General features: G+C 39.5%; 4 protein-coding genes across 10 annotated transcripts; 1 reads left to right on the plus strand and 3 right to left on the minus strand.

Annotated features, from left to right (window-relative positions):
• Window positions 1–5,493: 5,493 nt before the first annotated feature.
• PDP1 (pyruvate dehydrogenase phosphatase catalytic subunit 1) lies at window positions 5,494–13,366 on the minus strand. Of its 5 annotated transcripts, none has more exons than XM_026099794.2 (3): window positions 13,106–13,366; window positions 12,640–12,674; window positions 5,494–9,463 (listed from the first exon to the last, which is right to left on the minus strand). In XM_026099794.2, exons 2-3 carry the CDS (start codon window positions 12,668–12,670, stop codon window positions 7,812–7,814), a joined length of 1,683 nt encoding a protein of 560 aa, XP_025955579.2. In that variant the 5' UTR covers window positions 12,671–12,674; window positions 13,106–13,366; the 3' UTR covers window positions 5,494–7,811. The 5 variants fall into 5 exon arrangements, with proteins under 5 accessions (XP_025955579.2, XP_025955582.2, XP_025955580.2 ...); XM_026099797.2 differs by lacking the exon at window positions 12,640–12,674 and adding an exon at window positions 12,449–12,489 and having other exon boundaries at window positions 13,106–13,365; XM_026099795.2 differs by lacking the exon at window positions 13,106–13,366 and adding an exon at window positions 12,449–12,489.
• A 27,038-nt stretch (window positions 13,367–40,404) lies between these two features.
• Window positions 40,405–72,956, minus strand: TMEM67 (transmembrane protein 67). 2 transcript variants are annotated; one of them, XM_026099790.2, is made up of 28 exons: window positions 72,733–72,956; window positions 70,570–70,658; window positions 68,996–69,089; window positions 67,417–67,516; window positions 66,824–66,893; window positions 66,654–66,728; window positions 65,906–65,968; window positions 64,223–64,377; window positions 63,987–64,095; window positions 62,797–62,883; window positions 60,692–60,757; window positions 58,781–58,937; window positions 58,285–58,408; window positions 57,039–57,144; window positions 54,959–55,015; window positions 54,771–54,869; window positions 54,255–54,353; window positions 53,817–53,903; window positions 52,949–53,048; window positions 52,708–52,847; window positions 50,565–50,705; window positions 49,984–50,064; window positions 48,675–48,791; window positions 47,402–47,518; window positions 47,216–47,320; window positions 46,767–46,869; window positions 44,040–44,182; window positions 40,405–43,582 (listed from the first exon to the last, which is right to left on the minus strand). In XM_026099790.2, exons 1-28 carry the CDS (start codon window positions 72,908–72,910, stop codon window positions 43,502–43,504), a joined length of 2,943 nt encoding a protein of 980 aa, XP_025955575.2. In that variant the 5' UTR covers window positions 72,911–72,956; the 3' UTR covers window positions 40,405–43,501. The 2 variants fall into 2 exon arrangements, with proteins under 2 accessions (XP_025955575.2, XP_064363824.1); XM_064507754.1 differs by having other exon boundaries at window positions 66,654–66,752.
• A 1,976-nt stretch (window positions 72,957–74,932) lies between these two features.
• RBM12B (RNA binding motif protein 12B) lies at window positions 74,933–85,461 on the plus strand. Of its 2 annotated transcripts, XM_026099705.2 has the most exons (3): window positions 74,933–75,148; window positions 77,655–77,700; window positions 78,420–85,461. In XM_026099705.2, exon 3 carries the CDS (start codon window positions 78,448–78,450, stop codon window positions 80,551–80,553), a length of 2,106 nt encoding a protein of 701 aa, XP_025955490.1. In that variant the 5' UTR covers window positions 74,933–75,148; window positions 77,655–77,700; window positions 78,420–78,447; the 3' UTR covers window positions 80,554–85,461. The 2 variants fall into 2 exon arrangements, with proteins under 2 accessions (XP_025955490.1, XP_025955493.1); XM_026099708.2 differs by lacking the exon at window positions 74,933–75,148 and having other exon boundaries at window positions 75,193–77,700.
• A 340-nt stretch (window positions 85,462–85,801) lies between these two features.
• Window positions 85,802–107,519, minus strand: CIBAR1 (CBY1 interacting BAR domain containing 1). Its single transcript, XM_026099711.2, has 9 exons — window positions 107,408–107,519; window positions 106,554–106,788; window positions 104,746–104,814; window positions 99,702–99,803; window positions 97,327–97,332; window positions 95,478–95,582; window positions 94,277–94,390; window positions 92,603–92,722; window positions 85,802–86,643 (listed from the first exon to the last, which is right to left on the minus strand). The coding sequence occupies exons 1-9, from the start codon at window positions 107,437–107,439 to the stop codon at window positions 86,530–86,532; spliced, it is 897 nt and encodes a 298-aa protein (XP_025955496.2). The 5' UTR covers window positions 107,440–107,519; the 3' UTR covers window positions 85,802–86,529.
• Window positions 107,520–144,179: the final 36,660 nt, after the last annotated feature.

Consider the following 144,179-nt stretch of genomic DNA (forward strand, 5'->3'; position numbering starts at 1 on the left):
GCTGCCTGCTAGAAGACTCTTCTCCCCTCTGTACAATCTACAGCAATGTTGAAGTTGATTCTTTTTTCTCAGTTATCCATATTTAGTCTTTTATCTGCTGCTCTATTATTTTGATAAAGGGCATTTTCTCCACGATTTAGGAGTTAATTATTTTTCAGATTGAGAAAGGGCAAATTGATTAACTTGCCTTTTCATCTCTTCTGTACAGCCAGTAGTTCTTAAACTTGAGTTTTGTGGGTGGAATGAATAGAAGAATATATATTCATCTAATCAATTGTGTTGCAACCTTCACTTTTATAGATCCCTACTCATTCAAGCTAGAAGCAATGTTGAGAACTGTTGCAGCGCAGTCTATAGAGGTTCTGAAAAGGAAACCATATATTTCTGTAGGAAGTGCACAGGAAACTATTAACCTGTGGCAAGGCTCTGTAGCAAGTAAAAGAAAAGGAGTCCTCAGTATAGTAGCAACATGGGAGAGAGAGGAAGGAGAATCCCAGGACAGCTATTTCACCCTATACCCTACCTGTGTAGGTTGACAGAAGAATATGAAAAGGACACTGGGTTTTGAGATGCATTTCTGTATACTTAAAGGATTAATGGGCAAAAAAATATGTTCTTGAAATAGGGTTATTTGCAGGTACATGACTAGGTGCAACACTGAATTCAAAAACCTAGATATGGCTGTTAGGTAGGACCGGTAGATGAGAGAACTGCAAGACTAACATATCCTTGAAGATACTGTAAAGGATGAGATTTTCCCCCCAACGACATCTAAATGAAACTGTCTATATGTGGACAAGTGTCTAAACTTCTGTTAAGAGTCAATGGCATCTGTCTGTTTGAGCGGTATGAATAGCTACTAAGACTCCACATCACACATTGAATAGGGCTCCATAACCTGTCATAGGAGTTTGGATACTTAGCAGTCACGTACACACACCGGTACCTAAATTTAGGTGTCTTGAGCTAAAGCTGAACCCCACATAAGGTATCTCTCCACAGCAGAGTGATGATGTGTACACAGGAAAACACTGTACCAGGAATGGTAGAGCTGTACTACTGTAGCATTCTGTATAGTTTATTATATCTTGCTTCTTAGTAGAAGTAATAAAAGCACTGTTGTACTACTGCTAGCTCTTCTATACAGTAGTCAGTTTTTGCTAAGAGATGAGTAAAGATTCACTGCTCACCTTCTCCCCCTCTAAAAAAGGCTGCTATTGGAGAAGGTCTTTATCCTGCTCACTTCTCTCCCCACTGCCTAAAACTGGAAAGACTGGCTGGTTCCCACCAGCAGTTTTATTCAGCTTGCATATAAACCATAAAATCCTAGAAAAGGGTGTTTCTTCTATTACCCCAGCTGTTGAGTCACTACAGCTTGCAAGGAGGCATTGGGGATGGGCAACAGGAAATACCTACAGAATTCATGAGCACAGGCTTACAGCAATTTTGACATATTACAAAAGTAGTGAGAGGTCTCCTTCAATTAATTTACATAGGAAAAAAAAAAAAGGCATAATGCATGGTTGTGTCACCTTATGGGATGCCCTCCTGTTAACCTCAATGATTTCCCTGTTTTTCATTATGCCTTTTTTTTCCTTCTGTCTTTCAGCCAGCTTTCAGAACACATGAAGAGACAGACCTAAGTGGAATAATTTTGCAATTAAGATGTGAGGCACTGTATCAAATGTTATGCTCAAGTATGGACACAGGATATTACAACTACTGCAGACTGTTTGCTCATGATGCAATATAAAAACACACTTTGGTATTGGCAAAGTTTATTAAATAGAATTTCCTAACTAGGAAATTACTAATAGAAAGAAAGTATATAAATCAAGGATAATATTTCTCTTACAACAGAAAGATCCACCACAGTGGCAAACAGTCTGCTGTTTATAACATTATCTGTGAGCTGAGACCAATTACCCATTCTTTGCTCTTGTCTGATTCAGACTAGGAACCCTAAGAACAGATATACTTGGTTGTTTTCTCCCCCCAGTTTTTATTTTTTGTACAGAATGGGATGAAAGGATTGAGGGAGAAGCACCTCAGAACAACCAGTAGTCTACGGCCAAGGCCGTTTATCTACCATGCAAGAATCCGTCTTTGACCTTAAAACTAGAATCTGGGTCCTGCACATCCTAGCTGAGTATTCCTGTTTTTTTCTAAGATGGCTTGAGTCTACTCCTTTTATTTGTTAATGGACCAAAAAAAAACCCGCAAAACAGAAAAACCCAAACCTTCATTTCTTGTTATTTGTTACAAGCAAGAAAAAAATACTAAACTATCATGCTGTAGTAAGCAGTGTCCATATTTTCTTAATTGTGTTTTATGTCATTCTGGAAATTTTCATGAGTGATTAAGGAGAGTCATTTGCAGTAAATGCTGTTTTTCAAAAAACTTACACAGTGATCAATACATGAGTCAAATTTTTTGCCCCACGGCCTTGCCAGCACACATGAGACCAGAAAACTCTCCCATTTATCTATCTTGGATTTTTCACCACAGGATGTTGCTGCCAGTTCATGCTCAATTTGGGATCCAATTATGGAGGCTGGAAGTTTATCCCTTCTCATTGCCAGCAATCTGTTATTAACATAGATATGGACAGCAGATCAAAGGAAAGGCATAACTAGCAGAATAGCCATGAACTAGTCATATTTACTGCATCTCAAATACCACCCTGGATTTATCAACTTATCAATAAGGTGGGCAATTTATTACCACTGAAACCTGTCAAACAGACTTACAGTTCAGTTCTATCTACTTAACATTTTTCTTTCATTGAAATAGCACAACAGCTACAATTGACTTGTTTCAGCATCTGATTCACACAGATGGAAAGCCAAATAAAAGCACTTGAATTTAAGACTGTTTAATGTACTAATTACAAGACTTGGTCCATTTTTTCATTTCCCCAAGAACCTACTTCCACAGATAAGAGCAACTCAGGAAGTAATTCCAAGTTTTAGCTTTTACAAGACAATAATTAAGATCAGCAGTCATCAATAACATTTAATACCTAAACTGGCTGGGATAAGAGAGAAAAGTGAACCTATGAGCTTCCTCCACTGCACAACTATTTGATATTAGAAAGTTCATAATGCACTTAAAGTTACAGACTTATTAATAGTTTACTCTTGTGAAATATGCTAAAAGAAGCAACTCCCTAATCAAGATTTGGTAAATCAGATTAACATAAAACTGAAAAGAAAATCCAGCAATGAGTTTGCAAAACTTCAATTTGATAACACATATCTAACAAAGGGACAATACCCACTTGTTTGCACAGCAATTAAATATGCTGTAGCTGTTGAATAAATAATTTAATCCAGAACATTAGCAAGCCTTTTCCCTGCACAAAGAGAGCACCTCTAAGGGCGGAGATTAATCAAACACTTTGGTGGTAGGAGAAACATTAATGCATTCTGTATTCACTGTTGAATGAAAAGCAAAATAAGAGGGGGCAAGATCCTGAAGCTACAGGCTGCACTTGGCAAATACAACTTTTCAAATAAAAATATGAATAATAAAAAGACAGTATGACCTAGCATTTAAGAACATGAACGTATACAGCCCACTTCACTTTAAACCACATTTGTTTTTAGAAAAGGAACAAATACGTAACAATGAAGTGTCTCATTAAAATGATTATCTTCTGAACATAATGGAAAAAAGCATCTACCAAAACAGTGCTTAAAGAACACTATCATACTTGAAGCACTTCTCAGAAGGATACACAGATGGTTTGATCTCTGGAGACAGTCACTTTGGACTTGCTCATTTTGGTAAACTACACAAAATGTGCTCATTGTAAGTGTAGTAAGATGCTATGCACTGCAGTGTGCCATTTAGCACACTGGAAGAAAGCTACTTCTCTTTCTGCCCACAATGCCTGCTTAGTTCTAAGCTTCTCCAAATTAAAGACAGGGCAGCTTGGCCAGATTTACAACTCCATAGATTCTGGGTTTCTTTTCATACATTACTGAATAACAACTGAGAGCCACAAAAGTTTCTTACTTAGAATCAAGCACATCAACTCACCAAACTATCCCCTTGGCATCCCCAAATGCATTGGGCTAGCACTATTTCTGGACTACTATGCAGCAACATTGATGGCAGTGTTCACTACATTACATTCATAATGGCCACTGATGCAGATCAGATGGTGTGCATTTATTAGCAGTCATGAAACCAGATGGATTGTCCGCATCAGGGAGCTTAGGACATTGCAGATGAGTAGGTCTAGGAATACCTGGCATAGATGGATAATTCAGGTTCTCTCATTACAAGTATATGTACCAACAGAGGGGGAACACAACAACCTAACCATTTTGTATAGGGCACTTATTAGAAATAGTTACTCGGTAACTAGTTCTAGCTCCAGAATTGTTCAAAGCACAGAGACCTGAGTTTAAGAGTCCAATTATAAAGAACATTTCATGATGAGACTATGCTCTTTGTCATATGCATCATGTAGTAAGTTTGCTACCTGCAGAACTCTGCCCCATGAGGAAGTAATGAGTAGAAAGGGGAAGTATTTTCAAGTTCTGCACTTATAGAGCCCTGCACACAGAAGGCAAATTGAGAACACGAAAACTATTATAGTAACAGCTGGTGCTTTTCATAGTAGCTTTTGAGTCTATTTTATACCCACATTCTGCTTCATTGTGCTCACAATAGTATGGAACAGAATACAAAGCCTTAACTTGAAAGCATAGATGAAGAGAAGACTTCAACTTCCCTCATACCACCACTACTGTTAAACAGCTCTGTTGACACAGTTGTCTACAAATTTTAAAGACACTTGTTTTAGAGGTGAATTTGAAGGCTTGTGTTGACTGTCAAAATTCAGCCATTCTTCTGGGCTGAGCCATGTATTTGCAGCTGTGACATCCTTACCTGGAAAAGCATTCACAGCATCCTTCCTTTTCATAATACGACAGGTCAGGTAGACAACACAAACTGGAATAACCTGTCCTCTGCTTGTGGCATATAAGGTGCTCCTATTTAGTTCACCATCACTTCATTCAAGGCATTCTGACTTGCACATAAATATTGCAGATCAGTTATTGTCCATTAAATTTGTATTCCTTTGTACACAGTACAGTCCACAACTTATCTCGAGTTTGTCTGTGCATTGTTGGCAGCTTGCTTTATCTGGCTCTGGGCAGCACTTCCCTTTAAGGTATTAAGGAAACAATAGGAAGCAGGATATACACAGTGATATAGACAGGGAAAAATTTAAGTTTCACTGCCAGGGGGCAGCAGCACACCTGATCCAGGGATGCACATTTCAGTGGAATTTAACAGCTTTAAAGCCCAGTTATCAGTCTGTTTCCACTTGTATTTGTCTGCTATGTTGGGCCATCTGGTCTATTCACAGTGAGGGGGACCACAACAGAAGATATTCTTGAAATAATACAAGTAGATCATAACTTTCATCTTCAGCAGAAGACTTACTACACTCTATATCAATCTAATACACATGGATTTCTGCATAATTGATCATTTTATTAGAATTTATTAAAACATTTGTTCAGATCACCTGTTCAGCAGGCAGTTATGCTGCTTCTGTTCACTGCATACGTACTGAGCAAGTCTCCAAGCAATACATAAATACTATATTGTTTGACCCCATATATATGCTTACTACAAAAAGCAGCTTCTCCTCAGTAAAAGTTGTATACATGGAACCAATGTTCAGTTCACCTAGCTATGACTTGTACCAAATCCATATCAAGAATCATAGGTTAAATATATCAATACATGTAATAGAGCCTTAGCAGTAGAAAAAATGTAAGAAAGTTAAATGCTGTTTAGATACATTGTATTTGAATAACAGAGTAAGAGGAACAAATATACTGACCTACCTAATGACAGTTACCAAAACACAATATACATAAGCAATGACAACAGCCAGTACTTGCCCAAGCATTTTAGAGTTCCTCTTTTCCCTTCAGATAAAGATGGGTTGTTCACATCTTTAAGGTGAACTTAGATACCACTAATCTTACAGCAAAGCTGATCCTGAATTTTTTTGATATTGGGTAAAGAAACAGACATATTAAGGCTGCATGCCACTAAGTACACACATTTGCAAGTTTGACAAGCCAATGTTTACTACAACACAAGTTCATTGATCAAATTAAGGTTACTATTGCATAGGGTACACTTAACTGACAGTATTTTTATTTAGTAGAAAATGCCACATTACTCAGTTAAAAGTAGGAAGCTACATTTTCTTAGTGTTGATTTAATTAACTATGATAAAGGCTTGGAAGATATTTTAATATTACCAAGGTGTTTTAATTAAATGTGCTGACTGATAGCTGTTCTAGAGCTTCTAGAGGAGAACAGAGGACTTGTTACATGAGTTCTCAGTCATCCAGGACTGATATTTCAGCCAGCATTAAGTTTTTAACCTAAGAGCAGGTTAAAGGAAACCTGTGTGCAATGAAACATACCTAGAACAGATACAATGAAGACCATTAAATCAGTTGTAAGTCTCTACTTTTTACAGTTATGAGTCATAACAAGTTCAGGCACACAAATTATAGCCCAGGGCACTACCTTTTAAGTTCATATTCAGCCATTACAACTGGAGATCCATTTAAGAGACTGCTCTGTGACAACGTCCTGGATTGTAAGAACATGCATATACCAGCTGCCTAGAACTATATGGCTGCTAATAATGAAGTTGCCACAAAAAGTCATTAAACATACACATGCATGCTAGTTAGCTTCCCAGCTATTTACAAGCCATACCTCTTTTTTGTAATTTGTAAATGGTAGTTTTCAACCTGACATACTTATGAGTTCAAGTGCAAGACATCCAGTATGTGATCACCTCAAACAGCTGAAGTGAAAAATGAGTGCAAGCTACAAAGCCAAAGAGTTTAGCAATGATTAGGGAAATCACATACAGGTGACCTGATGAAAATTTATCTTATCATCAGATAAGTAATACCAGGCAGAATTGGAGTCCATGAAGGTCGTGACCTTTAGAAAAGGTCAGTTTTGGCCAACAACATTGACTTTTTTTGAAAAGCTTGAAAGCTTCTTCATATTGCAAACTGAAGTCCTTCATAAATAAAGTTATCCAGTATCTTATTGAATGCTGTAATGTATTATTGCCCTACAAGTTGTGCCAAAACCCACAAGCCAAGAAACTTAATGCACAAGAAGTTTAGAAGGTACTGTGCATAAGATATGATTAAACTATAATAATCTCAGATATTGATTATGGCTTAGACCTGCATTGAAAGTTAACACTTAGACAAGTATCCAAGTCAATGACACTGTTACATTGAAGACTTAAAGTTATCTTCCTCTGTTTGGAGGAAAAGGTAGACAGAAGATATTCACAAATAACTATCTACTTTGCAAGAATTAGCCCTGTAAGAATTCAACAATATCCCTTATTACTAATCTTATCTTTAAGAGAGTGTGCAGATACTTAAGTGTTTAGAAACAGGCTTTGTTTCTTGAACAGCTGAAAACTTTGATAGTTAATTCTGTGTCCTCCTTCCCTCCCTTCCTCATCTAGCCCTGCCAAATTCAAAATATTGTTCTAGCAGCATTCATGAAATCAACAGTGCAAAGTTACTATAGAAGCCTCTTTTCAAGCTGTGTCACCCTCTAAGTTTATAGTGGGTCAATAGCACTTCCCATGTGTTTAGAGCTCTGGGGGAAGGCAGGAACAATAGATATGTTTAATTTAACAAGCAACCAATTTGTTTGCTTTTTTAAATCTGCTGCTCATACTGGCCATTGTTACAACTTTGGTAACTAGTTCACTATATTAAAATTCACAGTTCCTCATTTTGACATGCACCTACAACATGCGAGTTGAACTGCACCACAATAATTGTAATGTCATCTCTATACATTCGAGCCAGCTCTTCTGGAAGACTAAGCATCTTGGACAGTCGCTCATGATCCACAGTGCCAAACTCATTATTACCCACTGCATGACGTATCAGGTGAGTCGCTGCATTCTGATCTTCAAATACTGAAGAAATTCTTGCTCTTCTTTCTGTTAAGAGACCATGCATCTGTCCCAAAGTTACCTTATAGCCACCAACAGCTATTGGCTGTTGATGGTGAACGCCAGTTAGGTACTCCCCTACAATTCTAGCCACATCTTGTCTGTGCATAGTCTCCCACAGTCCATCTGTGGCCAAAACCAGGAACTTATCCTGTGGCCTTAATTTGTGATGTATGACTTCTGGCTCAGCTGTGAGGTATGGAGGAGTGTGATAGTTTGGAGGAATAAACTTTGTGTATTCGTTGTCATTCAGCTGATCAGGGCCTGATTCTACTACTCTCTTCTGTAGTTCAATACTCCATTTGAACTTCACATCACCAAAAGCTCTGAAAGGCATCAACAAGCCTAAGAGGCGGTCTTGTTTCACAAGACTTTTCCCTTCAGATTTTGGATGCTCCATTTTCACACGTTCCACTTCATGTTCATTTTGCGCATTGTGATCATAGGACAGATTAACTGCAGACCAAGATCCATCTTCTTCCTGAACCCCAAGCATTGCCCTACTGTCACCTGTGTTTGCAACATGCAAGTCAACACCATCTACGTGAGCCACACAGGCAGTTGCACCAGAAAATGCTACTCTTAGTACTAGGTAGTTGAGAAAAGAATTTGGATCTCCTACTTGAGCTTCTAAAGAAATATCATTATCAAGCCTTTTAAAGGCATTAATTAAAGCTTCTTTCACATCAGTGGTCTCTCCACTATTGAGATCAATGAGCTCCTGCCAGTAAGTTCTCAGACTGTTGAAGTAAAGCTTGGAAGCTTCTTTGCTGAAATAATCATTAGGGTGTTTGTGCCACTGTAATATGGGCAACAGAGCTCTACCACTTTCCACAGCATTTTCTATTTCAAGTAAAGTCTCATGAGGTAACAAAGAGACAGCAATGTAGTAAAACAGTCTTTCACTTACAGCTTGAGCACAAGCACAACCTGCATGGCCATCAAACACACCCAGAAGCATTCCTCTTGTCTGTAAGCAAGTGGCAGCACTTCTCCTGTCTTCTATTGGAGCATTAGCAGGTAGCTGATTGCTATCAAAGCCAAGGACAGAACTTACATTTTTACCATCAAATTCTGGGACTTTAAAACTGTATTCATTTGCCTTCAGAATGCTGTTGACTTGTGGAGGAGTGAGGTAAAATCTCTGTGGTGTGGAAGCATAGTCCCTTACATGAATAAATTGGTTAAAGTTCTCCTTTGGCCTACAAAGCGCTGCAAATTTCCTCTGAGGTGCACATCTGAAGTGACCGTGAGCAAAGTGAGATGATAAGCAACACAGATGTTTATGGTGGCAGTAGCACACAGTACTGCATATTCTGCCAATCTCACAGTTACGAATCAATGGAAACAGATGAGCTGGTGCTGGCATGGCATCAGACAACAATGGTAGTCTGGAGCTTCGGACTGGAATTGCTGGAAGACAAAAGAACAACCAGGCTTAGGGGAACTGCTAATAGATTTTTTCCCAAAAGCCAGTGTTAAGACATATACAGCATCTAAACAAAAAGACTTATGTAGAATACACAGCTTTAACAGGTCTTGGAAAAGAGAAAAAGCATTAGAAGGTACTTGTTTATACACAATATGCCAGGTTATAACAACTATGTCATAATTACATCATACTTAGTGAGTGAGATGTAAAAACTATTATCCAGACTGACAATGCAGCTTCATATATAAGTTAGACAATAGTGTGTGCCATTCTACAACACTGCAACATCCCACAAGACTCCTAGGGAGATTTGCTTTCATAATGATTTCCCAGCTGACAGAGCCAGATATGGCACACAGGGAAGGGGGAAAAACGTAGTCAGTCCTATAAGACTTCAGAGGAGATAAAGCACCTGAGGGCAAGATTCAGAGAAAACAACTTTGAGGTGGAATACAACTCCACTCAAGATGATGTGATAACAAGGTGATAAAGGCAAGGAGTAGGTCACTGCTTGGTATTTTTTAAACAATCATATGCCAGTAGCAGGTTTTATTTCTTATCTCTTCCATTTATATGGGAAGCTTAATATCACACTTGTGTGACACCACAGTATACACAGACTGCTAGCTGTGGATATTTTATATGTAGCAATTTTTTAGCTTATTAGATAAAAGGTACAAACATAGTACAAATGTGCACCTACACAAGGGTTAACATCAAATAGCACCTCCTCTAGAAAGTAGAAAATGATGCATCTCTTTCTACTACATACAATTTGTATTTGCTTCCATTATTAGAGCGAGGCAGAATAGTCTAAAGCTAGAAAAACATTCTAATACATTTTGCCACACATAAAAATTTCAGTCTTCTGTCAAAAACCTTTTTTTTCCAATCTCCCTTCTCCCTATTTGTACAGCAATCACTACATTACTGAGAGCTCTTCTTCAATAAATCACTTATGTCTCATTCTCAGAAAGTACTACCTGGGAAAATAATTCTACAATTAGGGCAAAATTTTGAATTTTATGTCCTTTTATTTGATGTGGATATACTTAAAGGGAATTCAGTTCTTCTTCCACTTTTTAGGATCAGACTGTAGCATAACATCTTCCTCAATGAGACCATTACAAATTATCCTCCGAGACTTACTGTAATACTATTCCTAAACCCTAAGCTCTATTAGCACCATTCTATCTCAGATTTAATCGTACTATTGAGAAACTAGGTACTGGTGTGTTGTGCAGGGTGTCTGAACAGTCACTTAGTTGATTAATTTATAGCCAAAGAGGTATATCACTACATTAAGAGATTGAGTACCTATAAAATATGCTCTAAGCCCCAATCTAAAGGGGCCATGCCACACAAAGCATTAAAATAGCAAGTGTTTCATGACAGCCTTCGGTGTGCTTTCCAGACTTTGCCGTGGGGCTTATCACCTAGATCAGCTGCAAGGTATCTGGAAACATATGAAGCTTTATCCCCTTCTCTTTAGGTTGAAAAAACAGGAAGTGATGTTCTTCTCCCCAAGCTCACCTTTCTTCTAAGAAAAAAGAGTGGAATCTGTTACTCTGACAAAATATAAGTGCTGAAGGCAAAGTAAAATTCCTGTTTCTACCACTCCACTGGCTTTTCTAGCATTACATCTTCATTCTGCATAAAGTGTTTGCCATCCTTGATTACATTCACAAGAGTTCTTGTCCGTTGATTCTCCCAGGTCTCCTCATAACAGCCATGAGGACTGACCAGCCAGCCTTCTGTTGCTCACCTATCAGGAAAAGCTTTGGTTGTAGTTCTGCAGACCACAGCCAGCTATCCAAACACTCAGCAACAGTGTACTGGCTTGAACTTACAGATGCATACTACATGTTATGTTAGCCATCTGCTTCCCAGAAAGTATATTTCTCCAGCTCAGGCTCACATGCATAAAGCATGACAGACGTGAACTGCAACTTCAAATATAGGTTTTGGAAATATTTGGAGACTTGAAGTTGTGTATATTTCTTCAGGTAACATTTAAAAGCAATTTTTTTTGCTTACAGAATGAGAACCTCTGCAGATTCTACAGATGTGTCTAGTCTGCAATAGCAAATGGGATTTTACATTGGTCTCCCATTAGAATCCAAATGAATCAAGTTCTTTTGACTGCTGAGCATGTGTTCAATGCTGATCCATAAATCATTCCACAATAGCAGGTCTGTGCTATTGACTGCTACAGCAGTTATGCTGTTGATCCATGATAAAGCAGAAGTAAGTGACCTGCTGTTAGAAAACTCTGCAGTGCCACCAGGTTATTTGCTAATTTTTAAATCATTAGTTTATCAAATATTACATGAAACCTAACAGAATGTAATAAGAAGGCAGCCTCAAGTTTTCCTTGGCCTGCATCCTTTATAGTGAATCCATAAATCAGTTGAAGACAGACATGATTTAATGCCAGGTTTAATACATCTTAGCTGATTAAGTCAAAGAAATGCCAAGTTTGCCTGCTTCAGGCAAAATTACTCCAAGCCTATTTATCCATACAATAATGATGCCCAGAATATCACAAGATACTCCAGCTAACCCCCTCAGATAAGTACTTCAAGGTTTCAGTTCATTGTGATTGATCAAGATATGGCAGAGAAGGAAAAACATTAAGCAGAAATTTTGCAGTCCAATCAAGATTTGTCTTGTGACGAGTGATCAGAACCAAGCCAGCCTTTGAACAGCTCTCCAAACCCTGAACAGGATACAAATGCTACTTTTCAGACCATGAATATGATACAACAAAGTAAGAGTTGGTCAAGTCAAAGGTTTTGTAGTACTATACTGACAAAACAGAAAAAGTACAACTCATTCCTTTAACACAGATTCGTCATCCCTGCACTAGGAAAGACACTCGATGCTGCTCAGACAGGCTCCTTCCTCCAAGACACCCGTCTTAACCGTGCCAGAGACACCCGTGACTTAACACGAAGTGCACTTACCCAGCTGCCTGTCAGACACTTGACAGACCTGAACGAACAGCCTGTTGGAGAGGGCGGGGAGAAGGAACGAGAAGCGTTCAACACCGGCAGAACCGTTGGTCCTTCCCCGCGGCCAGGTCTCGCCACCCCCGCCCAGCCCCCGTTCGGCCCCAAGCCCAGCGCCTCAGCGAGCACCGCGGCCAGATACGTACCGATCCGCCTGGGCCCGGGGCACACACACATTCTCCTGCCACAACAAGAAGCCGCCAACATCCACAAAGCAGAAGCCCGGGGGAGGGGGAGAAGCAAGGCAGAGAGTTTGTTAGAGAAGACAGAGAGCTCCGACATGGAGGGGCCGAGAGAGAGGAGGAGACACGCACAGACGCAGCCGCCCTGCGGACGCCGCCGCCCTCCCGGGGGCCGGCAGCCAGCGAGCCCCGCAGCAGCCCGCAGCCAGCGCCCACCCCACCGCCCCCGCCTCACGCCGCCGCCGCGCTCCCTTCCGGCAAGGGCGAGGCACCGCTCCCTCACGCCGCAGGCGGAGCCCGCTCGCCCGCCCGCGCCGCCGGAACCGTTACGCCCGCGGGCACGCGCGCGGCACGACACGGCCGCCCCGCCCGCCTCAGGGGCGACCCCCCCCCCCGCCCGCCCCACAGCCCCAGCCGCGCAGACACAGACCTGGCCGCCGTCCTGCACGGCTCGGCCCGGGCCCCGGCGGCGACGCGGCTCGAGGGAACGGGCGGCCCGAGACACGCGCAGCCCCGCGCTCCCGGCCCGTTCGCCGCCACCAAGCGCCGCAACACCACCCCACGCCCACCGCAGCCGCGGCGCTGCGCGGCCGCTTATAAACCCCCGGCCGCCCGGGCCGCGCCGCCCATTGGCTGCCAGGGAGGGCCAGGAGGGCACGTGACGCGGAGGCTCGGCGGCGGCTGAGGAGGCGCGGGCGCTTGGCGGGGAGGGGAGGGGCGGTACGTGCGCGCGCAGCAGGCGGCAGGGGCGGGGGCGAGCGCGGTGACGGCGCTCTGCTTTAGCGCCGCGCCTCGCGCGCCCTCGGTGGGGAGGGGGTCTTGCCTCAGGCCCCCCGCGTCGCCTCAGCCCTCCGCGTCGCCGCCCCGGGGCTGCCGGCGGGAGGGCGAGCGCCGCCCCGCTGCGGGAGGGCGAGGCGGGCCGCGTGCGGCGGCGGCCGGGCGCCTCCGCGCGCGGGGGCTCGGCCGGGCTCGCCTCGCCCTCCTCTCCTCCCCCCCGGGCCGAGACGGAGGTGGAAGCGGGCCGCAGCCCTCGGCCGGCCGCCCCGGGCCCATTACGGGTGGTGGCAGGTGGCTGCGGGGAAAGCGGGCGCGCTGTCCCGGCGCGGAGTGAGGCGCCGCGGGGAAGACCAGGGCCAGGGCGGTGGTGCTGGGGTCCATCGCACCCGCAGCATCCCAGTAACCTGCACACGTGGTCAGAGGCAGTCACCTAACTTCTGCCTGCCGAGAGGACTTAAGATGGGGAAAACTTCCTTAAAATCTTCTTTAGGGTACTGATTTTGAGTCTAAATTAATTTTAGAGAGCGAAATATTTCCCCCCCCCCCCCTTGTAATACACATAAAGCACCTTTACAATCAGAAAGTATGTTAACTCGGTGTGAGGCTGCTGCGGCCTGTGCTGTAACATTTTGAGTTTTCTGTATTTCCTGTGCTCCCTGGTGTTTTGTCTTCGCCTGAATGGCTCCAGGCAAAGGCAAAGCAGGCTGCCTTGAGTGGCCAACAAGCAGGAGCCCTGTCTTTCACAAGGGAGGCCAGGTTGCTGCTGCTGCCGTCAAGGGATGGCTGGAGGGCAAGGGCTAGGAGGGAGGGGAAGGCCCTGCTGGGCAGAGCGGCACCTGCTGCTCCTAACTGCGCGGCAGGCAGTGGCTGCAGCCACCTCCACTCCTGCCCTTCTCTCCCCCTCGGCTGGGAACAACCCTGTCCCCATTCCTCATGTGTAGGGCTGCATTCAATTCTGCATACTCTTTGGAGACACTTTGAGCCAGCCTTGTTCTTCATGTAAATTTTGGAATTAAAAAAAGGACATAAATTCTACAGCGTTTTAATTCCCTGAATCGTCACTTTCTCTGGTTGTAGGTGCGCGTGATCTCATGCCTTTCTATTTTTAGGGTGGCTGGGATGCCCACTTTCCTGATGCTGTGTGCTGTTGGCAGCAGACGATGTGTTCAGCTAGCCAGCTAGCCTGCGGAGTGTTACAAGTACCGTTCCTTTCATAGCTATAACAAAACCTCGATTTTGACTGTACTTGTATCTTTCTCCAGCTTTTGTAGGATGTTAACAGCTGAAACCAGTGGAGGAAACAGAGGAAAATCTTCTGCTGTTAGTGCTCAAAAACCTCAAGAGGTCTACTTAGGACATTTCCTACATAAGGAAATGTCTAGAAACCACTAGGAAAGTATACTACCCAGTAACCATCCACATGAAAGCCAGCTAGGAAGATAAAATGGCGCCGTTCTTAAAAATACAAGTCTTCCATAGTAGTACTTGGAAGACAAAATATTAAAATAATCATTTATTGGTGTCCTAGGTGAGTATCATCACATCTGTTTGTCTAGAAATGTACACCGTCATCATCTCTTTGAAGTTTATTTGAGAGCAAAAAAAAAAAGTTAACTGCATCTGACAAACTCCATTGTACATTGAAGACTTCATTAAACGGCATGGAAGATGAATAATTTACATTCTTTTTTAACAGCGCATGGATAGAAATAGAGTGGCAGTGTGCTGTAACGAGCAGCATTTACATGATTTTCTACAAGAGTGACTGTGAAGCACCAGAATTTAGAAATGTTCATAAAAACTATGTAAGGAGGCACAATTAAGGCATCCTCTTATGCGATCAGAATGTGAAATGCTGTGGGAGCAGAGCGCTGTGCCTGGGTATATTTGAGTGATAGTTGTATTAGATATACAGAAATGGATTGTTATGAAATCACCACTGATCATCTCCTGTTCCTGGCTGGAAATACAGGTTTTGTTTTTGTCTTGTCCATCATACCTCGTATTGGATGAGTAGTTACTGCCCGGTGCCCAGTGCCAGGGCGCGACAGGTCCTCTGGGACACGAGAAGCCTCTGAAAATCGTGGACGGTAGGCACAGGGCTGGGGACACGCAGCAGTCCTCAGCTGTTGTCTGTGGGGAAGGTAGCAAACTATTCATCACACAATTGTTGAAAGACGACTGAAGAAATGTTACTGTGTGGGAGAAATCTTGGAAGATCCACATCCAGTCCTTTAGATAAGACATGTAAGTCTTTCCCTGTACTGAATGGCAAGAGTGTCTATGTCGTTAATGGCTTTGCGATGCTGAATCACTGATCTTTCCTGAGTTTGCAGCATGGAAGTCGGATGTTACAGTGTGGGATTGTGCTGAAGTGATACTCTAGAGGTAGATTTGGTTTTTTGCTGTTCTCCCCTCTCTTTTCAAACTAATGGACAAAGGAAGAGCAAAGGTACTGGATGAATTGGTTCTCTCAGGCAGGAGATCAGATGAGATGATTATAGTGCTCTGGCTTTAAATATCTGAATGTGCTGAAATGAAATTTGTTGTCAATTTGGGGAATGTGGTCTGGAAAGCCTTGCCTGACAAGAGAAAAGTGCTGATTAGGTGGGAGGACAGGAGACTTTCCTGACAGCTGTGCTTTAAACCTGACAACACTAATTCTTGAATAGGGATGTAAACTGGATTCATGCTTTGACTTCTTAAGAGATTGATATTAGTCTGTAGTTGCCTACTGGGAAAAAATAAAACCAAAAAATCATTAGCATTTAGCACTTTTGGTCTTCAGAACATCTTGCAACCATTAATTCGATTCCCCATAACATGCTGTGAAATTGCAAAATTAGTGTTATAGCCCCCTGTTTTTTATTTTATTCATCCCTTTTTCTCCCTGATTTAAGGCTGAGAGAAACTACTTTTAGAGCTGGTATTAGAAGCTGTGGCTCCCTCTCTCGCAGCATTCCGTTGATACTACATATCTCTGAACAAAAGATAGAAAAGGTCTAAACAGCAGTACAGTTAAAATACAGTGAAGACAGGAAAAAGTTGGAAAGTGTTTTTTTCTACTTTCATTAAATCTGAATTTTAAACTGTCAAGAGAGAAGAGAATTTGGCATTAGCAGCCCCATATAAATCCCATAAATGAAAGACAAAATACTAAAACTTGGCTGACATTTTGGTCCTTAAGCTCATGCTAGTTTGTTGCCGTGCCAGGAGCTGGATGTTGCAGTCTGAATGGAATGCTAGCTTTTCCTTTTCCTTGTCTTGCTGCTGCCAAGACCTTTTTTTTTTCCGCTTTGAGCAACTGTCCATTTTTGCTAATTTTAATGAAAATGTATGACTAAAAACGTGTAGTTCCATGTTTAACATTTTACATCAGGTATGGATGGAAAATCAGTTATATACCTCTATATGTAATTACCTCAAGATATGTGAAGTCTCACTATTTCCCTGGATGAAAGGTTTATCATCTGTGTGTAATGAAAGATATCAATTCTCATTTATTGTGTCTGTTGCCAACAGTGAGTAATTCTGCACTGCAGAATCAATAGGCAGGTATGCATGATCACTGCAGCCAAAGTGCTGCAGTAGTTACCCTAAAGCTTTTTGCACAGATTTCCAGGGAAACTTCATTACAGATCAGCAAAATGCATTTTCATATTAAATCAAGTGTTTGTAATAACCTAGTTTAAATAAGTCCTTGTGCCTAAAGTAAAAATATTTTATTGGTTCAGTGTTACAGAAAGTCAGTTCAGGAACACAGGGTAATACTTCAGTTGATTTTATATTCCCTGTCTGCACAACATTTTTGCAATATCTTTGCACACAGTGTTTTAAAAATGCCATTTTACTTCTGTGTCTTGACTGTGGTAAAGAGCAGTCTCCTAGAAAATCTGTCTCAAAATTCTGTGCACAGATCAAACTCTTCCACCTGGCATGCTGCCATACCAACCTGGAGCATAAGGAAACCTTTGCACTGAAGGTTCATTAAAGTTTTGGAAGCCAAACCCCCCCCCCCCCCCCCAACTTCTAGCAAAGAGAAGAATAAACAAAAGAAAAACAGCATGCATTGAGTAAATATGGAAGAATAGGACAAAACTAAACTATCTTGTCTCCTTTCCTGGAAGCGCCAAGGAGGACTGATAGCAACGTAAGTCTGTTCCACAGAGCAGTAATTTATTTTTAGCAGAAATTAATAGCTTTATATGGCAAAAATAAATGTGTCAGTAAAGCTCAAAGCAGACAGAATACCTGCGAATAGCAAGGGCGTGTGATCTTCATTCAGTCTGCTCCAAAGGTTGTTGGTTGCACATTCGCGTACTCCGCAGCCCTGTCAGGAAGTGCTTGCTTTGTACAGCACATTGCCGCTCCCTTGACACGGCTGGGTTCCCGGGAACAGGGAGTGTTTCTGAAGTTTTGCGCTAAGCCCTGCAAAAGGTGATTAAAATAAAAAAATCTCTTCAGAATGTCAACCTCAGAGTAAATCAACAGTGCAGCAACACAGTTTCTGGGGTTCAACAAAGATGACTCAGCCCTCTCCTGCCCTTTTTAAAATAGGCAGGGAGAGGCCAAAGGTGAGTTCCAAAGACAATTGCTTGCAATGGATATTTTGCCATCACTGTCCCCTACCCAGGGATAGTTTATTTACTCTGTTCCCCCTAGAGACCCTTCGTCTCCTCACTCCGTTCCTTTCTGAAAGAAAGCACTGTGTCTGGCAGGTTTTGATTAATTTATTATTTGAAAACAGTTGGAATCCAGTGTGCTAGAATTATGGAATAATTTAGGCTGGAGGGAACCTCTGGAGGTCATACAGCCCATCTCCCCGACAGAGCAGGACCAACTTCAAACCTGGCCAGGCTGCTCAGGGACTTGGCCAGTCTGGCTCTGAACATCTCTGAGGGTGGATATTCCACAGCCTGGCCGGGCCCCTCTTCCAGTGCTTCACCACTTCCCTTGTGAAGAACAACTGATCGGCATTTTCCTTGCTCAGCTTGTGTCTGTTTTTGTGCATTTGGTAGGAGTTGTGCTGTAGTTTGTACCCTTCACCTGGGTAGATCTTTCAAGATTTAGTATCCAGTTTGAGGAAAACAGCATTCTGACAACTTGAGGAAGTAAAGGAAATTCTGTATATAAATGCTAGTGGAGAAGACTTTTTTGGCATGCTTCAGGAATGACACTTATGACATTATCAGTATCTGTGCTATGAGCAAGCAATTTCAGGGTATCGGGAGGTCAACAATTATCTTGGCTCTGAAGGGGCTGATCCCTTTTCCAGCTGTTGTTCATCATTTGTATTTTCTTTATTTGTTACAGTTATTTTAAAAAGTAACTACATTTGCAGTTATGGTTGCTGCCTTGCAAAAGATTTCTGTAGGCTCCAAGGGAAGTAGTGGAGATTGAAGCTGGGAGGGGAGGGGAATCTGCCTCAGGTTTTCCAGAAGGAGAATAGCTTTATGCTTAGTAACAGACAAACCACCATGTTTACCTAATACTGCTGGAACAATGATGTCCTGGTTTCATTTTATCATGGGGGCTACTTCTGAAATTGAAATAATTCAGAGCTTGCTGCTTGCCATAGCCTTTCATCTCTACTCTAGATCACTGCAGTCAAGAGATAGTAAGCCCATGGATGGTCTGTAAAGATGCTTGGCTGATTTGACTTTAGATCTTGCTAGACAAATACGAACATTGAAGAAACAGTAATTTCCATTATTAGGCTGACTTTGGACATGAAGAGATGCAGCATATGATTCTGTATTTGCAGAGTCATTCTTATGTTTATGACTCTAATGTAACTGTCATGGAGAAAGGGGAAGAAAGGATGCTGTAAAGGGAGGAAGGTGTGGGGCTAGCTCCTTCTGGCAGAGTTCTGCAGGGCTGGTGGAGGCAGGCTCGTGGGGCAGGGTGAAGAACCAGACAAGGCAGCTCTAAGGGAGCGCCTGGGCCTGGGTGTCAAAGGGAGTAAAAGGAAGAGGTGTGATGTTTTCTGCCTGCCATTGCGGAGGTCTTCCTAAACGATGTAATGAGGGCCTGAAAGAGAAGGTGCACCTATTAATTGGCAGCGTGGGAGAAGCTACGTCACTGCTACAGTTCTGAGCGCACCAAGCCACACTGAATTGTCGGTCAGAGATGCTTAGCCCTTTGCTGAACCAGAGCTCTTTTACACACTGGTCAAATGGGGTGTTAGCTATTCATCAGAGCTTTTGCAGTTCATATTAAAATCACCAATATTGTTCCACTTGATGCAGCCTCCCGGGTCCTTGAGCACCTTCTTGATTCAGGCAAGACAAACCCACAAACCCTTTCTTCTCCTACTTTCACACAGATGTGAAAAGCTGTGTGTTCCATAAAACACTCCAGTTTTGGTCACACATCCCACCTTGTTCCCTGCTGCATTATCCTACCTTGTGTCTGCAATCTGCTAGCTCTTAGGAATACAGGTTTTATTTAGTTTCTGTAGTCCATTTAAGGTACAATATGGAATTAATCTAAAATCCTATCAGTGAGGGGATGATAGAAATATGTTCAACTGACACTGGCTTTTTTTTTTTTTTGCATAAACAGCCACCATGTGTAATGTATGTATAGTATGTAAACTTTCCTGTAAGAAATGCTCATGGTTAGATCTGACATCCACGTGCTGCAAACTCTGCAAAGTAAGTACATGGCAAACTGTGGGAAGTCTCTTAACCAGAGCTAGAGCTGCGCAGCCTGCTTTTGCGAGCAACGATAGACCCTCTGCTGTCACAAAGAACTTCCTTAGCATTCAGATAATAAAGAAACACATCCTGCACAACCTGTCTCTTCCTTCACACTGCAATTCAACATCTGACTTATAATCCCAGCAACACCACCAAACATTCAGGCTGGACACATTTGCAGAAATGTAAGCATGCTGTGCGTGCTGTTTTGGGGGAGGAAGTATGAGGTCAGGAGGGAGTGATGGGAATAGCACTAAGCAATTGTCTCAAGGAACCACGGTCTACCCCAGCAGTGAAGAGAAGCAACCAGTACTGATGAGTACCAAGAAGTACTAGTGTTACATTCTTGGCATTAGCATGTACTTTAGAGTGGAAAGTAGTTATGAAAAATAAAGATTAGCTCAGAAATTTAGATTTAAATCCAGGAGCAAACTCTGAATTATCTCCTTAGCTGTCTTAGGGTCCGGAGTTAGATCAGGTTCAATTTCCACTAGTAATAGGGGAGGTTAGAAAGACTACTGGACAAAAGTGACCTCTTTCACTTCTCCTGCAGTTTACCCATGTCTAAATGTTGTGGAAATAAGATCCAGCCCTATCTTTGGGGGTTTAAATTATGTATTTGATACAAACGTAAAAGCATATTTTCTGTAAAAGAAAGATGAGTTAGTTTAATGTTTCCTTGGTTAGTAAAGAGTTGTTGTAAACCTACTACATAAATATTTACTGTTTGTTTTGTACTGCATGTTTTCTTTATATTTTTAGAAAACAACTCCAAAATTTATTTGTTTTATCCTCTCACCTTGAACCTGGCTTGTCTCCTGTCCCTAGACAGTGTGCTTCTCAAAACAAGGAAAATACTTTCCTGTTGGCTTAGAAAGGAGGTATTTTGGGTCTAGTCACAAACAAACAACTGAGAATATAGTTTATTTATTATAAACATTTTACAAAGATCTGAAGTCTTGGGGTTAGGTCCAGTAAATTTTTCTGGTCTTCCAGGTAAGTGCCTTGACCAGAAGATTACAGAGTCCCCGTCTCTGAGCCAAGGAAAGGTGGATTCCTTTGTGGGGCCGATGGGGCCAGTTTTCACTGCAGGGGTGAGGATTACCCTCACCTCAGGTGACCTCCAGCTGGACGGTTACAGTGCTCTCCTGGAAAACCAGGCACTGTGGACTGAAGGTGAAAATTTACCAGCATTTTCCACTGACAGGGAATAAACTTTATCCACTGGGCTATTAGATAGGAACAGGTGGAAGGATGGCTTAGAAGAGAAGAGTGAGCTTTGCTTATGGTATTCAGACACTGGAGGTAGGCACCTACCTCTGAGAGATCCTGTGGATCTCAGCTGTGCCCCTGAGCCAGGCTTTCCATCACAACAGACAGCTCAACTGTGTCAGCAGGATTTCCAGTAGGCTGGCTTTAGGGGTGGCCTGCTTGTCCTGGGGAGTTTTTCAGAGGGTCATTTAGGGATCCCAGCTCTGCTCCTGCCCTGGGTTGACAGCCAGGTGCCTCTCTCGGCAGCGGATTCCAGCCCAGCGCTGGGTGCAGCTCGCACGCCCGGATAGTCTGCGTATCAGTTGCACAAATCAATGATGCCCTGATGGCAGAGGGTCAGGGAGATGGTGCAGAATTACAGGTTTCCACACAAATGGGCTATGCCTCTGAGGAACCTCCGGAAAGGTCTGGGAGCATGAGGAAGATGCTCAGTAAGTTGTAGGTGAGTGCTGCCCTGCTCATTCTCAGGAGTTCACGGCAAGTATTTCCTGTGAATGATTTTGGGTTTGCAAGTTATGAATCCAGGCACCTTAGTCTTTCCCCAGGTTCATTTTTACTCAATGTGTTTCACGTGTCGTGGAGCAGGTCCAGACTGTAAGCTAAGTATTTCAGAGCAGTATTTTAAGAGGTAAGATTATCTCTTCCACTAGCTTTGATGCTGAGCACTGGGGCTAAACAGCAGCCACATCGGGCTATCTCTTCAAAACTTCTTTGAACTTCAAATGCGTCTCTGTAGCAAACAGCTTTGTATAACTGCAGAGGTTTGTTCAGTTTGACTGGATGTTATATAATAAGTCTTTTATTTTCCCTTTGCTTGTGATCGTGTTATGTAGGCTGCCTTCTTAAATTTCGGCAAACCTAAGGCAGCCTGAGTCATGTCTATGAGGCTCTTTTTTGCACTGTTGTGTAAGTTAGTGACTTGCAAAGGTCATGGGAATGAGTTATTTAAAAACTGAAACACGCTGGGCTCTATCCAGCTTAGAATAGATGAGCTCAGAAAAGCTTTTACGTTTTAAATTACAGCATTGGTTATCAAGGACTGATTAACTTCAAGTTAGTATTTCTGTTTCCTTAACAAACTGCACTAACACACAGCAGCAATGTGTGTTATATGTGTTGCTGATATAATCATGCATTCACACAAGACAGTGAATAAAATATTGCTTTCAGTCTTCAAAAAGCAAATGCTTTTACAAGTTTTGCCATCATAGCCACAGTCTTAATGCTCATTAGTTTTCAGTGCTCACCAGATTTAATGTCCCTTGCCCTTTGTTCTCAGCATTAGCATTAGATTCATTTGGTAGTCAAAATACCTACCTGAGCACTTTGTTCCACCCCCTGGACAACGTGGTTGTGGTGAAGAACCTCTCACTGTGTTCCTCTGTGATTTGGCTCAGTCATAGCAATGCCATGCAGGAGAAAGGCATGGGGACAGATAACTGTGGAGGTCTGTAGGGCACAGTTTTAAGTTTCTGCTCTCTCTGTGGCCCATCTGGTTTAAGTCATCCCACTGCACCCACATCTGTAGAAAGCACTCTCTTGCTTCCTTCTTCACTGGCCCTCCCAGGTGGTCCAAGTGAGCACCCTTGTGGGAGTGCTAATCCAAGCGTCTGGCCATGCTTTAAAGTGGAAGTGCTCTAAAGCAGTCTCGAAGCATTTTTTTCAGGCAGATCATTTCACAGGGCGGTTCAGAGCATGGCTCCACAGACAGGTCAGCAAGTGCACGGGGGCAGGTGGCAGCCACTGGCAGGTGGGCGGGGGGGGCATGGGGTCTGGGGACCAGGACGTCGTACTGAGTTGTTGTTCTCTTCATCAAGTCTATGCAAATACCGCGACATAATTTTGACGATTTGCAAAATCCCACATGTGCAATTGTAATTTACTCCCATTTTCATGTAGCAAAATGTGTATGATCCCATCGTTTCTTGGTGAAAATAGTAACAGAAAGTTATTGGATGAGATAAGATAGGTTAAAATTGGCTTGGCGTGAGAAATCAGTTAAATGACTCTTTGATTACTAAAAATCAAAAGAGTGCAGTCTGCCACCCAAAATACTGTATCAATATCACAAAACTGAGCAATAGGTATCCCACACAGGCTAAGCTAAAGTGTGCTGGTAAATGATAAAGACAAAAAGTAGTTAAGCCATCAGTTTGTAGAGTCACGTGCGCCCGTGTAAGAGAAAAAGTAAAAACATCAGAAATGAAGAGTGGAAACGCAAAGGGCAGAGTAAAACAAGTTCAGGGACATGACACTGAAAATAACAGAAAAAGAGAGCACTGGGGCAAAGTGCTTCCTGGAAAAGGCTTGAATGTGCGCACAGATAGGTTCTAGCTGTTTGCCTGCCTGCTTTCTGAGGTGTTCAGGAAAACAAGAACTTTGTACATGTCTTTTTAGATAAAAAATCTCTGAAAAAATAATATTTGACTCCATTGCAGTATGCCGAGCACCAACGATATGATTCCGGGTGATTGCTGGGATCAAACAGGGACAACTGCAAAAGGAGAACTGGTATGAGGTGGAAGGAGGCGGCTTAAGGGCTTTGAGGTGTTAACCAAAAAAAATCAGTGATTTTTCTAGATTCAGGTCTTGCTATTATGTATTTCTATGTATCAGCAGGTAGAATATAAAAGGTTTAAAGGGTTGCATGTTCCTTACATGTTAATAATGAAGGAATGCCTTATGCAGCGTCAAAAAACAATGCATTGGGTTCATCTGCAAGATGCTGCTTCAGCGTACCATCACCTGCAAATTGCAATGAACTTGCTTTCCTCCGGAGGAGAGCTACAAAACTGAGCAAAAGAAATTTGTGCAGAGAAAGTCTGTTCCCTTCTCTGGAACTGCTCCTACCCTCCTGAACTACCTCAGGTCAAGCAACTGGAAGACGGCATGTTCTGCAGGCAGGCAGCTGCTGGCAAGCGTACAGTACAGCTGCGAGTACGGTGCTCCCTGCCAGGCATGAGTCCGTGATTTCTATTGCTCTCCAATTGTCAGCGTTTTGAGGACACCATTTAGTCATTTCCTGGGAAGACAAAAGGTGCCCATCAGAGCTAATGATACTTTGCTTGCACACGCGCTGCTGTGTGGGAGGTTGTTGTAATGTGCACTTGAAAAATGAGCATGACGGATGCAAAATGACAGCAATGAGGTTGATGCAGCAGTGTGCAGTCAGACGGTGCTCAGGGTCCCTACGCCCTTTGGCAAACAAGGAGTTTTCTTCTGACTTACTTTTCTCAGCCATCTGAAGAAGTAAGCAGGAGAAATGAGAAATGTGTTAGTTTTCATTAGCTTTTCATCTGAAGCCTGCACAGCTGAGTGAAGTCACTGCAGCAGTCCAGAGACGCTATCTGAAAGCCCTGTTGAATCTGAGATAATTCCTCCCCTCTCTCTGAGAAGTACATATGAAAACAGGTGCTTTTTTCCAAGGCAGTTTCCCCAACAGTGCTGGCAAAGAGCCTTGTCCAGCATGAGCAGTGGGAGCAGCTCTGGAAAGTCATTTCAGGCTGCTGCAGCATTCCCAGGGCTGTAGTAAAGGTCAGTGTGTTGTGTCTTTCGGTCCTGTGGAGTTTTGCTTAGCAAATCTGCATTGCTGACAACTCTGAACCGCTTCCAGACTGCGATATATTAGGGCTCTCATGTGCACAAGAAGTGCAGTCCCCGTGTCCGGCTTGTGCTCAGAAGCGTGGGACTCGCTGCTCGGCATTACACTGTCATGCCTACTACAGCGTGGCTCACACCCAAACGCTCCAGGCATGTCAGGAAATAGAAGTTTAAGAATGTTGTTGTACTGCCAGGTCTTCCACCAAAAAAAAAAAAAGGAAGAAAAAAAGGTCAATTCAAATACTTAAGGATGACCTATGAAAATGGATCCACCTCCTTGTCTCAAATGCATGTCTGTCTCAAATGCATGTCTGTGATGCAGTCATGGAAACCCTCCTGTGAGCAGAGATCTTGTGTATAAAACAAGGAAAATTTGATTTAGAGAAAAGGGACTGTAGCATGGCTGAGCGTCTCCCCATGCACCTGAATTGCCTCCGCAGCGTGTCACCATGCCGTTTTCCCAGAGTCGTTCCTTTAGGCCATGTCTTAGTGCTTACAGTGCTGGACCCTCCTGTTTGCAGGATCTTATTCCACCTACAACAATCATAGTTGTGGCATGCACCTCCCCACCTCTACCTCCTATTTTGCGAACATATCCGAGTCTGTCTGGCCTTGTCACCAAGGCCAAGCCTTCAGCAGTAGCAAGGTGTTGGGGAGACACGTGTCCCCAGCCTTTCCAGAGCTCTGCCCTGACACGGTGGAGGAAGAGCTTCAGTGAAGAGAGTCCTGCAAGAAATTTGCTCTTCCCTGTGAAATGGAAACTCCTTTTTATTTTCTTGTGTCCGAATGCCACTAACCAACCTTATGTGGCCAAGGTCTGGGTGAACTCCGGCTAAGGGACCATCAAATATAACTGTGCTGCTGCAGCTGCTTCTGTATGGTACATTGGCCTAATGAATGTCAAAGCAGATCAGGGATCTGGAGCATTCTTCTTTCAATCACCAATAAATAGCAAGTGAAAGCTCATTCACTGGCTGCTTTAAACCAGATGACTACATCAGTCATATAAAGAGAAGGACGTTATTACTGGTTTTTAAAAATTATTCTTGTTTTTCCTTTTGCTTTATCCTCCATCAGCTACGTACACTTTCTGCACCAAGTCTCTGCAGCCATAATAAATCCTTTCTGCTTGGCAAGCCCACCCAAGGCAAAGCCTCGCTGAACTGACGTTGCATAGTTTCTCATCCCTATTTCCCCCTTCTTGGAGAGAGTACTCTCGTTTTCTGCTGACGTTTGGATACTCTGAGAAATGGCCCCTGCTGGGAACTGCACCCATGAGCGGTACGGCAGCATCGCGGAGCAGGTCAGGCTGAGCTGGAAGCTCAGGGGCGGGTGGAAGGAGGTAACAGCTCACACGGTGGCTGGCAAGTGCCGTGCGACTGGTCCCCAGCCCTGGCTGCCACGGCCACCGTGACGGGTCACCTCACCTCACTTCACTTCTGCCACCGGCGCTGGCGCTCAGAAATACAATCGTGGCACAAACAGGCAGCAAAAATAGGCGGATGAAGCAGAGCAGAAGGACAGGGCTGTCCCAGGCGCCAGGGAGCAGCGGGCGAGGGAAACCGGTCATCTTCCTGGCAACCCAGACCATCAGGAGGGCTGGATGCAGAGAGGAAATATCACTACGCTGACCTATTACTTTTGTTTTGCTCTCTGTTAGTATTACACTGCTCCCTTACTCAAGCTCCTGCATGGGGAACACCAGGGACTGTGGCACCACAGCAAGCCGAAGCCCCTTCTTATAAAGTGTGATTTTTGTTAGAGCTCATGTCTTTGAAATATTTGTAAGGCAATGTTATAGATAATTTATTCAGGCTTGCTGGGCGCACTATCTTTTTATACTCTCTGTTAAATACTGTGAATGGAGGTTACCATAGCTACAGCTCAGTTCAGAAATTGGCTTTATTTTATTGTAATTCCAGTTTCCTATTCTGATTCCTCTTGCTCTGATACAATGAAATATATGTTTCCATCTGTGTATTAACCCTGATATGAAAGATTTTGTTCATTCATTTCAAAATGCATGAGCAAGTGGGAGAGGAGGGCATTTTTCATTCTCTTCTTTTTACCAAAACCAGAAAGCTGTGATACTTCCTGGACCCAGTCTGCATAAACACTGTGTTTAACTTCTACTTATTTCTTGAAATTTAGTTTGGCATTTTAGTTAAGCACAAAAACGTATACCATAAAATAAACAAGTATACCCATGATATGCTTTTATAAAGGATATATTGCATGTAAAGAAGTGCATTGTATTAGCATGTATTTTGGTTTAAAAAGCAGGTCCTGATGCAATTTGATTCAGCAGGAGTCTTAACACTGACTTCTGTGCAGTTTGAATCAGGTCTTAAAATGCTGGAAGGAATCGTCAAGGACTTCATCTAGTATATACTGAGAAGAGAATATCTCCTCCTCTAGAGGAAAAATGACAGGTATATATCTTACTGCCAGAACAACTTGTCTCCAGGAGCTGCTTGCTGGCACATCAGGAATGACGCATGGGTAGCTGGTAATGATTCGGGAGTCCTCAGGAGCTCCCGGGTCACTGCGAAAGCCGCCCCTGCGCCTGCCCTGATTTCGCACCCGTTGCCCAGCCCTCTTCCACGCCACAGACCCTTTGCATAGTGATGGGATATGTTACAGAATCAGCATCTCTCACTTAATACAGTAATGAGAGTAGATCCAAACACCTGTGCTATATGCTTCTGACGCAGCGGGCTGGACACACGCACAGCAGCCAGGGTGTGCCAGGGAGGGGGGACAGGGCCAGCCTTCTCCCCGTGAGTTTGTTCCTTGGATTTTTTTCCCATACTAGAATAAGGCATGTGTTCGCCTTACAGAAGGGATCCACTGGCCATTTGGGACAAGCCACCATAAACTGACATGAACGGGGATTTTATTTCAAAACATTCCCACCAGCTGAACGAGATATTGGACACAACATTAGCAGAACATTAAGTAAGACCCAACATCTGCCATGCTTTAATATTAAAATGGAGCTTTTGGAGATTATATCCATGTAACAACTACACAATGGACATAATGAAATATGCATTTCATACCCCTAGTGAAATAAACATTGAATTTGCTTGCAGCACGTGTCCTGTGATGGTATATGCTTGACTGAGCGTAGTTGCTCTTGGGTCTCTGAGCAAGGATGCTTTACACGTGGGTTGAGCCACTTGGTGAGTCATACGAGTAGAATGCACAGTGGAAAAGCTCATTTCCCCAGTTACTCAGAGGTAAAATATTTTTGGAATCAAGCCTGGTTTGTGTTAGGAATATTAAGGATGTTTCTTTTTTCCTGATAAAGTTCAGTTTAAAAAAGAAAGAGAGAGAGAGAGAAATCATTGCTTCAGTTACCACTGAATTCTTTCAAAAAGCCTACAGCTGAGCTTTCCTTTCCAAATCGGTTTGCGCAGCTTTGTCTGAAACACGCCTTGAAAAAGTGCTGTCAGCTTCTGGATCAAATATGGAGGATTGCATTTGCTTTCATCTTCACTTTATATTTAATACCCCATGGCAAACTGGCATTGAACTGTCATCTGAGACATGGACTGTAGGAAATCTGCAATTTTTCAAGCCTTGATGCTGCAATTAGAACATGAAAAGTCAGATAACAAAAAAGATTTGAAAGAAATAAATACATCCTTAGTTCAACTAAAGCTATTCAAGTTCTTCAATATAATGAGCTGAATTAAAACCATATTTTGATTAAAATCTAAGCATTGGAATGAGTGCCCAAATTTTCCCATAGCTAAAATCTGATGAGGCTAAGAGTGAAACAATACTGGAACTAAAGGTCAGCTAATAACGTGGGGCACATTCTGTGTTCAGACATTTGTGCATGGTACTGATCAACTCCAATGACATCTGGATTTGAGTGGCTGAGAGCAGAACATGCTGTATTACAGCAAGCACTGCAAAATCAGGCAATCAAAGAGAAAGAGGACAAAGATTAACCAGTTATCTATCTCTGAGACCAGTAAACCTATATCCCTCAGGGTGGGAAAAGGACAGAACGTTCCACAAGTCAAAGCGTTTCTCTCTCCATTTGGTAAATCATAACTGCTTCTAAACATCTCTCTTTTTTGCTAAGAGGAATGCAGATATTATGAACTAAGTCATAAAATGTGAATGAATGTGTTAGGAGAGAGCTTTTCACCTGACTGATAGACTTACTGATGGACTGGCCAAGTCCAGTGGGAGAATGGAGATACTGAACCCACACAGGAGAGACAGGGGGTCGGTCCATTTGGTTCAACTGCTTTGTACACTTCCATTGCAATGGCTTAAGTAGAGCTCCTAAAGCCAATCTGTAGCTTGTACCACAGAATTTAGCAATAAGCTAGAAAACAATCCAGGTCCATTTCTGACAGGGTGGCCACCTGGCTACAGAGGGCACCAGGGTCGTTTGAATTGTATATGATCTTGATGGACCCAAATAAAAGGCACCACACTGAACACAGTAATGATTTCTGCCTGTTTCTGCTGAAGTCACAATACAACAGCCTTGTTGGTAGATGCTTCTAATGAACTACAGCAACAAGATCTGACAATCAAGTAGTGGTAGGAAAAATAGGGTGATATGTCAGTCCCAGATATATTTGACATGAAAAAGCCATCTCATTACCTGTGCTGTAGGCATCAAGCCTCAGTTGTGAAAATGGGAAACCTCTTCCCCAAGGTTCCTCATCTTTCCTCACGTTCTCTTGCTTGCTGTCCCTTACCTCACCCGCTCCTTTCAGTGAGTTATTCCTTTTAATGAGTTATATTCAGTGCCTTTGCTCAAACCCTGCTTGAGCGCCAGGGCATGTGCTCTACTCCCAGCATGGGGTCTGCCCCCCTTTGCAGCCGCGCTCCTGTGCTCGTGCCTGCACCACATTTGATGCTGTGCCAGAGCTCCGCAGCAATGCATAGACCGCTGATATGGATGTTAAAGAGGAATTTGAGTCAGTGCTCATGACTAAGCTGATTCTTGACCACAGGTAATCCCCAAACACTGCAGAAGCAGCTCTCCAAAGGGCGGTTATGCGTCATGTCCCCTTGGGTGCTGGGATGTGGGTCTGTCAGAGCTAAGTAACCCAATTCTGCAAAATGCCTCTGAATGTCGTATTCAGCATAAGCCTTGCAGACCAGAGCAAGTTCTGCACTTACTGAGCTGTGGGGGATTGGAGCTGGTAGGCTGTCAGGATGGCTTTGCATAGGTAAGGAAATGAGGGCTGCAGGGCTGTCACCTTGTACAAAAAGTCCTTGAACTGCAGAGAGTAACATTTGCTCCCAGGATCTATTTCAAAAGACTCACCCAATTTGGCATCCGATCTTGCCCTGAGTGATGGAAGGAAAGGTCTTCTCAGAAAGAGACACTGCTATAGCCACAGCCAAAGCAGTTCGTCTCTTATTCCACCATATCACTGCAGCAATTTCACTCTGATATACATCAGAGAAACAACACCTGTTATTATGACACCTTGGAAATTGTTGGCAAATAGCTCTAATAAACATCAAACACAGGAGAGAGAAGCACCTGGATAAGAAGATGAAATGTGTGCCCTCAACACAGTGAAGCCAGCACTGGGGGGGAATATATTTTCCCAAAAGAAATCCACAGGAAGAATTACAGATCCTGCAAAAAGGGAGAGGAAGGACTGGAGAGTTAAAGCTTCAGAAGTGAATCAGCTGCAGGGCAGGTAACAAGGACACTCGTGAGAGGCACTTTCTTAGTTTTTGCCACCTCTGTGGTCTAGAGGAAGGCTTGGTTTGAGGTGAACGTGCCACCCATGCAGGCTATCAGCTGAAGTGCTGAATCTCAAGCACTCTCCTTCCCAGCAGCCCAAGGACAAGTGGATTTGTACGTCACAGACCACAAAGCAGATAGCCAATTTCAAAACAGCGTTTGGATAGAGATGTAGAGGGGTTGCTCTGAATAGAAAACTTTGGTTTTAGGTTGGTCATTTAGGGTTTGGTGCTCCCGTAAACTTCATTTTTTTCTGGAAATTCCTTTTGTATTATCTGAGTCCTGGTTTAAACGTTTTTACCTATTTTATTATCAGTAGTAACAGCAATAGCAGCAGTTACGAGAACTTGTCAAACTCTCTGGTCTCTGAGACATTCTGAAACTGAAGAAAACCTTAATTTCATTTTAGGAATAGTATAAGCAGGTGCCAGGCTCCTCGGTCCCCTGAGGGGCACGGAAACCCCGATGTCCTCGATGTGAGATGGTATCCTTGGGGATCCCAGGCTCTGTCCCATGCTGCCAGGAGCTAAGCCCTGTTCCTGCTAGGCATTTCCACAGTTCCCAGCTCTGGAAAATAAAAAGTCACTGGGTCTGAAATATCAGAAGCCACAGATTTGGGAGTCCTGGCCTCCTCTGCAGCTCAAGAAACTGGCAAGGAATGAAGCAAGTTTCTGAAAAAGATCTATTTCTTCTTTCTCAGAAGTTCATTAGAAACTGGTGTGTTGGTTCAAAGTGTGCTGATGTTGATGAACTGGCATTTTCTGAAGAAAACCTGTTATTCTGATGGAAAAATTCCCAGCCAGCTGTGGGACACGCGTTGCCGCCTGGCAGCGCTGCCGTCGGCCCCGTCAGAAGGGCGCGGGAACGTGGTCCCGCTGCCCCGGCGGTGCTGCCCTGCACTCTCCAGGACACCAAGGCCCGAGAGGAAACCTCGAAACCAGCCCAGGGGCTGCGGGAGGCAGGGGAGAGGCACGTGGTCCTCCTCCGTCGCATGTCCCCTGGCCAGCTGTTCGAAGTGGCTGGTCCTCCTCTTTACCTGGTGACACACCACTATTAGACAGGGCTCATATATCTCTGGAGCAGTATCTCATTTGCTTATTGACAATGACAAAAGCACATTTTTACTTCTGTCAGCAGAGACGATACAGCTGTAAAAGAACCGGCTGCTTTGCCTCATGCAATATCAGCAAAATTGCCAGCTCAGCACTAATTCCTGAACCTTTTGTGACTGATGCTCAGCAATGATGTATGGGGCAGAAAACAGCAAAACAAGTTGCTTATTTACATTTTGCTGCGCTGGGGGTTAGAAAAATGTGATTTTAACCACTGAAGTGACCATGTGCACAGAAAGGGAATGTATGTAGAGGTAGGTGGATATATGGCCCCAACATAGCATTGTATGGAAGTACATTTCTAATAATAATTAATCTAAAATAGCTGTCTGGGTTTTTGGTAATGTGTAAATAGTTTGCCTCAGTTCATACTTTTTGAGTAAACCTGCTAGGACTTAGCTGAGAGCAGTAAGAAGTTGGTGGCACCGGAGTAATTTGCGTGTTTTGCCGTTTTGTTCCCTTCACCTCCTGCCCGGCAGCAGGGGGAGGGCGATGGTGGAGGAGAATTGCAGGCATCACCGCAGCGTCTGAGAGAGAGACCCCAGAATGACACCAGACATGCCCAAGACCCAGCACCGTGCTCTCTGCATCAAATAAACATAAGCAAATTCATGATAACAAATGAAGTAGAAGATATGTGAGGTCACTTACTGGCAGGAAAAACTTGAGAAACACTTTTTTTATAACCTGGCCTTTTGCAGCTTTTAAAATACTTTTTCACCTGCTGTTCTCCGGCCACACAGATATAAAGACTTGCAATCCTTCACTTCCACCTGTGTCTCTTGTAGCAGATCCTATTACACACACGTTGCTCTGACATTTTTTAAAACATTTTCTTTTTTTGCTTTTTTGGGACAGTTAAAAGCCCCACTGGCACTCAGTGCAGAGGTTGCCGCCGGCAGAAGGGGACGGCTCTGCCTTCGGCTTCTGCCCCGCGGCAGCCGGCAGTGACGGTGCCGGACGCGAAGGGGACGGGGATGTCAGAGCTCTGCTGCTCTGCTGCCTTCAGAGAAGCTCACGCGTCTGGTCATGTGGGCCGAGACATTGTGGGGTGTTTTCAGCTGCTGAAAAGATGCTGGATGTGGATAACGGAAAAACCCAGTGTGCAGGTAACGCGGCCAGGCATCGCTGCCGGAAAGGCAGAGCTTGGGCTGGAGCCCGTCCTGGCCAGCGCGAGCGCTCGGCACCAAGGGTCCAGGGCAAGGCCCGGCATGTGGAGGAGGTTTTGAGACAGCGAGGTTGTACATTTTGCCAAGCATTTGGGTAGGTTGAAGCATTTTGACCGCTGTTTTCACCAGTTGCCCTGAGCTCTCCATGCTGCGGATGCCTCATGCGCGCAACGTTTTCAGTCTTCAGCTCCGGTGTTTCTGGAAAACGACTGCAAACTTCTCTGGGATGTATTTATCCCGTGTTCCCAGGCATTTCCACTGCAGCCATTTGGGTCCCTCCTGTCCCAGGAAACAAACCCAAGTCCCTGTTGGTCCTGAAGGCAGAATCTCCTGGGGCCGAAGGTGGCCCTGTGGTGGCTTTCTGTCCCGTGGTGGTGCCTCGCTGCCTGCTCCGACGTCCCTTGGCGGCTGTGTGCTGGGACGACGCCAGCCCCGGCGCTTGGTCTCTCCGTTGTCCCCCAAAGCCAAACCCGAGCTGGTTTCCCTTCTGGCCGGCTGGCGGGAGCCGTGCTGCCGAGGGGGCCGACCAGCGGTGGGAGGCCACGGGCTGGTGACCTCAAACCCTGTCTGGTGTCAAACGGCTCGTGAATGGGCCAAAGGGGAAAATGCGTTGCATGTCCCCACTCGGAAGCGCTCCCGTCCCAGCCGCGGCGGGACGACGCAGGTCCCCCGGGGCCCCAGCACGGCCAGCCAGCCAGCTGGGCCGCCGGGAGAGCCGGGCGACGCGGCCGTCCGGCCCCCGATGCGCCCACGTGGGCCCTGTTGCTGCCAGCGGGCTGCCGGGGCAGGGTGGCTGGAAGGGGCTGTGCCAGGAGGCCCCTCTCCCTCTCCTGGTTACGAAGGAAACTCACACCCCGTAACAGGTCACCGGCAAGGCGATGTTCTCCAGCCGCTACCGCGCCAGGACTGAGCAAACGAGAGAAGATATCTGAAACACTTCTCTTCTAGGTGCAGCCAGGTGACAGCTGTCAGGATGCCTGTGTGAACCGGGAGCAAAATTACATCTTAGTAACTAGTTAGTCAGGAGCATGCGTAACCTCCCCACTCAAAAATTACGCCAGCGCCAGTGGCAGCAGTGGGAATAGGCTGCTGGCGAGCTTTCGGCACGTGCTTGTTCTTAGACAAGCGTGTTTACAGGCACTGGGGTCACGGACCAAAGCAAACAGGGATTTGCCCTTTGCTGTCCGTAAAAGCAATTTGCGGCACTTCACAACAGGGGGCAGGGGACAGAGATAGCTGTGGGATCACACGACTTCGGACAGAGATGTGAACTTTGGGCATTTTTATGACAGCTCATAACTTTTCTAAATTCCTAAGCGATTCCTCGGGGCCACAGGGACAACCGGACCCTACTGGCTCTCGGGCTAGTGCTTGGAAAGGCACCAGCAGCGGTGCAGGGGAGACGGCGTTTAGGCAGCCAGCCGAATAAAAGCCTGTGTGAGACCCTGCCATCACAGGGCCAGGGTCCCTGCTGCACCGGGTACAGGTCAGTCCTCGGCACAGCTCTGTGCACAGCCAGGGATTGTGCCGTGCACTGCATTCGGCGTTAGTACGTACCACGCGCTCTTCCCTGGCAAAGGTGCTGGAGAGAAGGAGCCCATGGGAACTGCCTGCTCCGTCCTGCCACATGATGCAGCGGGAGCGCTGCCAAAAAAACAGCTGTAAGCACTTGTGAAGCAGTGCCAACACCGTGCTTTGCACGAGCCCCTGCAGCTCTTGGCCTGACTCAGCCCCCGCTCCCGCTCGTCTGCGCTGCTGCACGTGCCTCTTTCCAGGCTCCTTCACCTGCTCCTCTTTTGCCCTGGTGCAACCAGCAGCTAGCTGCTCTGGGCCTGCGGGGGAACAAGCCCTGCGAGAGCGCCTTACGTAGCAGCCCCTTCCGCATCCACCTTCCCTCTCAGATCCATTACAGCACCATGTCGAAGACCATGTTACAGGCCAGGGCTCTTGCAGCTCATTCCCAGCTGTGGGCTGATTTCTAAGGGCGTTTATTACCGAGCACATGCATGCACGGAGCTGGCCTGCTCTTTTAGCAGACTTCCTATTATACCATTCCCGATCTGAGAGACCAATGAAGAGTGTGAAAAGCAGTTAGGATTTTGCTTATATACATGCACAGAATGTGAAAACACCCTCCTCTAATTGTACACTGCTGTTTGCAGTACAGCTTTTTAATTACTGGTGGCATGACAATGACTGGCATTTTTATGCTTCCCAAATTCTCCAGCTGCAGCTTTCACCTGCTGCACAAATTTCAAGCCCTCACAGTCAGAGCAGCTGCAGCTGAACAGTGCCAGAGAGAAATCAGAAGCTGGATAAAAGCTAAAAGCATTAGGAAACAAAAACCATTCCCCAGAGGTTATCAACTTCTTTCTATTCCTCTGGTGAGAAACATCTAAATGCATCTGCTGCCTAATTGTATCTTTAAAAGTCCCAGCCCTTTAACAGTAATGATCGCTGAGATGGCAGCATTGCCCCTAATGACAAATCATGGGGAAGCAAAAGGACGTATTCGGAAGAGTAGAGTGCACCCAGTGGCATACAGCAAGAGCAGACTAGATCATCTAATGCTCCTCTCAAGCTTAAAATCTGGTGCGAATGGGCAAAGCATATTTTTATTTCTGAGAAACTTGTCATCTAAACATCACTCTGATTTTATATTGTCAGAAGGAAATCACTGGAGATCAGTGCTGCAAGAGCTTCAGGAAGCTGTGGTTTCCTCACAGTATGGGGGGTTAAGAAGCAAAACTTGCTTGCTGGCAGCGCTGGACCCCTGCCCTCCCCATCACACCAGTATGTGTAACGGGGATGTAGCAGCTGCAAACCAGACAACATCACTGTAAGGTGCTGCTGGTTCTGTTGCCAAATCAGACACTCCCAGTCCAGAGGGCTCAGATCCAGTTTTTCCCTGTCAGCATGTTCACAAAAGCTCTGGGACTGATCACAGCTTCTCTGACCTTCAGAGGGACTCAGTATGTTGCCTTCCAAACAACATATTGCTAGGGGCTCTGCAAGTCCAAAGGCAGGACACTGTTTTTGAGAAGAGCATGCAACTTCAATATGAGTCAGAAATGAGAGATTTAGCCGTGTGTGCAAACCATTCAGCCATATTCTTTCATTTTTTGAGAAATATACTCATGTCTATGCTGCAGAATTTGTCAGGCTTTGCCTCCATCCTGATGGAGATGGATACTTCCCTATCCCTGTAAAGTGGGTTTGAGGATGCTGTTGGGGAAACCTAGAGCTTCAGCAAGTTCTGCATTGAGCAAGGATATTGCATAACACAAGTCATCTCTCCATAGCAATCCCTTTACAAAAAATACTGTCTGCATATCAGCTCATCTATCTACCAGTCACCAGGCACTAATGTTTTCCAGTGTTTGTAAAAAGAACTGCTGCATACATGGCACATAGTAGCAGCTTGGGTATTTTCAAAGGTAAAATTCAAACCTTCAGATCCATGACACCAAAGTGTTTAAAATGGGAAATGCAGCCTTTTTCTTTCCAGAAAACGGTAGACTACAGTGTATTTGCCTCAAACTGTGAAACAAGCAGAAACTAATTTCTGACTTTATGCTTTTAGAATTAATGTACACCTGAAAACTCCCTCTCCCAGCATTATCTCTGTTAGGACCTTTCAGTGTAACATAATAAATACCGAGCTTTCAATTAAGATGGTCTTAAGTATAAATATATCAGCAAAACTCATCACCTTGCAAAGATTTACAGGGGAATTTGGGCTGTGCTGCAAGCTCAGGTGAACCTCAGAATGAAGAGGTGAGGAGAAGTGGTTGGCACAGGTGTGGAAAGCAGCCTTAGTCCCCTGCTCCAATGCTTGCTGCCATCTGCTGTCACTCCGCTAGGTGTTTCTGGCCGGGACACTGTGCTGGAGGCCAGCCCTCACAAGTGTCCCCAGAGCCAACTAGGGCTACAAGGGCCTTATGTAGTCTAACCTATGGCATAAAACACACTATTACGAATAGCATTGCTGCTTATTTCAGGGTAAATAATAACACAATGGGGGATGATTACAATCAATTGATAAAGAAAACCTCATGATGAATATATACCATCAAATTTAAGGACACAAAACCACCTGATTTCTTTTTCTTTTTTGGTCCACATTTTATCAGAATATATTGCATAGCCTTTCCCCTCTACGGCAAGTCTTGCCTGATGAGTGGTGAGGCATGCAAACGCTGTGCACCTGAAGCGAACCCTGCAGCTCTGCCGGAGGACGTCCTGCTGTGCCGGCTGCTTTGTTCCACCAGCCCCAAGTGCCATGGCATATCCAGCAGCACCACCCAAAGGGAAGTGGCTCAGGAGAAAGGGAGGGCATGCAAAAGAGCAAAATCCAGTTGTCCCATGGCAGTACGGGCAGCCAGCACTGGCAGAGTCCCTTCACTGGCTGCTGCGGCATTGCTGCAGGACAGTCACTGCAGGGAGAGTTGGGCTGGAGGGGCGCAAGGGCAGGCCTGGAGACATCCCAGGTCCTGGATGGTCCATGAGCCTGGCTGTCTCCAGCAGGACACAGATAGGAAGACTGATTAGGTCAGGCTCTGGGAGATACTGGGCTGCTTGCTACGGACAGAAGCAGGTACAATTCTTCTGGCCTCAGGGGTCAGCCAAAGCCAAAGCAAATATCTCAGTTAAGCATTTGCAGGATGAACTGGAGACTTATTTTTGAAATGACATGAAGGGGATTATTGCCCGCTCCCCTTGTCCTGTAAACCAAGGTGAGAAGGTCACAGTGAACCTGGTATTACAGCTTTTTTTTTTTTCTACTTCATTTTTTTCCATACCACACCAGCTGGCCAGCTTTTCCTTCATTATTTTCTTTGATTAACTAAATAAATTCAACTTCATTCTGTGGCATTCTGCCACCCTCATGCACAGAGCTGTAAAATTGAAATTCAGTAGCTGTTAAAATAGCAGGTGCTTTTGCAAAAATAAATTAAAAAAAGAAGAGAAAGCATCTACATGTCTGTCTCCTAGCTGTTGCATGTTACGTAGGCATAACTGCCTTAGAGCTCTGCAACAACTCTGTGTGTGGATACACCCTCTGCTTTTCATACCATAAACACAAGATTGTGACAGAATTGTCTAATATGGTCTCAACTTCCATAGAAAGTTTTCTGAACATTTAAAGGGAAATTCTAAATACGAACTAATGCAATGCTGTCTTCTTTTGTCTGCAGAGCCACCAGTGTCAGAGCTATTCTGCGGGTGCATACAGGTGAGCTTTAAACACCAAATATTTTCTCACTGACCAAAGGGCTCCCCCATCTATTCTTTGTTGTCAGATTTATGATATTATTATTCAGAGGGAGGTTAGCAGGGACAACTGAGGGGGTCAGCAAGCCTTGAATAGCACCAGTGTCTCGATAAAACTTAGTCTGATCAGAGAGCAATACAGATTATTAAGGCTCTGAACTGCCAAGGCTTACTGAAACTTGACCAGTAAGAGAGGGAAGTGTTCTTCTTATGGAGAGGCAAATGCATCTTCTGTGGTGGTTTCCTGAGGAACCTCACTTCAGTTCTGTGATCCACAGCCTGAGCCCTTAAACCTGTTCTAGCCATACACACCATAGCACAGAACTGCCTGCGCATTCTTGCCTGCGGGAGTTGGCAGACCTGTCTCCAGGATTATATCCACAGCCATGCTGTTGCTATTAAAAGCTGTGACAACATCAACCTTGCCTGAGAGGGATTGTTTTCAGTATCGTTTCCTGAGAAAATGGGGCTTATCTGTAGATTCCCCAAACAAGTTTTTAACTTTGATATTTGATACAGGTGCAAAGGTCTCCAAGCTATGAAGGTCCTACATAAATATCAGTGGCTGGTACAGAGGGAGCCTAAATTATGAATGCCCTTGCTAAGGAAAAGGCAAGCAGAGCTCTGTTGTCCTACATTTCTTTGGCAGCAGTGGCTGACCAGCAAGTATGTTGGTAGTTCAGGCCAGCCATGACATGTACCATCTTTTGTCTGCTGTGGATGGTGTAAGAGTTGCACAAGGAAGCTGGGAGTGCTGGGGTGGAGATGGAACAAAGGAGGCAAAGCTGAAGGAAGCCAGGCTGCTTAGTTCTAGTACTTGAACAACTTGTTTCGAGGTGTGTTGGTTTCATTCATTCTTCCCTTTAGACATGCATGGAAATCTGGACTTTACGCTTTTAAACTGATTTCTAATGCTGTATTTGGATTTTATTCCATCAGTCCTTAGAACCTGCTGCCACCTTAAAACATAAGGTACATAAATCCATTGCTACACATTTGGGCAACTCCCCCACAAAGGCATTCTTCCCTCAGCCTTCTGGCCAGTCAGATGGCACCTTCCCCAACTTGCTCAGAGAAGCAGAACAGTGTGGATAGGCAGTAATTCCCCCTGGTGCAAAGCTGTGCTGCCCAGCTTTGCTTGTAGGAAGTCAGGGTCAGGATCTGCACTTCAACTGTGGCTGGTGAGATGAAGTACAGGGCTATGGCAAACACCGGGTGGAGGTACTGGCTTGAGGAATGACAGAAGAGAGAGGGAGAGAGGGACAGGAGATTAGTGTTTTTAAAAGGTGAAGAGGTACAGTAGAAAAGACCATGATACTGTGATCCTGACTAGAGAAAAGAGAGACAGTGGCAAGCAGGTGTTGTAGAAGAACAGTTCTGAGCATTGTTACCACCACCCCAGCGTCTCATGATTTTCATAGGGATATATAGTGCAGTGCTACCCTCCAAAAGTCATATATTTCTTACACACTTTCTTTCAGATTGAAAACAAACAAAACCCTGTCAGCTTGGATAGCGTTTTCACTTTGTCCACATAAGAGCAATCTGATGGACAAGGGTGACTGGCCTTGTGCCAGTTTCGCTTCTTCCCTCTCCTATGATTTACCTCAATGGACACAAAAGACAGGGCAGAAGACTGTCCCCCCCTTGTTAAAGTGAACACTGTAGTCAAATACAAATTAAGTTCTTACCAGTAAATGAAATCTATGAATTTTAAATGTATTATTGAAATTACTGTATCCAGTCATTATGACTCGTTTGCACATGAGTTGTAATTATTTATGGAATTGACTATTTTGGCATCAGGCCAATTAGACACTTAGCAATAAGCTCATTCCGTTAGTTGTGGTTATCCAAAACTTTATCCCTCTGTCCTCATACAAACTGCAATATCCTTTTCTTGTGCTTTTTCTGAAAGAGCTTCTGTGGACTGCAGAACCAGAAGAAACCTCCTGCCGCACTCTGGAATGTCTCATGTTCATGGAAGGAAAAACATGTTATAAGCTTAGAAAAACTCATTGAACAAGTGAAAAAAACCCCTTTTCCCATCCTTTAAAATTTCTTTATTCCTCAGAGAGACAAATATGGAAGAGTTTGAAATGTCATGTGATTTATTAAATTTAGAAATTTGAAGACAGGCCACATGAATGACACATTGTAACTGCATATTAATTAAAAAAGTAAAGCCATTTAGTTTGAATTACAATCACAAGAGCTACTTGTTGAACAAACCAATCAATATGAGAACAAAGCGTAGTCAACCAATTTCAAGTGTTCACTAGAAAGCAAAAATGAAGAAACATTTCTATGAATTTCTGGAGTTTCTGATTCCTGTAATTATTTCCTAAACCACACAGTGTGAACATGTTAGCTACCCTAACATTTTAGATAAATGATCTGGAAAAATAAAACGTAACAGAGATGTGTGTGTAGTGCAGAGAAAGAGGGGGTCCGAGGAATGGAACTGTTTTGACAGGACATGTTTAGATTAATTAATCATTCACCTGTAACAAAATTTGCCTTTTGCAGAAGTCCTTTCAAACTGAAAGGCCATTAAAGCTTCCCCATGCCCTTCTGGGCAGCATGTAAGTAAAGGCATATTTAAAGCCAACTCAGAGCATGATTTTAACATGGAAAGGTGTACCTGGTTAGCAAAAGCACTGGGAATAGAGCACAGACTGAGGGCAGGCATGCTGTTGTGTCTCCATTGCTACTGTTAGCAGACAGGCTAAATTAAAACTGCATGGCCGTGTTTATCTATGGCACAATCATATCTTCATTTTGCCTGCAGACATTCCCTGTTTTACCTATTCTGACTGAAGTAAGTCATAAATCAGAACACTCTGGAAGAGGTATGTTTGAAGTGTGGGTCTATTCTCTGAAATAATTTATGACTAGGAAATCATCAGAATCAACACAGAAAAAACTTGTGCCTGTTACCATTCAGAATGATGGACAGTCATTATTGCTGGAAGGCAATAATATGAAAAGAACTGTACCAGATTCATTCATGGTCTACTTGCTCATTTATTACCCCAGTAACTTTCTACACCTTTTTAGTCACACCAGTCCTCTTGAATAAATATGGTGACATAAAAGATTATATTTCCTCTTGTACACCAACACTTCAGTATGATTTACAGTATCTGGAAAGTTTAGTTTAGTTAAGTGATGCAAAGATATTGACCAGAGAAATATATGGACATTACACAAGTATAACTTTGCCTTGCAGATGTCCTCCTGCAGACTATGATTCAGATGGCTCAGTTATTCAGATTAGCTTAGTTTAAAGTTTGGCATTCGTCAATTTGGATACATCACTGACAGGCAATATGACAGAACACCTCACAACTACTGAAGTTATACAGTCACAGTACTAAACAGAAGTTCAATGTATGGCTGTTTTAGCAGATCCAGAACCTAATGGACGACTTAATTGTATGAAGACAATAACCTTCATTTTATTCATAGTGGACATTTACACTGCCTTGGAAGTTTTGTATTCACACCTTTTTTGAGGAATAGGTTGCACCAACAAACTAAGAATTGTGCACAAAAGTAAATAAAGTAAGATATGCACAGACATGCCCATACTAAACTGTGTATTAATAAATGGATGTCCTGCTGAAAATCAGCTCTTCAGTTGTCTACTTTGTTGTAAGCTAACTGGCAGATTCAAATTCTATTGGTTTATAGTAACTATACTGGTCTAGCAAGTCACATTGCTTTTGCAACTCCAAAAGCAATTACATTAGAGCTACAGCAACCCTGAGCTTTAGGTCTACATTACCGACAGCTTAAAATCATGATATGGTATCAACATGAGAACCCCTTCCTCTTTATGAAGCCAAGAGACACCTGAAAAACAATGCTGCTTTAACTCAGATAAGCACACCTACATTTAAAATCTGCTAAGTCCAACTAAAGGGGCTGAATCACTTTGAATAAGGATGCTAGCCTGGACTTATACTTTTATGGTGTTTTTGCTGGTGAAAGTCCCTTGCTGAATCATCTAAAGATAAGTAACAGTTGTAAAAACAGAAAACTGTTCTGGGGTGATCATTTACTGAAAAACATATACTTTTAAAAAGCGTTAGTAAGAGGATTTTTCAGAGACACAAATGGGAGGTACACACCTTACTCTAAGATGTTTTGAAGGCCATTCATAATCTCTCGTAACACTTAATAAGTGGCACTTGCATTTATTAAATCGGCTAAATTCCAAACAGATAATGAAGGTAAAATGATTATGTTCACTGTGTTAAATCTAAAGATAACAAAGCCAGAAAATTAGAGAGCCAGAGGATATAGGCATATAAATACCCAGGCACCTGTGAAAACACTCAAAAAAGATGAGAACCATTACTTCTATTTCACTGTCTGAAGCAGCACAGAGGAATTACTGTATTTTCCTGGGCATGTCACATTAGATTACAGAAGATCAGTAACAGATCAAAAATATCCACCATCTTCTCTTCTTCTCTATCAGTATGCTACTCTTCTGTGTTGCTGTAACACTACTGTATCTCAAACGTATGGAACTTTGTCACATACAATCCATGCCCAAGAAAAACAGTAAGGTAAATGCAAAGGGAAGAGATAAAAGCAGGTAATACTATGCCAATAAATAAAAGTAAAAATTTCAAGTTGAAGTCACTGAAAATAAGTGACATTTAAATGGTCCTCTTGAAATACTTGCTAGTTTAATTCTTAACAAATCCTGTATGGCATGAAATTTGAAATACATTTGCTAAACATTTTACCTCAAAAAAAGGAGAAAAAGAAGATTTCAGTGTTTTTCAGAAATCTTAGGAGATGACAACCTCTCCTGACAACAAGTATATTCAAATTATGACCTCAATGTGAACGGTCCGTATCTTAGCAGAAGCCACTAAATAAATTTTGTCTTATTCTAATTATAACATTAGCTCTGCTTCTGACTGCTTATTTTCGTGTACTTTTCCTTTCAAAGGCCTATGGCTTAGTGTACACAAATTTAAAAATATTTGAAGTTACACAAAATAGAGCTTAATAGTACAAAATATAAAAAGATGACAAATGTCAAAATCTTTACACTATTATCGAACAGTGTACTACAATTAACCTGTAGTTCAGAGATGCTTTGCTCCTGGATACGATTTCCATGATTAACTCCTGAACAAAGTATTTCATCTTCTTAATCAATTAAATGAGAAATCTTTCATCCACCAACGTTTTGGATGCCAAATTCTTCTGTCCAACTGTATTACGAATAAACCTAAATATCTAAAAATATTTTAGAAAAATTATATTAAAGACAATGTTTAAAACACGTTTCAATACCTAACATAAAAATAATAACTTCATATTATCTTTAATTCATTGACATGTTATTTATGATTTAGGTGCTTAACTCCCTGTGGCGATTTTGAAACATTTTCCACCCTGAAAGATTAAGGTGATTAATTTTAACTGATATTTTTGTTTTCTGTTGAAAGCTATTTGTACCCTCTTTATTCATGATATGTATGAGAATAAAACTAATCTCTCACAAAGTCTATTTTACACACACACACACACACACACACACACACACACAGTCAAAAAATTGCTTTATAAGCTCTCAGTACAATCTTCTGTCACAACATACTGCTTACAGATTTAAGTATCTAGCTAATTATATAAATTTGCATACTAACCCACATTCTTAAAATAAGATTTTGTTTTTAAATTGCATATTTACCTCCTGTTGCAAATATGTGAGAATAGCTGCTAAAACAAAACTTTGGGAAGCCAGATCCACAACAGAGAAAAACAGGATATCAAAGATGAGCAGTGTTGTCTCGTTGCCATAATAGAGAACATCACTGAAAGAGTGTCTCTCATCTAGAGAAACAAAATAATTTTTTGAAAAAGGATTATTTCTGTGAAGTGCAAGTTTGTGAAGTTTGTCAATCCACACTGAGAAAGCTGACAAAGAGAGGAAAGTCTGAGCAAGAAAATACCATAAAAGCCAGTTATGGCATTATATTTAAGCAAAACCAATACTTTTTCACTCACAAAATGGTTTAATACTAACAGAACACAAAAAAAAAGCTCACACATGCCATACACCTTTATTCACTTCAGAAATCTGAACCAGTTTGTTTAAAAAAAGGCAGAAACAGATCAAAGTTCCTTGTTGAATTTCTCAGCAAGTCCTAACTCCAGCCCCAATTCAACAAACTAATAAAACACATGCTTAAAGCCTTACTTAAGAGGAGTTTCAGCATTTAACATTATCTTTGCTCATTTGGTTAATAATTTCCCCAGAAACAGATCTCTTAAGCTTAAAATACCTTTTTTGTAGCCAAACTAGTTTAGACCACTTGTTCCCTTCTTTATCAGCAAGCGCCACTCTCAAAAGAGAAAACACTTAAAGTAAGCAAAATAGAGATTCTTTTCCTTCTTTCTGCTTTTTCAGAAAAACAGGTCTAATGTAAGTTCTAGTGTCAGCAGCATGTTTTCATTCCAGATTTTATAGGTCCACCATTAAATCCTGATCCACACCTAAACTTCTAAGAACTATCACAATCTAAGCCATCAAGCAATATAGTTATATCAATGCTGAGGGTTACGATTTTTGAAATAACAGCACTCAAAAGAGCAGATTTTTGTTGAACATTGCACAGTTTGGAGACATCACATCATTGTTTCTATCAGTAACATTCAACATTTAATTTTACCTCAGGTATTGCATACCTGCCAACATTTATGGCTGAGTACAACTGAGGTTTGGAATAAGGTTTTGGAATGACTGGTACTGCAAGGTGCAGAGTCGCAGACAGAGGCTGCTGAAAGTCCTAGGTATAGTTTTAGTGCAGAAACTGGTTACCTGGCAATATTCACTGCTAGAGTTAGTGTTTCATAAAGATGCGGGTGGAGAGCCCAAACCTTTGAGGAATTGTGTCGTTCAGACATCTAGTCTGATGCTAGTAACAGGCTATGGCCACAGCTTCTATTTAGCTGCAGGACATGTGCTGCATTCCTAACTATATTTATAGCAAGGCATGTGGTTCAAATTAGAGTTCAGCTTTTGCAGCCTTGGTGTCAGAGAGGTCAAAGTAAGTTCTGCATAGCTCAGTGACCTAAACTGAGGAGTGCTATTACATAAGAATAAAGACATATTTTTAAGATGTGTATTGGTCACCTGGTAGTATCTATGGTTTGAATTATGGTTCTGATATGATTTCGAGTTTCTGAACAGTGAGACTGGACAGCCAAGTACTTGAGGGACTCAAAATGAGGGCCTGCATCATTATGCATCACTAATTTATACTAAGTTTTTGTGCAGATGATGGCTATATTTATAGCTAGGGGTAGAATGGGGTTTGAGATACAGTTTGGAAAGACTATGTTTTTGATGGATTCTGCACAACTCAAGAGCTGAGAAACAAAGCTTGCATCAGCCTGAGTTCATAGCTTATGTTTCATTTTAGCATGGATACTAGTCCCCAGACAGAATCTTTTAATAGGATTAAAGTTGGACTCTGGGTTTCAGAACGTTGGGAGTGGAGGGCCTAACCCTGGATGAGGATTGCTGTCATGCAAGTATCAGTCACGTGTCAGTAATTATGAGTAAATTAAGATTTTTGAAACCTTGTTGTTTCACAGAATCAGTTTTCCAGGGATTCTAGGTTTAAGGTTGATAGATGGTCAAACTGTCATTAAATCTATTTTTAACATAGGTAATGGTCACTTGGAAATAATTATGGCTAGGCTTTAGGGTGGGCTTGGGATTCAGGATGATGCACTGGAGAACCCAAGTGTTCAATTGCTTCTGCATAGCTCAGGGATCAGAATCAGAGCTGGTGTCATCACTGCTCCTATCTGAATACTCATTTTTGGTGCAGGTATTGGCAATGTTTAAAATGCATCAAAATGAAATATTCAAGAACCCCAAGTACTTGGACTTTGCCTAACTTGGTGGTCAAGGATGAGTGGTGTATTAACATTAATTATTCCATGAGGACTTCCTCACTGTGATCAGTATCTTCTTCAGAAAAATCTTTCATATTTGTACTTTTAGTTATCTCATAAGAAATTCAGTTCTATGCAAAAACATAGTGCTGAACTATTTCAATAGTATTGTGGGTCTTCTTTCCATTTATGAAATAGATCATGGATCTAGATAGCTAGTCAAGAGAGTGCCACATAAACATGTGCACATCTCTGTGCAGTATCCTTTCAGTTGCCTGAAGGAAAAAACATTGCAGTCAAGCAACAGAAATTAAAAACAGGATTTCTGTAACCTAGAGATAGTATCAACCTGGAGAACCACCAAGTCTCTTAAATACCTCCCTCACAAGCTGTTGTTTAATTACCTCTCCTGCTGTAAAGTCCAGTTTAGATTGTAAATCCTGGGACAGAAATCTACACAGAAACCTACAAACTTATAATAGCACAAACACCGAGTCACAGATCCTTTTACCATTGTAGAAAATACTTTTCTCTATTGGTTCCATGAACTCCATGCCAAGAATTCGTTCAAGCAGCAACTTATCTTTTACAATATAATCCATTTCTTTATGAACCTATACAAAAAGAAAAGACAATACTTCTAGTTTTAAGATTTCAAAGGAACAATACTTTTTACAAAGGTGGAGTACAGCTCCACCATTTAGACCTGTATGAATGAAAAAAAACACTGGTCTATTCTAAGTGAACAACAAAAAAGGATTTGTTATTACAAGAGCAGGCTGCACTGTTGGACAGTAGCCTTTTTTCTTCCTTGAACAAACCAGTATCTAGTTGCATAAACTCTTTAATAACAAGTCTTTAAGCATCTGTGCTTAAAGAGAAATTACAGTCTTTCAGAATTACAATTTTTCATCTCTACTTATTATATTTTCCTTAATATATAAATATCAATATACATACGTGATCAATAAATGAACCAAGAAATTTATTCATGGTGTTGTATGCCTTTGTGTTTTGTTCAAAAGTATTTGCAGATGAGTCCAAAAGTCTAGCAGGACCACGTTTCTGAAATATAACATGACCAGGACTTCAGTGGAAAAATACATACTTTAAATAACATTTACAGAATATAAGTATCTCACTTACCCTTGTTAGGGTTTCATGAATCCTGTCATACTGCAGTCTCATTTTTCTTGAAATGGAAATCTGAAATGTCTGGACATCTGTGTTTGGTAATAAACCTCTCTGACTACACAGATTCTCCTATAATTGTAAATTAACATTATTAATATTATTCACATATAGATCAGAAAAGTCAAAAGTTTTTCATCTCTCTTTCATGTACATATACTGCTTCATATCTTTAAATATTTGAATCCACTGCACTCTTATAGCAAGATTTCCTTAGGACATGAAACCCTGACCCCTGCTGTCACAAAGTCATATTCCCCGTTTTCACTTGTGTTCAGTTTATTATATTCTAAAATATCTTTTGACATTCAATCTCAGGCCATTTGTTTTGTATTTATAATTTATTCTGTATTTTTCCTGCTTCATCTTATGCTTTGGATTTCTGACTTTTTCCACAACTTTCTCAAAACTTACTTAATAAATCTCAAAAACCCAATAAAATACAAAACTCAGTATTTCCATAGGAAAAACATGCTTTTTCCTAAATTACATTAAAATAAAAAATTAGGAAAAAATTGTAGGAACAAGCAATCAATTCAAAAATATTATTTAAAATATTCCTTTGCAATTCAATGTTGGAGATTCAATTTTCACATGTTTATGTTTTTTTCTGGTCAGATATCATTAAGTTATTGATATCCTTTATCTAGGATACTTTCCTCTTACTTGTCCCTACAAGGATGCAAGATATCATGACAGTTAGTGCAGGCTGCTCCACTATTATATTAAACATTATGTGTTTACCTAATCTTGCAGCAAATATATAAGATACAACGATCCAGAAAAATCGTTATTCAAATGGATGTCTATAAAGCAAAGTAATGTCACAAGAGGGGTACACATGGAATAAAGGAATTTATTGGAAAAGTAGATGTTTAGTAAGGGTTTTTCTCTTTATGAGAGCTTCTTAGTATGCATCTCTTCAAATGTGGCCATGAGCCTAACAAAGGCTTCAGTATCCAAAAGATGGTATATATACAAGAAAAAAAATATATTAGAAAAACAGGAATTTTACATCTACAAAATCAGAAGAAGAGACAGCGAAGAAGAAGAAAGGAGAGAATTAATTACAAGAAGAGTTAATAAGTCATTTATTTACAGACCAACGGCTGCTATTTTTTTTAAAAATGATAACTCAGGGTGCAACACAATGCACAAGTGCAGACACACAATGCAAAGTTTTTTCTGAATAATTAGAACAGGTATAAATTTTACTACTTTTACTTACTGCTTCTCTCTTTAGGTTCATACTCATTTCTTCCATATTGGTATCTGCATGTCCATGCACAGAGCGACCATGGATATAATAACCAAAGCAGCTGTGTGACAAGAGAAACACTGAAATCTAGAAGAGGTGGGGGAAGAGAAGAATACTTTACTTAAAACAGTATCTTTTTATTTTTGAACTTTTGAATCCACAGTGAAGATCAACAAGACCAGCCATACAACAAATACAAAGTAGGCAGGTATCAAAATATATATGACAGAAAAACATTTACTAACTTTTTCACGTATTAGCTAAATCTACGTTTAACTAGAGACACACGCCAGCTTCAGGTTTAGTTTATCAACTGCAAGGATCACTATTAATTCTACAGTGTCAAAAAATTAAAACACATTTTAAGCAAAGATACTAGCTTTTATTTGGATTTAAAAGCTACTTCTGTGATGCGTAATACACATGCATGATTTCAGCTGAGCTCCTTAGGAGATTGTATGTAACAGAATTTCACTCAGTACGATACAATGCTTCTGTATCATACAACATACAAAATTAACTCTCTATTACAGCCCATGCACTACACTGGTTTCAGCCAACAAAACCTAGAAGTGTCATAGAGAAGGAAGAACCAAGGCTGAAAAGGCTGATAAGAGGAGTTAGTACCTAAAGTTTTAAAAGTTCTGGCCAAATGCGCTCATTCGATCTGCTCTGACTGCATTCTTTTGTTAACCCAGAATTCCTGTAGCACAAAGCTTTGAAACCCATATTTAAAATAGAGAAAGGGGAGTAGTTCAGGTATAAGTGAAAGCGCAGAAGAAAGGTGATAACTATCCAGGATGGACAACCACGAAGTTGAGGGGTTGAGGGACAAACAGAAGCAAGGAGCAGAAACCGAATGTAAATATATTAATTAAAACCCAAACAGTTGTGTCTAGAAGACAAAAGCACTACAATGCAAATCAGTAGAAAGAATGGCAGTAAATAGTTCCATGGCTCATTTCTGTCATAATCTGGTACTTTTTAGTTCTGTATGAGCATATGTAACTAATATGACTTCAAATAACAACCTAAAATCACACCTCTAAAAGGACATACTGATATCTATGACTGTAGAATCTTTTTCCAATTAAAGTCAAACTGAAATCTTCTTGTAGATTGCACCAATAAAGTGAGCCAAAAAAGCAGTGACTTTGGGTATTAGCTAGCGATCTCTGATTAAACAAAACAAAGAAATATTATTTAATATTCTTAAAACCATCTTATATACTATCCTATTCAAAATGTCACCACAGAAGTTAGACCAAGATATACTTACATTGCTCATGCAACACAAATCAATAAATTGTGTTATCTTATCTTCAACAAATCTTTCATAAAACACGGCAAAAAATATAATCTGAAATAAACCAATCACATTTTACTTTATTAGTTCACCAGACTTGACTTTATTTTCTGAATTATAAAGCAGTTAAACTTTGAGGTTAACAGCCACAAATTACAGACTTCAGTAGTGGCCATCTTCGCACCCCAGAAATGGGATTAACATCCTTCCTCTATGAAGTAAAATTCTGGCAATAACCTGTTTTTCATTTTAAACTTGGAGTTGCTCCAAAGGTGTTTAAAGCAAAAGAAAGTAGCTGCATAAATTCTTCTCCTTGAGGGGAGTGAAGATAGTGAATATAAAGTAAGATCTTTCATAGCTTAGAAGGTTCATTTTGAGTTGTAATGTGTCACCACACTAGCTAGAAGTTAGAAGCTAGAAGTCTAGAACCAGCAAAGTAGTTAAGAATACACTTAATGCTATGTTGAGTAGTATGGGTGGCCTAATGATATATTCTGGCTTCAGAGCACCAGCCCTACAATGATAATTCAGCATATCATGTGTCAGTTACATACCTGTAAGAATGCAATGGCTAGCCAGAGTGCAGCAGACACACCAAATCTCAAAATACGGCTCCAAGGAGCTACATAACTCTCATCGCTTCTTGTAAGACTGGAAGAAGAATCCATTAAAGCCAGGTTTGAAAATCCCACCACCTGAAGAGATATGAAGTTCAATTTAAAAACATTGGGGCAATGAAAAGAATTACTTATGACTCTGTTGTTTCCATCGTAACAGAAAGTAAAAAGAAAAATTCAGGAAAAATACAGCTGAGAAGAGTAGCATGTTTGTTATAATAGAGTCCAGTTGTGTGATCCAGTGTTGTTATTTAGAAACATAATTAAAAACATATATTGTACGTATGTATGTTGATACAGAAACACACATACAAAGGCAAAACTCAGGACAAGTCCACTCTGATTTTTATTGATAAACGCTGTAAGATGCTACAGACAGATGGCATAGGGATTCTGTTTCTGCCAAATTTCAGCTTCTTGTTCTGAATCTTTCTGGGCTAAAACAATTTTTTGATTTTTCAAATGTAAGAAGCTGAGTTTTTTGCTTTTATCAGACAGAAATATATTTTCCTCTACCATCCATATAGCTAAAATTATTTTAAACAAACTGCCAAAAATAATTCATAAATAAAAATGATAAGAGAAAAATTAGGTCTTGAAACATTGATCCTAAGATGTGACAATTTTGAGAAAATCATTCAGAACTGAAGCCAAAATAGAAATATATTGAAAACCTTAGCTTTGCTGCCAAAGTACCATCTTAACTACCCATATAATAAAATCTGCAGTGATGACCAGTGCCAACCAGAGGCTGTTTTAGTGCTAGACATATGGCCTGAGGGAAGGAAAAGTCGTTCTTCTACAGCTTCCTCCAACTCATACTTTTCCAGTGTTGTTTTCTACCGCATTACATCCTGTCACCATACTAGGGAAGGCTGAACAGTCACTTTATTGGTTACTGGGGAAGTCTATTTTGTGCAATACGAAAGTTTTCCCTTTGTATCCAGCAGCTAAATGCCACGTCTGTCTGGTTCATCATACTCCTGGGGAAACAACATTTCAACATGACAATGAGGATATGAAGACTATCTGGGGTTTCACACATGCTATTTTGAGCCTGCTGAGGTATCTTCCATGATTTCTTCAGAAGAAAGAAAGGGACTTTCCCAGATGGAAATTCATGGCAGCAATTACAGAGCAAGATGTGCATCACTCTTTACAGGAGTCTCTCTGTATAAACTAGTAACAGGAGCCTATGAAGATTAATCTCAGGAGACTAGTTAGCTTTGTGAATACCTGCTCCGTTTTCTCCCCATGCCTTCCCCCTATCGTGGCACCTAAACTGGTCCTGACTTGTATGAAGTAGTTAATGAGAAAAAGTTTCTTATTGCTTTTAATTTAATAGAAAAATAGGACATTTAAAAAACAGAATTATTAAAATGAAGTATGGAAAAATATAATAAACCTCACATAAACAACTATAAGCTACACGCTTCAAGAGTATATACCAAAGTAAAAGCACTTACCAAACAGTACAGAAGAAACAAACTGATATATTTTCTAACAGCTAAGTACAATTACTCATATACCCTTAAGCAATAACTGAAGGCACACTGCCTTATGTTGCAACATCAAGAACAGAACTAGCAGATCTCATTTCCTGCTTTATAAAAGGTCACTCTAACAAGTTAGCAAGCAGGAAGCTACAGTTCAGGTAAATATAAATGCCATAGACTGTGGCAGAAGGGAGCCAGTAGGCAAATAAAGAATTGAGTGTGTACACAAATTTATCAGTTTCTTAAGCCATTTAGGGTAACTCATTAGCTTAAGAAAAAAAAGAAAAATAAACTCAACAAAGGTGTCCAAAGTAATTAAAGCTTGTTTGTTTTTTTAAGTCTTTTCATAATGAAATACTACAATGATATATAAATACACAGATATACATAGATATAGAATTAGATATAAATAAAATGAACCATATGAAAACACTAATGTATTCTACAAAGTTACAGTTTTTCAAGTGAACTTGAAGGTCCTCCTATTACCATAAAGAATTAAAGAATGGAAGAACTAAAAACCCAGACTCTTATGTTACACTATGGTTGTGAATTATAGAAAATAACAACAACAATAATAATACCTCCAAAAAAAAAAGAACTGCAAGCACTTGAAGGAGGGGATTTATCTTCCTCACTGTCTGAATTTCATTCCATTCATTGGCTATAAAATATGTCCTCCATATGCTCACAGGTGCAGCAGCACTTTTTATAACACCTTCACCTAAAAAGAATAAAAACAACAAAGCTCTGAAATGTAATACCTGAGAGTAATATCAGAATTTAATCAAAGCTGTGTATACAAACAAGTTTAGTTTGAGTTACCTTCAACTGCTTTAAGAACTTTCCCCTTAGGTCTTTCCCAGTCAATAAAGAAAATATCTACAGTAAGTTGTGAAACCAATTTATGTAATAATTGCAGAGCCTAAGGAAAAAGATTAAGTATAACTCGAGTAAGCAATAGTATATAGACAAAGAAAGTCATGGCAAGCACATGCTTTTCATTAAATATAGCAAAAAATACACTCGACTATACCTGACACTGCAACTTTTAAATTTAATTTTGATATACTGTTTTTTTTTTAAATTAAAAGCTTGGCATAATCGTAAGTCATGAAAGAGCTCATGAACGACACCTTAATCAGTCAGCACTGTGATTAGGTCCAGAATTAGCAAGAAAATCTAGCAAAGTAATCAATTACAGCAATTTGAGTATGGATCTTCCCATAACAGTTTAATCTGTATTATTAATTCCAAATCAATATACTACCCAAAATTAATGAAATACTTCTATATCCCATGGAGAGAGAATAGTGACCTCTAAATTCTACGAATATGTTTGAACATAATTATTTTAATTTGTGTTATCCTTCTTTTTGGTCAGGAACTGACAGTAATGCTTCTTTTCTTGATATGATGTTATTTTACTTGTGTTTATTTACATTTTTATCCTTAAAAGAATAATTTTCTAAAGATTATCTTCCTTAGACATTTGCTTCTTTACAAAAAAAAAAACTCCATTAAAACTATTTCCATGGAAAAATGACTTTGTTCTTAGAAATAAAGTTAAAATAATTGTTTACCTCTATACACTAATAACATGCATTGTACAAGATGTTTAAAAACAAGTCTAATGAAAATATAAAGAAGCACGTGTAAAATGTCTTGAATGCCCAAAGAAAAAAACATTTACCTTTAGACTAAAAGCACATCCTACGTACGTAACAAAATCTTCTTCTTGAGATGGAAGTGGTAAAAAGACAGAGACAAACTGCTGAGCCTGTAATTGAGAAGCTATATTGAAACAGCATAGATGGCATATGTAATAACATATTAAGTGCTTAAGAGTGAACATCTTTTGCAGAAAATGATCCATGTATGTGGATTTATGTGTAATTTTTCAAATTTGTAAAATATTTTAACTGACTACTAAGCAGACTGCAAGCACAAGGAAATCTAAGGAAAGGAAAAAGCTGGAAATTTAAACACACAGAACATCATGTATAACTTGCCTCAAAAGTCTGACCAGAAAGGCAAAAAAGACAAAAGACAAAAGAAAATGAATTTTTGTTTTAAAATTTATGCATTATTAATAAGTATTCATAATAACAAAATCTGGAAGAAGACTTACTTTGAAGAATACAAGCCAATAAATCCCTGTGCCCACTGTGATGATAAAGAACACATTGGCGAGGTCTCCAGCATAAAATAGTAAGAACTTCAAGACTGTCTGTAATTATGAAAGAACATTGTACAAACCTGTAAAACCAGTTAACTGATGTATACAGTACATTCATGTAAAATGTTACGCAGCTTACACTACAAAGGAGTGAACTCTTCATTCAAAGGAGAATTAATCTGAAAACTAATAAGACTGCTCAACTGATCAGATTTGCTCTGTTTATAAATACCTGCATTTGTGCCTTTTTAGCAAAACTATTTCCTAAATGACAACATCAGAAGCCAAAAAAAGCAAAAAACCTATTTTCTCAAGTGATCCTAACTCCATAGCTCCATGCAGCTAGATTTAAACAACTATAAATTATTTCAGTTACCATAAGAAACAGAATAGTTACACCACGTGATAGCAAAGGTCTCCTTAAAGATAGGAAAATATGTCTCCATTTAGGTCACCAGCTATTTATACCTGCAAGTCAATTACAGAGCTTCCTGTACGCCTCTTCCAGCCTGCAGTCTTGAGAAGGGACCATAAAACTGCAAGTCCACCCAACACACCCAATGCGATCTAAAGAGAACAAAAAATTATTTGCAGATATTTTTAAAGAGACAAAATCTAAGCAAATCATAGTATCAAAATAAAGGACAACTACTTACATCAGTCTGAATCTGAGCCTCTGACTGATTCATCTCATAACTGACTGAGAAGGAAACCTGAATATTAAAATATGAAAAGTAAATATGTATAGAAATTCTGAAATGCTAAAACAATTATAGTCAGTGGTGTTTTACTACTTTTTAGTTGGTGCCAATCCCCATCTCGGACTACTGTAGAGTTGCATCGTACCTCCTCTCCCAGTGTACGCATCCTGACCTGACGTGCTGCAGTGCCAGACTTGGTGCTGGCATGTGCTCCCAGGCTTAATGTAGGAGATACTTGAAACCCAGACAGATTTTACCAAGGATAAGGCTGGGGACGGACCTCTGCTAGTTATAATCCCTACAATTGTGCATGCTTTGCTTCAAAAAAGGCATTATCAAGTGTTTGATACCTTCCCTTTTAACAGTGTGGATTAAGAGAAACTTCAAGTAAATATAATTACACTAATATGCAAAATTAAAAAGGGAGCTCCTACATAGCTCAGGCAGCAATTTTTTTCCAGCATGAATGAAATAGAACACTGTTAAACTACATCAAAATTATTCTCTCTAGCTTAAATAGACCTAAGACCTAATTTGACTTTGTCTAAAAGAGTTGTACAAGGAATAGAAAATCTTTGCCTTGGTTTTACAAAGTTTTGGCCCGAGTCTTTGTCATGCAAGGCTAAAGTTAACAAAGTATTATAAAGAACAGAATTTGTAATTCAGTTTAAACAAACAAACAAGAAGAATCCCCATGCTAATGGACAGTGCCTTGCTTTCCAGAAACATTTGTTCCTGTCATAGCTAATGCTATCACCTTATTTAGATTTGAGACTAAATATGCTCAATTATCAGAAGCCAAGAGTTTGTAGAACTTGCAATGAAATTTAATGTCTTTTTGCTCTTATGAGTGCCTTGTATCAAATTTGTTAAATCCATGAAAGATGCATCCAAAATTGACAACACCTAAGTAGATCAGACCTGTATCTAGGGGGGAAATCATGTAATAGCACAAAGGAGAGATACTGAAAACAATTGTTCTTGTCATCTCCATTTGATTGAATTATTTTCTAAAAACAGTCCTGTTTCTATGATTAAATAAAGGCATTATTTAAACAGGGAAGTGTCTCGCTCTAATTCTTCTATCCTTCTTATTCTCAGTCTATTCTTCCTTTTAAGGAGCTAATAGCCAGTGAATAGGAATACTTCTAGCATCAGAAATTTCTAGCTAGATGTCTGTCAGTATTGGAAGCCTGAACCATTAAAAGAAGGTTCATAAGCAGAAAATGTTAACAGTCTGTGCACATTTATTTATAGCAGAATGATTATCACATTAAACTCAACATTTTCATTTCGTTAAAGCAGTGTGATCTAATAAGCAACGAAGGCATAGGAACTGGCCTCTCAGACATTTCCGCCTGGCCTGCTGCCCATTGTGGTGGGCAGAAGGGGAAGGAGGAAGCAATACCTCTTTTGCATCTCCCACAGCAGAACTCTGTGGCTTTAAGAGAAGGAAGATCCCCAAGCTGGTCTCTAACCCCCTGTGGCTATAGATTCTGGATTATTTTATTTTTAAACTTAAGAGATCTACTGCAAATAATGAAGCACAGCAGGCAGAACACCAAAGGACATTCTAGATTTATTGCCAAAATCTTAACTTAAACCACAAGTAACCTGAAATGTCTGTTTCATAACGATCTCCTGATAATGCACAACATTAAGAAAAAGATTCCATTTGGTGCTTAAATTGCTGCTGCTTTCAGTTCACCGCATAAAGAGTATTTTTTTCTGGTTATTTTCTGTGCATACATTTTTTAATTTGCACTCTGGTCTAATTTACCATTATACAACTGATTGTAAAATTCTATGTATTTTAATTTAAGGACTCAGATAAATTTAAAAAACCTACTTTGAACAGCTTTATTTTAAAAGCTTTAAGTGTTAGTGAAAATTTGCAACTTCTAAAACACATAGAACTAGAAACTGCTTATTTCATTTCACACTCAAAAAAAAAAGCTTCACTTTAGTGGAATTCTGACAGAACTAAAAGCACCACGAACAATTCTGTTCAATTAAAATAGCACGAAGAACTCACCATCACACTCTGGGTGTCAGGGTTTTGGATAAGCACATCCGTGTAAGCAATAGTAATTAGAGGTGGGTAGATAGTTCCTCTCTGAGTAGGGGATGCCAGACGAATACTGCAGAAATACAAACAGAATATTGTTTTTAACCCAGAAAATGGATGGGCTTCTTGGAAAACATTGATCGAAACTTGTACTAACAGGAAAATACTAAACAAACAAAACAATCTTATCAATAAAATGTGAGCTACCAACCCAGTGACATGGCAATTCATACTTTAGAAGCGACTGGACTATAAAAGGCATATATACAGATATATAAAATCAGGGGAGAATTGTTAATTTGTAAGAAAATATCTTAAATCAATCTTTAACTATAATTCACATTAGGATAGCTGCAACTGAAGTTAATTCCAAAAGGTGACTTTTCTCAAAATTTTACAGAATTACCTTTTCTATATTTATTTTGAATCTCTGGCATTATTCTTTTTTCAAGGGGATCTCCTAGCATACTTGAACAATCCTGACTTTTTGAAATAATGTAATACGTAATTCTCAACAAACAGAGTGTGTACATTAAATGAATCTTAAAGATGATTATCTGTATGGCCCAGTAGTCCCTGCTACTCATAACTAATAAACTGCAAAGAAGTGCAGTAAGTACAAAAGAGATCTCAATTTTGTTTAGACAGTCATCTCAGAGAAAGATATTACATTAAGAAGGAAAACAGGTTCTGCCAAAACACTTTCTACTTGAGATAAAGAGGCAGTAATGACCCTAAGAGGTAGTCTCACAACTACAGTTAAATGACTACAAGTCTATTCTGGCCTGTATGACACTATTTATAAGCAACAGCTTGTAAAAATACTGTAAGACGAATATGGAGTGTGAAACAACATCCCCGCATAGTCAGCAACAGACACATTGGAAAACAGGAGTTCTTAGGTCTTAGAAGCCACCTGCATCCAAGAGGTCATTGAATGCCTGCTAACTTTTATGCACACATAGTCTAATCCAACTTGAATGGGAAGTAATCACAGAAATTTTAATCCCCTCAGATCAGTGTTATGTATTCTCACTTAATCATCAAAACAACCTACTCTTGCTATTTCTACATATGCAATGGAAAAAGCAGCAAAGAATGTATTAGAAACAGCACAAGAACACAACTTTCCTTTAAGAGGCAATAAAATACAGATTGCACAAGACTGGCTTTATTTTATCTGTATCACCATATATAGTATGCATTTATTCACCTTATTATTATTTTGCTAGCAATTCGAATTATTCTTGGTAGTTTTCCCAAGTCATTCTCTTTTCCACTTAGTGCATCCACCAAAAAAAATCGACGGGTCAAAAGCCAGTTGTTCATATTGCTGCCTTTGAAAAAACATGGTAGAGGTATGCAATTTTTAAAAAACTGTAATTCAGCAACAAAAAGAAAGAAATCTACTAAAAGTGATAAATATTATTGTATTTAGGATGTAAAATGATTTATTTTCAATATAAACAAATACATTATGAAGTTAGATAACCTTATTTGGACATATTATTGATTGGGCCAGTGTACGCAACCAAAGCTTGCACATAATACTATAAGATCTTGATCACAAAATCTTAAATTCTCAAAACAGGAAATTTATGGTGGATTGCGGTATCTTTAAAAACAACTCAATGACTGTAATTAATACAAATGCTTTGTATTTAAAGGCATTAGATTATTTCATAGAAATGTCACTATTGCATTCTTACCTTGATTCACAAACATTTCATTGTATTGAAGATTCAAGTTTAAAACTGGCACAGCCCAAAGATATTGCTGTCCCTCATCATCATTATATTCAAGGAATACATCATAAAAAATTGGATTAGCAAAATCCAGTAAAATCTTTGAAACTGAAATTTTGCACTACAGAAAAATAAAATTTTAGAATAAAAAGATCAGTTTAGGCATTTAATGATTCTTATCAAGTTGCAGACTCTTCCCCTATAAAATTACTGTTAAATCTGTCCCATGTACTTTGCAAAAGACAAAGCATTCCTGCTATGTATAAGCAATTAAGAAGTACTCCTGATACTATACAAACCTTTTAGAAATGACCACAATTGACCAGAATGACTAATGCAGAATTAAAATCTGCTAATATTGTATTTTCAACAGATTAGGAAAACATATCCTACAAAATTTCACAAACAGAAAATTTGAAATAGCATAAACATTCAAGTCAAGAAATTGGAAATGAAGGTAGATAGGTAATTTTGTGTATATGAACTACCATGCAGTCTTTAAACAGTCAGATAACATTTCAACCGTACTTTCCCCAAAGCTGTAGGAAAAAAAAAAGTGATGTACAGAGTCCATGAAAATAATTATATGAAAAAATACTCAGTAAGTTAATATTTACATGTGTTAATTTTAAACCCAGTAATAATAACTGCCATTAATACTTAACAACAGGTTCTACATATCAATACAGTAAATACAAAAGTTTTGGGGGAAAAAAAAGGCACTAAAAAGATTAACCAAACTGGACCAGTTCAATGATCCAAGCAGAAAATAAGTTTCTGCTTTGTCTGCAGTACTTAAGTGTGGATTAAACAATTTTATCACTTATGATAAATATTTAAAGAGTAAAAATATTTAAACAGATATTTGTCAAAATTATTTGGTAAACACAGTAGTTTACAAGGACTAAAGCTTTGACAGCTACTACACTGCAAGACTTTTGCATCATCCAAATAGCAGCCAGAGTAAATGTATTTTTAGACTGCAACACACAATGTGGGGAATGGTTTTGGATGTAAACATGCTAATAAATAATATTAATGGATAAATAAATAGGTATTAGATGCTGTGCACACATACAGAGTGCACTCTTTATGCACACATATAGAGTTTTCTACAAATAAACTGGCTGTTTGCCCCCAAAACAGATTATGATCTCCCCTTTTAACATGCAAGTGCCAAAACTAATAAAGCCTTATTGCTGGCATAGCTGTGTTCATGGCCGACTCACTTTGGCATCTAAACATACACAAGCTCAAGTTTTACCACAGCAGGGACAGTTAAAACTGCTCTGTTCCCTCTGGCTTTGCTGATGTTTAGCAAGTGTGAACTTCCAATACAACTTTTCCCATAGTTAGGACAGTAAAAGAATCCCTTTCCTCTGCTGAGCCATCTGTTTGATTAAACTTGTAGGAACTTCATTCTCCTGGAGATGTCAATCTCTTTACTGAATTTGCTGAAATTAGAGAATATATTAAAGAGGGATGATTGATAGACCTTATACCTTGTTTCTGTATGAAACTTGGCCAAAGATGGAGGCAGGAAAATTAGAAGTTAGAACAAAGCATATGACTGTCAGAATTCAGGCATTATGTTCTTCCACTGATAAGTCAATAGCCTCACTTGTGCAAGTGCCAGCTTCATTTTTTGGCTGTCAGATGCAGCAAAAAGTTTTGTGGTGTGTATTTCAATAGTTAACAAGCACATTTATTTCACTTAGTAATTAAGAAATTAGAATAAACAATAGTTGCACAAGAAGGAAGTCCATGCTGCAGCTTGTGGCTCAATGCCTGAGATCCTTCAATGAGCACTGAATTACTGATGACATGTAAACTAACTTAATTGAAATTCAGTATAACATTTTATCTCATACTTACATTTTGTTCATAAGTTGTTCCAAACACAAAAGCTGCATTCAGTTTAGTTTGGGTATCAGGACAAAGCTAAACAAAACATATTAATAATTAGGCTAATTCACAGGTACAATTTTCTCACAGTATGAAATATTCACAGGTACTCTAGGCAGTTTATGTGCTCACGGTTCCAATAAGACACACTGAATTTTATTCTGTTTTGTTTTTAAGAGACACATCGATTTTGAAGACAAAACAAATTATTTATTGTAATAACATTAATATTCTTTAAAGGCTGTTTTAGTTTAGTCACACTTGAATAGTATTTTACAGTTCTGTCACTGAACTTGAAATTTGTGGAATGGAGCATCCAACCAGGCAAGAATAGCCTTTTTTGGCACTGAATGTTAAATGCACAGTGCTGTGCTGCCCCAAGCTTTATCAGTGGCTTCTGTTAAATGCAAGAATTCCATGCAAAAAGAACTCCACATTCACCTTTCCCCCTTCAAGCTAATATTTGCAGAGTATCAAAGTTATCGTGGAAAATATGATTTTTTTTTCCTTTTTCAATATAACTTTTTTATGCAAAGAACAAGTCATTCAAACAGGACCTACAAAAACAGGCCAAATTCTAACTAAATGAGGACTGTACTTAGTAGAGGGATAACCATTTTTCCAAAATGAAAGCAAGTTTAAGTTTACATAAAACAGAATCCAATTAGAGTGCAATGGAAATGCCAGGAATTGTTACAATTACACACTGAGGTGTAATTTTGTGCTTTAGCACTGCGACATCTTATTGTCATGCACAATCTTTTACATTTAAAAAGGCCTTGAATGGTAAAGCTATTCCTTTCACATTGATTTCTGATAGCTACTAAAAGCTCTGCATTTGGGAAATTAATGTGTCCAAATAAAGCCTTAACATCTACATCAGAACATCTCATTTTCTATGCGTAGTAATAGGCTTAATGACCTGTTTTCTCTACACTGGTTTTCCTTTAAATTTCGGAGGCAGATGTAAGACAGTTCATCATGAGACAATACTGAAAGAAATAGCAGTCACTGCTATTTCCTGAAACTTAATTGCTCTTCTGCAGATACTACAGCATTTGAGTAGTATCCATGCTCCAAGAAGTGACACAAAGAGCCTATGAAGGGGACAGACAATTCCTAATTGTTCTTGGCAGTATTCCTATTGTTGATTGCCTAGGGGATGGCTGAGAGTGCCTAGATCACCACTGGATTGCTAAAGAGATTATAGTCTGTGATGTGTTTCACAGTTGCCAATTTCTGCTGAAGTGTTGGACAAATCACTGTTACACTTTGTACTTGCATCTTTGCTGCACTTTTCACACCCTAGACAGCATGTTATTGCTGAAGATGAATGTGTGTATGCCACTGAAATCCAATACAAGGATAGTGTCCAGGGTACTGTGAATCTTCATACCACTGCTCCCCCTTTCCATGTGAAGTCTCCCAGTAAGTTTTACCACTTTATGCTGTGAACAAGCCAGGCAGACACAGGCTAAAGTGTGTATTTTATATTTAAAAGCAAAAGAAACAAACAACAACAAAAAAGAAAAACAAAAGAAAAAGGGTTGGTAAATCAGTATTCCTATTTCTCTTGTCAGTAACATAACTACTGATGTGCTTGGCATCTCCCTAATGTATGAGGAGTACAAGGAACAGTATCCAATACATCCATACACCCAGAATCTTCTGTAGAAATACAGGGACTAGGAGCTAAAGAATACACTTTCCTCATTAACAAAAAGAAGGCTAATAATAAATCATGCACACAGGTAACCGTATGCTGAATGGAAGAAAGAGGTAGTAGCTGAGATTGGTTCTAAATGACCACTGCTGTTTTCCAGAGCTTTCCAATATTCAAAATTTGTATTAGTAAAAAGAATGAGGGCAGTGTTGCTGAATTTTTACATGTGATTAAGAAGAAAGATCATCCTGAGCAAGAATCAAAGGCTATTTTCCCTAATCTAGTTCTGTGGTTATATTAAGGTTGAAATGCCACTACTATAGTTATTAAACTCTTGGCTTTTGTCTTAACTTGGCTAAAGGTAACCAAAACATCATAGTAGCAACAAAAGGTAGGTAGAAATCAAACCTACCTGTAAGACTCCTCCTTCCAAACTCTGCCACTTTAGAAAGTTTCCTGCTGCATCAAATGAGGCTGCAATAAATTGCAGTTTTATATCCTGATGATAAAAAACAAACACAAAAACAAACAAAATCTCCATTGAGTGGACCTATACATTTTAGGAACCACTCTCTCATCATTTGATGCTTCCCTAGAACCTTCAGCATAATGTTTCATTTTTCCCCTTTGATTTTATGTGTTTTAATCCTGGTTGTGGTAGTTTACTTTTTTAATGTATTTTTCAACTCTTCTATAGCTTCACTGAAAATTGAAATGAAAAATCTGGGCTGGAGTGATAGACTAAATCTCTCTCTGATACAACTCAACTTGTAGAGATTTGTAACAGAAATATTAAACTTGGTATGAATGAAGTATGAATGGGAATATGTGTGTGTAAGCATCAGAAGTAACAGAAGGCAAAGGGTTAAACAGATGACCTGTACTGATAACAAAGAACAGCGTCCAGCAATAAAACTGAAGAATGTGTTGCGATAAAACCACAGCACAGACAACTTGTCAACAAAAGACCCTGCACCCTAAGGCCAAGAGAATAGCAACAAAGTTACAGCACATCACATATACCATTGTTTTCTCATATTAGCTCACCAGAAAAACAGACAATAGCTATAAAGATGTATATATTTCAAACAAGGAAAAAAGATGAAGAGCAGCGGCCTTCCCTAAGATCTATGGAAATTGAGGTAAGGAAGATTCTGAAGCACAAGTCAATGCTAAATCAACTATGAACTCCCAAAGGGCATAAAAGATCTGCCCAAATATGAGTTCATCACTGCCAACCAAGAATCCCCAGGGACATAATGAGGACTTAATAACTGGCATCTCTGATTCCCTGTGTCACACACACTTGATCCTGGCCAGAGCACTCAGGCATGTACATCCTGGCCTTGTGAGTATGTGGGTGTGGAGTGCTAGCAAATGAAATCTGTGAGTAAATGAATGCAAATCAGTAAAATCATCTTTCTTACAGATTTTGTACATAAATATCACCTTCCCCTTCCAAAAGATCTCAAACTGAGTTTTGCTACACTGATTTCCTCAAAATTATCTTTCGTAGAGCCATATCTGTGATGAATCTAAACCTTTTCATATTACGTCCCCTTCCTAATCTCTGCTTCCCCAAGTCTGCTACCCAACGCCTACCTTATTTGTTCCTTTAAAACTGAAGCTTGTAGGAAAATGTGTTGTCTCGAGCACTTGGGATGCTAATCCTGGCTGATCACCATAATATAGCCATGGCAGATTATGTCTCCTAAAAACAATTACAATCTGTTTTCTCCAAAGGAATATAATGTTTTACATGTTTTACATTAAAGAACATTTGGAATACTAATTTCTATAGGGCATTTTTACTACAAAGTGTGGAAGAGAGAACTTACCAGAAGGATATTGAATGAACAATGCCTAGCCTCGCTGTGTTGGCATAAATATACTGAAACAAACCACAGGCATCAGTATTTGAAGAACTTAATGAATTCATATTCATCACACACATATTTCCAAGAGCTTGGCACGCTGTTAGATTGGAGTACAACTGCAGCAGAGAAACACAAGAACACATACAAGTATTTGTACAAACTTCTTTTTGGTGAGGCAGTTATAAAAGAAACGTTATCTTTACTAAGCCATTTCTAAACCCTTGATTTTACTTGAAGGTGATTTGTTTTGTTGACACCTAATATTTTCTTCCAGCTACTCAGGTTCTGCATTTTTTTTAGCTCTAGAGATAGCAGTATGAAATCAATACTTTCACTTTTATAATGCATAAGACACCTTGACTTTCAGAGTTTATTTTAGTTACAACAGCTAGATGGTATGATGTGACAGAAATATAAAAATCTACTTTTAAAAAGTGAAGTGAGAATCTAATTTTTTAAACCCTTCAGGTTGTATGACAAAGATGACCCTATCAGAGACCTAAGATTGACAGCGTATTATAGTTGTCTACACAGTAAACATCTTTTCAGTTCTAGCATATATCCTATCCTGTTGTTCCTAAAATGCTGCATTTATATCAACGTTAAATTTTGATAAACAGATTACTGCTTGTGATAGGCAGAGGTGATGCCTGGCATCTGTGTGCAGGTGCTTTTTTGTGGCTCAGCCCAGCCATTGCACATGCATCCAGACAGCACCTCTGAAGTGTTGAGTGTGTGAGCCAAGGTAGACAGAGGATAAGGTTACGTAAGTGATGAGTATAGTCTTGGTTTGTGGGAATGGAGGGGACAAGGAGGAGAACACCTACTGTGGGTATGAGATGGGGAGAAAAGATGGGCACGAGAAGTTAAAGTCCAATCTGAGGAGAAGAATAAGGAACAGAAATCAGGATATGTGATAAAAGGGTTGATAGAAAGCAGGTAGAGGCATATCCCCCTGTGCAAGTTTGCATGGTCCTGCTGCTGCAGTCACTCTTCTACCCACGGTTACTGCCATCCACAGATGTATAATGTTAAATAACACTTGCATACATAAATCAGAACAAAGCCAAAAATGATGGTTCATTTTATAGTTATTCTTTTCTATCATGGAACAGAATGATTAACTGAAAGCCCCCAAACCAGCTGCCAATCAATACTGACTATATGAGAAATTAATTTTCTGACTGATCCCTTACCCAAAATATTCAACAGTTCACATAAGTACTGACTGCTGCAGCATTTTTGTTTGTTTTTAAAAAAGCAGGGTCACAGGACTAAAAATTATTCCTTACTAAAACTTCTGATTTAATTCATTTCTTCTAGTCATGTACACGGTCTTCTACAAGACCCACGACCTTATATATCTATTAGTGACATGAACCCTCTCCGCTAGCATTCATTCACCTTGTGAAGATTCCAATTGTAAAGACTTGCACTAACACTGGCTAGTGTCCAATATTCTTTCCACACATTCTGTATATATTTATCCTTCTCACATGCTGTCATCATCTCAAAATAAGATTCTTTAAAAACAAGCAATTTAATATCCAACGATTAAAGCCCCATGTTTGAAGTATTTTAAGATTTAACACAAGAGTATTGCTTCTATATAAAGGACAAACTGCAAACACATTAAAAACTCACCCAACAGGCAGAGGCTGAGGCTTGTAGGCTTTTCAGAAACCATGCTGATATTAGTGTTATACCCTGTAAATAAGGAACTGTTTCATTGTCTTTGTTCAGAACAATTTACTCAATGTGTAATAATCCGAAAAACAATATGTCAGCCAAAAGATGCACTTATTTTTTGTAAAAGCTTTTTGTTGTGTGAATGTCTAAATCAAACCAGCTCAGTTCAAAACACAACTGTAATACAATAATTTGTTTCATTTCACTAAATGAGACAAAATACACAGGATTAGAGTGGTAAAACTTTAGTTTTGAGCATGAATTCTGTGACAAAGGAGTTTTCTTTACTGCACAAGGGAAGTGCTAAAAAATTCAATGGTAAAGTGTTGACTGTGTGGTAAATTTAAATCATGACCGAATTTGCCAAATTCATTATTTCACAATCTGCTCTTTATAACTGCTCATATTTGAACTAAACATAGCTTTCATACATACTGTAAACAACTGAAAAGACATTTTTTCAATAAAATATTATTCAGAAGACTAGACATTTTCAGAAAGCAAGACAAATATTTGCTTTCAGGAAAACCGAAGACTTTTTCTTGCTTTCTTTTCAACAGGACTCTAATTCTAATTCAGTGAACAACAAACCAGATGCAAAGTTGCTTTTAGAAACAGACTTTGAAGACTTACTGAAAATAAAAAACAAGACAGCTTAAGAATGCTTCAGAATAAAAACATTTTTCAAAATCAACACACTTACTAGCTGTCCAAAACGAACAGTTGCAATTCCCTTTGGGGGCAAGTTTTCACTAGCACTGAAACATAATCCCCCAGTCTGAAAAAGCAAAAATAAAAATATCTAAATTTATATATTTGTCAATATAACTTTTGTTTTCTGGACATCAATATAAGAAGCCTTCTTGTACTTACTAAAATATTCGGGCTGCTACAGTCACAAGACTTGCTTGCATTGATGAATGTTTGTTCACATCTTATACACCTACATATTACAAACATGAAGAAAGCATTTAAATTGTAGCGAAGTATGAGATTTAGTACTTAGTGAAAACAGATTACAAAATCTGTCTTCCAAATAGGAAAGGCCTAGTAACGGAGCAGGAAATTTCCATAGTTTGAATTGAAATCCAAAAAACAACATTACCAATTTATTTCCACTGGTAGTCAAGTAGCAAAGAAAAAATAGTTAACTATCAAAATAAGATTTCCATTTCTGTTTCCAATCCCAAACCTGCTCATAGTCAGACTGAAGCAAAGAAATGTATGGTCATATAAAGATTTAAGTGAACACAATGATTTTAATATGAGCTTCCAACTTACTGTTTTTAAAACTGTCACTAAGCATTGAAAATGTATACAGTAGATGCAAAAGAAAATATTCCTATTAGTCAGAAATATTTATATTCTGTCCCACAGATGCAGATTGTTCATGAAGAGTATTCCATTTAAATACCAGATCAAGACAATTTTAAATTTATCAACACAGAGGGAAGAAGAATACTCACCTATTTCCTAAGGCATCTGAAGCAGAGAATGACTGCTCGCTTCCATTACACTGTATACATAATGCTTCATTTAGCAAAATGCCATCTATACTTCTTTCCACTAAGTGGAAAAGAAAAGCAACTGATAAAATAGCATGATGTACAGTATGTCATGCAGGTTAAAAACAGTGCTAAACCAGGAAGTATCTACATAGATCTCTGAAATAAATGCAAAGATTATGTTTCTAAAAAATTCTAGAGCACAACTTGCAAATAACATCAATTATGAATGCACATGAATACATGTATAAAAGATATATGTTGTTTATATTTATGCACATGCAGTTTAGTTTTAATGAAAAATGCATTATTTCATGTCCAGCATTGCTGTTCCTTTGTTCTTTAAACTGAACCAAATTTCAAACTGAGACTTCATTGAAAAGCTAAAATTCAAAACATCTAGTTTGCAAATTACTGAAATATTATTTTAATTTTCATCTGAAATGCTTTGTGAAATTTGTCACAAATTCAAGTTGCAAAACTACATCTTTCAACAATCATATCATTTGTCAAGTGATTTCAAGTCTAACTATGAAAAAAGACCTACACACAACCTCAAAAAATTACAGTACTGATGCTCTGCAGGCAGGAAATATGAAATCAGCTTTCTTCTCAGTATTTTACCATAAGGTGTGGAACGTATTTTTTAACTCTCATGAAGCTTGAAGGAAAGGGTTTGGTATTAACTTTTTAAAGAATTCTAGCAAAATTTTAAATTAGTCATCTGGAAGACAGCAGCTCTACAGTATAATCTTTTAGAAATGTAAACAATTGGACAACGTTATGAAATACTTATTCAGAGAGTTATATGGAGACAGAATGCCTTTTCAATCCTGTGTCTGAAAATAAGGAAAACAAGCTCCCAGGCACCTTTTCACATCCTTGGTAAAAATTATACTTTGCTCTCAGTTTTATACTATGAAAGATAAGCAAAAACATAGTTAACACAGACAGTAAGTTAATGTTAAAATTAATTTTATATGTCCACTGAAATGCATCTTCAACTATTAGAGAACCTCAAGTAAGAGTCAAAGATATATGGAACATATCTCAGGGAGGCACAGATATAGAGACATGTCTCAGGAAAGCATGAAATCCACTGATTTTAATCTACAGTAATTTGCTGGCTCTGGCTGTTCTGTTCCACCTACTAATGTATCTGTAATTGCTGCACGGAGAAGTGCTTATTCATTACATGTCTCAAAGCATTTTTACGTTACTTTTTAGTCTATATTGACATTGTTTTTATCCCATTTTTAACTCTTCCCTCCAACACTAGCCAGCTTAAAGGAAGTGATGTACTGCTATTCATTTTGAATTTTTGCATAATAGTTTTTAATGCAATGAATAGTGTGATACAGATGTATCTGTTCTCTTTGAGGAATGACGTTTCGAACCAAAAGGAATGTCCCATTTTTACATTAGAAACATAAGCATATGTTAAATTTCCTTTGTTGTTTAATAGCAGAACGTGTTGTCTTAATAAATTCAATCATGTAAAATAAATAATAATATTTCAAAATTTGCATATGTTTCTTACCTAATATTTCATTACTGAGGCATTCACATTTTCCTTCTGAAGTTAGGCCTTTAGGACAAGTAATACAATTCCACCCATCTTTAGTAACTCCACTCTAAAATAAAGTTTATAATAATTATAATTTTCCAAAAATCAGCAAATACCTGTGAAAAATGCCTGATCCAGATGTTATTTACTAGAAAATATGTTTATATATAACAGCATCAATAACATTCATGAAGCTTTAAAGCCAAAACAGGCTAAGCAATCTGGCAGAAAGAATTCCTGTGCAGAGAGAATAAAACAGATGTTCTTAAGTTTTTCAGAAGATGCTAGTTAACATCCATCGTGAAGATAAGAGTTGGTTAAAGGTGCTAGGTTTACAAAAGAAATAAAGGTTCTACATTAAAAAAACTCAATAAATGTAACAACGCAGAAATAGTTATATTTACCTATACATACATAGAAGTAATGGAAATGGAAGAGTCTTAAGTCAAGCTACTGCAATTCATATAGTTACATCAACTCTTGCATGTATCCAAAGAGCTCACATGCACACTTACATTATCCCATGCATAGCTGCACTAACAGATCAAAACTGAGGAGGGAGATGAAGGTAACTGATCATGCTCAGGTGATATAGATATTACTCCCTTCTCCCCTATCATCTTTCTATCTTTGCATGAGCTTTGTTTCAGGATCAAAGATGACTGACAGTATTACAGGAAAAAGAAACAGTAGAAAGATCAAAACACTAATGGATATCCCTCAAAGTCTTTCTAAAGTAGCAAGAAGAAGATGAAAAGGAGGGGGGAAATTAGTCACATTACCCAGTTAGCCATTAAGAACCTCACCTGCCCAACTAAGCTGGTGTCTTGAGAGTTTTTCTTATTGGAGAGAAAGAAGTACCCCAGAAGCCTCTTACTTTCAAAAGTTGTTTTTGGTAGAGAAATATTATTTCTCTATTTACTATAGAGGGAGAAAGCTGGCTGACTTTGGTGCCGGTGGCTCAATGCTGTGAATACTGCCCAAAACTGTAAGCTTACTTTGTCAAGACAGGCAGAAAGAACTGACCAAACTACAAAGATGCGTGTCACTGATGTAACATAAAAGCAGCAGCTCATTTTGAGGTGAAAAGATAAATGGTAGGGTAGGGAGATACAGCCTAAATATTACAAAAACAGAATTTATATAAATAATCAAATAAGATAGGCAAAAAAAAAAAAAAAAAAAAAAAAACACCAAGAAAGCTGAATCTCATCTTTGGCTTTCTATGAGGAAGTTGTCTCATGGTAATGATAACACAACATGATGGCAGACGAGAAAAGGAACAGAAGGAAATTGAACATTTAAAATACTTTTACTTTGCCTAAAAGCACAATTTTATAATTAAAAGGTGCTTGCAAAATAATAATTAACAGTTTTAAAGAGGAAAAGAAATACTACAAAAAACATGGTCTTAAAGTTGAGAACTCCCAAGTGAAGCCTGTTTTTCAAAATAATCTTAAATTAATGAAAAATAACTTGCAGTTAGATGGAAATTTCAGACTTAAAAAAGCATTATTATGGCAAACCATGTAAAGTTCAATACTTACCATGTTTTCTGGGCATTTTTCACAAGTAACAGATGGCCCACCATTATTAGAAGCCATCCTGAAACCTGGCTGACATACACATGAATGACCTGCAAAAAAAAAAAAAAAAAATCGCTTTTCATCTGTAAAAATCTAAACTGTTTTTTCCACAGAACAGAACTACTGTTTTTCTTGAGAGATAAATTCAGCCTCTTAGATACACAAATAAAACACCTGAGTGCCATGTGCATGAAAATCACCTTGCTTTTTAAAAACGTGGATGTTAGAGACTGTAGGAAAAGGTTTTAGGAAAATGGTATTAGGTTGATTGATATAGTGGAAGGGCTTGTGTGTTGTGTTCTTCCTTCAATGATACTAGTTGATCTAATCACTGGTACAAATCTTGCCTCACTGCCTCACTTAGCCATCCTCTCTATAACAGCACTAGCATTATATATCTGTATTCAGTTTTTATCCTTTGAATAGGAAATCACTCTGAAAAACAAAACATAATCTTTATATGCAAAGCTTTTTTCAAAATATAAATGCAGTTTGTAAACCTATTTTAAATTCAAAGCTTTTAAAACTGTGCACCAGGATCACGGTTTCCAATGAGTAACAGAACAGACCTAATGTTTATTATTAAAGTAAACACAATTATCATGGCACACCATAGCAGACACTTCTTAGTGCTCAACAGCATTTTTTCCAATTCTTTTTACTCCCAACATATTGTGGACCCCTCTCTGTAAGTTCAAACACATTTTATTAGTACTTAGAATCAATTCTGGTTTATAGTGTGTGTTTATTATTATTTAATGTCATAGAAATGTGCATACAAAAATAGATGTAAAATTTTGTGAAAGGTTTTGTAATCCTAAAGCACTAGTAGTGTCTCCATCAGGCAAGTTTTACTGAAACAACGTCAGTCAAAATGATCAACTATTCAGTCAGAGGGCACCAAATTCACATTTACCTACAAAGAAGAAAAAGCCTAATGGGGTTAGATCAATAGAGAGACTTAAGGCATTGTGATGATACCTAATTTTTTTTAGACATCTGGCCTGAAAGTAGAATATACAGTCATGAACTGGCCATTTAGGTTCCCAAGGCATGGCCAGACTTGTGCAATTCCAAGTGGAATTGAGAGGGGATACAAACAGCAGACTGAGCAGGGGCTACCTAAAGTGCTCCAAGAAGATGCTGCGGACAAGTCTAAATCCTTGAGTTCTCCATGGTATTCATATGTCTGCTTGAAGCCCCGAGCTGGACACTGATGTTAGATACCTACATTATCAGTGGCTCTGAAAACTGCTACAGTACATTTCTTCTGCAGGTAAACAACAGGGTTACTCTTAAGATACCATGAAGGTTGTGGAACAGGTGACCATCTTTTACGTAAGTCTCATGCTGAGAGTATCCCGCAGGGTGGACACAAAGGCAACAGACAACCCGTCCTTCTTGCTGTAGCTACTCTGTAGCTACAGTGAGCACACCTATCCAGATGACTGCATTTGACTGAGGTACCAGCTCCAAAGAAATAAGCTGTTGGGTCTGAGTTTGATTTGTTAACGTACCTACACAATTGAAAATACCACTTCTCCAAGACTGAGTATTCATAAAAGAAGGATGCTATCATACTCTCACGTCTCCTAAAAAAAGCAAATATTACCCCTATATTTTTCACTATGTGTTGTGTGCTCCAAATTCCCAGATGGGACTTGGATCAGTCTGTGCACAGCCTGAAGGTCTCAGATATTTAAGATCACCGACATTTGAGTTTTGACAAGAAGCTTCAAGTTCTGGAAGCGTTCAAGAACAGAAACTTAGGGACCGACAGAATTTTACTGATAAAGAAGTGGGTATTTATAACAACAAAAATGCCCAAGGAAAGAAATATTCATGAAAAGGTACAGATATATTGCTCCTGGATCTATAGCAGAATACAGATATATTTGTGCTACAGGCGCCTATGTCTTTCAGAGGGTCTGGCCGTTTTCACTGCTCTTTCAGATTCGCGCCTGAGAACAGCTGTGTCGCAAACCAAAGCAGCCCCCGTCGGAGCCCACACGTTGCGCCTCCGGCTGCCAGTAGCTCCCAGAGCGACCGCCGGCCCCGCACGGTTCCCGCGGCGCCGGGCAGCCCCGCCGCCCGCCCCCCTGCGGCGCGGCGCGGGTCGCTCACCCCCGGCGCTCGGCCTCTGGTGGGGCCCGCACGGCCCGCAGGCCAGGCGGGAGATGTCGAAGTAACGGGCGTCGCCGCAACCGCCGGGCCGCTGCAGGGGGAAGGAGAAGCCGCGGCCCGGCGGGAGCCGCGCGGCCAGCGCGAGCAGCAGCGCGGCCCAGCACCGCGCCGTCGCCATGGCTACCCGGCAGCCTGCAGCCGCGCGCTCTCATTGGCCAATCGCCTCTCGTACGGAGAGCCCGAAGGGCCAAACCGAGGAGGCGAAGCGTTCGCGGGGAGTAGGCTGCGCCTGCACTCGCCCTGCCTCTGCCGGGGAGTAGGAGCGGAGAGGGGAGCAAGGCAGGGCGGTGGGGCCCACTACAGCAGGGGGTATAAATGTGTCGTTTTCCTTTGCAAGGAGACGGGTAGCAGACTGATCACATAAAATGCCCAGACGAACGGACATAAAACCGAAGAAGTTACCCTTTTTTCACCCGTCGTCATGCTCTTGTTCACTTTCCCTCAAACATCACCAAAACTCTTCTGGGTACCCACATGTCCTCGTGTTCATTATTCCTCACTTTCTCTTTACTGACTGATAACTGCACAACTATTATGAGTCTGTATACTAGCGTTGCTTGAAAGCCCATGTATGCTTATCACACCAAATGCTTCACTCCTAATCAGATTTGTATTGCTGGGTTGATGGGAGTTTGTTAAAGGCTGAGATACTGGGTGATTATGCTTAAACTTTTTATGCTTCAGTTCCCATTCATAACATCTCTCCTGGAGGAAGCAAACAGCTGCCACAGATAATTCCCATCCCTATGTTGTGTGCTTTTTTAAAAAACATCTCCAGTCAATGAGAAGATGGCAGCTCCTTCTGTACCAAGTGCCCAGGCAGCAAGGCTAAGGAGGTGGGGTTAGGAAGATTATTTCCAGGAAAAAAAAGTAGCATTTATATGTGCACTAAAATTATTTCTCAAGAATCTCAACCTATTTTTTGAGATTGCTGACCACTGCTTCTCAGCCCTACCATCTGAAGAGAGATTTCACAAATCATTATTGTGATAACCAGCAAGCTTCTGGATCCCAAGAGACAGCAGCTTCACAACTTCTGGTCAGCCTCATGTCATCTATTTTCTAGCTATTTGCTAAGGATGGAAACATACCTCCTAAAACTGACTTTGAAAGGACAGAAGAGCCTCATGTTAATTGCCCACATTGTAACAAAAACATCAGTGCTATGTAGTTGTATTGTTAAATCAGGAAATGTATTTCCAAAAGGGACAGAGAAACGTGCTTTGGATGTGGCTGTAGAAGACTCCATTGGAAGCACTTTATAAAATCCTATTTCCTATGCTCAAGATATAGGTTAATCCCAGAAAAGATAGACAAAGGCTACTGGTATGACCATGGGTGGCTCAATCTACCATAACTAAGTTTTTTTAGTGTATCAGAATGGCACTGACAAGCAATAGATTTTCTGTCTAGAAATACAAGGGAGTATGTGTAAAACACAGGAAAAGGGAGGTGAAATAAAAACTAGATGAATAAAATATCTACCTAACCTCAATGACCCACATAGTCTACCTCTCCTTTTCCACATTGACAACCTTACCTTCAATTCCCCTGCCTCCCTCCCTTTTCTCCCAAAATAGACTTGGAGTCAACCCTCAGAAAGTTTAGGACAGAAACTGTTTTTCTAACAATTGGCCCCTGAACTTTGAAAACCGCCTAGGAAGAGAAATGGAGGGTGCAAAATCCCCTCTCCAGTGCTGCAGGCCCAGGCCCGAGCCGGCTCCCACCGGCCTCGCAGGGGCACCTTCCCCGCCCCTCTTCCTGAGCCGGGCAGGCGCCGGCACTGACGGAAACGAGACTGAAGGCCGTTGCGATACACCCATAATCCTGGCGACCAGCGTAACAGCCGCCGTCCCATCACCGCAGCAGGGACCACACCGCGCTCCGCCACGCGCCCCGGCGGCGCATGCGCACTGCCCGCAGAGCGGACCCGCACGTCCCGCCGCCGCGACTGCGCAACATTGCACGCGCCAACTGCCGGCCTGAGCAGAGCGCATGCGCACTGAAACGAGCCGGGCATAAGACAGCGCATGCGCAGCGGAAAGCGAGGTAACGACGAGACGTTCCCGGTCCCGCCTCCCAGAGGCGGTTCGAGGAAGGGCCGTGCGTTCCGAGCATGCGCACGAGCGCAGGGTGGCGCTCGGCGCCGCGCCGCGCCGCGCCGCGCGGCCAGAGGGGCCGGAAGGATTCGTGCCAGTTCGGCTGCGGGGTCGAAGGGGAGAGGGTCGCGCAGGCGCAGTTCGGCTTCTCGCCCGCTTATTGGGGGGGAAGGAAGGAGGACGCCATCTTGGTGGTGCAGTGCCGGGAGCTGCGGGGAGCGAGGCTCGGTGCGGAGCCTGTCCCGGCGGCTTGTCCGGTGGGTGGCTGGCGTGAGGGAGGGCGCCCGGCTTCCCGGGGCGCTCCGCGTAGCCGAGGGCGAGGGGATCGCGCCGCGATCCGGTTGCGCGCCGCCGGTTCTCGCCGGCGGAGTGGCTGCGCGGCCGTTGCCCGCGCCGAGGCCCCCTCGTCCCGGCTGGCGGCTTTCGCCCTCGGCCCCCTAATGCGCCCGGCCCCGTCCCGGAGCCGCGGGAGGTCGAGCTCGTCCTCCGCGGGGTCGAATCACAAACGGTCTCCGGCGGGGCCGGTCGCGCGGCGGCCTCCCCGCCCGCCCCCGTCCCTGCGCCGCCGGCCGCGGCCCTCGGCCTCGCCCGCCGGGCGGCGGGGCGCGTTTCCCGGCGGGGAGGGCTCGCGCGGCGCCGGCTGCGCTCCGAGCGGCGGCGCCGCTGCCTCGGGGCTTCTCACTCGGGTTTCTCTGAGTAGCAGTGCTGGGAAGCGGCACTGTGCTGAAGCCGACTGTGCTGCGCGCCCAATTGCAGGGCGCCGTCGCATCTTCGTCAGCAATGTGAAAACTTTCATTTGCAGCAACTTCGACTCTTAAGGCCCGTTTTGGAGAAGACTGGAATAAGGAATCTCTGGCTCACCAATTACTTGTTAACTTGCATATTTCCCCAAAATTCAGTTTTATACTTGTGGTACTTCTGTGAGTGTTCCTGTTGACTTGCATGCTTCATGGCATGCGGATCCTTCTACCCAGTAGTAAAAGTGCTAGTCTAGTGCAGACCTATCCTCATGAAATATTTACAGATTTTTTTGGAGGGAGGCAGTAGGAAGTTTTAATGGGATTTGGAATGTGCTCTGCTAAGGCTGTGGAAGCATAGGCAGAGTACTGTTTTCTAGTTAGCTCAGTTTAAATACAGAATTTCCTAAAGTATTATTGTACACTCTTCTCTGCTTTTAAATTGTTGACATGAGGCTGCCATCTGTTTATTATCTAAACACTTGTTCCTTGAAGGGCTTGCTCAGTTGATGATCTGGTCTTAGTCTTGTTATTTTCATCCTAAAAGTCACTCTTTGGTCATTCATTTAAATAGTTGGACGGCTTGTCTATGTTTGCTACCACTTCTTGATTGCTTAATATACAGTTAGTAAAAGCTTATTATCTGGACTTGACTTTCTGTTTGTGGACTTCTTAAATATCATGTTGTGATCTGGAATCAATGTGTCTCATTTGAGCACTGCAATTTGTATTTTGTATCCATGGGCCATCATGGAGAACTTGGCATTTACCACCAAAGGAGTACTGAGGATGTCTGGTTCTGAATGCTGGTTAAAAATTGGGATAGGAATGCAGAATTGTGAAATTCAGAAATGCTACAAATTATATACATCATGAAATAGCAGGCCAGCCGATTTGATTTTTCAAGAAACGAAGGTTCTGTAAGAAAATTCTGCCCTTGAATTCTTTCCTTGCTTTTTGGCACTGCTGTCAGGTCCATTGAGAAAATAGATTATAAAGGTATGGAGAGCTGGTGATCTTCATTGCAGTTATCAAACAGGCAGTTGTTTTCAGTTTTTGTTTACAAAGTGCTGATTTAGAAGCAACATAGAATCAGTTAAAGAACTTAGACTTTGCTCTTGTTTTGTAAGCTCAGGAGGAGTGATTAGTTACTGTGATCAACAGATAACTGTGCATTAGAAATCTTGTTTATTCATTAGTGCATTATAACACTTGTTATTGAGCAAGGGTTTTGTCCAGGGGATATTCTCAGACACTTGTCATCAAGGTCTTGGGCTTTTATTTTATTTTATTTATTTTTAACAGGTGTAGCCATTTGTTACGGAGGCTTGTCTTTGTTCTGTGAGAGTGCTGTGCTATGTATCTTGTGACACTAGATGGTGATTTAGAAAACTGGGATACCTTTGAGTGATTCTTATTCTTATATTTGAAAGGCAGTAAATATTTAGGGAAAATAGTGAACTCTACTTTTATTAATTGAAGTAGTCACTGAAGTTTCTCCGTGTTGACTATTTTTGCTCTTTCATGTGATCGTCTTCGCTGTATACCCTTAAGTGCAGTGCTGGAATGGTGAGTAGCATACCCTTGTGAACTTTGAAAGCAGGTGGACTTCAGAAGAATGGACACGTACAGTGCTCTTGAGATGGACTTGTGCGTCTTTCAAGGACTCAAAGAATTGAGGGTTTTCCCCTCACTTTACAATCAGTCTGTTTCATATCAACAGTTCAGTGTGGCACAGTTGATGATGAGATAACCTCAGCGTGTTTTCACCATTCGCAGAAGTCAACTTAACTTTCGAATTTTCTTTGCTTCTAATATGGAGACACAAAGATGCAATGCATAGCATTTTGCTGTCTTTCCCTTGGAACAAGGAAGGAGTTCTTCATGGTACCTCAAATTGTGGTTTCATTGCAATGCTTGGCTTTAATATTAGCCACTGCTATGGATGAGCTGCAGCAATGTAGCACAGTATGTAAACCAAAGTACGGATATCAGCCATTAATTATGTTTCGTTTTCTTTCCACAGTTAAGTTGATTTTACAGAATTTATCAGGTCTTCCAAGCAGAAACAGGTAAGCTGCCAAAAGCTTAACACTTTTCACTGAGTATTGTGAAGAGATCACACACAGCCTTTTCTCACAGACTTATGGCTGGGAAGTAGGATATACTCTCCTGAGTGCATGCGGCTGCTGCAGTTAATACTGACTACATGAAAGAGACAACGTTTTTGAACGCTGAGAAAATATACACATTATTGAACAGAACTGATGATTGGGTAGAGCAACTTGACAAAGCATTAAAGTCATCATTGTTGGTGAATTACTTCATTTTTCAGTGATGTAGTTATTCTTTTTTCTTTCTCCTTTTATCATCTAGTATTTTCTGCGTTATGATAGCAAGTCTCTTGACCAAAGTAAACAGGAATTTTTTTGTTCCTTAGGACTGGACAGAGATCTCTGGCATACAGTAATTATGCCGTGAAAGTCTTAGGTGTTCCTTATGTATTGTGGATGGTGAGGAGTGACTTAGGTGGATTTTGTTGCCCTTAGGATAGGGAATATTGATAGATCCGTGCAAATGTGCAGGTGGAGTAGCTAATTGTTCTGACTTAATCAACTTCCAGTGAATCCTGCTTTAATCTTATTCTTGTGTGATGTTGTGAGTTTTGTTTGATGCCTTCTCTCTCGATTGAGACAAGGACATTCATTAAAAAGGCTCTAGCTTAAGTGTTAAGATACTGTAATAGCTGAGTACTAAAGACGTGCTATCATGTGTACCTTTTTGTCTGCAGGTGATTTTTGCTGTGGGTTGAGCTCAGCATGGCTGTAGTCATCCGTTTACAGGGGCTTCCTGTTATTGCGGGTCCTGCAGATATTCGTCGTTTCTTCTTGGGATTGAATATTCCTGATGGAGGTGTGCATATTATTGGAGGAGAAATTGGGGAGGCTTTTATTATATTTGCAACAGATGAAGATGCACGGCGTGCGATGAGCTGTTCGGGAGGGTTTATCAAGGACTCGCGCATAGAGCTCTTTCTCAGCAGCAAGACAGAAATGCAGAATACCATAGAAATGAGCCGGAAACGATTTGATCGTGGGGGACGAGAAACTATGTCTGGGTCTAGACGAACATGTCCTAATAATTCTGGTTCATCGGATGTCGGAGACATTTCACATTTAGTTGCAGCTATTACAAAAGGAATGAGTAAATCTAGTTACGGTCCGCCAAATCATCCGGAGGCTGTTTTCCATACCAATGGCACAAGACATGGTGATGCAGGTATACCTAAATCAAGCTATAACCAGTCAAGAAAAGATTGTCATTCATTTAATCCAGATGATCTTTACTTATTTCTACGTGGTATACCTTACTCTGCAACAGAAGATGAAGTACGTGCTTTCCTTTCTGGGTTACGTGTGGATGGAGTGATTCTGATAAAGCATCGCAATGGCTTAAACAATGGTGATTGCTTGGTAAGATTTGCCACGCCTGGTGATGCCTTAGAAGGACTTAAACGTCATAGGCAATACATGGGTCAGAGGTTTATAGAAATAAGTCCATCTACAGAGGAACGGTGGATTGAATATGGTGGGAGGGTAGACATGACAAGTGAAATTGATCACTTTTTGTGCAAAGAACGTTCTCCACCAAGAAATGCGGGCTACATGCATTCAAGGAAGCATTCTCACTCAAGATCACCACGGAGACAAAGAACACGTTCTCGTTCACCTCCCACCCAGGAATATTACATACACTTAAGAAATCTATCTACTAGTCTTGAGAAGAGAGATTTGAGAGCTTTTTTCCCTGATCTGGATATTTGCAGCAAACAAATCAAGTTTCTAATGGATAAACATCAGAGGAGGACTAGAGATGCTTTTGTGATGTTAAGGAGTGAGAGAGATTATCAGGCTGCTTTGGAATATCATAGAAAGGCTCTTCTCAATCGTCCTGTTTACATTTTTCCAATTTCAAGAAGATCAATGTTGAAAATAATTGATTCTTGTGAGAGGAAAAGATCACAGGAAAGAGATCATCCTGGACAAGCCATACAGGAAAAAAATTATCGGGAAGGTCATTCTGGCCCTAAGATATGTGTTTATGTAAGAAATTTTCCATTTGATGTGACAAAAATTGAAGTGCGAAAGTTCTTTGCAAGATTTGATATTGATGAAGATGATATTTACTTGCTCTATGATGACAAAGGAGTTGGGCTGGGAGAAGCATTAGTGAGGTTTAAGTCTGAAGAACAAGCCATGAAAGCAGAAAACTTAAATCGGCGAAGGTTCTTGGGAACGGAGGTGTTATTAAGACTTATATCTGAAGAGCAGATGCAGGAGTTTGGTGTAACGGTTCCATTGTCTGGACCAAGTGAAATGCAGGGTCATTCACAGGCATATGACAGAGGTGAGCTTTCCCGTCCAGTTGATTCACCATCTGGACCACCACAGGGACCACACATGCATTCATTTGGTCCCCCTGGAAATTTTAGGCATCCTTCTGAATTTAGGCACCCCCCTGAGGACTTCATGTGCCCTCCTGAGGATTTTAGAGGTCCTCCACCACTCATGGATTTTGGTGGTGACGGTGAACCTTTTGGCAGAATGGAGTTTGGAAATAGTAAAATGGGAAGTTTTCCTGAAGGAAGATTTATGCCGGATCCAAATTTCAGTAGCGGTTCTGAACGTGTTGTTCCTATTCGATTGAAAAATTTACCATTTAAAGCTACTCCTAATGAGATTCTGGATTTTTTCTATGGCTACAGAGTCATACCAGAGTCAGTTTCTATACAGTATAATGAGCAAGGATTACCTTCTGGTGATGCCATTGTTGCTATGACAAACTATGAGGAAGCTATGGCTGCTATTAATGAACTGAATGATAGGCCAATTGGTCCACGGAAAGTTAAGTTGAGTTTGCTCTAAAGGAGGAAAAATACTCTAGAATAAAATATTCTAGATTTGACAGTATTGAAAATTATTTTCACTTTTTTTAATTACTGGAAGATGCTGAAGAAACAGTTTCATCAACGGTTGTAAATAGTATCTAGTTTAGCTGTTTAGTTCTTGGTTGAAATATCTGTATGGTTAAGATATCTGAGAACTGTATTGTGCCTGCTTCTTGTGGCAGAGAAGAGCCCAGAAATTCTGGAGGACACTGAATATCAAGGTATAAAAGCATGGAGTTGCAATGCTCCTTTTTTTTTTTTCTTTCTTTTTCCAGTTTGCTTTAAATCCATGTCCCATGACTTTGCATCAAATAAAAATGTAAGTGCTGAATGATTGACCACACAAACGGTTCAAGTAGAAAAATTTCAGTGCTGCCTGCATTAGTAAATTACACTTTTTATTGAGAATAGCTTAAAAAATAAAAAACGATTTTTTTGTGTAAACTGTTGATTCTTGATTCAGTTTCATGTGGTTACAGGCATCTCAGTAGGGGAAGGGGGGAGAACCTGAAGAGCTTCCTGTTCACATTAGCTGGCTTTGCTGGCTTGCAACTTTTTTAAATTAAAAAAAAAAAAAAAGCCACTAAATGGGTGTCTTTGTTTAAAACTTGCATAGTTACTGATCTCAGCTACCATGCTTAGTGTATGTTGGTCTTGGTGAGAATGATGCTGGCTGTTTTCTGTGGGAAGAGTGGACTATTAAAACTTGTCAACATAGCAGTGACTGTTTAGGTTACAGTGACTCCAAATCTGTATTAATCAGTTTGATGGGCTTTCTTGGTCTCTTCATGTAGTCTAGTATCTTGAGGCAGCAAGTGAATGTTTGGAGACAGGTAAAGCATTTGGGCTTCAGACTGATATTTCAGGGTGGTCTTTATTTCATCACCACGTGCTTGTCATATGAATAGCAACTTGCCAGTGATGTCTGACTACATTCCAGGTCACTCTAATTAGTTTTAACTAACATATGTCATTGGCAACCAAGATGACAAGCAGTTATTTTCTTATGTAAGAAAATATTTATTTCTGTGCTTATAATGCTTTCTAATTGTTTTTTAACAGCATATGTAAATTTTAAGAAGTAAACTGGCTTGTTTTGGGAAGAACTCTGCTTTAAAATTTTAGGTTCAATAGGAAGCTTGTTTTGGTTGTGTAGGTAAGGACTTTGCACACTGCTGACATTGAGATTATACAAGATAGCATTTGGAGGAGTACTACTTTCATTTTATGAAATGTTGTAATCCCCTCTAAAACTAAGCCAACAAGCTTGCAACGCAGTGGTGAAAACTGTAGCATTAACCTTTGTTCAGGTGATAACTGAAAAACCATAGATTCATCGAGTAGTTAAGGTTGGAAGGGACCTCTAGAGATCATCTAGTCTAGCCACCAAGCTCACAGCAGAGCCAACTAGAGCAGGTTACTCAAGGCCTTGTCCAGTTGGGTTTTGAGTATCTCCAAGGATAGAGACTCCACCTTAGCTGCAGCAACTCCATAGCCTGTTTCAGTGACTGATCACCCTCACTGGCAGCCCAGCCTTAAATTACATCTTGCGTGTGAAGCCATCAATTACTAGATGTTTGTATAAGCTCTGAGTAGAAATGAGAAAAAAAAAAAAAATCAAGAGGCCTTTTTATTTTACAATTTTTAAAAGACTAGCGTAGCTTCATTTCTTTAGCATTTTATTTGTTGTCTGTTATAAGCGCTAGGAAAAAAGTCTTTTAAAAGAAAATGCTAATGACAATTCTGTATACGTCGATTCTTGGGAGCAGAAAAGTTAAAGGTGGCCAAATTTTCAAATTCTGGATACAGTCTAGTAGGAATCAGCTTCAGAATTGTACTGTGTTCTGGATGCTCCTCCAAATTTAAATAGATTTTAAAAATTTTGGTGCTTTTTCTTCCCAGTTGCACTAAAGAGGTCAATAAACATGAAGCTAACAGATTTTGCAGGGAAAATAAAGACATCTGTTGCTAGGAATCCTCAAAATAAACTTGCCTGACCTAATCATGCAGTTGAAAACTTTAGTGTGGTTCTTGCTGTAAGTTAATACCATCTTTACGATGAATTCTTGCCTCTCTATTATCAGCTGAATGCAGCTCATTTCTCCTCTAGTAAATCAGCTTTCGATGATTTGTTGTTTTTAAAGTTCTTCCAGCTAGTATATAATAGAGAATTTTAAACAAAAAAAACAGTAAAATTTCAACCTGACTTCTAGAATAGAGTTGTTGCACAAAATAAAAATTTTAATTAAAAGGATTTGGAGGTTGGAGGGATAGGGGGAAATTCAGTAGTTTATTCGCGGCTTAGGCTTTTTCTAAAACAAAATCTTACACTTAATGACATCATCTGTTCTCCAAAAAGTCTGAGTAACTTCTGATGAGGTACCATTGATTTTGGAGAGGAAAAAATGGATTTTTTTCACGAAAACAGACACAAAGCTCATAGTGGCAGAGATCATAAACAAAAAAAATCTTTAAATCACACATTTGCCCTATAGCTAATTTGGCTTTAGGCCAAATTACAACTTATTGGCAGGTCAAAAAAATTTTTTAAGGTCCACAAAAACAAGAGCTGTACTTTTTCAAAGTATGCATAGATGATCTGGAGCAGAAGGAAATTGGGAAAGAATGTCTGTACATCAGTCAGTTATGAAGAAGGTTACTGGGACAGTGGATTCTAAATATGCAGCTAGTATCTGCCTAGTAGGTTTTTTTTTTTGGGGGGGGGGGGGGTGGTGGTGCATGTGTACATACAGTTTTCACTAAATCCTGACTTAGGATCATGCAAGCGCATGGGGTGGTGATAGCATGTCCTGTTGTTCCTCATTCCTGATAATATGGGTTTTCTAACTTTAGATGTTTTAATGGTTTGGAGGCACTCAGTGTAAAGGATGAATCTAAGACAGTAATCTACCTAGAATTACATGGTTTGAAGTTGCTGAATTACTGCTCTTCCTTGTTAAGTTCCATGCATTACAGTAAAAGAATTAACAAAAGAAATAATGCAGTTTGTGCTGTTAATCTTAAATATATCTAGCTTCCTTAGGTGTGCTCAATGCGAGGTTGCTTTTGCTGCAATTGTCCAAAAGTTCTGATTCAATGCTAGAGATCTTTCTTCTTTAAAAACTAGTAAGAGTGATCATTTATGAAAGCAGCTTGAGGCATTCAGGAGATCCTTAACATCTGCTAATCTGAAGAGGACAACAAGGTGATCCTAGTCCCAAATGGATGGTCCAGCATTTTCAATGGAGCAGCAAAATATACTTATCAAGAACTGATAAAAGCCTGCATCATCTAGACCTCAGCGGTCAGAAATATGTATGAATTAAGAGTCCTGTAGGTCTTGCACTAAGCAATTAAGCCCATGGGAAAAATCTCTGCAGAAGTATTTTTAGGCAATATTTAATATCTTCTATTTTCTTAAGTCATCCTTTGATACAGAAGTTTTTTTTTACAGTGGTTGTGCAGGGGTGACAAAACTTAAGGTATATGTGCTTATTCAATATACAGTCTGAGAGTAGGTGTGTAAAGGTCATATCTTACATGTTCAGGTTTTCTTAGTACATGAGAGAAGTCATCTGTAGAAAATCTCAGAATAATATTGAGGAAAATTCTAAAGCAGAAGTCTAAAATATTTCAGACCTGAAACTTAAAAATATCTGTTTTAGACTTTCATCTTTCTCCTTACCAAGATTTTTTTAGGATTTTTTTTGTATTTAATTATTATTTTTTTTTTAACTCTTAGCTGCGAGAGTTCATGTGTGTATATATATAGACTACTTCTGAATTTGAGACTGGCTTTTTCAAAACCAAAATCTTAATCTCAAAATATTGCTTCAGAATAAGCATTTCCACATTACTGTTGCATAAATTGTGTGAAGAGTTGGTGCATCAGAGATGTTCAGCTGTTCTAATTTTGACCTTCATTTCTGGTCAGCTGTGAAGGTGAGTTGTGAGAAAGTACAAGGGGGGCAGGGAGGTGTGTGTAAAATTTTTCTTCTCTACATTTCAAGAGTAAAATAAGTCTTTGCTTTGACAATATATGATTTTTCTATTTCTTTGATGGGATGACTGAATATATTTGTCAGTAGGAGTTTGAGCAATTCCATGATTACATTTTAAATTCTTCTTCCATCTTTAAAATGCATTAATCTCCTTTTTGTCAATAGTTTCTAGTCATGTATCTGTCCAACATGCAAACTTAAAACATCTTATGCAGGACAAAAAAGCAGCCCAACACCATATTTCTCCCTTTCTGCAATTCCCAAAGTGGACTGTCTGTGAAGTAGACAAGGGGAAGGAATTTGAAGCTGCTCACCAAAAAAAACCTCCCTTTCTGTACCCTTGCTACTAATCTTGTAGTGGGAACTAATCTAAATGCTACTTGCTCCTTTATTCGGAACTCCTTTTTGAAGGAGTTCAGAAATAATTCCTGTAATTTCCTATTATATCTGGACTATAGCAAACCCTGGTATAGTCATCAAGCTAACCATCTATTCAGGAGATGGATTACATGACTTCACTGAATCTGAAATTGTAAAGTGGTGATCATCATCGTTCTGATGTTCTGACATGAATATCTGAGTGCCCCTCTCACTGAACTACATGGGATTTAGTTACCTAGGTACTTTTAAGGATTTAGTCATTAGTATTTTACTCCTTGTCAACAGTACTGTGAGCATATTATGTAATTCTGCTAGACAATACTGCAAAATTGTTTTATGGTCTTAAAACAGAACCCTCTGTTGTGATATTTTTCATTTGTATTCTCATCACATTAACTTCTGGCAAAACTGTTTTTTTTCACCTGTCAAAACAAGCTTGCTTGGCATATTTTGTATCAATGGACAAAAGTAATATCAATATTAAAAATGTATTTCCTGCTTTATTTCCTCAACTGAACCTATATTTTGGTTATAAATTGAGATCATTCTCCTAATTATGAGTTTAAATTCTAGTTTTTTAAAAATGGTTTTAAAATGTTCATTTTTCTTAGAATTTATGAATATCTCTTTCTACATTTAGTAAATGCTAAAGTTGGAGATAATATGGCAGCAGCTTTCTGGCAGACAATTACATGCTATTCAGAAATGAACAAGAGCAAGTATCATTTCCAAACAAGATAAAAACTTACACTCAAAATGTGTGATTTCTTATGTGCTTGATAGAATTGGTAACTGAATCAACCAATTTAGTCAATCATGTAAACTTCAAATGTATATAAAATGTCAGTTAGTAAAATTAATTTTATTACGAAGGCACTTTTATTTAAAAGCAAAGCAGTATGAAAAGTAGATGTTGGGTCAGACCCTTGTATTTTTGTTAATGCTTCATTCTATACATGTAAAGGAATCAATTAAAAATCAGCTCAGTCAAGCCTGAGGAAAACAAAAATGAGAAAACAGTATGTATCACTCTGCCTTCTGTCAGCCACAGTAGATAACGAAATGTAGCAGGATTGCTGCTGTGATGGATTTCTTGAGTACTACAGTTACTTTATGATGTAGAACAACCAGTATGGCAGGTATAGCTAGAAGGCAACCCAAGAAGTGTGTGTGTATAGAGAATAAGGTAATATATTGGCAAAGTGACAAGCAGACTCCTACATTCATAACTGCTTGTCAGCTTAGTGCAGTTTTTGGACACTGTTCACCATGAAAGTTTATGTAAACATGACTGCAGTATAACATCTATGCAAATCTAACATAGAATTCTATTTAAATGTTTCATATTCTGTGTACTGAAATTGTCCATTTTCAGCAGATTCATTTCCATTCTTCAAAACCGATCATTTGTAATCTGTAGAACACAGTGTACTATTAGTACCAAGCTCTTGCTCCTGTTGGAATTTTAAAAATACAACCTCAGTGAAAATTTTCATTTATACATCCAAAGCTGTTAAGTCTCTTTTTTTCTTTTCCTATCAATTAAAAACCGCTGACTTAGAACAGTTTTGTTATCTCTCTTCCTTAGTAGCATCTAATTCCTCATCATCATCTTCCTCTTCTTCATCCTCCTCCTCCTCCTCCTCCTCTTCTTCATCTTTTCTTAGTCGACTGCTGGAAATCTGCTAAAACCACAATCCAAAAAATGTAAATTAAGTATGTTTGTTTTCTTGGAAGAAGACTTTTCTGTGAGCATTCGACATCTAAGCACTTGTAGGTTGTTCCTGTATTTTCTTTTTTTTGGGGGGGGGGGGAGGGAGGAGGGAAAGGGGAGGAGAGCAGGGTTTATCAAATGCTTACTCCTTCATCTTCTAGCACAGAACAGAAATACAGAAAATGAATTTTTAAAATCTAAAAAAGCCACACACCGTTCTGAGAGCTATTATATAAAAGGAAAACTATGTACTGATTGAGTTAATGTTAAAAATCAACGTTGCATAAGCCAGGTACTTTGTGGGTTGGCAGTTTAGATAACAGGCTGAAGATGAGTGTCAGGGAATAATCTTGAAGACGCTGAGCTTTTTCAGTTAAATGAAAAACCCAACGCTATGCTACTTTAAGCTGTTTTCAAAACAGCTTAAATGTGACAAACTTTAGTAGCAGATTCTTGATTTATGTATGAACTTTCCCTGCCCATTAGTGCTTGCCCTTCAGAGTGATACCTTAGTCCTTTTTCAGTTCATCAAATGTTATACATGAGAAGTGGCTGCTCCCAGGCTTTCATCTCACCTGACAAATTCAGCCATCTATACTTCCTTTTTTCTAATGAGTGGTCAATCTAACTCCTATTGAAGAGGTATTCTTCACAGAAGCTGGAACATTTAGAACTTTAAACAGAATATAGGGCTTTTTTTCTGAAAAAGGAACATCAAACCATACAAAAATAGAGATCTAAGTCATTTGGCATGCTTCTGAAAAATGATTTTAGGTTCAGCAGTTCTCTGAAGGCATCTGCAACTCCCATTTATCTCATAAACATCAAACTAATTTCCCATTTGTTTCTTTAACTGTAGCTTAAACTTATTTTCGTATATAGCATAGTGCAGTGTAATGAACTCTATGAGCCACAGTGATCAAAATGAGGCTATTTTTGTATTCGTTTTTAGGGGTGGAGGGGGAGCATATTTCGCAGGACCTTTTCTTATTCACAGAAAAGTTGCGTGTGAACAGCTCCCATCTCATCCTGTTGCAAGTGATCCTGCATCATTTAATTAACACTTCTTGAAGGTAGCTTCCATGTTGGTCTCTGCACTTATTTATGGCCAGTTGGTCCATTTGTTCTTGGGTCAACACTGTTTAATTCAAGTAATTTTTCTTTCTTTATATTTACAGAGTATCCATTAAAGGGGAATATGATTGTTAATTAAGCAAAGCTTTAGTTTTCCACTGAAAATAAAATTTTCTTTTGTAAATATAAAAAGCAAAGAGAAAGATATGAAAAGCAATATCTATAGATACAAACAGATACAAAACATAACACATTTATCATTCTAAGACTTGGATTTAGTTTGGGTGTTATTTTTCTTTTTAAAGCCTTTTCAGTTCAAGGCTGATTTTCCATCAATCCAAGTAAAATGACTGTCTGCCACTTACAGTGCTTATTAGAAGCTCTACTAATACAAAGAACTGTTATAGGAAAGTAACAAGAAATAACATTGTTTAATGAAATTCAGTTTCCTTGCTGCATAATGAAAACTTTTTCAGATGGTATTTATTCAGTTGAGAAGTTCCCCAATAATCCTAAATTCAAAAAACTTTATGGCTTATCCTCACAAATACATTATCATATCTATTATATCTTTATCATATCCTATATTATCATTATCATATGGCCACTGCAGCAAATATTCTATGTGTGGGTAGGGCGAGTAGTGGATTTGATGCTACACACATACCATTTGAGAAGGCATCGCACATATCATTTAAGATACTTATTGTGTGTTATGTAGTGCAACAATTCTACTAAAATGCTGTAACCCAGCCTTGCAGAATAGTATTTCCTTTGGCTGCCAGTAATGAATAGAGTTCTTTGTGCCCTAAAAAAAAGCTGTCTCTTACTTTCCATCATTTACAAAACTTGGTTCTTTTTACAGTGGTATGAATATGACACTTTGGAATAGTACTTAGAGAGGAAATGCTTCACAGATTAGTCTAGTGATTATGTATGCATTACATACCATGTTTGCAAGTGTTCTAATTTACAGTGTGCTCAGGAAATTGCTAAATTTTCAGTTATGCTTCCTCACATGTGAGTTTTCTCACATGTGCTGATAGCTGTAGACTTAAGTACTGAAGACAAAGCTTGCCTTTTTTATAATCCCCTATTTTAAAAGTCCTTAGAAGCTGGTTATTAAACTCTGACTTTGAGATTTCATAATTTACATGGACTATATAGCTGAGCACCAGCTATGTAGAACAGTAACACAGTTTTATTGTGTGTACATAAAGCAAACTGTAATCATTGAAATAACAGAACTAGAAAAATCCTTAGCGTTGTTGATGCTGTCATATTTAAAGGCAGTTTGATCTCAGGCAACACAGATAATTGAGCTTGGTGCAAATACTAACTTAGCTGAAAATCTCCAAACATAACAGAAAATGAAGTTAATCATTGGATGAAACTGGGTTAGCTTTGGGCTAAGTGCCTAAAAAAGCAATCCTTTATTCTTCTGTGAAAGAAAAAGAGACAGCAACACCGATTTGTAATTGGAGAAATGGGAGTACCGCAGATTGAGCCTGTTAAGGTAGCTTCATTTCAATCGATGGACTATTTTTCAAGTGTTTTCCATTTAAAAGCATCTGAACTTCTTAAGTAGAGCTTGAGTCACATTTTTGAATAAAAGATTCCTCTTCCTCTTTTCTGGAACAAGAGGTGCTGTTTGGGGTTTAAGGCTTTTTCTGCTCACTAGTCAAGTACCTTTGCCCAAGGTGTAGATTAAATAAATACTATCACTGGTGGAAGTGAGGTGGCTGTAAGATGGCTAATCTAAGAACTAGATTGCATCAAAGTAAGGAAAGTGATAAAGGAAATTAGGCATTCAAATACCTGTTACTTTGCCATAAAGCTAAAGTATACCAGTATTTTACTTACATTACTTAATGCTGAAAAATAATTTGATCTTAAGAAGATAGTGCTATCTGATAATTTGTTGCTTCTTATCATAAGCATTTTCATGTGAAAACAAATTCTCTAAGCTTTGCATGACTGTCCTTGCTCAGGCTGTTTAGTTGCATGTTCTACAGAAAGGATGGCAATCTGGCTATTTCAGACAGGTGGAGGAATCTGCAGTAAGTCTGTCTCCCTTAAGCCACGCTCTCCTTCTGTCTTATACAGTGGGCAGTGCTGGAATACCTGGCTGCATGCAGTTTCAGCTGTGATGCTCTAGGACTTTGCTGTCCTACAAGGGCAAGTGCAAAACAGCTGGCTATAGGAAATGCATGTGGATAAAAAGTGTGTAGTTTACCTTGATCTAAAATGCCTGCAAAAGTTTGGAAAATGCAATTCTCCTCTGCTGTAATTTTGGCTAAATACAGCATACCAATCTGAATCAGTAAAATGAAACACCAAAGATAAATTGCCAAGTAAACAAAAGGCAAAATGCAGGAATTTGCTAAGAATTGTCATGAAAACTTGCATAGATTTTCAGCATTTGTGTAAAATTAAATATCTGCAAATTTCATGTTTAAAAAACAAAATCTTCAAACCCACAAAAAGCTATTCCACCTCTTTTCTGCCCTGTGATTCTCTTCTGCAGACATAGATCATAGCAAATTAAGGTGACAACTATCTTGAAATGTGTAACACTTTCCCTCTAGGTCTAGATGACTCCCTTCTCACACATTCTAATACGAGGTTAAGAGAACATTAACATCCAAAATGTATAGCCAAAAGAGAGGCCTAGGAGAAGAGTACAATAAACTTGTAAATTAGCCAAAATGGAATTCTCTGCCACCTCTGGGAGAAATCTCGGTGTCATACATTCAGATTCCTGTTTTTTTACAAAGTCCAAAAAATATGGCTATCTGTGGTGCCTCAAAGTAACTTATAGATACTACTACCTTTGATACTGTTTTACAGCACTACAGGGTGTTCTCAAAGCAGGTAATAACCAGCTTTCTCTGATGTTCAAAAATGAATTGATAAACATTTCCTCAAATAGGTAACAGCAATATTGTATCACTCACCAGATCATGACCCTAGTGCACAATCTCTTTCCACATTGTCTCTTCTGTCAGCCTGAACAGGTGGACTGTCATTAATCTCAGTTAATTCTTTGAATGACAGAACCTAATAAAGCTGCTTTTTCAGAGGTAGCCTGTCTGGATGCCTTTTTTTTCTTTTAAATCAACCACAACAGTCTACCTAGGACTGACTTGGCATCTTATTCCTAGACTGTGAAGTAGGCATATCTCTGTTTACCAGAGGGAAACAGCTGAGCTCTTTATGAATTTGTAGAGTTGCAACATATATTTTAGAGGGAAGAAATTGGACACTTCACAGTAGCTGTCCTAGATTGTCTTCAGGCAGTGTGTCTGAAGTAAAGGAAATTGTCCCTTGAATACCTTTCAGGTAGCCAAATTTTACCTTTATGACAAGATAGCTTCACTGGCTGGCATAAATAAAAAGCCTAGAAGAAAACTAGGAGGGATCTCACATATGAAAAATGAGTCATAAATGATGTAGGTGTGGTTTTAAGGACTTTTTATTCTAAACAAAAAAAAACTTTTATGTTCTTGGAATGCTGCACTCAGTACTTCAAGAGATACCCAGTCCTGAATAATAGTGTCCTGCCATTTTGATATATTGTACCACAGTGAATTGAACTAAACCTTTCTGAGAAAGGCTTGCATTCATTATCAGAATTCTGATAGTGTTCTGAGAATGAATGATCTGGCTTTGAATTTAGGGCACCCTACAGTTTCATAATTTGGCTTTGGACCCCAACAGTGCCCTTTATCATGACTTCATAGAACAACATGCTATACATCTGAACATCTCAGTGCATGGATCTTCATTTTATGGGGGGTTTATTAGCTTTCTGTTTATTTATGGTATTTGTTCTTTCATCAAAAATAACTTTGGTGGTATTTAACTGAAATTCAGTATTTCTAGATTTTTAGCAACTAGCGTTTTCTTGATTAGTTACAGTCAAGGAAGCCAGCACTTGAACCTGAAATTTACTCGTCTGACTGTGAGGATGGGCAGCTTATGCAAAGTCAAGGTTTGTCTTCATACACTTAAGCATTGGATTCTTTCATCTTTTGAAATGGAATGAATCATGCTTTCAGCAACAGAATAACTCAACTGCAATGGTCCACTATGACTTGTGAGCAGAGAAGGGGTAATGCTACGTGTGAAGTCAAGAAAACTAACTTTTTAGTATGACAAACAATGTGTGACTGCACCCAAGGCAGAAAGGTGGGATGCCTACATTTTAAATTTGGGCATCTTTGTCTTTACCTGATACACTAGTAAGAATCATCTTACTTACTGGATTAAGACTATAGTAAAGAAAAATAGTTCAGCCATTTTGAGATAATGTCGGCAAGCTTACTGCTGCAAACAAGTCAAAGGCTTTTGCAAGGCAGCTGGTTCAAAAGCTGTGGCACTTACTCCAGCTGATTCACCTCTTAGCATTCTCCCTTTCCTCACCTGCTCTGAATTTGTGGAGCATAAAGGGAAGGATATAGGTCATTGTTTTGCTAGAAAGTATTGGTAGTCTGAGCTGTGCAGCTGGTGGTTCCTGTGGCTAAGACTATGCAAAGGTTAAATAATGTCATTTCAGTTTCTAAGAAGTTCCTAGTGTTCATCTGCTCTGCAAGAACCCATAATTTGTTACTGAAGGAAATTACATCACTGGAAATGGCAGTCTTCAAAACTAAATAATGCTGCTTGGAAAGCTAATATTGGTCTGCATTATTAAAAGCTTAACAGGATCTCTAGAGGCTTGGAAGTCCCTTTACCTCTTGTATCTGTCCTAAACTGACTAAAGATAGTGGACTTGTGTACATTTACATTAGCTAAGGCTCTGTTTACAACATTCTTTTCATACTGTGATCTGGCATTTAATTTTTCTTTCTTACCTGTAGCATCCTCAAGGAAGATTTTGAGGAACCAGTTCTTTGCAAGGGGGACTTTGAATTTGCACGAACTATATCTAAGCGAGATTGATAGTCAGGTGGATAGAGTGAGCTCCGAAAAACCTGTTTGGATGAGAAAAGCTGTGATTTTGGTGCAATGATACAGCTTGCAAGCTAACAGTTGGCAAGACTAAAGCCCTCTAACAAAAATGCAGCATTGGTCATAGGAGTGATTTACAGGTGGGAATCCGCAGTGGTTATCTGGGGTCTTGGCACACACTGTGTGCGGTATGAGGCAGGCCTCGCCTAGATGTGCAGATGAGTTTCAGGCTGAGCTAGAGATAGCAACCCCAGCTAGAGGTGACAACACCCGGGCAGGCTCTCCATTTTTGGAGGAGGTGAATTGCTCTGCCCTTTCACCAGCAAATCCTTGCTGCCAATCACAGTTGCATCACAAGAATTTCATCTGAAATGCTCAAGAGACATGTGCAGCTCAAGAACAATTTGGGAAAAGCCTTAGAATACGGGGGAAATGTAGCCTTCATTGTATTTACTAGTTCTTTTCATTAATCAAACAGTAATTTATAGGACTAGCAGCCTGGTACTGAAAACAGTAAAACTATTGAGGCGAGAATTTTTTTATTAAACTGAAGGAAGATGGAAGAATTATGGCCAGTCAGTATTTTTATGGGAAGTAAATGTTGTCAAATTAACAGGAGGTATTAAGTGAGATTAGAAATTTGGTTGCAAGAGATAAACCCCTGACTTAGAGGGGTTTTTTTTTGATTCAGTGATGCATGATTTTTTAATTATGAAACTAGAATAATATAACGTTGACATGGCACAGTTTAAACAAAGTTAAAAAACCCGAAAACTATTGAGTCTTAAATGTGACCGTCACTGAAGAATCATGATTTTACATATGTTTCAATGACTGAATACTGCCATCCTTAGTCCTATACAATGTCATGGAAAAAATAAAATTAGTACTGGTAAGATTTACAAAATCCCGAAATATTGGAAATGATCTAATTTCCTTGACAAACTGAATACACGCACACAGTATCCATTTAAATAATAGTAAGTTTAAAGGTCCAATATCCAGAATAATTCTCAAGAGTAAAGGTGACTTGAAGGCAAACTGTAACTTTCACATGTCAAAAAAATTGGTAACAAATGTGTCTTCACTTTAGCAGCAGCCTTATAAACAATATCTGAAGGATGAAAAAAACAAAATTCAGAATAGAAAAAAAATACAGATTTTTAATGGAGTAATTAGTGTTTAGAACATCTTATCAGAGTAATGATAAGATTCTCTCTTACTGTGCATCTTTACAGCAAGATTCACTGCAGAGGTAATCCTAGAAGGTGTCCTTTAATAACTGTAATTGAACTTGGCTTGGAGTGGTAATTAATTTAGGAAAAGTCTCTTATCTGTATTTTCTACAAAAGTTTAGATAGTCACTGCTGTTCTCATCTACTTTTAAAATCTCTGAGCTTATAAACCTGTATGTTCTGTAAACTCCTTGTTGGAATGGTGCAAGAAGGGCTCAATGTAAAATTATAGTTTGTTCTGCTCACCTCATTTTTTGCCTGGAACATGTGTAGCTCAAGAATATGGAAAAAAATGACTTTATGTAATAAATAAATTGAAAAGTAAATTTTAATTACTCTCACCTCTAAATCTTCATTTTCGTCAATATTCTGGATATTTTGGTAGGCAGCAGTATAAATCTCTAAAGCTTTCCCATGGAATAACATTTCAATGGTTATAAATTCAGAAAATATGTTCTAAAAGCAAATGAAAACAAAGGTTTTCTTAATGCAGTAAAGTACATTTCTGTTTCAAATAGAAGAGCTTACTGAATTGTGTGTGTGATATTTTTATGATACTAGGTTTTGTGCATTTGTATTTTTTGTAGCAAGAAGTCAGACCTGAATTTTAGAAATCAAATAAAATGCTGGTTGGGCTGTCATTTATCCAGTTGTCATTTCATACTAAATTTTAAGTAAACACTTGAAAAGCAAAGAGGACACTCATTAGGAGTAAATAAAAGGAGATCACAAAATCTATTTGCAAAACTATTCACTGCCTTTTGCTTTAGTGATAGCAACTTTTAACTTGTTTGGAACAAATTATCTGTAAATTCTAAACATATATGTAATTTAGAAATAATTATATATTATAATAATTTTTATATATATAAAAAAATCCTTCCCTTTACAATGATATCTCCTAAACTCACACAATCTTATTCATGTTCCATCAAATACTGGTGGGTTTGTTTGTTTTTTAACTCATTTTAATTCATTCATATTTATTTTCCTTTTTTTTCTTAATAAAACGTATTTCACTTTCAGCAATTTATAGTTAAATATGAGATTACGTAATTCAAACCATTCTCATTTGCTGTAGTCTTTGGGACTTAAGCAATCACTAAACATTTGACACTTTCTGCACAAGTAAGACTTAACTGCAGTAACCTGACCAAATCACGGATGCAAACATGGATGGTTATATTGTTTACTTATCACTATTACTGTTCATTTTACTGATTTAATGCACACATCATTCCACTAACAAATGCAGCTACTAGCAAAGCAGAACACAGCAACTGTTGGACACTGCAGATGCTAAACAATCTAATCCAGGAAAATCTTGAAGCTGATGAAACTGTAAGGATAATTAATTCATTTTGTAATTGCATGCAATTTCATGATCTTTTGATTATGAAATGCTTGTGAATATCACATGATTTATATTTACATAGACTTAACTAAATGCTAAGTTATGCTAATCTTGCCAAAGAGTAACTATAGTAATTTTAAGATGCAAGATGAAATGTGACATCATACACTGAAATGTGAGCACACATACTTTTATGTCCTTTATTTTCTGTTTCTCGAAATTATCAATGGTTTCCTCTAATTGCCGAGTTGTACGAGTTGCATCCAGTGAAGCTCTCTGCAATTCACTTTCAGCCTGATAAAATAAAACAAAGGTGAAATCACTCCTGTATTTGATACATACAAAGTTATTTGCTATAGTTACTATGAAAACCTTTAAATTTGGATTTTCAAAATATTACATATCTGGATTACCATATCTGCAGATTTGGTTATAGCTTAAAAAAGAAATAAAGATGCCTTCTCTACTGTCATGACTTCAGCAGGAAACAGGAAAAATGACTAGCTCCAGCCACGAGGGAAGGTCCCGCTGCCCCAATCCATTTTCTGCAGTGCTCACCTGCTAATTCTATTAAGCCATCCCTGACACTTACCTGACTACACAGTGACAGGGTTCAGGGAATTAACCATGCAGATGGGTTTACTCTTCAAAAAAGTTAATAGTTTTCTAGAGCTGTTATAAAGGAGAGGGCAGGAATACACAGGGCAGAGTGGTGGATGAGAGACTAAAACCACCCTTTCTTTTTGAGTGTAGATTAACTCACTGTAGAACAAATCTTTTCCAGTGCTGAACTTGGTCTTACTAAGTTTTTGTAGACTATTTAAACAGTCAGTGGAGCAGCAGCTGGAACTAATGCACTTTGCTGATAAGCATCAATAGACTAGAGAGTCAGTATCATTTTCAGATCCAAAAATGTTTCAGCTATTTTATAAAAACATTTTAAAACACTTATTTTATAAAAAATGGAATATCTTTAGCAGGACACTGGGAAAAAGACACATCAACCAATCCCCAATACATAAATGCTGACACACTTTTTCTTACTCTGTTACTATAAAAAGCATTTTAGACATGTATTTTGACACAGTTATTAACTATATAAAAAACCACACAGTTCCATTTAAATAAAGATCTTGAAGCTATTTTGGTTAAGAACTGTGTACTCTTACAAATATGTAAGAGTTTGCACTTGAAGACTGCAACATTTGGGTCTTCAGTATTTTCCATAAAACACCAGTGAAAAATTGCAGTGAAAATTAGCCAGGACAGTCTTTACTGACAAGCTCTGTTAGCAAGTATCTTCAGGAATCTATTCTGTCCTGGAATCTGAAAATGGTGTATGCATCAAGCAATTGTATCCTATGATCAAGATGCTGGATTCTTCCTATTTCTCCAACACTGCAGCTTAGAGAGGAACTTCTTTACAAGTGCTATGGCAGGGAAGCACACACCATGGGCCCAGTTCCCATGACCTAATTTTTAGTGTTGTCTCTTGGAACCTAATGCATAATGTGTACTCCGTTGTTTCTTTTCCTTTAATTAAAATCAGTTAACCTTCTATTACAGGATTGTCAACTTGAAATCTAATCTACTTACAAAAAAAAGTTTAAAGTTTGCATAGACACAATTCTGCCATTACTGGGTAAACAAAATTAGTAGTGATCTGAAGTATTAAATTTGGTTGTGATCATTTCCCTTTCTTGACTTTTCTCCATAGACAGGAGGGAAACAGACTAAGACAAGACATTTTGTATATTCTCAATTATAACAATCATTTGCTCTTTTTAAATGAAAGCAGCTGTTATGTATAAGCAGTCATTACACATGCAAATACTGTATGTTATTTCTGTGATAATGAAATGTATCTTCTTGATCCATCTTAAGTAGACTGGGCAGATTTTGCATGCTGATGCTTTGGGAAAGGAATTTTGTTTGCTGTAGAGTGAAATGTTTAAACTTGCAGAACTTGCACAGTTTGCAGAATAGCAGTTTGAAATTAAAGATTTCATTCTGATGTTTTCTCTTTTGGAATACCCACCTGTGACTGGAAATATATGTAAAGGAAAAATGGCAAAATAACAATCAATATTCATTATCAAAATAGCTATTCCCATATCCATCTTAATATATTGTGAAGTATTTACTTCAGATATTTGAAAACTTATGTATATTTAGAGGCTGCTATTACTAAGGTGTCCAAAACTTCCTGTTGTAGGATGTTATTTACAATTTATTATAACTTCGTCAGAATTTGAGCATTCAGGCTGAAATATTTCATGACAGGTGTTTGTCTTGGACTGAGAGTATGCCTATTTTTTTTTTAATTCAGACAACCTAGGTATGCTACTTCGGAAAATGTGTTTTCATTTTAGAAAAGTCTGATAAGGTTTTCTTTGCAAAGCTCTACTACCCCCTCTTTTTGTAATATGGACTTGAAATGTGGGAATGAGTACAGATCTTCTGCTAAATATGGCCCAAGCTGTTAACTGCTGATATGTCACAACTGCACATGAACAACAGAACCAAGGCCGGAGCCTAACAGCTACGCTGTCATCAATGAACGTGGTCAAGCCTCTCTCAGACCTACAAAGCTTACCCATGTACACCCTCCAAAAGCAAATGAACACATTCCAGCCCAGCTCAGATAAATTAAATGTTCCATCTCTGGGAATGGGGTCAGGTATAGGAGCTAAGCTTGCATCTAATATCTTGCACCTAACACCTGTTCTGAATGTTACTTTAGCTGGGACTCGGGCAGCGTGGACGAGAAGCTGACCAAAGTGCCATAAAGTAAAGGCTAGACGGTAGACACTGTGCAGGGCATCAGTAAAGAATATGGGACAAGACGCTATACCCAAAAAGAAATGTGACCTCTTTTCAGCCTACAAATGCTCAAATGCACTGTTCCCACCTCCCAGCAGAATTTCTTTACCACAAGGTCTGACATGTAAGTTACTCTACTGAGGCGTTCCTTTCTATACCAGTGCAAAGGGTGTTTTATAGTGCTTGATCTTTTCCTGGCCCAGGGAAGCCAAAGTTACACAATGGGTTCCTGCTCCCTATACTATTTTTGCACTTTGTTTTGATCACTTTAAAATACAAGCGTATAGCATTTGGTGCCTTTGGGCACATGCAAAAGTAGACTCTACTGAGATTTAATAACTATTCAGGCAAAGCCTTGAGTACAGAAAACACAGGTGTTGTAAGAAACTACGCTACGGAAGGATATTTGGGAGCAGCTTAGCAAAGAGACAAGAGAGAACAAGCTAAGTGCCAGCAATATATCTATAAAATCAACTGGGAATTACTGGGGGGGGGGGGGGGGAAGCGGAAGGGTGAGGAGGGAAGGGCACAGTCTTCCTTTAGGGAGAATAGCTTAGTGTTATTATTTACTCCTTTAATTCTAATAAAGGAGAACTCTGCATCACAGCTCAAGTTCCAACCCTAAGGCTGATATCTGTGTGTCTTCATTACACAAGGAACACTAATTAGTCATCCCTTGATTTAACTGATTTGATTAGTACTACATACGAATTCTTTGGCAGAGACAAAAATCGAATGTAATTCTCTGGGTGACATTTCATCGTCATAGCCATTTTGTCTCTTTGTGAAGTCCCATGCCCCAATCACTGTATTTGCTTCTCATTTCTGAAATAAAGTTGATGAGATACTGCAGACTGCGTTGCTTCACTACACAGTCCTGAGTCCAACTCCAGAATGCAAGAAAAAACAAACAGTACACAACCATTAACATAATATATGGTGCAAAGGGACTAAACTAAGACTGCCTTGACGACCTTTAATCTGACATTTCCTAGATTCTGATTGCTTCAGAATTTGAAACTTTTATGCGATTTTAATGGAAATTCTGTGGTGGTTTAATTTTTTCCTGTAATACAGAATAGCATCCTATGGAAAGTCACTGGCCTTTTGGGAGAAAGAGTAGTCTGGTGGAGTATTCTGCTAACAGTCTTGCAACTTTTCCTGTCACACTTCATCTCATAGTTGGAGGAAATTCACACCCCATGTAGGTAAAAGGAAGAATGATAACTACCAAAATGACAGAAAAACAACAAAAGAAAAAAATCTACAGAAATAGAAAAGGAGGTGTCTGATTAAACTTGTTTTCAAAACCCTCTAATATCCTAGATGCAATGTATGCCTAACTGTCTTTCCTATACATATCACATACTTTACAGTTTCTTTTCAGTCAGAAAAGGAGTAGGTAATAAAGCAGCTATTATAAGCTATAACTCATTATTACAAACCCTGAAAGAATGTAATGGACACAAAATGAACATAGAAAAGAGCCCTGAAAAGAATATTCCTTTCATATTACTTTCTAAACACCATGTTTTTAATTCCTGGGAAATTTTAAAAATATTTTTTATAGTCACTAGAATCAGAGGATACGATAATGTGTCGATCTGATGGATTCCGCTGACGTGTCTTTTCCAGTTGAGATAATTGCTTGGCTTCTCGATTCTTTGCTGTTAAGGTTGCTTTAAGATCGTCCTGGAAATAAAATGTTTTGGACATATTTGAAATCAATCTAGGATAATATGAAATGTGCTTTTCTTCATGTATGGATTACCTAGAAAACGAACAAAGCTTCTGCTTTAAACAAAACCAGATTTTACTGATCTTATCCTGTTAAATGATCTCCTGAAAGAGAAGTCAATGGGGACTGATAGAGTTTAGCACTTTGCACAACTCTCTGTATCACACACTGTATTTTAAAATGTGAAAAAAAAAAAGAAAGAAAGAAAACAGCTTTTCAAGAAAAGTGCAGTAGATGGTTAAAAGCTGAGATACCAAAACTGGTAACTGGACAGCCCCATTCTGGCTTAGCAATGGAATAAAGGTGGCATTTAGAACTAGACAGCAACATATAACAAATCGTTTAAAAAAAAGAAATCCAGCAGTGAGTATAAAATAGAAGTTATAAAGAACAGAAAACTGGTACACAAATCTTAAGACATTAGAGAAAATCCATGACTGAAAGGGTTATAGATAGTAAAGAGCTTAAACAGATTTGGAACAAGGCACATCCTAGTAATGATGTAGTTGGAGAAGATGAATCTGTTTACACACAGTTCACAAATTCTTGTTCATATTATAAAACTGCATTTTGTAAATACTTTGGAGTACCTGAGATCTTAAATTTGCTGTCAGATATCACTCCATTGCTCCTGGTATGCAAGATGTCATTAATTTTGATGGCTCCTATTTAAAGGAGCAGTACTTTAAGGCAAGTATAAATAAAACCCAAAGTCTAAGCAAATTTAACTGAGGCAGGAATTGAGCATACATTTCAAACCATCATTTCCTCTAAAACAAACAAACAAAAAAACCCCACAAAACAGTTCCCATTTATCTAACACTCTAGAAAGACAAGTGGAATAAAGATATTAAAAACTATCATCTCAGCAACTGCCTGTGCTCTTTCTCTGGGCTTCAGAATTTTAACATAGTTTTAGGTCTCCTTCACTTGGCCCAGAAAGACATGAAATCAAGAGTGTCTCTTCCCAAGTCCTAGCATCCTATGACCACATCACAAGCCAGTCACACAAACACAGGCCTAACAAGTTTCAAAGTGCTTGGTGTTTCTCCAAAAATGAGTTTGTAAATGAGCTCACATCAAAATAGGAAGTTTCTTTGTTTCTATCCTTATTGGTTTCATGCCCTTGTATATGTGACTGTCATTGTGCTTTGTCTTTAGAGACACAGAACTTGTTTCTAATAACGAAACCAACTATATTGTTAGCCTATCACAACTAATATTGCATTGCATCTTTTCTTCCAAAAGAAAAGTTACACTATCTTTACTGCCATCTAAAAGACTGCTGGAAGAGGGTTTTCTTCTCTATGAAAGCTGTGCAGGTACAAGAAAAGGAATAATAAAAAACCAAACTTTTTTAATGCTTTATATTTTTAATTTTTAATTCAAGCTACAGAAAGGGAACAGGCAAAAATAGATTTTTTTTCCCCATAGAACAAAGCAGTTTTATATATAATGGTCACAGCTGAATGTTCAGTGTTATAAAATGACGGGGCCCCATTAACAGCACTGACTTTCTAGGCTCATTTGAAACAGCTGATCAGAATTAACACTGTGGCTTAAAGGGTTCTGATCTCCATCCACAGAATACTTTAGAATCCTGAGGACACCATTAAAAAGTTACCATAATAAAATACAGTACTTTTTCCAGCACATGGTGGCTTTGGAAATCTCTACAAGGACTGCATTGTTCCTTTCTCTACTTCTGTTCTCTGTAGCAACAACAGCCATCAAACATAGTTTTCTGTGCTAGCTAAAGGCTCACAGAAAGTTTTGGTGCTGCTGTGGTTACAGTGATAGAGCTGTACACAAGTTTTGGATGTACAAAGATAGGGTACAGAGAAGACATACATATTCCATCCAGACTGTTGAAAAAATGAAAAAGGTGTAGAAAGAGCCATAAAGAAATTTCAAAAACTGGGGAAAACACCATCATCATGAAAGAACTGAGTCTAAACTGAAAAGAATGAGAAATATTTTGACTAACATCTAAATACCTTTGCTAAGAGAAGGTATGATATCATACATCTCTTTAATCTCACAGGGAAAGTGCATAACAAGAACCAGAGATTAGGCACTGAAGCTAGACAGATTCAAATTATAAATCTTTCATTTAAAGCCAACAACGCAAGCAACCCCACTGAGATCAACTAACCACTGGAACAAACCACCACAAACAATTCTACGTTCTCTTCCAGTGTCTTCAGTCAAGACTGGATGCATTTTTGGAAAATATGCTTTAATTAAATCCAAGGAGTAATTGGATGGAATGCAATAGCCTGTGAGATATAAAGGACATGTATGGAGAATATTAAATTGCTCGTAGTCCCTCTTGCTTTAAGCTACGGATTTCTTAAAGTCACATATAAGAACTCTGCTCAACCATCTAATTCCAGAGTGTTCAGAAGTACAGCTATTGTCTGCCTGCCAGGCAAGGAGCTGGTAAATCCTCATCACTGCACTGTTACCTGCTTCAATCATGGACACATTAACCCAAACCAGTCCTTTCCTCTACATGTGAATCACCTTAGTTTTATGATGTCCTGTTCTATATGAAGAAAAGAAATAGAAACAGAGTTGCCAAAAAGCAGAAAATGGAGGCTGACATACAGAAAAATGAAACAGAAATAAATCCTAAAATGCTACACTGACACTGCATTACAGGACAAGAATACCATACTAGCGTCCACTGAGGCTGTGAATTCCTGCCCAAAGGAGCTATTCAGCATGGTAAACCATCTAATCAATCCTGCTCAGATCAAACCAGGACATGCGACCTGAAAACATTTTTATTGCATTAACAGATAAAGGACAAACATCCATTCTTATTGACCTCGGCCTCTTTAAAACATTTAGTATCACAGGACATTGATCTCTTACTTGAAGGAAATAGCAACAATTCTTTTTACATACAGCACTAAAACAGTGAATCTGTTCCAGGATGTACACAAACTAAGTAGTAAGTACATCCCCTTTATAAAAAGTGCTATAAGACAGATTCTGTCTGGTTTTACTTAATACAGTTAATGTAGTTACTAGGTAAAGTGGTCCTACAGCTACAGCCCTGCGCCAGCTTTTCACAAGGCGACACAGCTTCCTATTTTCACTGAGCATGGCCCAGTGTTTGGAAACGATAAATGAAGACCAGGCAGCTGAAGTTTTAACCAAAGCTTATGGTAGCAGGCAGAAAAAAAAAAATCATTTAGTGTTCAACATCTTTAGTGAAGTCTGTCCTAGTTCAAAGGTCCATTGCTGATATAGTTAATCCTATCTACAGCTTAGGAATACTCCAGAACCCCTCACTATAGCTAGGAAAAATACCACGTAACAGTTTCTAGAATTGTAAATGGCATAGACAGTGGAGACGCCATTCGTTCTTGCAAACGATGACCTGGCTTCAGTGACTTCTGTCCTCAGCACTTACTGGCTATCAGTGGCAATGCAGCACATCTCAAGACAGAACCTCCAGAGTTTTGGAAGGCCCAAGCACAACTGCAGCGTTACATATTATATTATTATATTATATACTATATTATTATATACTATTATGTTATTATTATACTTGTCTTCCACCCTCAATGTTTACATCCTATAGAATACCCAGCCAAGTTCAAGGTTTCAGCAATTGGGTTTCAGAGTGACTATTAAAATACTATATTCTAAGATAGAGACTCTAGTCTACAACTTTGCTTTCAGGACACGACGAGGCATTCAACAGTAAGAATGAAGCTCATTTGTGCAGGACACAGAACTTTCCTATAATACAGTCCAAGACAATAGAAGAATGATCCCTTATATAAGCTAAGGACTACCACAAGTATTACCAGTCAAGTGCAAGATGTATTTCCTTCTTCATGATTTCTTTTACAACCAAGTGGGATAGCTATACATTAATTGCCAAGCATTTTACTTGCTTCCTTACTACGCTGAAATGATGCATGAATAAAAATATATGAAAAATACTAGTTTTTGAGGTGCAATGCCAAAAAGCGCTCAGATAAAACCACGATGAACGCAATGTCAGATTTTGTATGAAGAATGCTATCAAATATCGATCCTTTCACTCTTCTATTTATATAGGTTATGATACAGATATGTCAATTACAGATTTGAGTTTACCAGATGAAAGTAATCTCTATATAATATATGCAGTATGTCAGTATTACAAAGAGCTTACTTTCATCCTATAAACAAAGATCTGTTTAATAAAATTTACTTGCTCAAGGAAAACTAGCTATTCCTCCTGAAGGAAGAAAAAAAAAAAAATCACAGGTATTTTTGCGGGAGCATTTCAAACCACTATACATACTGTTTCCAGAATACAGTGGAAGAAGAGTAATTGTGTATCTTCAGACCATCCTTACGACTTTTCAGTTCATTCAGACCACTATCCATTTACCAGCTTCAAAACAGGCTTTTCTACATTATGAGCTACAATGTAGAAACTGAGCTTCACTTTGCAATTCTAAGTTTGAAACACTGTCATTAAAGGCAGTGTATAGATGACTAAAAAACAAAAGCATTACAAGTACATTCACCTTTTGGAACTCTAAATAACAAAAAAAAAACAAAACGGACAAACACAGACACTGCTCATAAAGAAAACATCCTTCACCTGAATTTGTACTATCCAGAAAGTTTTACGTTATCCACAAGGCATTTTTTTAAGCTTTTGTTTGTGCTCCCAGAGTCTGAATATCCATTTTGTTCACACCAAAACTACTTCCTCCAACTCATATATAGCTCCAGCTGAGATGTATTTTTACATAAATTTTTAGTGGCATTGATTATTGCAATAAGAAAAATCACAACCAATTTTCCTGCAAAACAGAAATTTTTAACTGAGTGGCTAGAACACCACAATGTACTTTGTGAGAAAATACACATTTAACTTACTCTTTTAAGTTTTACTATGGTCCCATAACTTTTCAGAGGTTCGACAACTTTGGCTTCAAGCCTTTCAACCTACAAAAGAAATCACAAGGTCACTAAAGTCATCTGCACCTCTGGTGCATATAAACAGAAAACAGTGGGAAGGGAGGTTTAAGAAGTACTGCCAAAAACAGAATCAGTGAGTCATTTATATTTTGAGGAGTTAAAATCAATTTCTAGAAGAATTCCTCTTATTTCAGTGGCAATACACAAGGATAAATAAAACGTGGAAATTCTAACAACTGAGTACTGAATAAAATCAACACTGCATCTCGTGTCTATAGTTTTCTATCCTAAAAAGTTAAAAATAAATGTTTTTGCTTTAAACTTGTTGCTACATTATAGACTGAAACATCTTTGCTGTCAAATACGCTGTAAGAAATGCAACAGTTTTGTTCTTAAGGCTAATGAAAACAGCACTGGAGGTACTGAAAATATTACAAATATTTACAAGTTGCATAAAACAAATCAATGCTCTCATAGATGAGTTCATCTAAATTTTTGTTTTGGTTCTCTTGAAATTACAGATTCATAGTTCAAAGGTGAAAAAGGAGCAAGAGATCACGCAGTATGATTTCCCGTGTATCTTATGCCATAATATAAATTTATTCTATTAATATACAGATAAATTGCTATTATATCAATAGAAGCATAATGACCTGTGTGCAGCTCTGTGGGAGTCAGGTGTATAAAAGCCTATGAAAATCCCACAATCCACATCCTTGGATTTCTTATTAGTTTTTAAAAATCTGGCCCTAAATACACAGCGAAAGATCCATGTGTATTTTTGTGTTTTCAGAATGCTCTACTTAGTAAGGAAGACTAGATACCTCATAGATTAACTTCTTTTAAAGGTGCTAATTTTTCTCCTTTGTTAATACATAAAGATGACTTAGAATATTTCCTTTTAAAAAAATCCTATTGGAAAACATCAAGAAAATCAAGTACATTAATCTCTTTTTTAATTATAATGCTTCTTAGCTTCTCAAAACCATGCGTGGATGTTTTCTATGCCCTACTGAAAGAAAAAATATGTACTCCAAAAACTGGTTTGAGTACATGTGAACCAATTACAATAAAAAACCTCAACATTTAAAATTTTGAATCATATGTTACAATTTGAATGGACACAGATCTACAGCTGGCATAAACACCTGTGTTTGTGCTCTCACAAATCTAGCAGAAATAAGACTATACTTTCACACCTGGTCCAAAGCAAGTATATACTTTGAGGTGTCCTAGATTAATAAATGTTGAAACGCAGCCTTACAGAGGCCTACAGTGGTCCCCGACAGCACCACAGACGGGCTATCGAAGAGCCCAGTGAGGGATTCCAGTCAGTATTCTCTTCCACGCTGTTTCTGGTAACACGCTGAACAAAAGGAAAATGACTGATTTTACCTCCGTTACTGCTGGACAACTCAAATCACAAAATGTGAAAGATTTTATTAACCATAAGCCATAATTCAAAATCTAACAATTCTTTTTGTTTTGCTCTGCAAAAGGCTTGCTGTCTCAAATTCTCCCAGCATTCACATGGATAGCTTCACTGATCCAGTACTACTAATGACAAGCAGTTTTCACCAAAGTTTTTAGCAGAGTAAACTATGAATGCTTTGGGAGCCTCCCGTGGTGTGCCACTAATACATTTAAAAGTGCTTTCTCTCTGGTCTTCTTAAGATTACAGAGTATATTTTCCCCCCTTTTAATCACAAATGAGTAACTGAAAAGTTCAGCTGGCAAACATCACATGTGCAGCTTTAATCTTGTACCTCTGCCTGGCGATAATCCTGAAGTCTGGAAAATTCATCTGCAAAGTTTTTCAGTCCAACTTTTAAGTTTGGTGTCTCCGTGGCGGCATATGCATATATTTCATTTACTAGAAGATCTGCTTTGTCTCGTAGCCTGGCAGTCTTACGTACATATCCAGCAAATATTTGGCACAATTCACCAAAATGCTTTTCCACATTTGAAACGGCATCTCGTATTTGTCTAGTCTGATTGTCCCTAGATACCAAAGGAAAGTAAGTGAAAGTTAAGATGGGGAAGATGTACAGAATAAAAAAACCTATGATCATACCACAGAAAATTTGTGATCGAGACACCTCCATTCAGTGTCGATCAGAAATCTGCTCTTACAAAGATAATGTTGTAACAGTCTGATGTAGTTTGTGCTCAGGGATGAACTAATAATAATAATAAAAAAACAGAAAGCCTGGAAAAGTTTTGCTGCCTTTACACCAGCGACCACCACGCTCCGGAGCGCTCTACAGCCGGGCGGCTGGGGCAGCCTCCCCGCCAGCCCCGGCAGCTGCTGGGCTCCGCGACCGGGCGGCGCGGCGGGGCCCGGCCCGGCCCGGCCTTCCTCCGGCGGCGGCGGCGGCGGCGGCGACAGGGCCCCGCACCAGCCCCGGGCCCCGCGGCAGGTCCGCAACGGGCGCCGAGGCGCGGCAGCCCCGCAGCCCGCCGCAGGGCCCCGACCCTTCCCCTCCTCAGCGCCCCGCACGGCGGCAGCAGCCAGCCAGCCAGCCCGCTCGCCCGCCCCCCCTCCGCCCCGCACGGGCCACACGGCCGCCGGCTGCCCCTCACGGCCCGTCCCCGCACCGTCCCGCCGCGCCGCCGTTACCTGGCGTCCAGCCCGCGGCCCAGCATCATCATGGCGGCGGCGGCCGGCGGGGAGGAGGCGGCGCGCGGCCCGTTGCCATGGGCACCAAGCACCGCCCCTCACCGCCCCCCACCCCCCCCCGGCCCCGCCGCTGGCGGCCCGGCCCGGCGGCCCGGCCTGGCGCCCCTGCCGCTGGGGGAGCAGCGGGTGCGTGTCCCGGCCCCGCTGTGCCCGGCAGCGCGTGGCCGCGCAGCGCCGGGGCCTGGCGCTGCTCGGGAGCGGCGAGGGCCGCCCGGTCCTCCAAACCGCCCCCCGGGAGAGCCCCTGGGCCGGGCAGCGCTGCCGGGGAAAGCGGCAGCCCGTGTGCCGGGACGGGGCGGCCCGGGCCGGAGCGCCGGGCAGCGCGAGGGGGGGCTTTGGGTTCGGTTAGGCTGAAGTTTTAATTAAACTGAAGCAAAGTATCTTTTAAATGGAATCTAAACAGTTGTTTGCATCAGCTAAGCTAAACAGTGGTGTCATTTTTCTCTGAGAATAGCTTACAAAATCAGTGGTAAAACTCACCCCAAAGGTTTGCTATGTTTAAGGTCTTGAGAGCGTGATAAATATAACCTTAAAATATCCTTCGGAGGACCCGTGGGTGAGGTGTCAGCTGTTACCTCAACGTCCTACTTTCCTGCTTTCACTTACAGCCTGGAGATGAGAAACTCTAAGGTTTATTGATTAATCAACACACTATTAATAATCAAATCAATCAGCTAAATGACCAATAAACTAATAATCACATTGCTGTTATTAATTTACAATTTTATCATTCTTCATAGTGCTGTAATCACTATGTTACAGTTTATCACTCTTAAGGCTTATTAGTTATACAGAGCTGCTGCTGAATTACAGTTCTCCCACCTTCCTCTGCCATCTCACTCTGCTTATTAGGGTGCAACTGTATCCATCGCGCTCTGTCCTCCCACACCAAGGGTTTTGGACATCGACCTGGTGGCGGCTCCTGTGGCTTGTTCAAGGAGGTTCCCTGCAGCATCCCAGTGGGCTTGGATCCGCAGGTCGGCTTTGCGACAGTCCCTAGGTATCCGCACTCCTGCTGTCAGAAGAGCAATCCTCTCTTGTTTACTGACTAATTTTGTAGTTTATTCTCCATTTTTTTCTGTCACTTGACCTTCTTTTTCACTGTGCTTGTGCTTCCCTTTTTCTGCCAAATCTCCTCCCAAATAAATAACCTGCCCATAATTATTTTTCCCGTATTTCTTGGTTTCGCTACATCTATACCCAAATTTGGTGGGTTTGATACTGTTAGCAGGGCAATTTTGGCTTTCCTACTGATATGATTACCTAGGTACTGGTGGTCTTGCGAAGTTCTGTTCCCCCAAAGTCCCCCCAGTTCCCCTTCTGTTACCTGGTTCGTGCTGGATACAGATCCTTTATCTTGCAGCATCCCTTAGACATATCACTCTACTTCAGCCTTGGTTCCTTTACCTAGTTACAGTTAAGTTTAAGCACTTTACCCTATGTGCAAGCAGTCAACTTACCAGAGCAAGGCTCATCCTGTTACATGTTTTTGCCACTCTGTTTTTGTGCACCCACAGCATCCTGGTCTTAAGTGCTTAATCACAACTCATTGGCTTTGACATGTTCTTTTGGTCAGTCTCCTGGTTTTCTGCAGAGGTCCTGTCTTTTATGAGGCCTGGTACTCCAGCGGCACCTCTTGTTCACAAATTCTAACCTGGCTCTGTATCCTCAGGAGCCCAAAAAGTAGAAAACATCTGTTCTGCTATGAGTGCGTTTAAACACGTTCACCCAGGAAAACCAAAGCAAAGCAAGTATTAGAACACCAAGAAGTTCTTACAGAGTGAAGTGCTGTTGTATGAGGTGCTGTATAAACATTGTAAGAAGTATGAAGTTACTTGCTTCAAATTATGAGTCAATGAGAGACAGACACTGATGTTTTGACACTTAATTAGAGGGTAAAGTACTTTGAAAATCGGGAAAAGTTACTTGTGAATGAAATCAAAAAAGGAGTTGTCATTGGAACAAGACACAAAAGAGCAATGACAGCTAACCTTCAACTATTACAAGCTGAACCTACTTCAGTCCTGAAAACCTTTGCACAGACATTTAGAAAACTTAACTTGTATATACTGGTTTCACACATGGTTTGACTTGATAGTTCTTAATATGATACAACAGATAGTCCTGGAATATATGGCCCGCAAGCTTCAACTGCGCATAAAAAGTTGAAAAGAATTATTATAATGTCATGTGTGGCCTGCTGAAATTTTGAGTCATTGCAGAATGCATAAGAGCACAGGCTGCATAAATCATGGAGTGGAAAAATATTTTTATACTATGATTTAGAAATAATTACGGGGAATTATGTTGAAAGTAATGCCAAATTTCCTGCTCATTACCTCTAAGCAAGTTTCCAGAAAAACATACTAAAGATGATGATGTCACAAATGACAACTTCTGCCCATGACATCCTATAAAAGATACTTCTAGCTTTTCTAGAGGCTGAAGATAAGAAAGGTCTGAAATATCCAATTGACAGTGCTTTCCAATATTCTTCCAGAACATAAGGAACTAGCAGGGTTCATGATTAGGTCTATTTATTTTGTGAAACTGGTTTCAGAAATGGTCACACCCAGAAATCTCAGTGGGACTTTACCCAAAAAGAGCGTCCTCCTGACTTAAATGAACTTGAGTGAATTCTCAGCAATGTTATACTGAACAACAGTATAACACTCCAGCAATTTTCAGCAGCAGTGAAGTGAATTGTCTGTCATTGCTGGGTGAAAAAAATGTGATATGCCTGAGTCTGTGGCAACTTCAGGCACACAAATTGGGATAGAATTTATACTGCAATATTTAGGGATCACTTTAGCATTGGTAAGGTAGAGCCATCTTTCTGAACTGGAATTTAGCGTTTCATCAATGGGTTTATCCTGGATATATGTGTAAAATACAAACAGAATATTCAGTCACTTTCATTTAAAATTAATTTATATTGCATATAGAATATAGTGATTACAAACTGATTCATAGAGGTCCAGAGGTCCATCTTTGCAGAAGAGCTTATGCAGTTAAGTCCCTGTATATAATTGGTCGGTTGCACATATGTTAGTGTGACAACTTCTTTTGGCCTAGCGTGTTTTGTAACTTCGGAATGCTCCCATTCCAGTCATAGTTTGCAGAATATATTTTACAATCTTTGAACCTTGTTATAATTCTCTATTTTCACCTATACCTATGCTATCCAATCCTATTATAGATGTATAGAAAGGCAATCACTGTAGACCTTGGATGTCAAACAATATTAATTTTAATGTAAGAGTTTAGCTCACAGTGGAATGGAGATTGTTCTTTGAGATTTAATAATTTCTACATTTTTTTTATTCCAGTGTTTCCCCTCTTTCTTCATTTCACTTCTTTGAGTCTGCAGTTCCCTCACTTAATACAGGAACTAGACCTGTTCCTGTTCCTATCTCTGTTTTTTCTCAAGATTAAGAGACATTTTCTGGGAACAGTTGTTCCCCAATGCACACGTCTCCAATACCAAGTTCGGGATATCTTAATTAAAAATCAGTTAGTTTGTTAGAGGGAAAAAATTGACAACATAATTAAAAAACAGTAAAACATCATTTCCTCAGGCTAATACCCGTAGGCAGGTATAACCTTCTGTCATCCATTTTGTCAGTATTGGTTAGAGCATATAAGCCTCATGATGATTTATGCATTTGCTTGCTGTGTTCTTCGTTCTTTTTTAATTGCGCTTTGGCCACTGTCAGAGTTAGGATACTGGGCTAACAAGATGTTTCAGTACAGACACTTGTATGCTTTTATGTTCTCATGTTCTTTATAAGCTAAGAAGAGTTTGGTTGTTTGGTTCCTTACTTCCCTTTGTGAATGTATTTCTGCTTCTGTGCTTTTCTTTATGCAAATGGTGGATTCAAAGGTGAAATGCAAAATACACCTGGGACATGTTGCTATACAAACTTTTTGATGTTTCTTGTTTTCAGTGGCCTGTGAGAAAGTAGTTTTTTTACTCAGTCTTATTGTTTATATCATCTACATTTTCAGACTTGTTTCTCTAAGATTTGCTTTTCTGTAGTAAGACTGTATTTCCTTGAGTTGGTCACCCAGTCTAGCTAATCCACATGGTTTCTGATTCATCCCTAAGACCTACTGCTCAGATATTGACAGATGAACATGTTCTTTGTTGACACTGTTCTATGTTTGATACGCTGTTTAAAGTATACGTTTGTTGTGATGCAGATTGTGATCTCGGTTACATACGGTAATGACTGATTCATGGGTCAGAGAAGGCATTGTGAAACATCTGCTTCCTGGATCTGTGGTCAAGATTATTCTGAATATTCTTACTCATTATTATTGGTGAATGGTTCTCCCGTTATTGTGGTAGCACTGTAGAAATTAGACAGTCAACGTGCTTTATCAAAGCCTGCTCAATGTTCCTGAGCAGTGTAAGCACATTTTGAATGTTGGTGCCTCAAGATGAAGAGCCCGCACCAGTCTGCTTGTGTTGCTGGAAATACAGGGAAGAGGAGAAGCTTGGAAGCAGGCTTATTATTGCATCTCTCCATGGGAATCTTTAATAAAAACAAAAGATTTATTTTTAATTGGAATATAGATGGTGAGGGGAAAAAGCCTTGGAGAAGGGACGTGCTGCTTGTTCTGCCACATCTTCCCTGGTTGCTTCGATGGCAGGAGCACTAGAAGCAGCCCCCTTGGCTTCCAGGGCTCTGACTCATGCAGAGTAGGCAGTGGAGCCAGGCTGTGCTGCCATTCCCCCCAGGCTAGTGCCAGAAGCAATCTAATCAGCCTTTTGCTTGCAGATAACTGTGCTAATACACATATTAATTAAATAGACACTTGTATTATTAACATGGTACATCATTTTAACTAATAGTTATTTTCCAAACAGATTTTATTACTGAAAAGAGTCTGAGTCAACAAAAAAAAAACCAAGTCAGAATTCTGCCTTTTCAGTTTCTTATTCATTAAAATACAAAACTGGTGGCAAGTCACTTCGCTGCCTGAGAAGCAGATTGGAGAGTAGAAAGGTCTTTGTTGTTCCATTCAGCAGGTAGGAAGTGTCTCCCAGATTGTTTAAAATTGGAGTGAGTGAGTTTGGAAGAGTAATGAGATGGAGGGAGCTTATCTGAAGGGACCAGCTGTCTGTAACACATATCAGGTGCAATGCCTTTGACTGAAGTTTCTTCATCTTTATCTTTTCTATACCATACTCAAACTGGTCTTTGGGGCAGGATTCTCAAGTTACCTCTACATAGTGCTTGAAGGGTGTGACTCTAGACAGGGTATGTTCCTAAATTGCTTTCTGTATAAGAGACTGCCTCCCACGGATCCCAAGGCCAAGTGGCATGGGTTGGCTTATGTCCTCAGTGTAATTGCTAGTTCACTACTAGTATTACAGCAGAGTGGATGCCTTTGTACATGCCTGGATGTCTCCTCTGCACCTCTTGTGGCCCCGATGTGGCTGAAATAATGCAAAGGCATGAAACAGCCCTCCAGTGTGTTGCTTATAGCATAAAACTGAGGCTATAGATGTCCTGGGATATGGTTTAAGAACCTATTGGGATATTTGAGGGACAAAATTTGCTATAGTAATGTTAAAAGATTGTAGAGAATGGAGGGAATCAACTGGAGAGTGGAAGAAGCAAACCTGATGCAATTTCAACCCTACTGACTTCTGTGATCATTCTCAGAGTAAACTGTTCCTAGAACTGTGCCCATACTTTGTCTGAGAAAGAACAGTTTGGAACGGTCCAGAATCAGGAAGGGATAAGACAATTAAGCAATAATTAATATTGTCTTGTGGCCCTATTTCATTTAGCAGTGTAGATATACCCAGATAGTCTTCTATGCTTAGAAAAGTCTCCCATATGCACCTAGCACCTCTCTTGCAGGTTTGTTGTCTACATGGACTGCAGATCTGGTCTTTCAGGTAGCCCTGGATTTGCTATCAAAAGACAACATATAAATATCTTCTAAGGCTTCAAAAAGAAGTTGGTACTTGTTTCATTTAAGTCAGTGACAATTTTTTCATTAGCAATAAGAATCAAATTTTATCTTTAGGGAATTGTTTTCCTCTTTCTGCAATAGCAGTATTCTGTTTCCAACAAACTGTTATACCAGGAATATTTTCTGCAGCTGAAGTGGCAGCCAAAAGTGAGATAACGCTAGAGATACTGCTGTGTGAAAACAGCTACCACTTGGTGGCATCCACTCCACACTTTTTTTATCTGAAAACTCTACAGCCAGCAAGCTTAGAAAACTTTGCAAGTTCCTGGCTTGACATTCTTTATGAGTATTTAAAATAGCTAACCTTACAGTATTCTTGATTGGTATGCTGAGGACTTGACATGTCATGACCCACCTTCTGCTTGTATGTTACTGTGGGAGTACATAACATTTACTGACATTGCAGTTGAATCAAATAATCAAAGTGAAATAACTAACTTAATGTCTGTCTTTGTCTTGTTCTTTGGAAGACTGTGCAGCTCTATTTTATTTACAGAAAACCTGGATAAACTCTTGGCCCTTTGGTCTTGACCTCGTCATGCATCTCACTTTAAAACAAGAATTAATTTTAGTCAGTTAGAAACAAAATAGCATAGATCTGGTTATGAGGAGAAAGCGTACTTGAAAGGAGTTCTTGAACTTTGATTTGCACTTCCCAAAGGAAAAACTATTCGGACGCATTCTGGGGAGTGTGTAACATTAGCATGACTAATAAGCTGAGGTTTATGAAGAGACAGCATGTAAGCAGCTACGAATTCAATTTACCTAACTTTTCACATTTAATTGAGACATCAGAATTAGAAGCATACTTCACCCACCAAAATCTCATTGAGAGGTAACTATCTCTCTTCATTGACTACAGAGTCAGCCTTGATGACCTGAAGTTACACATGGCATAACCTTTTCATTCCATTTAATTCTCATGAGTACCTCACTGCACATACTGAGTTGCAAACCCATCCTCATTATATCTCTTGTCAAAGTACTGTGAAAAGGTACAAGTTTTTTTAAATGGCTGCTAAATATGAATACACCAGATTTTCAGTGCCTAATTGCAGATATCCTTAAGTGGGCAGTTTTTCTGCTGCTATTAGTCTGATGTCAGGAGAATGAAGAGCTTTTCAACTGTTTAAGACTTGGCCTACAAAAAGAGAGACACCCGTTGTGCCTGATCACATTGGGAAATGTAGTATACCAATGAGTGTGGTATAAGATCTAAATAAATGACAGCTGCCAGTTTGTGGAATGGTATTAGAACAATAGTTGTACTTTTGAATATTTCACCTATAAAATCAACTTGTGATGGTAGTGAGATAAAAAAAATACTTTGCCTAAGAAAATTGTATGCTCATTATCTAATTGCCTTATGCTATGATGATTGAATGATAGATGATGTTTGAATCTTAGTCTTACTTGCTCTCACACCTAACTTCTCATTTGACTTCTGCTTGGAGCTGAGGCTGGAAGGTTTGAGGGTTGTCTTTTTGAAAGTTTAAAGAAAATTTTTTTAGCCATTCTGAGCTCACTGGAGAGTTGGCAGAAACCAGACACTTCCTAGCACTGTTAGTTTTTTTGTGCTAATAAAAATAAAATAAAATTGAACAAAAAGTTCCATAATCTTAATGGGCAAATACTTTTTATTAAGTGAGTTCCTTACTACTTTCGGGGGAGAGAAAAAAACTATTAAAAGATTACATACAATTTAAACTTGCTGAGTTGTTTGTGATGATTTCACAAGACCTGATGAATCTCCCTTTCCTCTGTGTGACCTTATCAATGTGGTGAGGGTTGTGCATAAAAAGCTAGTCATGATCCTGTCTTGCTAATTTTCAATTTTATTAAACAGGGTAAAAAAATAGTCTGAGAACATTTCTTCTTAGAAGTTAACTCTATTTGATAGTCTTAGGAGAAACTTGTGATAACATTCCAGGCTTCCACCAGAATAATCAGACATTATCAAAATACTATGAATTCAGAAAACACTCCAAAATCCTCGGTACCTCATAGTTCATCACACACTTCATTCCTTCTTTTTAAGCCATTGTCATAGCACTACCTGAATGAAATATACACTAGAAGTTCATGATCATTAGGCTAGTCTCTAATATTTATGTACTGTTATGTAATATTTACTAATGCAGGGATAAGAAAATGTGTCCACGTTGCTTTGCACTGTTGTTATATGCATTAAAAAAATTAAAACTAGCCACAGGACTGTATTGCGGAATACCAAGATTATGCAGTAGTCTGCTTCTAGAGGGCAGCAAATGACTGCTTTTTAGCCACAAGAGAAAATACCAAATTGACATATAGCTTTGCCAAGCAAAGCAAAGGCACACTCCAACATCTTGTAGTTAATGGCAAACTTCTCATTTCCTTTGATGGGAACAGGATCGGGCCCCTATTGCTTTACTTGCTGTCATCCCACTCCCACTTTTTAAATGGTTAAGTAGTGTACGTAAAATACATTGGGCTCCTGTTATCAGTTTTCCCTTTTTGTTTTAAACGGAGTGAAATGAACTATGGATGCAAACATTATGTTTCTTGTTAACGTTTTCAGCCTGCAATTCAGCTGATTGATAGAAAAAAGTGCACGACATAACTGTAATAGTATTTATCTAAATATTAGCTCATTGTTATTTTTTAAATCTGTTTTGTTTTGTGGCATTTAGAGGAATGTGAATGATTATCTGCTCTGCCCACACATGGTAGATGAGAATAGTGGAGGAGTGCTTCTCTTGAAAATAAATACTGATAAATTTGCAAGCACTGCTTAACGCAATCAAAAGAAAGGAAGGTGATAAGTAAAAGATCTATTTTCAATGTAATTCACTTTTATTTATGGACAAACTTTTCTGTAGCCCTCCTCACCATACCATGGTTTAACCACTGATATACTTGTTCTTAAAAATAGTCTCAGAGATGATGATTTTCTCAGGGGCAAGTTTATTCATTTCTTTGCTGCCAGGGTTATAGATTTTCTGTTGGTTTGGGTTTCTTGCAGGGAAAGGAAAATCTGGCAGTCATTTTTAATAAAAATTGATAGAAAGTCTGATGAACTGCATTGGCCAGTATGAGACATTCTGCTAACGATCCAGAAAATGTTATCTACAGTATTTTTTTAGGACAATGGGACAGCCTATATTCTAAAAGTAGTAAAGAGTGGGGATAGTACATGTGTAAAATTAGTTGAAAGGGACCCAGAATTAAAAGGCTCATTCATGTAGGATGTGCCATTAGTATAAATGGATAGTGCTAGTATAAATGGTGATACATTACTCAAACACCTCATAACCTGTAGCGCTGTGACCATTTTATTTTTCTTCATCAATGGTCTAACTCACTAGAAGTTACTTTCCAGCCACTATAATACCTTAAGCTAGACTGCTTTTCCTCTTCCTTTTCGCTTGTATAGAACTTTTTGCAAGAGTTTTACATCTGCTGAAAGATCTTCTGGCCTGCGATGCATGTTTTTCCCCAAATGTGGCCAAATATCAGAAAGAACAGTTAGTGTAACTGAGAATCAGGCCCTGGCTGTCATTATTTCAAAGCTGTAGGGGTCAAGAAACAGGATTGTTCAAATATAGACTAAGGAACTCTCTTTTAGCTCAGGAACATCACAAAGCATCAGATAAGATGCCTCTGGGTAAGGGAAAGCCACTGTGGATCATATTTATAGCACCCTTGTCAATGCTATTGTTAGGTTTTTCTAAAGAAATTCATTCCTTTGACAGTGCTCTGTGTCCAGAACAGCAACCACGGGGAGTAAGAAGCACACTATATACCATGGCTGTTTTGGAGTCTAATGAAGCCTACAGCTGTTTTCTTTGTCTCAGAGATATTGTTTACCTGCTTCACCAGTGAATATGATCCCAGTGGCAACCTTGGTGTGAATCAGATGTCATTTCAATCACATTTTTTCAACTTGTAATGAAACTACCTTTTCCAGGTCTGCATTAGTTCTTACTCTGATTTCAGTGCTAGTCCTGGGTATCTGTATCTGAGACCATTTCCAGTTCTGATTCAATTTTCTAATAGAGACAAGTCTAAAGAGTGACTCTCACCATAGTTTCAATTTTTCTTTTCAATGGTTATGAATAAAACATAATGTAAGGGGGAAAAACCTTTTTTTGTCTACCTCTGAAGTGTACAAAAGGAACATAGAATATTCTGTGTGACTTAGTGCCTGAAAAAATCACAGCAAGCCTTCTACAAAAGTCAAGAGGTGGAATACTTAAGCTAGGTATGATATCTCTGAGATCTCTCAAAGAGGGAAATACTGTAGAATTTTGCACCCATAAGAAGACAGATTTTGTTCTTCTCAAAGGTTTGTGTTTAATTTTTGGCAATCTGCATATCTAAAAACAATGATGTTTGCAGCTGTATCATTGTTTCTCAGAATAATTTTTCATTTTTCATTTCTGAAATATTTGCACAGATACTGGCCCACAGCATGTTGTAGTTTAGGCTACTAAGTATATTCTTGGCTGCATATATTTTCAGCATATGGTATTTTATTGTGTTGGCCACAGAAATGTTCTATAGTCTTGCAGTAGCATTGAATGTGGTTGTGTGGCTTTCAATTTTAATTATGCTTAGTAAGTGTTACATACACAGCAAATAACATTTCCCACATTTAAAGTGTGGTTCTACGCTGAAAAGTGATGATTTTAAGATAGTAGTAACTAACTGAACAAATAAGTTCTCTGTGCTTTGAATCATACCTGATTAGTGACAAAAGTGCATTTTACTGTCTCCCCTTCTGTTAGCTGGGCACAACTGGTAGAGTTGGTGCCCATACTGATACGGGCTTTCTCTGGCTGGGCATCAATTGCATAAATTCAGGTCCACAAGTAGGGCAACTAGGGCTTTCCCTTGCTCTAGTATAACCCGTGGAGTCACAAATGAAATACTAAGTTGATAATACACTGGCAGGATATAAACAAGAAATTAATATAAATTGACTTTGACAGTGTGAAAATGTGACATCAGTGTTACTTCTCTCCTCAGCCTCAGTGCAGAAAGTGTATTTGGTGGATTCAAGGGTGAATATACTGCTGTATGACAACTCTGGCAGCTCTTCCTCTTCCGTTAGTAAGTGTTTGTTACCTGTCAGGATATCTTGTTCTTGCAAACTGAGGTTTTTACACAATTGTTATTTATTACATTATCAATAAAGTTTTAAAAATAGAGAGATACCTTTTTGAGTGCCACCTTTGGAGCCAGAAGTGCAATGCAAAGAGGTGCACAGCACCAGCTCTGATTCTGTGAGAGCTGGCACTAAATAAGGAAAAAAACAGCTGACAGACCTGAGCTGGTATCGCTGCACGACAATGTAATGTGCCTAGGTCAGCTCACCTAGAAGTCTCTGTGTGATGCTCCATTCTATGGACAGGAGATATCTTCATTTTTTATAGAGAAATTATTATGAATAGTTCCCACTTTACTGCACAAAATGGAGAAGAAGTGGGAAGTCAGTGCTTTTACTTTAATAAAACTGGCCATCTTTACAAGCCAGTAAAAACCTCCAGAGACTGACAAGAGTAAAGTAAGTGAAATTAGCATTTGTTGTTGCTTTGAATTTGCTAAAAAATCCATCCAATTTCTCACTCAAAGCACATATGGATGCAATTTTGCTGTACAATAGCATGAACTGTGATAAACTCATTCCAGTTTGTTAATGATGTACAAACTGTCCAGTTGTATATTTTGATGGATTTTTATGCGCACAGACACAGACAGGCACACACAATCTTTAAAAATCATTTCCAGTTCAAGCAGACATGGGAAACTTATTAAAAGTAGAGACTTTTTGCCACAATTGCATTGAAAATAAGTTTGTTATATACATTCTATGAGCTTTCATTTCAAGTACTTCTTGATACGTTGTCATCAGATAAAGAGGTAATACTAGACTATCTTTTTCTACAGGTGACAGCTCCCTTACTTTAAGGGACTATCTCTTATTTGATTAGTTGATGAGGAAGGTAGAAGTTGACTCAGTGAAGCAAACTTTTAGAGTAACACTAAGCAATGAAACTGTTGGTTAAACCTTGTTTTCAGTGTAAAAGTCAGCCTGGAGTAATCTAATCTTTTAACAAAAGCTAACTTCAAAGCTAAAAATAAAATGCCGCACCACAGAAATGGTATATAAAAGGTTTTCTTTGTGCCTTGCAATGAATTTCATACAATAAAAAATGGTTGTTCATTTTTGTCTTTGAAAAGACAACCTCCAAGTAAAGAGTAGTCCTAGCTGCCACGAGGACTGCTGTAAGGTACAACTGGTCTGTACTGAGCTCCTGAGGAGGTTGCAGAAGGAGGGTTTCGGAGCTGGGTGATGGAAGCCAGAAGAGAAATGGGCTTCCTTTGCTCTTAGGAAGAGAAGACTCATGGAGGGAGGTTCTCTCAGAAAGAGCTTGCAGACTCCCTGAGCTTCTGCACTGGGATTACTGCCAGGATGTACTTTTACCTGGTTGTGTTAATTCTTATCTGGATTGTGACTGTGATGCTGAGTGCAGTGTTGACATTCAGCCCACAAACTAACACATACACAGTAGAAAGTAACGGGGGTTACACTTTCTAGAAGGAAAGGAGAAATGAGTTGCTTGGTTCAGTAAAGACGGTAATGTAGCACGTAACTACAGGCTTGCGGTAGTTTATGCAGAAGTTTTTCAGTTAATCGTGGTGGACTGTCAGATGCAAGGCAAAAGCAGATCTTAAAAATTTGAGCGTGGAGCACGGCTTCAAATAAAACTCACAAAACTTTTTCTTGCCAAAAGCTGTAAAAATAAAGTCGTAAGGTTATTGCTCAAGAATCAACAACAACAAAAAAAAGATGCAGTATTACTGATAGTCACCCACATAGCTTACTTGATAATGATAACAAATCAGTGTTGATTTCCAAGATTATCTTGGCTAAAAGGATAAATCTTGGTATAGCAGATATATTAACAATTATATGGTATATTAACAATATATTATTTCAGTTGAGAACACAAAGACTTTTGAAATGGACATTTTTTCACTTTGGATTCAAATCATGGACATATCAAAATGTTTCCCACAGGTGTTTTTAACTATGCAGTTCAAAGCAGAATCATGCACCATGTGCTTGATTATTTTCAAGACACTGGGAATACTCTGTTAGTAGTATCTCCAAGTATCTCCAACTATAAGAGGTATACTCCAATTTTGAGCTCTGATAATGTATCATCATGATAATGTATTGTTTGTAACAGATAAAGCTGAAGTTAAGTGTCTACAGTTTAATGGAAAATTTGAAAGATTATTTGTTTTCAGCTGATTGTTTAGTTCATGTACTACATAATACAGCAAAGTCATTATTTCTTCTTGAGGTTTTGTAATTAAAGTTTTCATATAGTGTACTTCATCTGTCAAAGAGTTTAAGAATTACAAGAGAGATTTAGTTCTGTCAGCCTCAAAGATGAGGAAATAATGAAGCATGTCCTCACAAGGTGGTTAGTTCTATATTCTGCAGCTGCAAGAAGCTTAAAATGTTTTGTCGCTTATATAAATTATGGTTAGTTGAGGACTGCACAATTGCAATTTTATATGCTCTCAGAGAAATGAAAATAAGGGCAATGGAGAGAGGCTTTCAGTGGCAAGATACTAATATTTCTTTTAGAATATGCTAAATGATTTCTACAGATACACTCTTAAAGCAGTTTGTTCTTGTATGTGCTGAAACTTCAGACATAATGCATTGATTGAATGGTAAGTTACAACAAAGAGTTTATGACTATTTTGATCATAGCCATTCCTACGTAAAGCACACTTCATGGCAAAACAGAAAAAAATGAAAAGTGGTTGTGAAAAAAGTGCTGATAATTTGGAAAATTATAAGTATTGTTGGAGGAGAGTGACTTGAAAAAAAGATGGAAGATAGAAGAATACTGGGTTCTGAGAAATTCATTTATGTGTGTGTGCTCGTTTTAGGAGCCAGTAAGTCCATTTTTATCTCATTCACAGCAGTAGGAGGATACATTGCTAGTGGAAACAGACTTGGACAGTTTACAGAAATCTGCTGAAGATTGATTCTATTAAAGCTGAACTTCAATTAAGTTAATTTTGGTTGTATACATAAGAAGTTTTTAAAATTGATTAGAAAACTAAAAGACAGTGAAATATCATACAACTGTTAAGTATCATTTAAATAATAAATTGAAGCTTGGGGTGATTGAACCTTATATTTGAAAGCAACAGGAATGCATGCTTAAAAGAAAAGTGTACCATGTGCTAAAATAAACCATATTTTTTCTAAAATGTTCTTTAAAATGAAGCATTGTTCCTTTTTTCTGAAATAATTATTTTTTGTTTGCACACAAGAAAGAGTTGATCTGAGGAAGATCCTTATCCTTGAATTTCATGGTCTGTTGCATCTGAAACAGATTAATGCCACTGTGTGATACCACTGGTTCTTTTGACTATCTCAACTCACCAGTTCTTGATTTTCTTTTTTTAAAAATTCAAGAACTTTTTATTGGGATAACACCAAATAAAAACAGAAAGGACACTTCACTGAATAATTAAATGATAGTAAATGATACTTTGATGCACTTGCTCTATTTTTTTGCTAGAGAAAATGATAACTAGACAGCATCCTTTATTCTTCTCTTGAACTGGAGCACACTGATTATTTTCACTTAGGTTTTGAATTACACAAACTGCCAGTTTCATCAATATACTTATTTGTGGTTTTTTTATTTTTTTCTCAAATTGCAGCTATATAACTACTTACTGATATTTGTAATTATCTTTGCAGATAGAAAACAACTTCCATGACTACAGAGAAAGTGCGATGAGGTGCTGGTGAGTTTGGCTGTAAAGAGGTAAGGGTCTTGGGTGGGGAGGAGAAGTTAAAAAGTCTTGCTTGGATGTAGAAGTCTAGAGGCATCAGTGAGGTCCAGGAGGCATCTTGCTCCTTGGTGGTTCTTGTTCTGTGCCCGGTAGCGAAGGCCCTGGATACCTGCAAATCTGGGAAACTTCTGGTGGGATCCCACCAATTTCCCTGCTGTCAAGGGGTCACCTGATTTTCCTTTGTTTCTGAAGATTTTATCCAGCAGATCCAATCAGTCATCAAATTCCTGGGAAGTATACTTGAAAAGCTTCCCACGACCTTTGCCTTTCAGGGCCGATAGGCACAAGGCTGCAGCCCCAGCAAAGGGAGAACTGCTTGCAGCAGCTTGTGTGGGCTCCTCTTGCTTTCTTCAGGGTCCCTAAGACTGAGAGTTTTACACCTACTTGGCGTTGGATTTGCGTATACATGTCTTTTCAGATGAGAGGCATGCTTGTGAATATTTGCCACACTAGTTAAGAGTTGTCTGCGCTGGCACAAATTGAAGGCAAGACCTAGCAGGCAGCCAGACAAGTGCATCAGCTGAGCGCCGTAAAGGCAAGGCATACTGGATAACAAAAGAAGGCTGATGGTTGAAACTATAGCTGAAAGCAGTCAGAGAAAGACATACAACTCTTGAGAATTCTTTTGAAGGCTGCAGAGTGTGGGATAACTTTGAAATTGAAAGTTGAGATTTTGCTTTTTGTTGAGCTTCTGGTGTATGACTAGTGTCAGTCAGAGTTTTGCAGCCGTGGGAAGATATGACTAGAGAGACCACACTTGAGCTTGACTTCCTGACAGATCAGTGATCGTACTGACAGGCCTGGATTGTGCAATATGCAGTGTGTATAGTAGACTTCCAAGTCTGTGTGAAAGCCCCATGGCTTTTATGAGATGCAGTTACAGCAGTAAGCCTAGTTGCTACTTGTGGCAGGATTAGGCCCTGACAGTGGAACTCCACAACCCTTATGTGCTTAGTAAGATGCTATGCATAGCCGTAGTAATCAACTGGGCTTCTTTCGAAAAAATCAGAGGGATCATCAGCTTACTCTGCCTTGACACCAGAAATGAGTCAGAATGGATCTTGATCTTTCCTGTACAGCTTTCCTGTAGGGCATGTACATATGTTCTGAAGCTTTTCTCTTCTTTTCCTGGAAGATTTGCCTGAATCCAGTTCATACTACTTTCACTTTTTGCCTGAAGGTAACTATTGAAAAGTTGCCAAGAGGCGAAATTGTCTCATTCCTGTGTACGTACTCAATACAAATTTTATATTTTTCAATAAAAGAAGGATTTTTATGAAATTTCATACTACAATGATCATAATTTCCTCCTCAGGCCATGGGGAAAGAGTCAATTTAAGCACTTAGCTGATAGGTAATCATTATTTGTCCTACCGTCTGGAATTATTTATCAAAATGAAGGAACACAGCAATGCAGAATAAACCAAAATTCGAAGATAGGACTTCCTAAAGCAGTTGATTGACCTAGTTATGTTCCCACTGATTTCAGGAGGAGTTTTATCATAGGCTTAAACTGTTATGTTAGGCTAATATTTGCCTCCCTGTGTTTTTCTTAGAACTGCTGTATGTTCTAATAAATCCTGGCACAAGGCTGAGAAAATTATGAAATAATTTTGCAGTGGAAATAATTTCATTGCAATGACCTCTAACAAGAAGGAGAGGCATTGAAATAGGAGAGCAGACTGAATTAAATTGAAACTGCTAATTTCTCCTGGAAGCTCCACAGTACCTAGAAACTACTCGCAACATCATCAGGAGCTGTAAGGAACAAAATTTATATTTAAAGGTCCTCCTTGGTTTCCAGAGTAAGCACTGCAGTGAGAGGAGTGGGATAGCGCAAACTTTATTTAGCTTTCCATATCAGAGATCTGGAAGATCCGAGCGAAAAATAGACTTTGCAGACAATCTGAAAATAATTAAAGGAAAGGCTTATTTTTGGCACATGTATTGAATCCTGGTTTTAAAACTGTTAGAACCAAATCCTTGATTCTTCCTCCGTAAATGATCTCTCATCTTCCTGTGAAGTCCCATTCTGCAGTTCACCACTTCCTTTTCCACTAGCAAGGAAGTACTTAAGTCATTTCACTGTCTGAGAGCTTTTCCCTTTATGACATCCTGGTTGTTGGTATCTGTGAATGAACACCGATTTTCTCCTCAGCGTGGGCAGGCTTAGCACCCCTATCCTTTCAGAGGATGATACTTGCCAAAACTATTTTTTTTGTTTGTGTTTCTGCTTTCTCTCTGAGCTCTCTCAAAGTTTATTTGAATGTAGTTAAACACAGTTCTCCAGCTGAGACCTAAGAGGTGTGTTGCTGAACAGAATTCCTCTACCACAGCATCCCTTTTGGAAAGAGAAAGAGAGGGTCAGGTTCAGGGCAGATATAGACAGCAGTAACCTGGCAAATTGACAAAATCCATAGTTCTTATACTAAACATATCCATCTTGTTTTGAATCTTTTGTACCTTCTTGTAATCTTTCATGGGACAGTTTTTTCTTACTATGTAGTTTCTGGAATTTTAGAGGTCTAATGTTTTTGGAGGCCTCTTTGTAAGACCAGTACTGCCCGCAGAAACTTCTGTATAGTTGTTAAACTTGCTCTGGCAGATAGGTGAGTCAATGTGCTAGGCTGTCCCAAGGTGAGAGGAAGGTGGCTGGCAAACTGCGGCTCTTGGCAGCTGTCCATCTGAATCTGCACAGTTTTGAAGAGAGGACAATCTTTATTAAGTCACTACACATCAAATCTTCCTGTTGGTTGCATTCCTGTAGCAAGCTCTTGTCTCCTTCCTTTTGGTTAGAAACTTTCAACCTGCTATACATTTATTTATGGTTGTTGGTATTTGTGTTTTCTTTTGATGTAAATAGTTCTTTCCAACCCTGATGTTACCTGCTTCTATATCTCTACAGAGAAATCGTATCTCCTCTGAGACTCCCGTTTTGCTGGATTAATAATCCAAGCTCTTTGACTCATTTTATATTCTTTCCTGATTGTTCTTTTAGTCCTTCCCTGTATCTTTTCTAGTTTTCATGAAAAGGGGTACCAACCTAATGCATAGCATTCCAAATCGGGATTTTGTATTGGCAGCAGTGCCAATACATACTTCTTTCTACATCATCTGATCAATCCTAAATGGCATCATATTTCATACCAAAATCACCTCCAGGGTTGACACGCTTGATTAGGATCAATCATACAATCAATTAAAAAACTCAATTTGTTCTCTCCTTCTGATATTAGTAAACTAACTGATACCAAAAGTTAGCCCCAAAGTACAGTAATTTACATGTCATATTATACATTCTCATTCCTATGTCAGTCCTGAAGGATGCTCAGGATTATCATTGGCACTTCACAATAAAAAGAAGACATTTATTGTCATGAGGAATTTGCAAACTTATTTAAAACCTGACACAGACTGATGCTATCAAGACTGAGGCTGAGATAAATCAATAAGCTTACAGTATAGCTCAGAAAGGCTAACACATAGCATAATGGGATAAATAAATTTTTGTTTAATGACTAAGATAAAACGAGAAATTTAATTTATTTATTGGATTAATGTGCAGCAGCAAAAAGAAGCTTCCAAGCTGTTCCAAAACTTGGTACTCATCAGAAAGGGTATTGAGAAAAAGGCAGAGGATGTTATTTTATGACTATATGAAATCTTGTAGCATCCATATCTTGAGTTCTGAATGCAGTTATGGTGTCTGTATGTCAATGACAGAGTCCACTCTCTTAGAGAAGGTACAGAGAAAGTGGCTGAAGTGATTAAGAGGATGGAGTAGTTGCCATATGAGGAGAAACTGTAAAGGGTGAGATTCTTCAAATCGGAGACAAGAAAGCTGTAGGGATATGATTAATCTTTAGGAGATGGTGAAAATGTTGGATAAACTCAATACAGAACTGCTCTTTACCAAATTCCTCAGTACTAGAAATAGAGAGAATATGGTGAAGCCAACAGGAGGCTGGTTTAAAACTGATTAAACACAGTACCACTTAACTTAGAAGGCAGGGAACTTTTGAAATTTCATGCTACAGAAGTTTGTGGAGTAAGCATCAGCAGGTTCCAAAAAGGTTGAACAAATTTGTGGACAGTAGGTCCATAAGGGGATCCTAAAGGGAAGTGTCTTCTACAGGTGGTTACAAAGGTATCTAGATAATACAATGCAGGACTGTAACTTCTAAAATCCTGAGAGGTGGGAAGGGACCTCTGGGGTCATCATCTAGTCCAATCACATATTCAAAGCAGGGTCAGTTAGAGCAGGTTACTCAGGGCTGCATCCAGTCATGTTTTGAACAGCTCCAAGAATGGAGGATCTACAGCCTCTCTGGGCAACATGGTTCAGTGTTTCATCACCCTTGTGGTGAAAAAGTTTTCCTAATACTTAATTGGAATTTCTCATGTTCCATCCTGTGGCTATTGCCTCTTGTCCCATCACTGTTCACCTCCAGGAAGAGTTGGGCTCCATCTTCTCTATACCCTCCCACTAGGTAGCTGAAGACAGCAATAAGATCCTCCTGAGCCTTCTTTTCTCCAGGCTGAACGGACCCGGCTCTCTCAGCCTATCTTCCCCTCCTGTGTCCTGTGCTTCAGCCCCTAGCCATCTTGTTGGGCTTCCACTGGACTTGACCCAGTATGTCCATGTCTTTCTTGTACTGCAGATCCCCTATGGGACACAATCCTCCAAATGCTTTTTAGTGGTTGTAAAGAGAGATTTGTCTGGATTTAGGATACTCTTGGTAGTGCACTGTTGAAAAGGATAACAAATCATGCTTTCTCACAAAGAATTCCCTCAAATAATAGATTTATTTTGTTCCAGCTTCTATGCATTCTAAGACAAAGCCAAAAATTCTTTTCATTCTTGAAAAGATACTATGTGAAGGAGATATAGATATATCTTTTTATGTAATTCTTAATTAATGTGAGAAAGGAAAGAGAAGTAAGTTATAGATTAAAATACATGTTATAGCCTCATAGTCAAGTTGGTCACTGAATAACAGTTTGAAATTTTCCATTGATTATTCATAACCTAACAAAAATCTTTAAAAATGTAGTTCACCATATTAATAAAGCAGGAAAATCAAATAGCTGCCTATGGTGAAAAATAGTTTACTGCAATGAAAGGTGTCAATTTGAAGCCACAGTATTTTGAACTGATGTCTTTCTTATTTGTCATCTAAATAAATTTTTAAGTCTGTAGAGGCAATAAGATATTATTTATTTCCAACACTGAAGTATATGACATCTGGCCACTGATATTGCTCGTTCTACAATTCAGAATTTCAACTTTGGAGAGCTAACTCCCCAAATATTCAGTGACAATTACAACAATATTCTTCTTCCCCCTCCTAAAAATAATGTCATAAACATTGTCAAAACTCATTAAATTTAAAGGACAACAAGGTCTAATCTCTGAATAAGGAACAGGAAGAAAGCCACATGCGCCAGATTTTAATCAGAATTCTACAGTTGACTTGATTTGACTGTTGCAGCTATGAAAAAGCTCCAGTTATCATCTGCATCCCTCTTTTTACCTCTCAGGCAGAAATCCATTGTGTAGCTTGAACAATGAAGCTGCAGATGCTTCTAGGATTAAGACCTTCATAATGAAGGTCCAGTGCTCACCAACGTCAGCTGAGAAAAAAAAATATACTTGTCCCAATACATCTAAGAACAAAATGTAGTTCCTAAATTGTATATCTGCATTGTACAAACTTAAAAGAATGTTGCAACTTGCAGGTTTTCTTCCCCTAAAAAGCAGCAAAAAAAGTCAGATATCTTCTATGTATTGATTTATTCCACTGCTCCCAGACTGGATTGGGTAATAGCTTCCCATTAGCTTGCAGTTCATCATTTGGTGGCATCTAATCAATAGATCACGTGCTAGTTGCAGTTAGTCTTATTTCTACATATCCATGTACAGACCAGCATGGAGTTTTGTTTGTTTTTCTTTTGCCTCTTCAGGACTGATCCAAGAATTGCCATACTTGATGACAAGATGGATCCAAAAAGGTATCAGACCTGCTGCATAATCTCTTTCCCTTTCTGCAGTTTCCCCATAACCACATCCGGATTTATGCAATTCAAATTACATTCTTAATTCAAATTTAATCTTAAACCAAACTCAGTCTTCTCCCTCTTTCTTCAGTCCCTTCCTTCTTTTCACAACTCAGACATACCATGAGCTTTTTCTGCACCTGCTGGCTCATTAAGGAATTTCTGCACTTGCTTCTCTCTTAAGGTGCCATCTGGGTACCTATTCCCAAGTCCTTTGTGGAGCCACCTTCCCAATATTCTCTCTGTTGCTTTCCCACAAACCTCTGCTTGAGAACTGCAAGTCTTTGTCCTTCCTTTTGCTAAAACAGCAGGCTTTCTCTTATAAGCATTTTCATTCTGGCCTGCTGTTTCTGGCTATCTCTATGAGCTACCTGTACAAGCCTTAATACATCCCATACGGTTCAATAATTTGTATTATTTTCCTAATGCTATGTATCAGCGAATGGTGCATGTGGTACAGCACTGCCCCTGCAGTCATAGTCCCCTGTAGGTTCAGATCACTGGTTTAGATCTGACTTGTCTTCTGGCTTTCACTCCAGGGGAAACAGAAGATATCAGGATGAAGGAATTGCTGTCATGTGCCCGATCTTGCCCAAGTCTAAAGCTCTGAAGAGCATATTCCAGCCTGAGGAGGCTGGAAGTGCTCCAAGGTTCCCCAGCTTGGACCTAATCTAAAAGGCCAGAGCACCCTTGGATTCTGTTATTTTGTATTTGTTATTTATGCCTATTTGGGTCCAAGTCAGACAAAATAGAAGAAAAACTTATGGCTTCATTTGCATCATGTGCTCTGTAAGTCTCTGCTTTTAGTAACAATACATTCAGGTGTATTGCACAAAGCACAGAAATAATGTTCCTAGAAAGAACTGTATGACCTCTCATTAGTGTTGGGACTCAGATGGTCTGTTTGGGAAAGAACACCAACAAAAATAAAAACAAATCAAATGAAAAAACAATGAAGGAAATGTTTGATCTAATTTTGACATGTACAAATCATAAACTTCAGACTTGTGTTTGGCAGGTCCATATTGATCCAATTGAAAAAAAAGCCTTTCATTGTAGAACAACTTAGACAAAGAATATTAGAAGAAAGTATGCGAGTAATAGAAAATGACTTTTGGATCCACAAATGAATAGTGTGAGCAAATTAACCGAGGATTTGCAACACAAGTTTTGAAATGACAGCAGCAATAAGAGAAAGATGACATGAGAGGGATGCAGTGAAAAGAAGGAACTGAACAGCAATGGTTGTGCTTGTTTCAGAATGGGCTGCTAGCTAGTTGTAAAAATAATGGATGCAGCTGGATAAATTACTGAGTTTCAGATGAATTTTGCAGCTGGGTTGGTGACATTAACCACTTGTCACTAGATCTCTTTTCCTTGATTTATAAGCTGGTCACCCATCCATTTCCAAACATCACTTTCTCTGTACTGTACATTTCTGAAATTGTGCCCCTCAAAGCTGAAGTCGTCTTTGGAACAATAAAGGAAAATATAGAGTTCTTTCAAGAACTAATAGTTTTGCTATCTTGTGTGAGTCAGCTTGTGTGGGAGTTGAAGAGCTTTGTAGCACATTTGTTAACTCTCTGCAGCTAGTGAAGTTTAGTGTTTAAATGAATGCCTATGAAAGTAGTCTCATCTAACTAAATCAATTTATTTTAAGTCTTTGCAATAAATCTATTCTTACAATCTCTTTGGTATTGGGTTAAATTCCGTGGTGTAAAATGAATTGCTTATTAGATTTTGCACATTATGAATGCTGTACCCGCAATGTTACCAGGCTTGAATCTATTAATTGGTGGAATTTAAAGCTGAATACATATGGTAAGCCTATTAATAAATGATGGGTAGGGAAGTACACATTGATTTGTGGAAAAATATTATATGTGAAGTATACTGTGTAGTTTAAGACAAAACTGATTTTCATCCCCAAGGAATTTTTATATATACTTCCAAATTAGACTTAATATATGTGTGCAACAGGAAAGGAGAACTCTGCACCAGGATGAAATTGCTCATTTTTAGTGAAAAATAGAAATAGTCTAATTAAGACAGAATATTAAACAAAAGAGAGAGTAAACATCCTTTGGCTGAGGATACAGGAAAAAAATATTTAAATCAAATGCAATATCTATCTTTCCAGTGTAATACACTTTGGAGAGACACTCTTGCAACATCCACACGTGTAATTTCAGAGCTCAGCGCAGATGTGTTTGTGCTCAGTGAGGGTTTGCACACTGTGGCAGAGACAATGGAGCGTTTTGAAAATATCACAGATATCACTCAGTGGCCAGAGCCACTGACCACGTGATGCTGTCACAGTCCTACCTTGTTGTGATCTCGGTCCCAGCTGAGATACATGTGGGGAAGAGGGCTGTCAGAAGCTGATGGCACAATGCCATTTAAAGAAACCTACATTAGAGTGGGATCTGTATATGTAGCGCGTGGATAGCAAAAAGCTGCTGTATTACAGAGTTGGTACAGAGAAGATCACACTTTGAATTCTGAACATATCTTTGAGTTACATATTATAAAGAGCAAAAGATAAGATAAGCTCAGATCAGTTCCTTTTCAGTTGATAGAGATGCATGAGTGTAGAAATCTTGTCGGACAGTCCTTTAGAGAGAATTTAAACAAAAGGCTTAATCATCCAATTCTAAACTTCTAATTTCAGCAAAAATAGAATTGATTTCCATGCACATGAACAGCCTAAATCTCTTTATCTTCAACTTTCCTCTACCAGCAGAGGATCTTTGGAGCTTAGTGAGGCTTTAAGGCAGCAGTAGCTTCATGAAGTTTTTGCCCAGAGTGAACCAGACTTGGTCCAAGGACAGAGTCCTTTCTCCTTGAATCCTGTTTGGAGGGAGAGATGTCTAGAGACCTTACGGGGAGGTATGTCACTCCCCACAGTTGCCGTTATTGGTCCGTGGCACTCTTACTTTCATTCTGTTGTGTTGCTGCTTTTCATTTTTACCACGGTAATGGACTGTAGGTCAGAGGAATTCTGTGACCTTTCTATGGAGAATTTAAAGTTACCTTGGAGTGCCCAGATGTGGTGCAGGCTGTGATTCTGGATCATCACTACCGGAAAGAGTTTAAAGCCTATGGGCATTGAACAGTCCTCCCTGCGTGGGGATCTTGCTGTGGATATGTGCAGAGCCTCCAGGCTCCTGGTATCTACTGCAGACCTTCAAGGGAGTAATACTGTGTGGACAGCCTGGGATAGGAATAGACCCACATTGCTCTCCGCACAGTACCGGGAGCTTTAAGAGCTATGCAGCAACTTTTACTTCTGTGATAGAGACAACAATGACTTTACCATTAACTGTTTAGAAGGGAGCCTTTCTTTACTAAAATCTCCTGCAGAAGTTAATCCGAGAGATGAAATGAGTAAGGTCAAACTAGTCAATAGCATTGCCATAAAAATTATTCTAAAAACTACAAAATATAATAGTGATATCACCACTCAACAATTCTACAGGTATGGCCAAAAAATCTGTAGATTGTGCTCTGTTTATCTGTACCATTGTTATTCTAGTAGGTAAAAACTTCTGATGGAAATAAATAATAATCTGTTATTAATAATAAATAGTTATATCCTAGCCTGTTCCATGTATCTTCATAGGTATTTCCTTTACCCTGGGAAATGATATCTGGACTTTAAATTGCAAACTCTCTTCTGGAACTGCTCTCTGAACTAACTTTAGGAGGCTTTGTTTCAGCCTAATGGTCAGAGATGTTTTTAGTTGAACATAGGATGAAGTTGCAGCTTTGTAAGCAGCTTAACTAATGACTATACTTATTTTAGTTGGCCAGAGAAAGTGTTATGTTGTATGTTGAACTAATTCATTTCTGTGAGAAACTTATGAAAATTGTTATTTTAATTATCTATCCTTCTACTCACTAAGCTCCCTGCTCCCCCAATAACTTACACTATTGGTCATTGCTGATAAAGATTTAAGATAAGGGGGCTGTATGTGGCTGCACAATATTATTATTCATAATTTTGCAAGCATTGCGAATATGGTAGGTGCCGTACAGGACAAGAAGATATCCTTGTCCTGAGATTTGCCTTCAAAGTAGCACAAATACCCATCATATGCTTGAAAGTTAGACAACAGGGAATGCGAGAGAAAAAGGAGAAGGATAATAACATGGCAACATGGGTATGCACTGAGGTACAAATACAGCAGTGTAGCTTTTTTTGGTTACCTCTCTTGCCCTAGACTTCTCAAAGGCAAAATAATGGAATTGAACTTCTGATATTGACTTGAATAGGATGGACCTGCTGGATGGAAGGTTGAAGAAAAACACCCTTCATACTGTGACATTATAGAAAAATGGATAAATATAACTTGAAGTTGTGTATGTACTGCTTTCATCCTGAATGCCAGTGTGCAAATTTCACTATACGTTTTAAATGTAGAACAAAGTTCTTACAACACTTAAGTTACCAAGTTCCTGTTGGCATAAATGCAGCCTAAATTTTACTTATTTTCTTCGCTAGTTTAAAACCTCTTGATCAACTCCAAATCACCTTTTTAAGACTCTGGGATTATCCTTCAGGAATACCTTCAGTAGTTCAGGGCTTTAGCTTGTGCTGCTTTATGATCAGTCTTTTGTATTTCCTGTACATAATTATGCATTTTAATGAGGTTTTCCTCTATAACTTTCATCTCCCAAAGAGATGATAATTTTCACTTAGAATAATTTTAGAATTCTTTTAGATGATTAATATTCTTTTAGAATATATAATTTTTCTACTCTGGCAGTGGGAAAGATCATTCTAGCAATTTATGCCTGTTCTAGACACAAAACCTACATGAGTTTAATCAAGCCAAATTTAAGTCACACTGTTAGATAAATCTGTGGAAATTTATTTGTGGGCATTCTTTTATATTGACTAAAATTTGATTCAGATTGATAGACACTAGTACAAACAAAAAGGATGCAAGCTAGGTCCACAATACACAATTACAATAATTTATCTGTTTCTGGTTTTGCATCAGTTTGTTTTGCTGCTGTAACGTGCTTCAAGACCTTCAGCTTTTTTCATTTTATACAGAAACTCACCTTTCAGGCTGTTCTCGGTAGTAGACCTGGTTCTTCCAGATGTCGCCACCCACGGTTTCCCTTGACTGAGGCGGATGGTTCCAGGGTACCAGCAGCAGAAAGGTCAGGGCAGCAAGAAGGCGGTGGGGAAGGGCTGGTGGTGGCTGGGCATGCTGGGCTGCTTCCTTGCACAAGCACAGAAAAGATTGGAAATTACTGAGCAAAAACACAGCCAAGCAACCTTAAACAGCCTCCCATGAAATTCTGACTTAGAGCTGTCAATGTTGCCAACTGTTTTTTTGCCTCACGGGCACAGCTAGAAGTATGAGTTTGATAGCAGGCACAGGTGATGCTGTGGCTGATCCCATATTGTCCTAGGTCATGGGAGCAGAGGAGGAGATCACTGCGTGGAGTACTCTCCAACTAGGCGGTGAGTACTAGGGGGGGAGTTGGAAGTGGGTGTGATTGTAATGAATGTTGAGTAATTGAGAACAGCTACTGTGTGTGTTTGTTGGGGAGGGCTGGAACAGCTGGAAGTGCTGACACAGACTTTGTAATCCTGCTGGGATCGTCAACCCTTAAATGGATTTTCATAATTGGAAGAGTATGAATAACATAAATAAAAGGAGGTGATTTACCTCGCTTTTCTTCTTGTTGTTTCCTGGAGTATTATAGCATAGTTGTGTGAAGGCTCACTGTTAGTAGGCAGTGGGTAGTCTGCTCATATGAAATATTAATAATTGCTACTAAATTATTGTTTTGTTAAAAATCATCTTCTCTAATGAAAGCATTACTCATTGGACTTTTTAATGTATTTCTGTGAATGTGTTTTTACCTTACTTGGTTAAGAAAATGAGACTTATATGGTAACAGGCATGTGTGTGTATGCCTATGTGTCTATGTATGTGTGAAGGCACATGTATTCATGTGCCTTTATGCTTGTCTGCGCAGTTACTTTTTGAATCCAGTGAGCAATGTCAACTAAATTAAATAAAGGGATTTAGGTCTTAGAGATATTGCATTCTTATACCTTTTGTAAAGAAAAAAAATCCTGCTAGGTGAAAGAAACCTTCTTAGGTTACTCACCAAAGGAAAGGCTACTTACTGTCCTTATAAGACATCAAAGAATTCACACAGAAGGTTTCCCCCTTGAGGCGTAAATCAGTAGGGGGTTCATTAGCTCCACTGCTGAGAAAATGACCTACTTATTTTGTTTGGGTAACTTTTGTCCCTTCTTCATGTCAGGGGACAAAATTGATTTGCTAATTTTAATGCCAGTACCTTCAGTGTCACTACTGTCTGTGGACCAAGGACCCTACCAGATTAAACAGCCTGTTGAAGGATTGGAGAGTTTTGCTATGACTGGCTTTTTTTGTTGTTGTTGTTGTTGATGGACATTGTAGGAGTGTGAGTATAAATGATAAATCTACATTTCTCCCTTCAAAACTGAATTAGCTGAGTTAGCAGGTTTGTATGTATATAATTTCTTATGGGAAAAAAAAACCCCCAAAACAAACCCCTCGCCCCAAAAACATATGTAAATAATAGGAGCTACCTGGTGCCTTTGTCTCCTCGCAAAAGTGACCATAAAAACAGAGGGAGAATGGTTGTAACACAAATGTCGGTGTTCTCAGTTACCAGGGTGGAAATTCAGAGTAACCCAGGAATCAGCTGAGTTGTCTGAGAGGAGAATTTGAAAAGACAAGAGGAGATTTGAACTGGGGCAGAGAACTTCTCCTGAAATCTTGTCATTAAGCCACTACCCTCCTGCTCCCCATCACTAATGGCGGGAGAGGATGCAGACTAAGCATAAGTACCAGCTGGAAAATGTGATTGCTGTGGAGAAGATATATCTGAGCCAATTTTGATTTAGGTACTGTATATTATATATGTATACTATATATAACATCTGCTGAGAAGCAGTCAGCTTCTGACTCGGAAAAGTTACCTGCTTGTCAGAAGTTAGTGAACCTTATTCACAGCATCTCATCCCTTCCAGTTTCTTCCTAGCCCAACTGCCATCGCAAAGCCTTTCCTTTTAGATGAATGGGAGTCATTCAGGAACTTTGGACTGCAAAGGAAAATTTCAGAGAAAGTGGAAACAGCCTAGGATATTTGAGCTTAGCAGTGTGGATGTATAATATTGACAGACGGAGGCTGGCATGGAGGCTTGAAGCAGCAGTCAGGTTTTGAACACCTCCACAGATGGGATTCCACAGCCTTTCTGGGCAATCTGGTCCAGTGTTTGACCAACCTCAGGGTGAGAAAGCTTTTCCTAATATTTAATTGGAATTTCCCCTCTTCCAGCTTGTGTCTGTTGCCTCTTGTTGCATCACTGTTCACCTCTGAGAAGAGTCAGGCCACATCTCTCTACCCTCACATTAGAGAGCTGAAGACAGCAGTGAGATCCTCCCTGAGCCTTCTCTTCTCCAGAATGAACAAACCCAGCTTTTTTAGCTTCCCCTTGTACATCCTGTGCTTCAGCCCCTGACCATCTTCATGGCCCTTTTGCTCCAGTATGTCCATGTCTGTTTTGTACTGCTTATCCAGGCTAGTATGCGTTGGCCTTCTTTGCCACAAGGGCATACTGCTGACTGCGGTCAACTTGCTGTCCACCAGAACACCTGTATTCTTTTCAGCAAAGCTCCTCTTTCCCAATTGGTGCTCAGCTTGTACTGTTGCATGGGATTATTACATCTTAGTTGCAGGATTCTGCATTTGCCTTCACTGAACTTCATGAGATTCCTATAAGGCCTTTTCTCTAGCCTGTCAATGTCTCTCTGCGTGGCAGCTCTGCCTGTACCGTATGGGCCACTCCACTCAGTTTGGTATCATCTAGGAATTTACTGAGAGTGGACTCCACCCCATCTTCCAGGTGTTTAATAAATACATCAAACAGTATGATCTCAGTTGATCAAACGGTATTGATTGATACCCCAGTATGGATCCTTGGGGGATGCCACTAGTAACCTGCTGCTGGTTGGACTTTGTACCACTGCTCACAACCCTTTGAGGCTGGCAGTTCAGGCAGTTTTCCATTGTCCTTATCATCCATTTATCTGGTCTATATTTCACAAGTTTGGCCATAAGAATACCATAGCAGACCATCACAGAAGTCTTGCTAAAGTCTACATGTAGAAATCCAATGCTCTTTCCTTGTCCACTGTGCCTGTCATTTCATCATGAAAAGCTATCAAGTTAGTCAGGCAGAATTTGCCGTTGGTAAATCCATGCTTCCTGGTTGTTCCCGGTCATGTTCTTGTTCTTCATGTTTTCCAATATGTGTTTACATATTTGAATTGTTTCCTTGTGTTATATGGAGTACATACTAATTACAGTCCATTATTTTTTTCCAGATTAGATGGAATATGGTGAATCACTATCCAGAGGCATTAGCACAAAAAAACAGGAAACCTTTAAGTATATTAAGAACAGCAAACTTATAAAGGAAGTGATGGCTTTCCTGACTATCAAGGAATTAAACAGTTATGACAGAAGAACATGCTGCCAAAAACTGAATAATTTTTTTGCGTAGGTCCTCCCCTCAGAAGATGTGTGGGAGTTCGTTACATTACTCTTGCTCATGTCAAGTAATAAAGACAGAATAATGTCAGAGAGCAATTTTTCAAAAAAGAGTCAAAAAAATTCCTGGACTGTGTGATAGAACATCCAAGAATTCCAAAGACACCCAGTAACGAAGATACTGTTTAGAGCTTCTAACACAGATATATGTCTCTGATTAAAACTGCCACTGATTAAAACTATCACACAAGGGTGTGAATGGTAGTAAATTTTAGGACAATCCTCTGAAAGTCAGTAAAACTTACATTAGATGAACTGGGTGAAATGTTAATTACAAATAGTTATAAAACAGCCAGATGACATGATATGACAGAACATGAACAACGCTTATGTAAAGGAAAATCTTCATCTGTAAAGCAGGAATTCTTCAAATACCTCAACAGAAAAACAGATAAATAGAATTGATGGCCATAATTTGCTTAGATTTTAAAAGCTATTGATATTTGTTGAAGTACTGAGGAAGTAAAGAATTATTAGCCCTGAATCAAGTGTGACTAGATTTAAACAATTAAAAGCTATATTTAAATTATGATTTATTTTAAGTCAGTAGGCTATAGGCCAAGTAGCCTGTAGCTGGCATGAGCAACAGCTAGCATAAGTAATTTATGATTGAACCTTCTGCCCCCTCTCCTAATGAAGAAGAGTAGCTGCTGCCGTTGTGTTATCTAAGACTCCCTAAGCAGAACAGAAGGAGATAAGGAAAGCCAAGAAAAGCCTCCTTGGAAAGATAAAGAAAGGAATGCAACAGCTGAGGGAGGAAAAGGGACTGCTGAGGTAAGCGGAGGCATTACCAGCTTCAAACAAAGAACTGGAAAAAAAATTATAAAAGGTGACCAGAACAGAGAACTTGAGTGAAAGCTTTGAACTTGTGAATGCTTTGAACTTAAAGGAGCTGAATCTACATGATGTCTGCTGTAGACCATCTCCAGATTCTCAAGACTCACAGGACATCTGGCCAACAGACTGGTGAGATTTTATTAACAGAGACTATGTATCACTTATCACTGCTTGGCTTTGCATAGTTGTGTATGTTCCAGTAAAGCTTGTTTGTTAGAGGACAGGCTTTCTTTATCTCAGCTGTCGACTGCCCACTACCCACATTTATCACTTTGGCAATGAATTTGGCATTTCTGGGTGGGCTTGAAGGTGAGTGAACTGAGAGAGATAACCTTTCGGGACTAGAGGGTTGAAGGATTGCAATTTGCCTCTCTGGGTATAAGAAAGGTGCCAGTGTTCAGATAACTTTGACTTGAAATAGAAACAGTTGATCTCCTCTTACATTACTATAAAAGAAGTTGGAAATAACTGGAAGAGAGAGCAATTCATGCGTCAAATGTACATCCCTCCAATCTGGTCAGCTAGGGCATGCCAGAAGGCTGAGGCATACCTGGTGATGCATCTGTTGTCAGCAAAGGCTAATAAAGGCAGTGTATCAAACCTTAGGCTGACTAAGTGGACACTGGCTCTGCTTAACGGAGGGGTCATCGTAGAAATTCAGAATCAGTCTCACTAGTCTTTGATTAGGTAATGGATGAAGAAAGAGAAGTGGAGGACCGTGAACGCTTCCTCCCCAAGCCAAACCACAGAAACCATTCTTTTTTGATGGCCATGTTAAAGTGACAAAGGCAAGCAAGATTGGTTGATATGTACATGGGCCAATTACTATGAAAAGGCAGCATCTCACATGGGGTATGAGTACTAGCAAAAAGATCAAGGGAAAGTTGCAGTGGCACCATTACAAGACATACCACAGGATCAACCAAAGTCAGGATCAAGCTGTGTAGTGAGGGCAACACTGGACTGGCTGTCGATCTGGAAGGAAAAGGGTATGCAGCTGGTAGACAGTAAACATCCTTTAGCTTCAGTATGGAAGGCCAAAGACTCCCTAAGGGATGGCCTACTCCAGCATTTCGAGGAGGAAGGACAGAGGGCTTAGACAAGCTGGCATTGCAAGCAAAAGACCCAAACCTGTTTGATTTAGTGGAAGAATCAGAAAGTTTGAGATGGAAAGTGTGGTAGGGTGTCTCTTGTCTAGATTTGTACAAAAGGCAGATCAAGTTGGTAAAATGAGCTCATCCTCAGCAAAATTCAGGAATAGACAAAGCCTTGACAAGATTACAGTATGATGCATGGTGGCCTAAGATAAGAAAAGAGGTAGAGAAGCATGTTAGAAAGTATATAACTTATTGGCCAGCAGTCCAGATACAAAAATAATAAAAAGTTCACCAGAGGATTTCTAGACTATGGAGCAGGTAGTGAAAGGGACCCTTGTCCCATACTGTGTGAGGAAACAAGGATCATCTTATGATAGTTTCACCAAGTGGATAGACGTACTTCCAGCCTAAAGCAAGAGAGCCAGCACAGCTGCTGGGGCACTGAAGGGATTCTGATAGAAGCTAACTATGACCCAAGCTTGCATGTCATGGGAGAAATTTTAACTGGTGTGTCTGGCTTGAAGGTTTATGCAAGGACTCCACATTGCTGGATATCCTCAGAGATGACTATTGAATGTTGAAGGCTGCCTTGAAGTAAGTAGTAAACCAGCAAGGGAAAGCCTGAGATCAGAATCTCCCAATAATGCTAATGCTGTGATGAGGAGCTGCTGCAAGTCATGAAATGGAAGAGACTTGAGGACACTCCACTTGTGACTAGGAGGGCATTTGCCAGATATTAAAAGATATAAATTAGAATCATATAGTACAACAGACAGATGGAATCAAGGCATGCTAAAGACAGTGTCAGCTATACACCACCGGGTAGCCAGGCATACATTAGAAGCAAATGTTCGAAAGATGGATAAAGTAGAGTGCTTGTTGTACCCACTAGAATGAAATATTGGAGTCTGAGAGCCAAAGGAAAAAATACATGCTGAGACCTCGAAGTATGGGATTTCTTAGAAATATCAGTAGACTATCCTTACTACATGGTAGTGAAAAGTGAAAGGAAGACTAGAAAAATTATTTCATTTTTCAAATTTAAATGCATGGAAGGGATATGAATAGGGCTGAGGATTTGATTTGTTTATGTTTTGGAGAAAAACAAAAATGGAGCCTGACTGGGATCAAGAAAAAAGGTAAACCTCATAGCATCCCTGGCCTTGTTTTGGTACAGGGAAGTACTTTCAAATATGCAGTTTCCAGGTTTACTTTGGTTGTTGCTAGGTGTACAGCACTGAATATAGGATGCACCTGACTAAACATATGCCCTTCTAAGAAGCTTAGAGGGAAAGGTAATAGTTCACAGTTAAAAAGATACTCTGACAAAGGAGTCATAGTCCAGCACATATTTAAATAAAAGATACATAAAGAATAGTGCAGAATGGCCAAGGTACGAAGCCCACATAAAAATATAGAAGTATGAAATTAAAATCCAAAAGGCTTAAACCTGTCAAGGGTTCAACACACAGGCCACATAATATACCTTTTCTGTCTACACAGGATAGCTGACTTGGCTCCACAGCTGATTCATATCAGAAGTCTGGCTGATGCTGACTTGCTGGGCATGGCATTGAGAGGAGCACGAACTGGAGTAAATCAGTCAGTAGCATGCATGTTGAAGTCCTTGCCAATTGGAAGGCTTGAGGCATTGAGCACCATGAACAGAGGCTGCAGTGGTGTACAGTACCTCTAAATCTTCCTAACTGAACAATAGCCAAGCTGTAGTACTTGGACAGTGGTTGTTAGGAAATGTTTTGCCTGCCTGGAAATAAAATGAAAAGCTCAAGTGCTATTGAAAGCATTGGATATTGAAAAAAAAAGTGCTTCCTTGTTCTTGTTTTGCATACAACACTGAGAGATGGAGACAGTGCAGTCTTCCCCATTGATACCAGAGAGGTGAATTAAGCTGTGGATAAAGAGTGACAAATGCAAACTTGATGGAGATTATTCACCTTTATCCAGGATCAAGCTGTTAGCTAAGTGATTGCCTGTGTTGAGAGTGGTGGTCAGCATCAAAAGGATGTATTCAGTTGTAACACTGGGAATTAATGAGAATGGTTCTGTGGTCTTAACTCAGAGGACCACAGAATGAGGGCAACAGTGCCAATTAGAACTGGTAGTTGAGATTTAGTAATCAAGCATGTATTTCTGAATGAAGTCTGTGCCTCCGAATACCTTTGAGTGAGTAATGTTTAGTTTGATACTCCAGAGAAATGGTGTGTCATTTTGAGATCAGTCTGCAGAGGAATATTAAACAGCTTTAGCTTATGTATGAAATGAATATATGTGTTTCAGAACAGTGTGTAAATATGATTTAATTAATGGAATTAACACTCAAACTATGTTTAATGACTCCAATATAGCTATTATTGGATGCTGTGATTTTTTTGTATAAATCACCTGTGTTTTCTAGTTGATTACTCATTAAAAACTGTAACCTGTATCAAAATATAACCCCAACCACAACTGATATGAAATTGTCTCCTGCAAAAAAAAAAAAAAAAAAAAAAGCTAGAACGTGCAAATTTACAGTAACTATTAGAAAATGCTACTGAAGCAGCCAAAATCATCTTGATAATTGTACATCACAGTGACAGATACTGGAATGAATTAAAAGAGTGAAGAATACCAGTGGTGGATAAGGAAAGTAATGTAACAGCTGAGAGAGGAAAAATAACTGCTAAAGTAAGCCTCAGAGAAAAAAACTGAAAAAAAATTTAAAAAGTGACCAGAACAAAGAACCAGTGAATTCTTTGAGCTTAAAGGAGTTGAATCCACATGTAGGTGTAGATGTACCATTGCCAGGCCCCCAAGACTCCCAGGATGTTTGACTAAGAGATTTGTGAGAACTTGCTACAAATCACTGCTTGGATTTGCATCGTGGTGGATGTATCCTGAAGTTCATCTGTCTTTGTCTCTGTTGTGAATGGCCCACTACCTAGATTTACAACTTCAGGAATAATCCTGATTATGATCTCACAGACACTTAAGTCAGTGGAAAAAAAAAAAAGTCAAATCAGTATAAGTCATATCAGAATCTGTGCTGTGTCAGCTCTACTAACAGTACTAAAATTGGCATGAATTGTTGGCACAGCATACACTTCATTCCAGTTGGCATACTGCAGATAGAAAGTTTATAGCAATTATTTGTTAACCTATTGCATACACAAATTCATCATTAGAATCTCTTGTACTTAAATTTTTTATCTCTATTATCAGTTTTTCAATATGACTTACTCTTGGGTTTTTATCCCTTCTAAAATATGTTTGCTATTATATTCATTACTGTATTTTTTTCTCTTTTTTAATGCATTAATTTTTTGTTTCATCTTGCAGACCAATTTCTTCCTGGGATTTTTCAGTCCGGGTTTTCTGCAAGTTTCCTCTTTGAAAGCTAATTTAGTGATTTCATATTGAAAGTTTTACTGCTTAAAAAGCCTTGTTATATAAGAACAAGAGTGACTGAGATGCTAACCTTCTTTTCTCTTTGGTTATTAAACAGCTCTTCTGGGGGTTAAACAAGTTCAGAGATTCTTGAATTTCTGCCAGAACTGTGGTACACTTCCAGTGGGTATATATAATTCTTTAATGCCTAGAATGCAGCTGGATAGTGTTGGGTTTACACATACCTAGAGCCTGAAGCATATATCTGCTCCAAAACGGATTCTCTCTTTTGCCATAATTCTTACTAGATTGTTGTATAATAAACAGCCAGGTGCCAACAATCTCAGCCATGATGCTCCAGCTAAATCTCTTTTAGATGAAAGTGCACCTGCCAGAAGTATTTCCCAGGACATGCAATCATTTAGTCTACAAATTCAAATAATGCTCATACTCTTGGTTAAATTACACCTAGAAATCTAGTCAGATACAGAAAAGTTGGTGGATATGCCCCAAAATAAGTAAGCTGGGGTCTGTGATCACTGATACAGATTTTACAGGCCTGGACCTTCATGAATTCCCATGGAATTATTTCAAATTTATACAATTTAAGCATGCAAAGGCTTGGAATTGCTTGTATGAATTTTTTATTATTCTCTGGAAAAATATTTGCAAAGGTGCATTTTATTGTAATTTTATTGAACTGTGAACAGTTGTTATGAGTATGTGGTTTCTGTGCCTGTCCTTAACCCTAGGTTTCAGACTTGGGAGTTGGATACCTTTCTAACCATGACGAGCTTCTTAGCTCACCCGGTGCAAGGCTGGCTGCACTGCAGTCAATGGGAGTTTATTGTCTTTAGTGGACCCAAAATTTCACTACTGACTGCACTGGGAAATAACATAGGGTACTGAGTTACTGAAGGTATAGGAGTCTAGCCTTTTGTTAGAGCTCTTTGTAATAAATTATGACTTAAGGATGAAAGATCATATTCAAAGCCTAAATGGCTTGTGGCTGTCTGCTATAGACTGCCTGATTGGGAGGAAGTAGAGGGAGGAGGCCCTCTTCAGACAGTTGGGCAAAGCTTCACATTCACGGGCCCTGGTCCACGTAGGAGACTTTATCCACCCTGATATGTGCTGGAGGGGCAGTACAGCAGGGCATGAGCAATCCAGGAGGTTTCTGGAGTGCATCAATGACAACATCCTAACACCAATCGAGGAGCCAACAACGACAGGTGCTTTGCTGGACCTTATATTACAAATAGGGAAGAACTGGTTGGGGATGGGAAGGCTGGGGGCAACTTTGGCTGTAGTGACTGCAAGATGGTGGAGTTCAGCATCCTGAGAAAAGGGAGCAGGGCAAACAGGAGGATCACAACCCTGGACTTCAGGAGAGCAGACTTCAGCCTGTTTAGAGATCTGCTTGGAAGAATCTTGTAGCCTGTGGCCCTGGAGAGAAGAGGGGTCCAGGGGAACTGGCTGATATTCAAGGATCACCTCCGCCAAGCTCCAGAACGGTCCATCCCAAGCAGGAAATTAAGCAAAGGCAGCAGGAGGCCTGCATGGATGAGCAAGGAGCTCTTGACTAAACTCAAACATCAAAAGGAAGTGTACAGCAGGTAGAAGCAAGGACAGATGACCCAGGAGAAATATAGAGAAATGGTCCAAGCATGCAGTGATGGGGTTAGAAGTGCTAAAACCTACCTGAGTTGAAACAAGCAAGGGATGTGAAAGGCAACAAGAAAGGCTTCTGTAAGTTTATAAGCAGCAAAAGGAAGGCTAGGGAAAATGTGGGCCTGGTAACGAAGGATACAGAAAAGACAGAGGTACAAAATGCC

Source organism: Dromaius novaehollandiae, chromosome 2, assembly GCF_036370855.1.
Source record: "Dromaius novaehollandiae isolate bDroNov1 chromosome 2, bDroNov1.hap1, whole genome shotgun sequence".
Lineage (NCBI taxonomy): Eukaryota > Metazoa > Chordata > Aves > Casuariiformes > Dromaiidae > Dromaius > Dromaius novaehollandiae.

Bases quoted from the DNA above. Each gene is read 5' to 3' on its own strand.
- PDP1 (XM_026099793.2), bottom strand. From the start codon at position 12,775: ATGTCGGAGCTCTCTGTCTTCTCTAACAAACTCTCTGCCTTGCTTCTC. The intron at 9,464-12,639 runs GTACGTATCTGG...TTTGTCTTCCAG, and splicing joins CCCCGGGCCCAGGCGGATCG to CAATTCCAGTCCGAAGCTCC.
- TMEM67 (XM_064507754.1), bottom strand. From the start codon at position 72,910: ATGGCGACGGCGCGGTGCTGGGCCGCGCTGCTGCTCGCGCTGGCCGCG. The intron at 67,517-68,995 runs GTAAGAAACATA...TTTTCCACTTAG, and splicing joins CCTCAGTAATGAAATATTAG to TGGAAAGAAGTATAGATGGC. The intron at 46,870-47,215 runs GTATGTATATTG...CTTTTTGTATAG, and splicing joins TTGGTTCATTTATTGATCAC to GTTCATAAAGAAATGGATTA.
- RBM12B (XM_026099705.2), top strand. From the start codon at position 78,448: ATGGCTGTAGTCATCCGTTTACAGGGGCTTCCTGTTATTGCGGGTCCT.
- CIBAR1 (XM_026099711.2), bottom strand. From the start codon at position 107,439: ATGATGATGCTGGGCCGCGGGCTGGACGCCAG. The intron at 104,815-106,553 runs GTACAAGATTAA...TTTCTTTTGTAG, and splicing joins AGGATTATCGCCAGGCAGAG to GTTGAAAGGCTTGAAGCCAA. The intron at 92,723-94,276 runs GTGAGAGTAATT...TCATCCAAACAG, and splicing joins ACGAAAATGAAGATTTAGAG to GTTTTTCGGAGCTCACTCTA.